Source organism: Sarcophilus harrisii, chromosome 6 (assembly GCF_902635505.1).
Source record: "Sarcophilus harrisii chromosome 6, mSarHar1.11, whole genome shotgun sequence".
Lineage (NCBI taxonomy): Eukaryota > Metazoa > Chordata > Mammalia > Dasyuromorphia > Dasyuridae > Sarcophilus > Sarcophilus harrisii.
In genome coordinates this window covers 162,097,855-162,202,087 of record NC_045431.1, presented here as the reverse complement: position 1 = coordinate 162,202,087, position 104,233 = coordinate 162,097,855, and the positions used below count along the sequence as shown (strand labels likewise).

Below are 104,233 nucleotides of genomic sequence, written 5' to 3'. Positions count from 1 at the left end.
AATCTATAACTTTCTTTTTCAAATTACCCAACTGGCTCCTTTAACCCTCCATTCTTTATTTTTGACTGTTGGTCAGCTAGCCAACAAGCATCTTTCAAGCTTCTAACACCAGTCACTGAACTAAGTCAAAAGGAGGCAAGCAAGCAAACAAAAACAGCCTGTGCTTTCAAGGACTTCACAGCCTAACTATCCCACAAAACTATATACAAACAATAGGATAGATTGGGAAATAATCAATAGAAATAAGGCATTAAAAATGAAGAGGGATTATGAAAGGTCTCACACAGAAGGTAGGATTTTAGCTGAGATTTAAAGGAAATTAGAGAAGCCAGGAGGCAGTGATTAGGGTGGAGAACATTCCTAGCATGAGGAACAACCAGTGAAAATGTCCAGAGTTTGGAGCTAGAATGACTTATGAGAGGAATAACAAGGAGACCAGTGTCACCAAGTTTTAGAAGGGGGGTGGGTGGGAAAAGTAAGGTTTAAAAAGACTGGAAAGGTAGGCGGAATCCAAATTATGAAGGGATTTGAATACCAAAGAAAGATTTTAATATTTAAATCTAGAAGTGATAGGGAGCCCCTAGAGTAGAGTAAGAAAGAAAAAAAAAAGAGAAGGAAGGAAGGAAGGAAGGAAGGAAGGAAGGAAGGAAGGAAGGAAGGAAGGAAGGAAGGAAGGAAGGAAGGAAGGAAGGAAGGAAGGAAGGAAAAGATTAATGTGAAATATTTGCATTCATTTCAGTGACTGGAATATAATAGGTGCCATATAAATACTCATTTCCTTCTCTTCCATTCTCTTTCCCCCTTAAAGGGTAAGACAACCTAATAAAATATTGTATGATTTTGAATATACCCCAGAAAAAGTAAGATTTTTTTAAAAGAAAGTCTTTTATGCAGAAAAACGTCTTTGTTTATTTTCTGATTTTAATCATTTTTCAGTTTCTAAAGATAAAAAATTCTGTTTTTTACAGAAACTATTTCTTAGAATTGGAAAGTCATATTTTAAATTAAGCATCCTTTTATTAGCATATCATGGTATGTATATATGTTGGTGTGTGTATCTGTATATTCTAAATATGTAGATTATTACTTTTCAGGTAAGGCTACTGTTTTTCAAATAGGCATTATTTGAGAACACCAAATTCTCAAAATAAAATATATGTAGTATATAAATATACACAATATGCATACACATATGTACACATATAGCCTCCAAAACTTGAGAGCATTTGTATAATTCTACAGCCTGGGAATATACAAATATTTCTCATTATTTGCTAGTCAATAGAATGTAAACTCCTTGAGAGAAGGAGCTATTTCAGGGTCTAATACATAGTAAACACTTAATAAATGATATTTGATTGACTCACTATACTGGATTAAATTTGTAGAGATAGGAAGAATCCTAAATACACTTCTAATCCTAAATACACTTCTACCAAGGTCACCAGCATTGCCTGAAAGACCTCATTAGTAGCTCTAAACAAAAGATTTTTTTGTTCCCTGTTAAAATACAAATCATGGAGAAGTGATATTGCTCTTATTATTCATTTATATTTAGTATAAATATATTTGTCAGGTATGTTTGCAGATCCTTATCTAAAACAAACTTTGACAAGGAGATAAACTGCATGAAGAGTAATTTTGGACCCTCTGAGGTCAGAGAAGGCAGGATTAGGGCCACCCAGGATGAAAAGGGGAGGCTGAATTCAAACTTTTCAACTTCACAACTTTCCCCAGGCAAACTCTTCCTGCCTAGAGTGGATGAATGAGTTTTGGAGTCTTTTCCAAAGTTCATTTCCTTAGCCAGTGGTCATGCATTTCAGTATTCATTAGCCAAAGGCCCATAGAAGTCAGTAGATTGTATGGATGGGTTTATCCCCAAATATAGAAGGCAACTCATTCCTCTACACAGAAGCTCCACAGTATTTCTGGTAGAGAAGTTAGAGCAGTACTGTGGTAAAAGCCTATAGGAATTTTTATGTCAAAGAAAATATAAACGCCCCAAATGTCAGGGACTCTTGCTGAAATGGGCTCTAATGAGAACAGTTGCTAAGTTCTTGAGGAGTAGGGATGTGGGCATGCAGTCAATGCTCTAGTAAATGGCTGAGAGGAAATAAAGCAAACTCCTCCAGGCCAGACTGTTCCAGGACAGGATTCTTTATTCTGTTCTTACAAATGTTTTCATTCATCTTGGATGGAACTTGTCCAGTAGAGAGAAAGGAGGGGCAGAGAGTCAGGGAATGATGGACAAGGGTAGAGTAAGGATAAATTTAGATATAGACAAGGTATTATGAAAAAGTTTTCCCTTGGAATAATTATAGGGAACTAGAAATATTTTTGAGGGGAGTGGTTAAGGAATATTCTCAGTCTCATCTCAGATTAGATAGTGATGAGAGAGAGAAAGAGAGACAGACAGACAGATAGACAGCAGATAGACACAGAGACAGAGATAGAAAGTGAGAGAGAAACACAGGAAACAGAGACAAATAGACAGAGGCAGAAACAGAGACAGAGATAGAGACAGAAAGGTAGAAAGAGACAGACAAAAAGACAGATAGAGAGACAGAGGCAGAGTTAGAGAGATGGAGATAGATAGACAGATAGACACAGAGAAAGAGAGAGAGGAAAAAGAGAGAGAGGAAGAGAGAGAAAGAGAAACACATAGAAAGAGAAACACAAAGAGAGAAAGAAAAACAGAGAGAGAGAGAGAAAGAGAGAGAGAGAGAGGGAGGGAGGAAGGGAGCAAGACAGAGACACAGAGCAGGGCATAGCCTGATCTCTTTCACATCAAATGGCATCTTTATGATGGAGATCCATCCTGTTTTGCTATTTTCCAGAGTCATAACTAGGAATAATTAAGCCTTGGGTCAACACATGTGGCCTTATGGGTAGGTAGCAGCAAAATAGAGTACAATTCAATTACTGGGGTCATGAGTATTGCCCTATTGCCTGGAAAGTCTGTCTTAAAGTCCTGCAGAGGTTTGAAAGGGTGAAGTTGCCTAGGATGAGGGTTACCATGTGAACAAGATCCTAATCATGGCTTCCCAAGAATAGCAGGTATAGATGGTGAATGGAGGACTAGAAAACTTTCCTCCTACTTGGGAAAGATCCCCCTAGCAAGGAAGTATATCCTACTTTCACCCTGTATTTCATACATGTTCGTGGATGTGGGTGATACAGTCAGGAAGACCTGAGTTAAAACCCATCCTCAGACACTTAACTGTATGATCTGGGGCAATTCATTTGAGTTCTTTCTTTCTTGGTAAAAGAGTATTAATATGGCCCCCACATCCCAGAGTTGTTTGGAGAATTAAATGAGGCAATCTCTTGCAAACCTTCAAGCACTAGATAAATGTTAGCTATCTCATGGTGCCTTTCTTTATAGAAGGTAAACTGCTCAAGGACAGCAATTATTTCATTTTGCTTTAGTATTCCCATCTCCTGACATATCACTTGATTGGCTGATATTCAGGCCATGGCTCTGACTTTTTTAGTCTCCAAAAGATTTCAGGCATGCATTTTCTACTAATTTTTCTTTGATGAGGGAACCAAAAGAACCTGTTTGTCTTCCTGACATTGTTGACCTTCTACCTCTCTTTTATGGATTGTCTTCTTTCTCTCTTCCTCTTGACACAAACTAGAATGAGCTTTGCTTTCATATTTCCAGATGAGACAAAGATTTTAGCTAGAAATCTGATTACCCATTTAACTTTTGGCTGCCCTTTTTTCCTCTTCTTCCCCTAGTTTTTGTTATTAGAGCTCCAGTGCAGCATTCTTGGCTATAATGAATCAATAATTATTATATTTCCTGGAAGAAAATTTATATTTTCATGACCACCTAAAATTTTATATTTATTTTTTTCTTTTCTTTTTTTTTTTTTTTGCTGATGCAGTTGGGGTTAAGTGACTTTCTCTGGGTCACACAGCTAGGAAGCATTAACTGTCTGAGATTTGAACTCAGATCCTCCTGACTTAAGGGCTTGTACTCTATTCACTATGCCATCTAGCTTCTACTAATACAAATATTTTCTTAGAGAAGCAGTATAGCTACAGAGGAAGTAGCACTAAGATTATAAATGGAGAATTGGACAGGACCTTACAGATCATCTATCCCAATTCCCTTATTATATAGATGGGGAAACTGAGGTCTAAGTAAGTTAGATGTCAAGAGACATGGAATGCCATTCTTAGTTTTGTATATTTATAGGAACTTGTACAAGGCAGTTTTCTATTCCTTAACTTGTCAATAAAGTAATTAGAGAATCTCTAGGTCCTCTCCCAATATTGATTTTTTTAATTCCTCCCTCCTCTCTTTTTCTTTCTTTCCCTTCCTCCTTCTTTCTTCTTCCCTCTCTTTCACACACACATGATCATCCTCATTTCTCTTGATGAAGAGATAGAAACTTATAATGATATCAATTCACCAAATAACTGGAATTCTTTTCAATAATACAGGAAAGAAAGAAAAAAAAAACAGACATTCCTTGATCTTTGCAGTCAGCTGCCTTTAAAAATGTTATTGCTTACATGAATATGTGATGGAATGGAAAAAAATGTTAGTTATGACAAGTATGAATCATAGAAGTACAAAAATGCCTTCAGGCATATGAATATATACATGAGCACAGAAAGATGCTTGGGGGAGTTATTACTAAGGCCATGGGATCATTGAAACAAGATCTTTGTCACCCTGTTTTGGCCTCAATCACCTTCCTAACCTTTCCCCACTCCCTACATAGCCAGAAGGATTTGAGGGATTTGGGGTGATAAGTTATACATCAGCAGTACAAACTCCCCCTTGCTTGACATAAGCCAATTGGCAGGAAAACACTGAGCAGTTTAATCTTCTCAAGGGATTATCCTTAGGGCTAATGAAACTTTTAAAAATGTCCGTGGGAATTTTATGATCCTTTTATCCATTGGAGATGACCTATTGTATATTGCATAGTGGGAGAATGAAATTATATGGAAAATTAGAAGGGCATCATGGAATTAGAGAGTCAAGGACTATCTTAGAAATCATTTAGCCCAATCCCTTTATTTTACAGATGAAAGAACTGCCACTGGAAATAGGTTAAATTCCCAAAGGGACAGAACTAGTCAATGAGCAAGCTGGAACCTAGATCCTAAGCTTCTTGGCTCTTAGTCAGTGCTTACTTCATTAAGTTCCACTGTCACCACTTTAACGAGTTCCATGAAGAGGTCACTAAGTCTGAAGGGATGAGGGCAAAAACAATCATTTAAGTGTTGATATTAAAGTCATAATATGTGCTAATATGATGTCCATTAGCAGCTTTCACCTTTCTGTTCATTCCTTCTCATTGTTTATTTTCTTTAGTGTTTTATTTCTTCATTCTCAGGCTTAGTGTCCAGAATGAGGGAGAGAATAGCTTGTACTTTGCTCTCTGGAAATCTCAGGGCACCATTTTATAGGGGAAAAAAAGGAGAAATTGGATTACATAAAGAAGAGAAGACCAAGTGAGGAGGAAACCTTATGAAATAGGGAAAAACAGAAAATAAAAAAAATCATATAGTTGGAAGGGGGATAAACAATATTCTAATCCCAACTCCCTCATTTCCTAATGAGGCTTATGGGGATATAGTGATTTAGTTAAGATCAGATGGACAGTAATGTACCTATCCATAATCCCTCATTTCTGCCAAGAGACAGAGGGAGGAACTTTCTCATATCTCTTCTTTGGGTCCAAAGTTGGTCATCATAATTTCATATCATTCACTTTAAATTACCTTTTTTAAAAATTGTTCTTTGTATTTGTTATTGTGAATCATTGTGAATATTCTTTTCTTGATTATGTTTATTTCACATTACATCATCTCAAATTGCATCTTCTTATAATTCTCTTTATTATTTATATTCATTATTTTATATAGTGTAACATTACTCCATTAGATCTATGTTCCACAATTTATTTAACCATTATTTGTTTATTTAACCATTCCACTAATCTATGTATTTAGTGCTATACCAATCAAACTCCCAAGAAACTAATTTACTGACCTAGAAAAAAATAACAACAAAATTCATGTGGAAGAACAAAAAGTCAAGAATTTCAAGGGGATTAATGAAAAAAAAGCAAATGAAGGTGGCCTAGCTGTACCTGATCTAAAACTATATTATAAAGTAGTGGTCATCAAAATCATTTGGTACTGGTTAAGAAATAGAATAGTTAATCAGTGGAATGGGTTAGGTTCACAGGACAAAATAGTCAATGACTGTAGTAATCTAGTGTTTGACAAACCCAAAGACCCCAGTTTTGGGGATAAAAATTCACTATTTGACAAAAACTGCTGGAAAATTGGAAACTAGTATGGCAGAAACTAGGCATTGACTCACACTTAACACCATATACCAAGATAAGGTCAAAATGGGTTCATGATCTAGACATAAAGAATGAGATTATAAACAAATGAGAACATAGGATAGGATAGGTTATCTCTCAGATCTGTGGAGGAGGAAGGAATTTGTGACCAAAGAAGAACTAGAGATCATTATTGATCAAAAAATAGATAATTTTGATTATATTAGGTTAAAAAGTTTTTGTACAAAGAAGGGAAGCAATAAATTGGAAAAAACATTTTTACATTCAAAGGTAATAAAGGCCTCATTTCTAAAATATATAGAGAATTGACTCAAATTTAAAAGAATTCAAGCCTTTCTTCAATTGATAAATGGTCAAAAGGATATGAACAAACAATTTTCAGATGAAGAAATTGAAACTATTTGTTTCAATATATATGAAAAGGTGTTCCAAATAACTATTGGGCAGAGAAATGCAAATTAATACAACTCTGAGATATCACTATACATCTGTCAGATTGGCTAAGATGACAGGAAAAGATAATGATGAATATTGGAGGGGCTGTGGGAAAACTGGGACACTGAGACATTGTTGGTGGAACTGTGAATGGATCCAACCATTCTGGAGAGCAATTTGGAACTATGCTCAAAGAGTTATCAAACTGTGCATACCCTTTGATCCAGCAGTGTTTCTACTGTGCTTATATCCCAAAGAGAGATTAAAGAAGGGAAAGGGACCCACATGTGCCAAAATGTTTGTGGCAGCCCTGTTTATAGTGGCAAGAAATTGGAAACTGAGTGGATGCCCATCAATTGGAGAATGGTTGGGTAAATTGTGGTATATGAATGTTATGGAATATTATTGTTCTGTAAGAAACAACCAACAGTTTGATATCAGAAAGGCCTGGAGAGACTTACATGAACTGATGCTGAGTGAAATGAACAGAACCAGGAGATCATTATATATGGCAACAACAAGATCATATGAGGATCAATTCTGATGGACGTGGCTCTTTCCAACAATGAGGTGATTGATGTCAGTTCCAATGATCTTGTGATAAAGAGAGTCATTCACATGCAGAAGAAGGATTGTACAAACTGAGTGTGGATAACAACATAGTATTTTCACTTCTTTTGTTGCTGTTTGCTTGCATTTTATTTTCTTTCTCATTTTTTCCCTTTTTGATCTATTTTTTCTTGTGCAATAATTGTATAAATATGTATGCATATATTGGATTTAACATATATGTTTACATATATTGGATTACTTGTCATCTAGAGGATGGGATAGACGGAAAGGGAGGAAATTGGAACACAAGGTTTTGCAAGGGTCAATGTTGAAAAATTATCCATGCATTTGTTTTGAAAATAAAAAGCTTTCATTAAAAAAAAACAAAATGGATCCATATACTAAAGAAAAAAAAATAAACCAAGCAAACAAACAAATAAACAAAATTCCCAATTGATTGGCATTTATTTTGTTCCCAAGTCTTTGTTGCTGTAGTAAATGCTGTATAAATATTTTAGTATATACAAAACTTTTCTTTTTGTCATTGACTTCTACTTATCAGTAGAAGCTCTGGCTGAAAGGGTAGAGTCCCTTAATTAAAAAAAAATTCCAAACTGCTTTCCAGAATGATGAGACTAATTCATAGCTCCACCAAAATATATTGACATTTCTTTAGTCTCTCCAAACATGGACATCTTTTGTCATCCCATATTTTGTCAACCAATCTGTTGGTTGTATGATTCAAAATAACCTTGGGATTGCTTGGAGATATTTCTCTTAATTTTAGTAATTTGAAGTAATTTTTCTTATGGATGTTAATAGTTTGTGCCTTTTTTCATAAAATTTTTCTTTTTTAAAACAAATATAAAACTAGAAAAAAAGAAAAAGAACATTTCCATGTACAAAGCAGGAGAGAATTCAATACAGAACAATAAATTTCAATTTCAAAAAAATCTATATAACAAAAACTATACATTGTTTTCAAAACTACACAGCTTTTATTTTCTTCCTTCTGGATTGTTTTTTGTTCTTTATCATGTTCTTTTTACTTTATTTTTTTCTCCCTCACTCTAAATAGGATCACAATTAAACACATATATATATGTATATATATATATATAATATATATACACACATATATTAATATAGATAGATGTTTATAAACACACACACATACATATACATATACATTCATACACATATATGTAAGTCTATATTATGCATATTTCTACTTGTCATCTCTTTCTCTGGAGATGGATAACATTTTCCTTCATGGATCCAAGTGTTTCCACATTTTTCTAAATCAAACAGCTCATCATTTCCTACACTACAGCAGAGTTCCAACAATATCATATTCTTTCTGAGAGATTGTCTATGAAGATATTTCTCTCTTATTTGATTCATTATTTCTATTCTGGGCTACATCAGCTTTATTTGTACAAGAAGATATTAATTTAAAATAATCAAAATGATCTATTTTATACTTCAACAATAGTTTAGGGTATGATACTGCTGAATCTCTTTCCTTTACATCTTTTCCTCCCAGTTTCGTTGAAATTCTTGACCTCTTATTATCATTTTCCCAAATGAACTTTGATATTATTTTTTCTAACTCAATGAAATATTTTTTAGTAATTTAATTGGGATAGCATTGAATAAATCAGTTAATTAGGTAAAATTGTCATTTTTTTATTATGTTGGCTTTGCCTACCTACAAACAAGAAATACTGCTTCAATTATTTAAATCTGACTTAATTTGTGTGAAAATGTTTTGTGTTTCTGTTCATGTGGTTCCTATGTCTGTTTTGACAAGCATATTCTCAAATATTCTATACTTTCTAGTTATTTTAAATGGACTACAATAATTTTGAATAATATTGTTGGTTAGAGTAGTTTCCCTATTTTTCTCTTTAAATTAAATCTATATTAGCTTTAACTTAGTCTGAGATCATACTTATCATCCTTGCTATTTTTTAACATAATAAATTCTACTCTAGCCCTTTATTTTATCTTTTTGTATGTTTCTCATTTTTATCATGTTTCCTGACAACAACATGTCATTGAATTCAGATTTTTAATATTCTATCAATTTCTGTTTCGTGGGCAAATTCATCTCATTCACATTATTAGCTAGAATTACTGATTGTGTTTTTACCTCTTTCCTATTTTCCTTCAGTATCTTTCTCACTCTATTTACCCTCTTCCTTTTCATTCTTCTACTTTACTTCTACCTGCTACTTTGTCCTTCTATTCCTTTATCCTAACCACTATTCTGAGTCCCTCTTATTCTTTCCCCTCACCCCATCACTTTGCCCTCTTAGTGCTTTCTGAAGTTAGAATATTTTTATGCCCTTCTAAATATATATGTTGCTCCCCCTTTAATCATTTTAACCATATTCCAATGAGAATAAGGTTCCAATGCTACTTGCCCTTCCCTACAATTTACTTCTTCTATATCAATTCTTCCTTTCATGCCTCATTTATATGAGATAATTACTTCTTTTATCTCTCCCAAAACAGGTTTTTTTTTTTGTATTTCCTTATAATATACAATTCAGCTAAAGCCATTTTCCTCTTCAAACTACTGAAATAATGACAGTCATAAGAATACCAACATCATATTCACATATAAGAAGCAAACAATTTGATCTTATTGAGACCCTTATAATGTCTCTTTAATGTTTGCCCTATATTTCTTCAATGTTTTATATATCAAAATTTTTTGTTAATTTTTCCTGTTTCATTCACAAATACTTGAAAGTCTTTCAGTTTGTTAAATGCTCTTTTTTTTTTCCATTCAGGATTATACTTAACTTTGCTCGATCAATTATCCTGGCTCTTTTGCTCTATAAAATACAGTATTCCAAAATCTATTGTCCTTCAATATAGTAGCTGCTAGGTCTCTTGCAATCTTTATTTTAGCTTCATGAGGTTTGTTGTTTTTTTCCCTTGCTGCTTGCAATATTTTTTCCTTATTCTGGGAGCTTTGAAACTTGACTACGCTATTCCTATAAGTTTTCCTCCTGGGAACTCTTTCTGGTAATGATAGGTGGATTTATTTTCTATTTCTGCGTTGCTTTCTTATTCTAGAACTTCAGGGAAATTTGATAATTTCTTATAATGTTGTATCAATATTCTTTTTTATTGTAACTTATGATAGTTCAATTATTTTTATATTCTCTCCTTGATCTATTCTCCAGATCAATTGTTTTTCTGATGAGATGTTTCACATTCTCTTCTATTTTTTCATTCATTTGATTTTTTTTATTATTTCTTGATATTCTATAATATCATTAGCTTCTCTTTGCCCAAGTTTTAATTTTCAAGGAATTATTTTCTTCCTTGAGTTTTTGATTCTTTTCATAATTTTCTTGTTTGTTTAGATTGCTTTTATTTCCCTCTTTCCCCTCACCTCCAATTTTACCTTGATCTCCCTTATTTCATTTTTAAAGACTTTCTTAAGCTCTTCCAAGAAGTTTTTCTGGGGCTTGGGACAATTTGATATTTTTCTTTAAAAAAAAAAGTGGGTTTCTTTTTAGCTCCACTATCTTCCTCTGAATATGAACTCTGATCTTTTCTATCCCCATAGTAGCTATCTATGATAGGATTCTTTCTTCTTTGTTTACTCATTTTTATTTTGTTTTCTTTTGTTTTTGGCAGCTCTTATTATGATCAAGATCTAGTCCTGAAGCGTGAAAAATGATGCTCTAAACCTCAGGTCTCTCTTAGTTTTATTTTCTGTTCTGTTCCAGGACCCAACTTGGGCACTTTTCTCCATCCCTAGGCCCCGGCTAAGGTCCCCAGTCATGCTGTCTCACAAATACTCGTTTTCTGTAGTCCCTCTAGTGGCTACAAGCTACAACTGTTCTCTCTGTCCTGGAAATGAAACCAGGGATGCTCCCCTCCTATAAGCAGGATCCTCATTCCTCTGATACCACACTCATTTGGTGTGGGCTAGCTCCTTCTTCCATGCAGTTGTAGCCTGGGACCATGTCAGGTCACCCAGCAGTGTTGACATTTCTCAATAGCAGAAGGTCCTTCACTCTTCTGCTCAGCTATCCTATCCCCTAAGAGCTCCTGAGGCTGAGGCTGCCTCCCAACCCAGCTGCTTCCAGGGCTTCAATTTTTGTTAATTCTGCAGAGGCAAACTAGAGATGTTTGCACTTCTCTCAGGCTAAACCTCCACTTCTGGAGGTCAAATAGGGTCTTCTCAAGTTGTCATGAGAAAACAACTGCTTAGCCCTGATTCCTGTTTATTTCTGCTACTCCACCAATACTCTGAGGAAATGTTTTGTGGAGGAAGTTTGGAGACCTATAAGTTTTTCGACCTACTTTGTCATCTTCCTGCACCTGTTCTTTAAGAGCAGTTGATTCATATCATCTAATCAATGAGCTATTCAATCAATTAACAAACTTTATTAAATTTTTACTGTGAGATAAGTACCTGGTGGTAATTCTATTTCTTCGATAACCAAGCTTTGTCAGAAATATTTGAGGCAAAGATTTTCTCCCAATCAATCACGTTTCTCCTTGTTCTAGTTCTGTTCAATTTGTTCATGCAAAAGCTTTTCTATTTCAGACAATCAAAATTATATATTTTATCTTTTGCAATTCTATCCCAATTATTTTTTTAAAGTTCTCCCCTTAGTCAGCGATTAATGATACCCAATCTTGTTTTCATCAATTTTTTTTATGATTTAGGTAAGGTAACAATTTTGAGCTTATTATGGCAAATAATAAGATGATAGTTGAAATTTAATTTTTGTCAAATTACTGTCCAATTTTCCCAGAAATTCTTATAGAATAAGGAGAACTTTCCTAGGTGATTTGAATATGTAGACTCATGGAACACTGGATTATTGAGATCAGTTGCTTACAATTTCTTTTTTGTCTAGTATGTTCCAATTATCGACTTTTCTATTTTTTAAACCAGTATCAAATAATTTTGATGATTATTGCCTTATTATGTATTCCAAAGATTGTCAATGTTTTCCCCCTTTCATTCCAATCTTTTTTATTTCCCTTGATATTCCAGATCTTTTGTTTCCCCTAAATGAATTTTTATTATTTTGTCCAGTTCAATAAATAATTCCTTTGGTAATTTTATTGAGATAGCCATAAATTTGTAAATCAAATTTGATAATACTGTAATTTTTATAATACTGGCATGTCTGGCCATGCACACCAAATATGCCTAAAGCTATTTAATTTATTCTTTAAGGAATAGTTTTATAATTGTATCTTTATAAATAAAGCATATCTTAGTAGTTAGACTCCTACATATTTTATTTTCTGCATCTTGCAGTTACTTAGGCTTAGTTTTTTTTTTTTTTTTTTCTTTAGTGCAGTAATTTTTCTCTCTGCTTTCCTGGAGATTTTCTTATTGTGATAAAGAACTGAAGGTGATTTTATCCACATATTACCTCCCCCACTGAAATGTAAACTTCTTGAAAGCAGAAACTCAATGTTTGTCTTCTTTTGTTTTTCCAGTCCTTACCATAGCATCTTATACATTACTAAGTGTTTAATGAATGCTTATTTTATATTTTGTTACTTTATTGAAGCAATTCATTTTCTCACTTAGTCTCCTTAATGAATCATTAGGATTTTCTAAGGAAACCACATTTCATTAACAAATAGGGATAGTTTTGTCTCTTCTTTTTCTATAATTCTATCTTTAATTTCCTCTCTCTTATTGTTGCCACTAAAATATCTAGAACTTTAACTATAGGGAAAGATAGTATCCTTCGTTTCCTACTAAAATTAATAAGCAAATTTCTATTTCCTTATTTTATATATTACTAGTGTCTGGTTTTAGGTATTACATCTTAAAAATCATATTTTGAAGTGGTCCTGTGCCTGTGCTGGAAAGGGGTTTTAGCATAAAATAAAATTTTTATGTATCTATTGTTGTAACTATATTGTTTGGGATGTTTTTGTTTTAAATGTTCTGTTTTGTTATCTAAAGGATAATGGAAAACAGCAGTTAAATTAATTAATTGCTAGCTCAAAAATATAGCATAATCTATTAATGATTCAGTGATGAGCTCAACTTTAGTTGATTGATGGATGTCAGCTCTGACACTTTTAATAATATGCATTTACGTAGTTTTGCATAACTTCCTAAAATCGCAAACTGCTCATTAAACATCTTGAATTGGTTGTTTCATAGAAATTTTGAACTAGTATTCAAAAATAAACTCAATATCTTCCCCTCCCCAAATCCTCCCTTCTCCCTATGAGTTCCACCCTTCTCTCAACCATCTAGGCTCACAACTTGGAAATCATCTTTTATTCTAAGAGAAGTAATTATTAATATCCAATTAATATATGGTAGAAGTATAGGTTTTTTCCCTATTTCCTCATTCAAAGTATAGTCTTTAGACCTTTCCAAAAGAATTCACCTCATTCAGACCATCTTATCTAGATGTGATTTTTAGTAACCCCACTATTGTTCTATTCAGGTAAGAATGGGGTGGAGAATTAGGCTCCTTTGTCTAGATTGTCCAGAGGTGGGTATGTTTTGGATATAGAAATGAATCTCTTGGTCCAGGTGTGGCATTATGATGGTCATATACCCAGCAGAATAGATCCACCTCTCATAACAATATTCATTCTCTCATTGATTTGTTTTTGGTTGATTCTGCTATATAAAGAAAAATTTAATTTCTTTTAAAAATTAAAGTTGTTGATGCTTTTAGCAACCATTTCTAGATAGTTGCTATTATTTCATTATATTATATTTTAGGTCATTCTCACTGCTCAAACAACTGCAAATTCAAAACTCCACATAAATCCAAATGTTTAAAAAAAAAAAGCCACATTAGTCATCGTGCAAATGAGTAAAATCACAATACCTAAAGAGCTCTTATAACTAGAGGGTATGGGTTCATGAAGAATCAATTTTATTATAAGAAGGTTTCATGCACAACAAAGTTGAGGTCTCTAAGTGGTGAAGACAATAAAGACTGCTCTGAGACTTAGGGGTCACCTGCAGAGTGAAGGTGATTTTTGTGCAAAAAAAAATCAGAATTTATAAGCATTTTAAACATGGCCTCTAAATTTTGTCTTTTTGTCTTTTTGACAAATATACATTAGCCATTAGAATACAGAGGCCAGTTCAGTGGAGTTGCCCTTTTTTCAGTGTGAAATACTTGACACTTTAGTCCAAGAAAGCACCTCAGTGTTTGGTATATTGCCCTGCCAGGTGATCTTCAAATCTTCCTAAGACAACGCAAATGGAAGACATCATTAATAAAATGATTGTTAATTATCCAGAAATGATGTCTGTTGGACTTTTCATTGTCATAATCTCTAACTCTCACCCCTTTACTCCCCATATCTAATCAGTTGCCAAGTCCTGTCATTTCTAATTTTTTAATGTCTTTCATGTATTCTTCTTTCTCTCCTCTGACTGCCATCACCTTGTTATAGGTACTTGTTTCCTTATGTCTTCCTTATATAATAGCTTGCAAATTGGTCTCCCTGCCTCTTTCCTGTGTATCTTCCTTTTAATTTCCAAAGAGATCTTCCCAAAACAAGGTCTGACCATGTCCTTCTCCTTTTGAGTAAATCTCTTCTTTGCCTTTGCATTTTAAAGACTTTGATAAACTACCCCTTCTTATCTTTCAAGTTTTCTTACAACCTATTCCTCTTCATAAACTGTCATCCAGTGACACTGACCTCCTTGCTAATCCTCCTCACACATAACATTCCATCTTTTCACTCTGTAATTTCACTATTTGCTCCACATGTTTAGCATGTCCTGCCCTTTCATCACTGGGTTCCCTGGATTCTGTCAAGTCTCAGCTAAAATCTCATCTTCTACAAGATGATTTCTACTACCATTTTATTATTATTAATTTTAATTTTTAATATTTATTTTAAAAATTTTAGTATTATTAATTTTATTAATTTATCTTTAAGATAGTCTCCAATTTATACTGTATATATCTGGAAAGGAGATAATTGTTTGCCCATCATCCCATTAAACTATGATGTTCCTGAGAGCAGGGACTGGTTTTGTTTTTTGTCCAGTTTTTGTATCCTGGTGCCCACACAGTACTTAGTACAAAATAAAAGCTTAATAAATTCTTGTTGACTTGACCTAAAATTCAGCTGCTTTTTCATAACATAAAAGAGAAGGTGAGACTAAATTCTTAAAAGTTATTCTTCTACACTACATGCATTGTCAGGTTTTACCAAGTTAGAAAAACTTTTACAACATGCCTGATTCCAGACAGGGTATTTATTGTTCATAGAGCAACATAATTCTGTTTGGAGACACTCATTGTTATGTGGTTGACCACTAGTTAATGAATATCTTTGGCCACAGCAATTCCTCAAAGTCCACTAAAACTTGGAAAAGTTCACTGTATGTGTTGGCAGAGCTGAAAGTATGAGTCTGAAATATATGGAGAGATTTAATTAAGAGGAAATGTCATAGAGATTTTCATTTCAAAACTTCTTTCACTTGATGATGTCTTTTTATCTTTAGAATGAAGTTCTTATATTTGCAAATCAGATTGCTAAAAAAAAAAACAAACTAGTTTAATAACACAGACAGATAAGACCAAGTCTTAAGAAAGTCTTTTTCCTCATTTGTCCCCATTTTTGGACCTAATCCATTTCCCTTTGATCTCCCCTAAAAGGCTTAACTCTCTAATGTGACATCTGACTCATTAAATATTGAGAAAATTGGTTTATGTGACCCAAAACAAATTTCCATTCTATTACAAGCATATTTTGGTGTATTTTTTCTATTTCAGAGAATTAATCAGCTTAAAGAATAACTAGCCATATGCTTGAGCTTATGGCACCACATTCCCACCCTATCCTTGTACCAACTTTGAAGTTTTCTAAGGTGAATTTTGGAGTTAAGAAGATAAAAGAACAAGCTTGAGATTGATGGCATTGATGGGCTCCGGTAGAATAATAAAGCAAGTCAAGGCAATCAGAACTCTTTGCTCAGTTACCCTGTTCAACTTCTTGGCACTTATTACCTGGCTCCCCTCTGTCCAATAGGTGAAGGTTTGTAAGAGAGACAAGCTATCCATATTCCCTTAGCTACTAATCAAAAAAGAGCCAGCCTTGAAGCTTTCATGTGGTCATTATATAAACTGAAACTGGAGGTTAAAAGAGGTTAGGGGATTTGACATTGGTTGGACAACTATTACATGCCAGAACCAAGATTCAGACCCATGTGTCTCCTCACTCTAAGACCACTGGACCACATAACCTAGGGTTCTGGGTTTCATTATTCATTCCTTTGGAAACAAAAAGGAACCCACTCTGTGGGAGAAAACTTGACTTCAAGTTTCATTAAAAAAAATAAAGGTACAGATAAAACCTCTTTCTGATGAGATAAGCATTAAGAGGCAAGTCTTCTGGGAATAGCTTTTTTAATATATAAAGAAACTGTTTAAATTGGCACCCAAATTGGTGGTTGGAAAGAGAGAGACAGAAGGAGAAAATTGAGGAGGGCAGAAAGATAACTGCATTCTAATACAATTCAAGATTCCTTTAATTAGTTTGTCTTTCTAATACCAAATTCTAAAAAGGTGGGTTTTTGAAAAATGAGATTAATCTGGTGTGTGGTGAGAGACTGAAGGGTGAGATTTTAGACATTAAGCTATTGGAACTGAAGATGTTCAGATGAATAAAATTACCAATAAAATGTGGAGGTAAGAATGGAGGAGTATCAAAGACAAGTATCTACTCATAAATTTTGTCCTGGGTTGTCCTTACCCTCAGTCTACGAGTTAAAATAGATATTCAGTTCAATTCACAATAAAAATTTAAATGCTGTGATATCATTTAATTCTTTCAACAATTATGGTATAGTAGAAAGAATGCTGGATTTGGTATCAGGAAACATAGGTCCATATCTTGGCTCTGTCATCTATTTTTTTTTTCCTTTTCCTGAAGCAATTGGGGTTAAGTGACTTGCCCAGGGTCACACTCAGGTCCTCCTGACTTCAGGGCTGTTGCTCTATCCATTGCACCAATTAGCTGCCCCTTTGCCATCTATTAATTATCAAGCATAATTCACTTATCTATTTTGAACCTGTTTCTTCAACTATAAAACGAGGGGGTTTGACTAGATAATCCTGGAAACACTTCCTCTGGAATATTGCACTGGTGAGTTGAGTCTTCACAGTATGGATGTTACTTCTTGAGTCCATACCATGTGGGACTGTGTCCATAACATGATGGCTCACAAGCCTCAACCAGTGTACTTCATATCCAGTAGACAAAATTAATTCTTAGCAAGGGCTTAAACCCAGAACACATTATTCCACAAAGAGAGCATCCATGGGAAGAGGAACCCAGTTTTGGAGCACATTTGTTGTGCTCACTTCTCCAGTTCTGTCAGTCTTCAATGTTATATGTGGATATAGATTTAAATCTAGAAAAGCTTCTGGAGACTCCTTAATTTTACAAATGAGAAAGTTAAGTCACAACGAAATTAAGTGACTTGCCCATAATCATACAGATAGATATTTGAGGCAAGATTTTCTTTCTGTCCAAAGCATAGCTTCTTTGCTATTCAGGTTGCTCAGTCAGTTCCCAGAATTTGCTCCCTCTGCAAGTCAACTTTCACTTGCCAACATTTCGTTCTTTCACAACATGACTAATGTGGAAATATGTTTAACATGATTGCATTTGTATAACCTATACCATATTGCTTGCTATCTTGGAGAGGGGGGAGAAAGGGAGAAGAGTTTGGAACTCAAAATCTAATAAATGTTGAAAAATATCTGTACATGTAATTGGAAAAAATTACTATTAAAAATCTTGAGGTTTTGTGAAGTAAGCCAAAAAGTTTTCTGAAGGCAGAAGATGAGATAATGGATAAAAACACACAAGAAGTCCATCTACTTTTTAGTGATCTATGGTTGTTCATAGAATGACCCCAGGGAACTGTTAGTCTATTTTTGGCATTTTCCAAATTTTATTTTAAGTTAAGACTTCTATCATTTATAAAACATCTGCAGGTCTAAGTATTATGTTATGTCTTTCATGGAGAAAGAAATAGTATGAACTTAAAATCTCATATCAGTCTAAGAAATACATCTGCATCAATATACATCACAAATGTACAAAATGCATCAGTAGATCTGTAGCAATAAATCAAGATTCACCAAAGAACCAATGAAATTTCATTAATTGTTTCTTAGTAAATTTAAGCAATAACCAATCTTATTAAGCTTATCTTTGAGAATTCTGATTACATTTATCATATTAGCAACAGATATGGGGATTGGATCTGAGATTTCATTGAGAGGAAGGAAAATATTACTTCATTCTCTGGTGAGGAAGCTTTCTTTATCAATACTTTTACTGGTACTTTTTCTACAGTTTAAAAATAATATCTAACAGCTATTATTTATGTAGCATTTAATATATGCTAGACATTGTGCTTTGTACTTTGTTATTATTATCTCCTTGTGTTCTCATTTGATTTATAATCTTAGAGAGTTACCTGGAACACTGCAAAATTAAGTTAGGGTAATACAACCAGTAGGTGTCAGAGGTGAAACTAGACCTTGAAGATAAGTCATCAGCCATTACTAAAGAACTACATCTTTATCATGTTTAGTGCTTGCAAACTCCATCAAAATGATTTTTTAACATCATGGATCTGTTGTTCTACCTTAAGTTAGTTAGTTAGACAGGCTGACAATTCAGTTTTGTATTTATATGAGTAGAGCCCTAAAAGTTAATGTAATCCTATAGGTAAGAGCACAAGGATTTAATATTTGTAGGTAGTAAAATTCAGTAGAAAGAACACTGATTTTAAAAGTTATTTATTTTTAAATTAACAATTTATTTTCTTTTTCCTCTACCTTTTCCCCAACCTCTACTAAAGAAAAAAACAAAAAAATCTTTTGTAACAAATTTTCTCTGTCAAATGAAACAAATTCTCATATTGGCTATAACCAAAAAGTATGTCTCATTCTGCATCTTGAGTCTACTATCTTTCTCTCTGTCAAATGGTGGGTAACATAATTCATGTTAGACTTTTGGAATTATGATTTGTCATTGTATTGATTGGAATTCTTAAGTTTTTCCAAAGTTTTTTTATAATGTTTTGATTACATAAATGTTCTCCTAAACATGTAAAAATGTTTGATTATATAAACTGATTATATAAATTGTTTTTTCTTTGTAATGTTTTGATTATGTAAATTGTTCTCACTTTATTTTGTTTTATTTCATACTGTTCTCAGTTTTCTCTGAGACTGTCCAATTGTTTCAACATTTCTTATGGCATAGAAATCTATCACATTCATATACCATAATCTGCTTAGCCATTTCCCAATAGATCTATTTTTCCCTGATGCAGCATTTTCCCCACTACCCATAGCATGGAGAAGCATTCTCTGAAAGAAGACAAAGCTAACTCCCAGGACCTCATTGGCTCTAGTTTCCTTAAGACAGCTGCAGGGTCATTTAGAAGCATAAAAAGTCCCTGACACAAGGAGTCTAGGTTGATCACACTTGGTGGGTGCCTAAGATCACATAAGTGACTAATCAAATACATTTCTGTAAGAAAGCAAGAGAGAGAAGAGCAGCTACCAGGGCTAAACTAAAAGCCACTGTATCCCTGTTGCATAATCTTGCAGTGATAGGGCAAAGTGAACTTCCCTTTTAAAATGTTCAAGAATTTGTCAGAGTCTCATTTCATCTCTAAATCATATCTGAATAAGTTATGCTTCTGACACTGAGGGAATTGAGGGATTTATGACAAAAAGTGCTTAATTGTGGGAATTGAGTGAACCACACTGACTCTATCTTGTGATTCAAATCTGGAGCTAATTCAGTTCCCTTTCTATTCAATTATGGGTCTAGTCCACATTTTGTCCTATGAAAAAACTTTATTCACTTGTGAATTTGGGGAGAAAATATTATTGGTACACTGTTTGAACCTCCCCTTGTGTGACTGGGAAATTGGACCACCTCTATCTACGGTTTAGAGATCCTTAACTAAAATAATTGGTTATATTGACCAGAAATCCAGACAGATCCAAACTTTGATGCAAAGAAGTTTCCTGATTCCAATCTAATAGAAAGGATATTAGCTTGAACGATAGCAAAGTCAAGGGAAGGATTTAAAAATTTTTGTTTTGTTTTCTGGGTTGGAAAAACCTGGACAAATTTATAGACAGAGGAAAAGAAAGACATTGATAGGGAGATTCTAAAGAGGTATCCAAAAAAGGAGATGAATAATTATTGGAGCAAAGGGCTGGAGAAGACTGGAGAGAAAGGTATGAAGAGTACAGGTAAAGGATAAATCTTGGCAAGGGAGAAAACTATTTTCTGCTGAAAAGTGAGCCAAGGCAGAGAGGACCAAAGAAGACACAGAGAATTCAGCATTGTCATCCCTTGAGGTTTCCTTATTCCACTATCTTCATGATATGTATCCAGTATGTCATTGTCATTAAAAAAACAAATAAAAACCAAAAAAAATTCAACAAAAAACCTTAAATCCATTCAAACTTCAGCTCCAGTACAAATTTTCTCCTATTGGCCTTCCATAATTTCTGAAATTCCAAATTTCCAGTGAGTCCTTGAAGATTCATTAAGAACCCTTGAAATGTAATAGGCACAAGACATTATCTGGAAGGGTAACATATTAATACATAACTAATCTTGCCATGTAGTCAAGAGAAGGACTTTGAAAAAATGGGCAGACAATACTAAGTGGAAAATTTGTGAGGAGAAAAGAGATTAGAGTAGAATGCTAATTTAGGTGGCTTGAGAAACATTAAAGCAGGGGCCCCTAAAATTATGGTAAAGGGTTTCAAAGAGGGGAAAAATAGTAAAAACTTATTTCAAGGCTGTTCTTGTTCCCACATACTTGCCAGAAAGATATCTTCCCCTCCCACAATGGAATACATTTTTAACCCTTTCCTGCCCTCTTCCTAGAATCTTAGATTAGACCAATTTCTTAAGACTGACACTTAAAACAATCAGTGTCTTATGTGACAATAGTTTGTTCATATTACAGGATCCCTTTGCCAGCCATGTCTACTCTACTTCTTCCCTAAAGTGTTTCATCTTAATGCTTCAGAAAATCTAATTTAAACCAACCTTTGCAAATCCTAGCTTCATCCAAAGTGCATTCCAGGAGTAAATAGGAAGATAATTACTGAGCAAGCTTTTGGGGACAAAGCATAATCTCATTTACCTATTTCTATTGTAGCCACCAGCTTTAAGTACATTCAAAGATCAACCAACTTTTTCCTGAGGTATGCGGAGAAGATAGGACAGACATCTTTCTATTCTGCTGTTCACAGGAAGATGACTTCTTGTAAATTCACTGGAATTCTCCCAGTGTTTAAATCTCTAACAAATTTCTCTTAAACAATTAGTTATTCACTCACTGGAAAGTATGTGAATTAAAAGGGTAGGAAACCATAAAGAGTTGACCGTAAGCCTTATTCTGGCTGATATTCCTTATTAGTAGGCAGCTTAGATTTTTGGCATTGAATAGCACCTTGGAGTTCATCTAGTCAAAATTGTTCACTATATGAATAAGGAAATTGGTGTTCAATAGTGGTTAAGTGACTTGTTCAAAGTCCTACAGTTATTTAGGGTAGATTCTGATTGTCCTAAGTTACTAACTCCCAATCCATTACACTATATTTACTCAGATGCAAGACTACCACCCCCATCATTTTCATAATGGCAATCCTAATTGGCAATAAGAATTTCCCTATGCTGGCATAATTCATTTTGGGTCCTATTTAATGTTTAATAAGACTGAGTATTTGTTCACTAGTTCAGTTAAATAAGACAGTTATGAGAAATTCTGAAGAGTTAATAGTTTGAAAATAACATGTTGGAAGGCGGTGGGAAAGCACATGATGGTAAAGTCATGAAATGATCCAATCATTCTAGAGAGCCATTTGAAACTATGCCCCCTAAATCACTGAATTGTATATACCCATTGACTCAACAGTACCACTATTGGGCTTAGACCCCAAAGAGATCAGAGAAAGAAAAAAAAGAATTCATTTGCACAAAAATATTTATTTATTTATCTCTTTACAGTAGCAAAAAAACTAGAAACAAAGGAGTTACCCATCATTTGGAGAATGACTGAAGCAAAGTATGATATATAAATATAATGGAATACTATTTATGTTATAAAAAATGACAAGAGTCATGGTTTCAGGGAAACTTGTATTCATTGGAGCAAAGTGAGGTGAGAAGAATTAGAAAAAAATTATATCAACAGTGTTATAAAGACAAACAAGTTCTAAAGACTAAAGAATTCTCACAAAAAACCAATGAACATGCATGATTCCAAGGACTGATGATAGAGGTATTATAAAGTCAAGCTATGGAATGAAACACACATTTTTGGACACATAGATTTTGGTCAATGTGAGAATTTGTTTTGCTTGACTATACATATTGACTATATATTTTTTTGTCCCCAATTGAGAGGCTGGAGGGAGGGAAAGTGAATGCTTATTTACTGGAAAAAGAAAAACATTACATTTGGAGGAAAAACAAAACAAAACAAAACAAAATGAGAGTTTATAGCTCCTTAAGTGGAATCAAAGAAGAATAGAAACTGTCCATAAGAGTTAATATCCTCCCTTTCCATTCCTAGATTACAAAAGAGCATCAGGATATTCTTCTGAACCTGTAATTGCAGTGCCAGAGAGTTGGAAATTGGCCCCAGGGTGTTTGGATGGAGAATGTGGAGATTATGCAGAGAATAGATAAGGGAGGGTGTGGAAGAGATAAGAGAGAGTGATTTGTGTCTTCATGGTATATGTGCCATGGGTCTTATAACCAGAGGGTACTATTCTGGTGCAGATCCCCAGGTAATCTGAGGTTGAATTTCAGGTTCCAGCTAAACTCAGGTTGTCCCCTTTGTTGAAATCTTTTTGGGGAGCTTGGGATGATTGAGAAAAGATGCATCACTTAAAGGCAGGCACCCCCCACTGTATGCACTAAAATGCATTTGGGATCTATGAAGATGAAGCTCTGGTAGCTCAATATAGTTCTGAGTTCCCAAGAATCTCTAGAATTGAAGGTGGAGTGCAAGTGGATGCTGAATGAACTTAACCCTGAGTTTGAGGGTCTGAATCAATTCAGGATTTGGAGTAACTGTTCCTATGAAATTTGGTCACTAAATGTTTTGACATTTGTATACACACTTGCTTCTGTTATGTTTTACTAATTCCCTTATATATAGATCTTATCTCCTAATATGAGCTGCCTACAACTGGATGAGAAGAAAGCCTTCTAATTCTTTTCATTTGCCTTTCTAGCTTGGGATTTAAACTATCTCTTGATTAAACTTGCTTTTTAAATATCCCCTCCAGTTAGTAACATCTAGATTGACTAAATGGAAAATGTTTCCTACCATGAATAAATTAACCAATATTGAATGAGCTTTTTAAATGAATGAATAATTTATTATTATGAAATACCTGGAGGGGAAAGAAATATAGTATGTAGCATTAGTTGCTTTTCACTCTGTCTGGGCTATTCTGAAACTGTGGATATTTACAAAGATGATAACAAGAATGTAGATATGGGAATAAGATGAAATCTTGGAATTTTCAGTTTCACCTGACCTACTGAGAACATTTTTTTTCCTCTGAAACTTCCGGCTCCAAGACTTTATCTTCAGTTTATCTTTGAGTCTGAGCTTATCTATTTCCTTCTTTCTCATTGTCAATATCAATCAATTACGTAGGTTTAGTCAATCAATCATGAATTTATTATGTTCCGGGCATTGATGATATATAGATAAAAAGAAAATATTTCTTATCTTGAAGGTGCTTGCAATTTATAAGGGGGCACACAATGAACATATATAAGCAATTAGAAACACCTGCAAATAGATACAAGACGGTGGCAGGGAGAGGAAGATACTAGCAGTTGAGGGGAGCAAGAAATGAGTTTTGAAGGAATTCCTAGTTCCTGGGTATTCCAAGGGGCAGGGATGAAGAGGGATTGCATCTTAGATCCAGGACACCTTCGGTGAAAAGACATGGACATGGGAGATAGATTGCAGCATATTAGCAAAATTTAATCAAGAGCTAGATTCCCTAGCAAGAAGACCTTCTCTTTGTCCTCCAGCTGTAAGCACTTCATCTTGGGAGATAAGATCTACATGTAAACTAGTAAAGAACAACAGAAACAAACGTGTAAACAGATATCAAAACATTTAGGAACCAAATTTCATAAGAACAATCACTCCAAATCCTGTACTTGACCCAGACAACTCAAACTCAGGCTTAAGTTTATTCAGCAAGAAGGTCCGTTTGGTTGGACTATGTAACTCATGGAAGGAAGTGATCTGTAAATAGGACAGAAAAGTAGGATAAAGTTAAGTTGCTACTAAATGCTAAACAGAAGGTTTATTATTGTCATTGCACTTGATTGAGGACTGATGAAATGATCGGGATTATGCTTTAGGAAAATTTCTTTGGCACTTTTGGGAAGAACAGGATTGGAGAGGGGAAGAGAATTGAAACAAAGAGACCCATTGGGGGTAATTTCAATAATTTAAGCAAGAGGTGATGAGGGTGACTTGTGAATATGGAAGAAGTAAATATAAGAGATATTTTGGCAGAAGAAATGAAAATGAAAAGATTTGGCAATTGATTCTCTTTGAGGAGAGAGGAACAGAGATACACACAGAGATAGAGACAGACACAGAAACAGAAAGATTGAGAGAGACAGACAGAGACAGAGACAGGGAGAGACAGAGACAGAGACAGGGAGAGACAGAGAAAGAGAGATAGAGACAGAGACATACACACACATCTAGTCAAAGATAACAAGGAAATCAATTCTTAGTGACTGCTGTGATGATAGTACCACTGATATAAAATAGAGACTTCAAGAAGGACTGAGTAGGGAGGAGGGGAAATAAATTCAAATTTGGATATGTTGAGTTATATAGAAAATACTCATAAAACATCCATTTAAAACATTTGACTTTTATTAAGTGATTCAGGGCAGCAAACTGGCATAGTAAATAAGAGTGCTGGAATAGGAGACATGGAGACTCATTTTCCTGAGTTCAAATCTGCCCTCAGACACTTACTATATGTGTCACACTGGGCAAGTCACTTAACTCTGCCTCAGTTTCCTCAGGTATAAAATGAGCTGGAGAAAGAAATGTCATATTATATCAGTATGACAGTATGACAAGAATACTCTAAATGGGTTCACAGGGAGTCGAAAATGACTGAAACAACTCAGTTACAAGTTGGTGATTCGGACAGCATCTCTATAGTCAAACTCTTTTCCATTCCTTCTTTTATGCCTTAACTATTCTAATACAATACCTAATTATGACCCATCTGAACCTCATAACAGGTCTTCCCATCTTGATTCTCTTCTCCAAACTTTCCTTCACACTGTGAGTTTGATTGAAGGCAATGCAAGGTAGTGGGAAGATCCCTGAAAATGGAGTATGAATTGCTGGTCACTTGGCTCTGACTTTTAATTGTTCAGTTGGGCAAATCATTTATTGTCATTTGATCTAAATTTCACAATATTCATTTAGGACTTCAAGGATCCATGCATGATTTCCTGGAAATGAAAATATATGTCATCTGTCATCTCTCTCTCTCTCTCTCTCTCTCTCCCTCTCTCTCTCTGTCTCTCTCTCTCTCTCCCTCTCTCTCTCTGTCTCTCTCTCTGTCTCTGTCTCTCTGTCTTTCTCTCTCTCTCTGTCTCTCTCTGTCTCTGTGTCTCTGTCTCTCTCTCTCTGTCTCTCTCTCTCTCTCTCTCTCTCTCTCTCTCTCTCTCTCTCTCTCTCTCTCAAATTTATAGAAGCAAATGCTGCCATCTTCTGGGCAATTTGAATAATTTGCTCTTTCAATGAAGGAAAAATATACAGAGCACTAATCTTTGATGGGAGTTTTAAGATCTTTTTTGGTCTAGATAATCTAGAAATTAATCAATCACCAAGCATTTATTAAATTACTATTGGGCCTAGATTATTCTTGACATTGGAAATAGACCATACAAAGAACAAATTCATCTCTATTTGAAAAGTGTCTACATTTCAATGGAGAAGAAAGTAGAACTTAAATGGAGGGTTCAAAGTTTTTTATTTCCTCTGGCAAATTGACTGTAGCCAACAGTTTTGTTCTTTTCTCTTCATAATTAATACTAAATATCATATATTCAATAAATACTTTTTAAACTATAGCAATGCTTGAATATCAGGGAAATAGATGATTCAAGGTAATGGACAATGCAAAAATTTCTTTTGGGGGGCTTTAGATTGAATTATAAATGGTCCTTTCCCCCCAAAGTTTTTTTTCTAATTGTGCTTGCTTTATTTAAGAATATTAAAATTTTCCAATTAACATGAGTTTACTAATCCTTAAAGTATTGATCTTATTTCATTGCCTATGATACTTTTAAGCATATGAAGTTATTTTTTTTATATTTTTAATTTATCTCTATATTATCTTGCCCCAAATCATATTTATTATCCCTGCTTTTAAAAAAAATCACTTAAAGTATAATAAATTCTGTTCAAAAATCTTCATTTTAAGTCTCAGTTTTTTCTTCTCTAATTATTGGATTTTGATTTCCAATCCATTTTTCTATCCTATTTTATAGTTGTTCATCTCATTCCCCTCCTCCCCATTTATTAAAAGAAACAGAGAATTGAAGGAATCTGATCATTATAAGTACTTTGTAATTTGAGTAGTATGTTCCTACTTGTCGGCCCCATTTCTTCTCAACAAATCTAGACCTGTTTTTTTAGTTTTTGCACTTTTTCTTTCACCATCATTTATAATCTTTATGCTCTAAACTTGATTTGTGTTTACCTGTGTTTTCTTCCTAGATCTGTCCTCAATTTCTATACCTCCTGTTTCATTTCTCTGAGCTAACTTATTTCCTTTTTGGTGGTTTGTTTTTATTTAATATGAGTAGACACAACTTATATGTGTGCTCATTCAACTCTCCTTTAGGAGACTGAGATAAAAAGGAAGTTTTTCTTTTTGTGCCCCTTAATTGTAAAGGAAGGGGAACGAGCATTTATTAAATACTTACTATATGACAGGCACTGTGCTAAGTATTGTACATATATCTCAGTTGATCTTCGTAATAACTCTTTAAGTTGTTATTCTGATTTTCATTTTACTAAGGAAACTGAGGCAGACAGAGGTGAGATCACAAAACTAGCATCTGAGGCTAGATATAACTTCAGGTCTTCCTAACTCCAACACTATGTTTACTGCACCATCTGGCTGCCTCCATTTATAATTCAGGGGAGGGGAACATCCAGCCTAGGGCTCATATAAGGTTAGCAAAACAATTTGCTAAGGCAACCACAAGCAATGGTGAGCTGGAAGCTAGGTACAACAATCTCCCACTGCTTGAGTTCTAAAGGTTAATTTCATATGGCCCATGTTTGATATTATAAATACCCAAATGATATTTCTTTGGCAGAAAAAAAAGTTCCCTAGCCCAGATTCATAAGAATAAGAGAATAAATTAAGTGAAATAATGAGTGCCTCCTTCTTTCTCATTCATCCATTTCCTCTTCCCTAATTTTTTTTTCCTTTTAAAATTAACCAAAGAAAACAAAACTGAGTGTAGTCTCCATATTATATGTTGTCAAATTCCTTTTGTGACCTCTGGAGAGAGTGGAATTCTGAAGAATTCCTTGTCTCTTTCCTTCCCCTCTCCCCCAAAATAAATACTGGTTTACTGTCATCTTTTAAATGCTAATTTGTCTTTCTCTTTCTGGGCTTCTCTTATTTTCTTTGCTTGCATTTAAAATTGTTTTTTTGGCCCAGATTTGATCTATGCATCTGAAACGTGTTGAAAATCCTCAATTATGTTGAAGTTCTATTTCCCCCTCTGGGAGTAAACTTAATTTTGATGGATAAAATATTACTAATTATTCTTGATTGTAACCCTTTGGAATATTGTATTCCAAAGTTTTCTCTTTTTTAAAGTAGTTTTAACCTAATTTTGTGTGATCCTGATTATACTTGATACATGAATTCTTTCTTTCTGATTGTTTATAGTATATATATACATATAGTATATATATATATATATATATATATATATATATATATATACATACATTTCTTTTAACTTGGAATCTCTGGATTTGGGCTATTCTTTAATGTTTTTTTTCCCAAATGAAGTAATGTTTAGATCTTTTCTATTTTAATTTTGCTTTATTTTTCTAAGAGATTTTGTACTTTTATAATGCATTAAAATAAGGTTTTAAAGTTTATATTTTGTTCATGGTTTTCAGGGGACCTGCTGATTTTTAGATCACTTCCTTTTGACTTCTTTTCTATATTGGTTGTTTTTGATAGGATAATTTCTATTTTCTTCTATTTTTAATCTTGTTGATTTGTGCTTATCATCATCATGTTTTCATTATGGTCTAGTTGTTCTACTTAATTTTTCTGTTTTAACCCACTACTCTTTTATCCAGGAACAGCTTTCTGGCATTCTTCACTTTGCACTTTTGGTTTGGATAGAGTTGTTTACTTCTATGATAGTTTGATCTAATGAATTGTTTTTGTTTTTGCTTTCTGGGACGGTGTGTATTTTCACAGCTAGGTTTTTTTATTTCTCTTCATGGTGTCTTTAAATCAAGATCCAGGTCATGGTTGATTTATAGAGAGACAGGAAAGAGGAAATAGGAATTAGGCATTTGGGCATGTTCTTATGTTAACGGGGCTACTTTGTTCCCTGGTCAGGTACAGGTGATATTTGATTGTGGACAGGTTGGGGAGTAAGAAAGCTATTTTTCTTATTCAATTTCAATTCATCTTATACTTTTAAACATTTTTATCCATCCATTTACTCAATAATCATTTAGTAGTACTTACTAAGTACAAGATCCCATGTTACATGTTGGGAACGCAAAGGAAAACTGAAAAAAATGTTCTTACTCTAGATAATTTTGTATTAAATTCTTTTCTTTATATTTGTATATACAATTTCAAGAACAGTTCCTAACATATAGTAAGCAATTAATGAATGCTTGTTGATTGGTTGATTTCTACTGGTGGGATAGCAATGTTACATATATGATGGTAGTTAATAATACACACCTCTCAGATTGGCTAAAATGACAGGAAAAGATGTTGGAAGGGATGTGGGAAAGTTGGGACACTAATACATTGTTGGTGGAGTTGTGAACTGATCCAACCATTCTGGAGAACAATTTGGAACTATGCCCAAAGGCTATTAAACTGTGTAAATCCTTTGATCCAGCAGTGTCTCTACTAGGTCTGTAATCCAAAGTCATAAAAAAAGAGGAAAATGTCCAAAAATGTTTGTAGTCGCCCTTTTTTGTGGTAATAAGGAACTGGAAACTGAGTGGATGCCCATCAATTGAATAAGTTATGGTGTATGGTACCTGAATATAATGGTACATGAATATGATGGAATATTATTATTCTATAAGAAACAATTAGCAGGATTATTTCAGAAAGACCTGGAAATACATGAATGCTAAGACTTACATGCTAAGTAAAATGAGCAGAACCAAGAGAACACTGTAAACAGCAACAAGACTGTGAGATGGTTAATTCTGATGGATGTGGCTCTTTTCAATAAAGGGGTGATTTAGGCCAATTCCAATAGACGTGTAATGGAGAAAGCCATCTGTATTCAGAAAAAGAATTTTGGGGACTGAATGTGGATCACAACATAGGATTTTCATCATTTTTGTGGTTGCTTGCTTGCTTTTGTTCCTTTCTCATTTTTCTTGTGCAGCATGATAAATGTGAAAATATGCTTAGAAGAATTGCACACATTTAACATATATTGGATTACTTGCTATATAGGGATGGGGAAATGGGAGGAACAGAGAGAGAAAAATTTGGTACATAGGGTTTTGCAAGGATGAATGTTGAAAACTATCTTTGCATGCATTTTGAAAATAAAAAAAGCAGTTAAAACTTTTTTAAAAAGAAAATATGGTGATATAGTATTGTTGCTGTCTTTTTTCAATTAGGTCTGACTCTGTAACCACATTTGAGGTTTTCTTAGCAAAAATACTGAGGTAGTTTTCCATTTCCTTCTCTATCCCATTTTACAGATGAAAAAACTGACACAAACAAAAGTCCCTTGCTCAGGGCCACATAATTAATGTGTCTGAGGCCAGATTTGAATTTAGGAAGATTCTTCTTCTACCAGCCTCAGCACTTTATCCACTTTCCTAACTAGCTCTCTCCAAGAGTAATAGTAGTTATTATTTATATAAAACTTTGAAGTCTTTAAAGCATTTTATATGTTATATCATTTGAGCCTCCCCACAATCCTTTAATGCTATTATTTTGCCATTTTGTAGTTGAAGAGTTGTAGTGAGAGATTAAGTAATTTACCTAGTATTATATAGGAGCAAGCATATAAAGGAATTATTTGAATTCAAATCTTTTTTTAAATTATAGTTTTTTATTTACAAGTTATATGCATGGGTAATTTTTCAGCATTGACAATTGCAAAATCTTTTGTTCCAATTTTTCCCCTTCCCCCCAGATGGCAGGTTGACCAATACATGTTAAATATGTTAAAGTATAAATTAAATACAATATATATATATATATATATATGCATGTCCATACAATTATTTGCTGTACAAAAACAATCGGACTTTGAAATAGTGTACAATTAACCTGTGGAGGAAATAAAAAATATAGGTGAACAAAAACAGAGGGATTGGGAATTCTATGTAGTGATTCATTTCCCAGAGTTCTTTCGCTGGGTGTAGCTGGTTCAATTCATTACTGCTCCATTAGAACTGATTTAGTTGATCTCATTGCTGAGGATGGCCAGGTCCATCAGAATTGATCATCATATAGTATTGTTGTTGAAGTATATAATGATCTCTTGGCCCTGCTTGTTTCACTCAGCATCAGTTCATGTAAGTCTCTGCAGGCTTTTCTGAAATCATCCTGTTGATCATTTCTTACAGAACAATAATATTCCATAATATTCATATGCCACAATTTATTCAGCCATTCTCCAATTGATGGGCATCTACTCAGTTTCCAGTTTCTGGCCACTATAAAGAGATCTGCCACATACATTCTTGCACATACAGGTCCCTTTCCCTTCTTTAGTATCTCTTTGGGGTATAAGCCCAGTAGAAACATTGCTGGATCAAAGGGTATGCACAGTTTGATAACTTTTTGGACATAGTTCCAAAGTGCTCTCCAAAATAGCTGGATGTGTTCACAATTCTACCAACCATGTATCAGTGTCCCAGTTTTCTCACATCCCCTCCAACATTCTGCGTTATCTTTCCCTGTCATTCTAGCCAATCTTGGAGGTGTGTAGTGGTATCTCAGAGTTGTCTTAATTTGCATTTCTCTGATTAATAATGACTAGGAGCATCTTTTCATATGACTAGAAATAGTTTCAATTTCTTCATCTGAGAATTGTCTGTTCATATCCTTTGACCATTTATCAATTGGAGAAGGGCTTGATTTCTTATAAATTAGAGTCAATTCTTTATATGTTTTGGAAATGAGGCCTTTATCAGAACCTTTAACTGTGAAAATGTTTTCATTTTGTTGCTTCCCTTCTAATCTTGTCTGCATTAGTTTTGTTTGTACAAAAAACTTTTCAATTTGATATAATCAAAATTTTCTATTTTGTGATCAGTAATGATCTCTAGTTCTTCTTTGGTCATAAATTCCTTCCTCTTCCACAGGTCTGAGAGGTAAACTATCCTATGCTCTTCCAATTTATTTATAATCTCATTCTTTATGCCTAGGTCATGAACCCATTTTGACCTTATCTTGGTGTATGGTGTTAAGTGTGGATCCATGCCTGAACTCAAATCTTCTTGACTCCAATGCGCTAATGCAGTGGCCCTCAAAGTATAGTCCAAAGAATTTTCGGGGTCTCTGAAACCCTTTCAGAGGGTCTACAAATTCAAAATTATTTTTATTTCTAATATAGTAAATAGGTATAAATATAACCCATGTGGACAAAAACTTTTTGAACAGATCCTCGATGGTTTTTTTTTAACAACATGAAGATACTGAGAACAAAAGTTTGAGAACCACTGCTCTAATGCATTGTGCCATCTCAATGAATAGGTTAAAGGAGAATGACCAAGTGCCATGAAAGAAAGCACTAATAACTGGTGTAATCAGAACAGACCTCCCTTTGGAAGTAGAAACTGAAAGTTTTAAGTGGAAAGTTTTAAAGGTAGATAAATATTTTAAGAGGCAAAAGGAGAGGAGAGGGTGTATTGTATTCCAGCAAGATTCAGGCTTTAAAAGCTATGGACTCAAGGGACTGTGTAACTATGTAATAACAGGAGGAATTACCCCAATGCTCTTCTACAGTTAGAGGTATCAGTGAAAAGTTTGGACTTCTGACAGTTTAGTTAATCCAAATCACTCACACCTCCCCTTCCAACTTTGTAATTCAAGAGCATCTCTTACGTCTCCAGCAGAAGCAAGGAGAAAAGCTTTTCTTAACTAGAGAAGTAAAGAGGTAATTTCTGGCTTCACTTTTGATCTGTTAGCATCGGGATAAGATGTTGCCATCCCAAGACACTTTCTGAAAATCAAGTCATTGTGGCAAGAGTAGTGATGAATGGGCAGCCACAGGAACTCAATTTCTTTTATTATCTATCTATTTATCTATCTATCTATCTATCTAAATATCTATCTATCTATTATATTTATTGTTATATAACTAGGAAACTTCCAAATTAACTTGCTTAGGCTGCCACTATCTTGCATTGAAGGTTGAGGCAGAATCAGTGAAAATTCAGGGTACCAAATTTTTCTTCTGCATATGGGGAATCTCTAAAAATTTGGGAGCATCTTATGTTATATCGCTCTTCTACCATTAGGTGGCACTGTATACCTTCTCTTTCCCCATAGCCTGTTTGAATTAAAAATGTATCTCAGTAATACTTACCTATGTATCTTTTTATAGTAGGAGAAAATAGGAAGGCCAATGGTTTAATTTTTTTCTTTAATTCAGTGGTAAAGGGACGTGAGTATCTTGGGAAACCTTGAGAATTTATTCATTTTTTTATTCCAGCTAAAAATCACCCATCAACATGTGTTCATTTGTGATGTTTAAGAAGAAAGATCTTCAACAAAAGAATTCTATTTTTCCCTCTTTATCTACATTTGGAAACTGCAAAAATGAATCAAGCTTCCTATGTATCATCTGTACATCTAGAAGCTCTTATTTCACAAAAGAATTGTCAATGGAAATTGGCTGACAACAACAAATCAGTGTGTTGAAGATTCTTTTGAAATTAAGTGGTGCTTTTGGAAAATGATACTGCATTTTATGGAAATCTCATTAAGAACCAGCAGTGATAATTACTTAGATGAGAACAACATAGCCAGAGAATACTTATTTCATTTTGAAGAAAACCAGCTCATTCTGCAAATCATGATCAATGACCTTATTGATTTATGTGAAGAATCTAATACAAACTTTAAAAAAAAGTGGGGGGACAAGCTGCTAAAAATATATGACACTGAGAATCTCTGCCGCATTCAGGAAACAAGCTATCAGGTACCCATCCTAGATTAGAAATATGTTATAGATCAAAATCATTTCTAATCATGAGCCCTCATCAATGTGTTTACTTTTACTAATCAATTGAATGACGCATTTAGTTCACAAAAAAGCATTTAATGAAATAATGTATTAATAAAATTCAACAAAGCACAATCTCTCTTGAGTTCATTTTCCCATAAATAAATGTCTTCAATGAGAAGAATGGATCAGCATAGGGTTCATGTGTGAGTATGTACACATGAGAAACATGTCTGGTCAAGGTAATTATACAAAGAGGTGTACAAAGAATATGAAGCATTAGGGTACTCCAATGAAGAGGTTAGTCCACACCTCCAATGCTATGAAGTAGCCAGTGTTCAGTAATATCTTGTTGTGTTACTCCCTTCTGAACCTACTTCCCACTTGACTTTGGGAATGATGCAGTAAATAGAGTGCTGGACTTAAAAGAGTCAAAAAGACCTGGATTCAAATCCTGCCTCATTCTCTTACTGTATGACTCCAGTCAAGTTGCTTAAAACCACTAATTGTCTCAGTTTCCTCATCTAGAAAATGGGAATAATAATAACATCTACCTCATAGAGTTATTGAGAGCCAAATAAAATGAAAATTGTGAAGTAATTTGCAATTCTGAAAGCGCTATAATAAATGTTAGCTATTACTTTTAGTTATATGCTGCCTTCTTTTTGTTTATTAAGCATGATGATATCTATATAACTTCTTTTAGGGAACTTGGTCTGCCAGTAAAAATGATATAATCTCCTGCTAATTTATTTAGGAATTTAGCCCCACCTTATGGTGGCTTCCCCCTTGTTTAAGAAGGGAATTCTGCTAGGGAACTTAGTTCACATCTTTCACCTTGTTTAGCACTAAACTTCCCTTTTGGAAATTAGCCTGCTGTCAGCAGTGTAATAAAATCTTTGCCTCTTGATTTGGAGATGGTGTAAGCTTGCAAATTCTTTTGAGATAATTTGCAACACCAGCCCCAAACCTCAATATATTTTTGGGATTCAAGCCCCACTCCCCAACAGTTACAGCTCTCTTAACTAGCTACTTCAACTTCCTGCTGTGGTTCAGCTATAGTGCTTGACCAAGGTCTAGCTCCAGGGCCACCTTGTACGCTGTCTCCCATGTGCTAGGAATGATGTAAAATTGATAAGCCTCTCACTTACAGAGAAATGCTACAGCTGTCTTTAGTCAATCTTCTCAGTCAGTGCTTACGAAACTCTTATTTAGACTTAGATTAGGCTTGTTCTTTGAATTCTCCTTAGAACTCACCTATTGATGTCTGGTTTTTTTTTTTTTTTAATTTCCCCAGCCCCTTGGTGTCTCAATTCAGCTACTACCTGATAGTTCAGACATACATTTTGCATCTTGGTTTTGGTCATAACTATCCCTTTTCTGTTTCTGCAGCTAGATAAATATCCCCAGATTTCTCATTCCTTAAAGTGAAAAAGAGGGAGATTGTGATGAGGAAACTTTTTACCACTCCTGGCTTCTATCATGGTTTTCTTTTTATGCAAATTACAAAGGCTGCTCACTCATGCCATGATGATCTTTGTCATACTTCCTAACAACATATCACAGACTGCTATCCTCAGAATTCTTTCTTTGTGTGCATCCCATACTATCCACTCTGTTCCTGTATGTGGTACTTACCAGGATTCTCAGAGTCTTGTCTCTTGTTGAGATACTAAAATATCCATATGTTAAGGGCATTTCACCAAAGTAAAAGTTTATATTCAGAGTTTGGGTATTCTGTTGGTTTCCCAGATGACTTTGTATATAATTTATAGTAAAAATAATATTTTTATTTATAAATATAAATTATATAAATATCCATATTTAAATATAATATTTATTAAATGAATTTAAATGAATAGTCAATAGAGAAAGCTCATTGGTACATAGATCATGTACATACATGCATGCACATACATGTTGCTTAATTATTTAAGACCCTTTGTGAGACCATTTGGGGTTAATGTGGACTTTGAGCTTATTCTCTTACCTTCTCTGGAAAAAGGTCATCTGGCTATTATCTGGCAAAGCTAAGTGCCAGACTATCTTGTTTGTATAGGGACCTGGTAAGACTGGAACTCATTATTAGCCTGCATTCTCTATCCATCCAATCTCTGAGTATCTTTAAACAACCTTTGAGATACTGATTAGCATATCTTTAGACAGGTCTGGGAACCTTTTCTGCCTGGTGCATTCCTTTTGGCTCCTTGATCCCTCCCTCCTGGCTACAAATTCTTCCCTGCTACTTGCTCTCCTCCCCTGAGAAACCCTCAAGCTTATAAAAGATGCACTCCTGATGAAGATCTTTGCTAAGTTCTTTTCAGGGCTAAGATTCTCTCCCTCTCCCTCATAGTGCCTTCCCTTTAATGAAGTCTTTCTCCTTACTGTAGCTAATTCTGGTTAGTCTGCTAAACTCCTTTATGGATTTAAACTTTTTTTTTGGATTTTTTTTATGGATTTAAGTTTTTAACTTAACTTAAATTTAAGTTAAGTTTTGTGGATTTAAATTGCCAGTATACTCAGGCCTCTTGGCATATTCCTTTAATGGATTCTTTCATATTCCTTTCCTTGGTAACTCTATTGCTCTCCCAAATCTATTTCATAATTACCACTCCTGGTGCCTATTTTACTTCTTCATTTTTTCTGTAACCTCTTCTTCTAAATAAATGTCCCTTTTGGCAAAGAGATGACCATTGTATATTTGTCACATATTATTTCAAACTAGGAATTGCTGCCCTGAATTCATGAGGGTTTTCTTGGCAAAGATGCTGGAGTGATTTGTCATTTCCTTTTCCAGATCATTTTGCAAAAATGAGACAGTGACTTGTCCACAGAGCCACTTAAATGTCTGAGGTCAGATGTGAAATCAGGTATCCCTGTGTCCAAGTTTGCAGTTCTGTTCACTGCCCCACTTCACTGCCCTTACATACATTATGGAATGGTCATTATTATCAATACATTCTTAATATACCTATGTAATGGAAAGAAACCTAAAGGGGAGCACTCAATTCATTTAGTAAACCCCTTGTGAATAATTTATCAGAGGATGCAGAGAAGAGTTACACAGGATGAGAAGGTGTGGATGGGTTGGGATTAATGGCAGTGGAGGGACTATTTATTTCAGTGAGATCCTGGATCCACTGACATATTGAAAAATCAGAAGGTATTTTCTTCACCATAGTCTTGTGTATTAGGTGCTTTAACAATTCTAAGTCTTGTGATTTCCTTATTATGTTGGTACAAATATTCTTTCCACTAATACAGGTCACACTTCTGAAAACAAGGGAAAAAGTTTTCAAGAGTTGCTGGGTGGTGATCCTCTCTAAGCTTAGTGAGATTTGGCCTTGGACAACAGGCACAGCTTATCTCACAAGGTTCATATATTTAGTCTTTGGAGATTGGTAAACCTGCCTAAACTTGGGTTATTTAGGTATATATAGGTATAATTTTTGGCAAACCTTCAAGCTTAGGAAAAGTCATTGGAATAGAATGTCAAAAGAAGCAGGAGTTTGAGGGTAGGGACTATTTCATTCATTGTATCTGTATTTCCAGAAATTAGCACAGTGTCTGATATAAAAAGAAAATGTTTAATAAATGTTTGTTAGGAGATTATTATCATTAATTTATAGATGTAGAAACAGAGTACTAACTTCACCCAGAATTATATAGATAGGATGTAAACCTAGCATTCTTTACACCAAGTCCAGAGGACTTTTGACTATATCACTTGGAGGCCATCTTAGAACCTGAAAACTGTAACTCCAGAATCAATAACCTTCCATGGGTTCTTGTTTTATCCTGAGCTTTTTAAAATAGTAATAGGGAGCATTAAAAAAGTCTTGTAAACAAATGTCCTGTTATTTATAGTACATTGGGTACTAAGTGAAAATTGCATTCTAGTCATATTAGTATGAACATATAGAGGATATTGTCCCACAGATTCTATAGGGGACAAAATGGGCATCTGTAGGAAGAGAGATACTGTGGCTCTCATATGTATCTCATTTTGATTTGGACCACCATTTTAGTCAAAATACTGAGAATAGCAAGCAGTGAGTTGGAGCTTAGTATCTAAATATCTTGATAATCTATATCTTCTAAAGAGAAACTTTGAAAAAAAAAACAGAATAGTTTAGCCATTGAGTATCAAAGAGACACTTAATTCTTTAGTGTTAAGGGTCAGTCCAGAGAAATTCAGCTTTGGCATCTTTTTGGTGTCTGAAGAATAGAAAGATTGAAGGAATTTGAAGAAGAATTGCAAAATCATAGCTGGAAGAGGTCTTAGAGCTATTGAGTTCAACCTCTTGATTTTATAAAGAAATGAAGAAATGAATAGCTTCAGGAAATTGGGCCTAATAGGTTTTGACTTCCCAGTCATACATAGAGTATCTGAGTCTACATTTGAATTGAAATCTTGCTGACCCCAAGGTTTCTTTCCTGCTATATCTCTTAGTTATTTCTATCTACCACACCACTAAATTATCTCTGAACGTAAGCTCTAGCATTTTCATTAGAAGAAATTGAGCTGTGTCTGATGAGGGATACATACAATGGTAAATGCTTAGGAACTGGCTCTTTAGGGAAAAGGGTAATTAGATGGTACAGTAAATAGAATGCCAGACCTGAACTCAGAAACATTCATTTTCCTGAGTTCATCTTGTAATGCCGGAGAAACTGAGGCAGGAGAGAGATTAGAGAGTTTTCAATATTTTATTAATTGGAGAGTATAATTGATTGGACAGGACTCTCGTCTCAAATTATCCAGTCAGACAGAGATAAAGATATACTGGGACCAAGGAGAGACTGTCATACAGCCTCCAGCACTCAATAGGAAAAAACCAGCTTCTTAAATACTCCCTAGAAACAAAGAACCAAGAAGCGCGGGAAAACTTCTGTCAGGTTGGGGGGAGACCATAAATCCTAAAAGCCCAGAGACAGGATGTCTGAATACCCAGAGATAAAGATGTCAGTGAGGTATCTTGGAATATTTTAGAGGGATATTGTAAATTCTTGAGGACAGAAAGAGGTCTACTCTCTTGTTTATCTTGCTTGCATTAACAATTTACAACCTTAGAGTAAACGGTTCCCAATTTTAATGGACCAGAGTAGGTTTTTACAGTTTTAAGGAATTGAGACAGAACAGTTAAGGAAACTGAGATAAAGGAAACTAGTTCAGGGAAACCGAGTCAGAACAGTTAAAGAGAACTGTGGCATAACAATCTGGCCTTAGATATTTACCAGCTGTGTGACTCTGGCCACGTCACTTAGTCTAGTTTGCCTTAATTTCCTCTTCTGTAAAATGAGCTGCATAAAGAAATGACAAATTACTCCACTATCTTTGCTAAAAGTAGGGCCAGGAAGAATTAGACATGACTGAAAATGAGTGAACACCAGGGGGGGAAATGTATTTTCTTATGATGTCACACTTGTTTAATCTTCATTGTTAATGTTTTCTCCATGCTTTTCTAATTTAGAAATCAACAAAATGATAAATCAAGCTCTGGTTTATAGCTGATTTCCAAAGTATAAAAGTTTACCTTGAAAGTGGAACTGGTTTTCAGTAACTAATTTGAGGAGGTCCCATCACACCTTTGGATATACACAATCCAATTTAATTACTTCCCACCTTTTAAGAAACAATCTTGAAAAATTATTCTTGCTAAAATTGGGGAACTTCAGCAACATTTTGAAGTGTTGAATCTAAAGTTATCAGTCAACAATTTTATACTCCACAAAACCTGTACAGAGCATATTTGTCATATGATATTTAGCAGAAGATGGGAACTTACTCTGAAAAGAGAGATGCAGCTCTCTTGATGTGATGGATAGAGTGCTGAAGAATTTTGACAGGGGAGAACATGTCTAGAATTCAGTGGTTAATTGATCTTGTTTGCTCAGCTTCCTATTTGGATGAGTAGCATTCAGTACTATCAGTTAATTAGTTCAACTCCCTAATGACTAAGAAGTCAGGAATGATGGACATATGAACTTGTTTAATTGGATTGTGAATTAATATTTCAAAAGATGTCTATACCAGGCACTATACTAAGTATTGGAGATATAAAGACAAAAATAAAATAGTTCCTGCCCTCAAGGAGCTTGAAATCTATGAAGTGGATATTATAGAACCAGTCTGAAGGTTTGAAAGAATCAATTGTTAAATTTATGCTGTGAATATGAATACAACATATTTGAAATCAGCCAATGCTGATTTGTTGTTTGTGAGGTAGTTAGATTTAATAAAGTAAAAGAGAAAATGTTAACAATTCAGATTAAACTTAAAAGAGTGTCCTACATATATATTTCTGAAGAGCCAGTTGTTAAATTTTTATCAGTAGAGCACTGAGTCTATGAGATCACTAATTTTTTAAAAAAATTATTTCACTGTTGGAGGTGTAGAAAGACTTCCTCATCCCCTAATATCCCCTTTATCCTATATGACTTTTCTCCAAGTAAAACAGAAACTGAAAAATTATAAATAGAAAGACCCATTCTCTGAGTGAGTGAGCAAACAATGAAGTACCTCAAATGACCAGGTGAAGCCACAAACTCAGTTAACATCTCAATAGTGTTTTCTACTCTACATGGAAAAGCAATTATAGGGAAGGAATTGGGTGATGTGGGTTGGTAAAATGGCTATCATATATTACAGTTTCTGAAAGGATCAGGAGTTTTATCACTTAGTCAATAAACCTTTATTAAGCACCAAGTATGTGCTGGATCCTCATAAGTTCTGGATATATTACAGCAAAAATGAAAATTCCCAGCCCTCAAGGAAGCTATATCCTTAGGGCAGAACCTGCCTGTCAAAGGTAGGAAAAGAATAAATGATATCCCAGGTCATTGCTGTGACATCACTTTTTATAGCATTTCTTTAATATACATTTCACATTATTTTTATTTATATATGTGCTATATTTCTGTAATTCTGGGGAATATTCTTCATAGGGTAGAAGCGTGTCAATTCTATGCTTCTTCCAGCAACTTAGCAATTTTCTTTCAGTTCAGGTCTCCAGGGGTCATTCATCATATTAATTCCTAAAGGAGCAAAAGAAAGAAGTTCCAAGTCAGAAAAAAATTGTAAAAATGGGTGCATATGTTGGTAATTCTGCTCATAAAACTTGCATGAGATTTGGTACTCTGAAGCTTGGAGCTGAACATCATCATGATTGACTTATGTAAATCCAACAGGCACTTATCACGGCTGGATAAACCTAAGATAAGGAAGCACCTCCTGTGTAATTTGGAAATATTTGTAATGTAAAAACAAAGGATGCAAAAAAAAAACCCTTTAAAAAATAAAATTAGTGTGGTATGACCTGTTCTTACAGAAGCCCTTCCTTCCTTCCTTCCTTCCTTCCTTCCTTCCTTCCTTCCTTCCTTCCTTCCTTCCTTCCTCTCTTCCTTCCTTCCTTCCTTTCTTTCTTCCTTCCTTCCTTCCTTCCTTCCTTCCTTCCTTCCTTCCTTCCTTCCTTCCTTTCTTTCTTTCTTTCTTTCTTTCTTTCTTTCTTTCTTTCTTTCTTTCTTTCTTTCTTTCTTTCTTTCTTTCTTTCTTTCTTCTTTTTGAAAATCCTCTTTCCTCTTTTGAAAATGAAGACATTTACTTTTCCTTAATCTTGTATTACCTCTCTTCTCCCCCCCCCCCTTTTTTTTTTTCCAAATTTCAATGTAGAGCCTCAATTATCACATTTCTTTCAGGACCCAAAAATGCAATGCTCCTAGGTCAGCTAACTTAAATTCATTCATTAATAGCAGCTATATCTCTTTTGTTTAGTCATTTTTCAGCCATGTCTGATTCTTCCTGACTCCATTTGAGGTGAGTTATAGTAAGAGGAAGAGCTAGGGTTAGGGTTGCTAAAAGTAAAAAAGATAAAAAAAGAGGAATATTGGAGTATTTTAAAAATGTACAGAATGGAAGAAAAACCAGAAGGATCTTAGGCAAGACTTATAGCTTTGAAAGTTACATGTCAAGGGGTAGTGAAATAGTGCAGTGGATAGAGTACCAGTCCTGAAGTCAGGAGGACAGGAGTTCAAACCTGGTCTCAAACATTTAATAAGTCCCTTAATCCCAAATGCCTCAGGGGAAAAAAAAGCCAGCATTTACATAATATTTTAAAGTTTGCAAAACATTTTATAGAGATCTCCTTTTATCCCCACTTGGATCATAGGAAGTACATGCTTTTCTTATCCTCATTTCTACTGATGAGAAAAGTAAGACAAATAGTTACATGCCCGAAGGCATACAGTTAGTAATAGTTGAGGTCACATTTGAATTTAGGACTTAATAACTTAAGTCCAATTCTCTAACTGCTATGCTAACCAGTTGCCTATAATACCTAATTTTTGTGCTTAGTCAGAGAAGCATTCTTGACTAAAAAAAAAAAAAAAATTAAAAGAATGGGGTTAGTTAATTGCTGAATAGATTGAAACAATTTAATTTACTAGAAGATTGAATTGCTTTTTTATTTCCACATTACTGGAGAACTCATAAATTAGCAAAATGAAAATGGACAGGGACATCATCAAAAAAGTTTTCTTTCAATTAGAATATATATCAAGAGCAATGCCTATCATTTTCTTTCTTCATTAAATATATGATTTAATTGATAAATCCAATTAATTTTCTAAATATTTGGTTTTATATTTAATTAACATTTAATTAATGCACTAAATTTTTTTTCAAAAAAGGAAATATACATGTTTAGCATAAGGTTATATATCATTAGAAGTAATTGTAAAGACCTTTTAATCCAACTCCCATTGTACAATGTGAGCATGTATGTGTGTATTTGTGGGCAGATGTGCATGCATATGTGCATTATGTTTGTGTGCATATATGTTTGCATGTTTATGCATGTGTATATGTGTGAGTGTATTTTTGTCATATTGCTCAAGCATCCCTTTCATACAGTTAAGAAACTGATGATACTATTGCAAAGATGGTCTGGCTAACTATAAAATATGATTCTGATCTCTGATGATATCCATTTACATTTCTATACATACCAGAGACAACAGACATGAATCATGGCCACAGAAATTTTTAATTTCAGTATCAATCTAGAAATAAAGCACACAAATATAATTAACTTAATTTATATCATATTTATGTTATAAATTTATATTAATTTTAGTTCTTCAATAATGGTAACAACAAACAGTGCTTTACATATCATAAAATGTAATAAGACCTTTGTGCATACCCAGATCATTTTAGCGGGCAGTTGCCTTATGGGACAGGGCAGACACCCGCTTCTGGGAGAAGACATGCTTTGATACTTTATCACATGGATGGTGGGAACAGTATCTTTCTATTGGCTATGCAATGGGAACAAGATATATTTTTAGAACTAAAAGATTCAGCTCTAGACAGAGACAATTTCATTCTTTCCAGCTGCAGGCAGGGATGAAGGTCCTACTTGATCTATAGCATGTGCACCATGCACTGAGTTAGAACATGGAGGGGGAAGGCTAACTTCTACCATGCCTTAGGCCTGGTGACTCCAAGAAATTTAACTGCAGTTTTGGTTTGTTGTAGTACTTTTAGTACTACTTACTGGTAGTGTAGTCTCTGGAAACCTTGGATACAGGATTCCAGGTTCAATGTTGCTTGATAAACAAAGCAGATCAAACTCCTCCAAATCCCCAAAGTTCAGTTCTTGTTAGAATGCTTCTTATCTTGAAGGAGTTTCATTTTAGGAACCTTGATGAGCTATCCATGGTACTTGAAAATGTTACACTCTACCTTATACTGTCATTAGAACAGATTCTTTTTAGTATTCTGGCAGTTGTCAAGACTTTGTGACTGTGTATCCTTGTAAGTATAATCCAGATCCCCACTTTCCTATAAGGCACCTACATCTACATGTCTCACCAGATCCTCAGATCTAACTTATTTAAAGGCTTGAGTGAAAAGGATGCTAGGTCCAGAGTCAAAGAAATTACATGCAATACCTAGAACCTCTGTCCCTCCCCATGTCTTGTCTTCTGGCTTCCTTCAAATCCTAGCTAAAATCCCACCTACCACAGGAAGCCTTTCATGATCCCCCTTAGTTCTAGTGTATTTCCTGGGTTGATTATCTCCAATTTATCCTGTCTATAACTACTTCTGTATATAGTTATTTGCTTCTTTGTTCTTATTATACTACGCACTCTCTGGAGCAGGGACTGAAAATCTTTGCCTCCCCCCACCTTTTATCATCAGGGTCTAGTACAGTGACTGATACATAGTAGATGCTTAATAAATATTTATTGACTAATAAACCCAGTGTTATCTAAATCATTTCCTTTCTCTGTGACTTGGTTTATTCATCTGTAAAAATAAGTCCTTTTGGGTTGAAAGAAATTACACTCATAAGTAGCAGTATAAATAAAGGTACAGAAGTAAGTTGGGGTTGGATAATGATGAATAGTCAGATCTGCCTAAAACAGATTTTTATTTTCAACATTCATTTTTGTAAGATTTTGAGTTGCAAATTTTTTCCTTCTTCTATTCTGAAGTTCCTCTCTCCCCAAGACAGCAAGCAATATGATATAGATTATATATGTACAATCATTTTAAACATATTTCTATATTAGTCACGCTGTGAAAGAAAAAAATCAGAACAAAGGGGAAACTACAAGAAACAAAACAAAACAAAACAAAAAGGTGAAAATAATATGCTTTGATCCTCATTCAATCTCCATAATTCTCTCTCTGGATGTGAATGGTATTTTTCCATCCTAAGTCTATTGGAATTGTCTCAAATCACTATATTACTGAGAAGAGCTAGGTCTGTCATGGTTGATCATTTCACAATCTTGTTGTTACTGTGCACAAAATTCTCCTGGTTCTGTTCACTTCATTTAACATTAGTTCATGTAAGACTCTCCAGGCTTTTCTGAAAACAGACTAGAGCAGGATTTCTTAACTTCTTTCATGCCATGCTTCTCTTTGTAATTCTTGTGCAGGCTAGTGTAAACTTTTGTGAACCTTTCTTAGAATAATATTTTTAATGCTATTTGAAGAATTTCAGTTAAAGATGAGTGAAAATAAAGACAGATTTTTCCAACAAAGTTTGTAGAACAAATTTCCTTCCAAGTCTCTTAGTTCTCCAATAATACCAGTGACTGTTTTAAAGATTATAACATGTATTAAAGCTTTTAAGAATGCCCAAATCACCTTAGATGGAGGCAACCCTGTAGGATAGGGTAGAGTACTGCTTTTGGGAGAAGACATGGATTCTCTAACATATTAATAGGAACAATCCCTTTCCATTGGCTTTGTAGTTAAAAGAAACTACACTTTAAAAACTACTAAAATGGGAAATACTCATTTTAGCTGCATGAAGATCCTGTTTGACTCTGAAACCTAACTGCAGATTACTTGGGGGTCTAAGGAGCCTAGGTGGAGAATTCCAGGCTCAGAGGATGCATAAATTCAGAAAAGGAAGAGAGAGAAATTTGGAAAGGCAAGGTGTTGTGATCTTCCTTGGAAATAGCAAAAAGAAATTGTGCCATTTTCTTTAAGTAGTTCAAGAATATGTACTACTTAAAAATGAATAGGCTTTATTCTCATGAACTTTTCTATGTGTAAAAATTTATGAGTGATCTTCCATCATTACTTATTTGATAATTTGCATTCCAAGAAAAGTCTTAAATAAAGCAAATCTTTATAGGCTCCCGGAAAGATGATTTCATGAACACAAAGGCAATTGTGAAGGAAAAAACAGGGTAATTCAGAGAAAATCAATGCCATGGACATTGAGGTGATAAATGGAAGAGTTAAATATCCTTACCTGAGTATTACAGTATAAGGGAGGTGAATTCATCAGACAGCATTTAGAGGCAAAGTCAGTCCGATTTTCAACCATTTCCTTAATAATTTTAGAATTAGTTTCAGGAAACTTGGTCTTAAAGTGCTCTGTCAACCTGGGAGGGGGATGGGAAACAAAAATTATTATTGAAATTTATCTTTTTTTATCATGAACTTAATAAACATCAATGAATATAAACATTTTCATATACAAATGCCAGAAAAAGAAGGCTCAATATGAATATACATGTATGGCAACACACACATATATAATATATACATCCTATTTCTTTAAAATATCTATTAAATTTAACAGGATAGCTCAGGGCTTAGCACAGTGCCTGATACATAGAAAGCAAGTGATATATGTTTGCTAACTAACTGTGTCTTCTGAACTTCTTTCTGTTGTTTTATATATATATATATATATATGTATTAATGTTGACAGTCTTTTTTTCTTTCAGTTTGAATTTTTTCTTGGGTCATTACATAAGTCTTTTCCACCTACATATCTACCAAAATAAAAATTCTTTTGCAACAAATAAGTATAATCAAGCAAAAAATAAAATTTTTACAATGGCCATGTTTGAAAACATTTGTCTGACCTAGCATGTAAAATTCATCATCTCTCTCTTTCAAGTTGGGAAACATACTTCATGATCAGTCTTCAGGAGTCATGATTGGTCCTTGTAGTGGTTAAAGTAATCAGTCCCTTCAAAATTGTCTTTCTTTACATTATTGTAAACATTGTATAAATTATTGTTCTTGTTCTACTTGTTTCATTCTGTAGTACTTCATACAAGTCTTCCTAGTTTCTCTGAATCCATTTTTTTTGCAATTTCTTATTATTCAGTAACATTGCTATATTCCTATATCATAATTTGTTCAGCCTTGCACAACATTTCCAATTACCAACTATCAGGGAGATCTGACTCCCCTCTAAGAATATTGTAGCTATGATTAAACACTGCACCACCTGAGCCTTTCATCGACACATTGGGCAGAAGGAGGGGTCAGAATACTTATTATTCCTTACTGTTTCTTCCACACTTTTTTTTTTAACCTCCTTTACTCAGCCATTTTTCTTCTTTTGAAGTTCACTCCATCAAAATTTTCCACCCAATCTAAATACTGATGGCTGAAATATATCCTTCCTCTCTTCTCAAGGAGTTTAGGATCTAGCTCACCATCTTCCTCTCCTCAGCTCCTACCTTTATAATAGGATGCCTTAATGTCCATATAGAAGCTCCCTCACAGGGCCAACTTTGAGCAAACATATTTTCTTATATTTACAACCTTATTAAAACTAAAAATTCAGACTAATAAATGTGATCTCAGTAATCTTTCTTTATCACTTGAAATATATACTTTACCTTTTCTTGTACTCAGTAAAAGTATGTTGAGAGAAATCACCACATAATTCTTCTGCCTTGGTGAAGAATAAAGCCATTTCATTTCTTGCTAATGGTCTCTGTAATATATTAATAAGAAAAGATGATTTCCAGAAAGTATGTGCTTTTGTTAAAACATTGTGCAACTTGAAATTGCCTATTATTATCAAAGCTGTCACTACCCTCCCAGTTAACCAGGCCCTTAACCTGAGTGTCATCCTGGACTCCATATTCTCATCCCACTTCTCTCATTTACTGCCAAATCTTATACCCTCATAATATCTTGTAGCCAGTCTGTTTTCTCTATCTGTATAACCACCAGTCTGATGCAGGACCTCATAACCTCTCTTCTCACTTCTTGACTTTTGATTGGTCTCTTACCTTAAGTCTCTCCTCTCAGCAATCCCTCCTACTGGTTGCCACAAATGATTTTCCTAAACACACAGATCTGATCATGTTACCCCTCCTCCCCAATAAATTCCAATGAATTCCTGTTATCTTCAAGATATTAAGCATTTAGTAGGTGCCTGATAAATAATTGCTGATTTTTTTTAGCTCTGTGTGTATAAATTAGACTACAGTGTCTAGGATCAATAGTCACTATCAAAAAACAAACAAACAAACAAACTGAGGATCCTTACCTGGGAACGCAGACAAGCCTCTGGTTCCACAGATTTGCAACAGTCACTCATAACTTTGAACATTAAGCCATGTAGTTTTGTGACGAACACTTCTGGAATATTGGGTTTCCTCCTGCTTTGTTCATACATGTATCTGGAATGGGAAAGAAAAGGAGAGAAAAAGACTGTGTGTGTGTGTGTAACCCATGTACCCATCTTCAGAATCTGTATGTACAGTAAGTGCTTGCTACGTAGATACATACATGTTTTAAAACCTCTTTAATCTCTAAAAGGTGATTTATAATGAGGTATATTTCAAAGCAAGGGCTATTTCCTGCTCAGTTAAATAATTAAAGGTGTTTGTAAGAGAGAAAAAAAGATTGGAAAACAAAAACTCTATTCATTCAATATCCACATTCCCATAAATCTGTATCCTGAATGAACAAGTTTCTGTGGTTGGCAGATACACAAGAAGGGAGAAGATTATTCCCCTAGATCCATGTTAATAGGCAGCATAGTGCTACAAGTGGAAGACTGGCCTCTAAATCAAGAAAGGTTTAGGTTAAGACCTAGCTCAGACACATGCTGTCTGTGTGATCAGCTCTCAGTTGAAATTGCACAATCATTAAGATGTTCATTGGAAGAAGGAATACGCTCAGCAGAAGTTTCTTTATGAAATCATAGGTAGAGGCCATAAGATCAAATATATAAACCTATTTTGTATATCTAATAAACATGTGTAATATGCAATGTGTTATATTTATTAGATTATGTTTATATTTAGAATACATATATATTTATAATATGACACTATTACATTTATTAGATGCACTCAATAGGTTTATGCAATACATATTATATATATAAAATAAGGAAAGCAACTAGGTGGTACATTGGATAGATTGCTAGAACTGGAGATAGAAAGACTTGAGTTCAAATCTGGCCTCAGATACTTATTAGGTATGGGACCCTGGGCAAGTCATTTAACCTAATCCTGCCATCTATATTCAGAAAAAGAACCAAGGAGACAATGTAAATCAACACATGCTATGTTCCTTTCTGTTTTTTTTTAATCTCTCCCATGGTTTTTCTCTTTTGCCTTGCTTTTTCTCTCTCAACATGATTCATAAAGCAACATGTACTAAAAATAAATAAAAAGGAAAAAAAAAACCTAATTCTATTTGGTTTTCTCAGTTGTAAAATGAGCTGGAGAAGGAAATAGCAAACCATTCCAAGATCTTTGTCATGAAAACCCAAATGGGGTCATGAAGAGCTATCCATGACTGAAAAAGGGCTCAACAACATGTTTAATATGTATGTGCATTATGTTTGTAATATAACCATGATGCAACATTTGGCATATACATAGACAAAGTACATACATATGCATATATGTGTGTGTGTGTGTGTGTGTGTATGTATCTATCTACCTGAAAGGGATTTTTCAATTGTGAATTAAATATATATCCTAGTTTCTTTCTCCAGTCTGAGGAGTTCAGCTTTCAGTTGTCAGCCTTACTCTCAAGATGGGTTCCTTAAACTGGCTCCCCTCTTTCCTAGATTCTTTCTCCAGTCTGACGAGTTCAGCTTTCAGTTGTCAGCCTTACTTTCAATATGGGTTCCTTAAACTGGCTCCCCTCTTTCCTCTGAACAGCTAGATGTCCTCTTAGGTTGTCTGGGGACTGAACCCAACGACATATAGGCCAGCTCTCACCTTTTGCCCTTCTCTCTCACTTGGCATCTCCATATTAACCAAAGCACAAATCTGAGTCATCTACCATTCAACATGTTCCCAATTTATTTAACAGTATTATTTCAACCATGTCTAAACATATTCCACAAGGAAATGGTGAAGGACTTTGTCAAATATTTTTGAAATCCTGAAATACTGTTTGAGGCATTCCCAGGAATTAAGTTGTATTTTTATTATGTTGAGTATATTTAAATTCATCTTTGCCCTAGAAAGTGTTATTTTTTCCATTACAATGTATTCCTTTTATTATCAATTCACTTTCATCTAATAACAGATTTTAATATACTCACGCAAACAGATAGGCGACAGATTGGTTGCATTTTAATTAAAAACTTATTTGCTCAAGAAGTTATCATGGTACATTGGAAAGAACACTGCATTTAGAAGCTGAATCCAGAAGGCCTGAGTTAGCATTTTGACGGTGCCACTTATGATCAGTCACTTTACCTGGCTGGGTCTCACTTTTTTCATTTGGAGAGATTTGGACTTTATGACTGTAAAGTTCCCTTTTAGTTGTAAATTTAATGGCTATCTATACCCTTAATGATTCAAACCTGTGAACTTGAACTAAACTTATGATAGAAGACCATGACAAAGAGTATAATAAAAAAATTATAGACATTGACTCCCTCCCTCCCTCGTTCCCTCCTTTCCTTCCTCCCTCCCTCCTTCTCTCCTTTTCTCCCTTCCTCCCTCCTTCTCTCTTTTTCTCCCTTCCTCCCTCCTTTCCTCCTTCTCTCTCTTCCCTCCCTCCTTCTCTTCCTTCCTTCCTTCTTTCCTTCCCTCCCTCCCTTCCTCCCTTCTTCCTTCCTTTCTTTCTTCCTTCCTTCCTTCCCTCCCTCCTTCCCTTCCTTCCTTCCTTCCTTCCTTCCCTCCCTCCCTCCTTCCCTCCTTCCTTCCTTCCTTCCTTCCTTCCTTCCTTCCTTCCTTCCTTCCTTCCTTCCTTCCTTCCTTCCTTCCTTCTTCCTTCCTTCTTTTCATTTATCACATGAAAATGAAAATGAACTTCAAATCTGCTTACCTATCCAGTGCTTTGTTATTTTCTGTGCTGCATATCTCTTCATGGCTGGGTTTGATAAATTCTGAAAGTTTGAGAGCTTGAGCAGCTGGCATAGAATAAATGCACAGGAAAATGTCCATAGGGCTGCTTTCTCCACAGCAATGTTCGAATCTCTTGTCTTTGGTGGAAAGTTTCTCACAAACCTTCACAGTATGGTCTGCTAACTGTAAAAGAAATGTTAAGAGTTTTTTCTTGTATTCTAAGCTAGGAGGGGAAAGGATACCGGGGGGAAAGTGTATTGGCTTTCTCTTAGGTAGTGCTGTATAGTGAAAAGACAACTGGGCAGGACGTCCAAAGATTGAGTCCTAGTCCTAGATATGCCCCTAACTATATGACTTAGACCAACCAGTTATCTTTTCTGGAACTTAATTTTCTTATTTATCTAGTAAGGAGATTGGATCAGATGATTTCAAAGATTCCTTCCATCTCCATGATTTTATGAATTCCCTGTTTTTTGAATCATTGTTGAGGAAATATAGGCCACCAGTTCTGCCCTTTAGTAGTTGTCATTACCCTCCCTGAGGGTTTTGAGTTTTTCTTGAAAAGAGACTGGAGTGGTTTGTCATTTCCTTCTCCAGCTCATTTTACATATATGGAAACTGAGGCAAACAGGATTAAGTACCTTGCCCAGGATCACACAGCAAGAAAGTTTCTGAGACCAGATTTGAACTCAGGAAGCTCACTTGAATAGTACAAGAATATTAGTCTGAGGCCACATGATCATAGGTCATAGATTAAGGACTGGATGTAATACTAGAGATCATCTGTCCCCATTTTTTTATTTTATAGTTGAGGAAATTAAGAACCAGGAATATTGTGACTTGCCCAACACTACAGGGAAGCAGAATTTGAATCCATGCCCTCTATTACCAAATCCATCAATCTTTCCACTCTCCTGCTTCCTAAATTTAGTTTTCAGAATAAGAAGGTACCTAAGAAAAATATAGTATATGGGTCTGCTCTGGCTCCCAGATATATTCATATAGGGTTCTACCACTAGTAATCCTGATCCACAAGGGGATTCCTGATTTGACCACAGTCTTACTCCCAGTCACATTCTATAGATCTATTTGAAGCAATTAAGAATTTTGGGGAGGGGAAGAGGGGAAATGGAAGGAAGATAGGAGACAGGAATATTTTGCTCATAAAAAATGATGTAGGATCTTTGGGAGCTCTCTCTATACCTGGCAGGGTATAAGGTTAGCTTCACATTAAAATAGGTAATTTGATCTGTGGAAGTCTGCACTGCCACTGAAAGAAGGTTATGTACAGAGTATACAATAATGACATACTTGCATCAGCTCTAACTGGTTCCTGAGAGATGACTATTTAATTTTTAGCATGAACACTTATGCTTTAGACATCAGCAAACTACTATAAATCAGGATGTGATTTATTGCTTTGTTAATTGTCTGGGCTTAAGGAAGTGATGAAGAAAATGTTAATAAAGATTAAATTCAAAAGTGTCTCTTTCATGATTTTTCCCCCCAGAAATCTGGTTAATATCAATAAACTCCTGACATTATGCAAAATAAAGAGAAAGAGCTGTAAGGAACTCCCAGATGAAGAAAATTTATCTATCCATGTTGATCAAGATTTTCTAGTCTGAATCAACTGCCTAGAGCAATTGAGCATGGTCGGTGCTTTTTCCAAGGCTATACATTCAGAGGAGGGACTAGAAGCCACTTACCTCTTTAGCTAATATGTAATATTTTCAACTAACATAAGATAATTTTTTATTTATTTATGTTTTTTATGTTATTTATTTATGATCATAATTTATTTATGAACATAAATAATGTTTATTTATGTTATTTTCAAACACAAGATAAGTATTAAAATCACTATCATTTCCTCTCACCTCATTGGCCATACAGTCCTCAAGGATGGAGTTACAGCAATCAGAGAGAACATTGGTCATATCTTCAGCCAGTTCGACTACATCTTCTAAAGCAGCTGTTGGTACTTTCTGGGCATATTTAACAATGTAGCTAGACAGATAGATTGCAAATTTCTTAGATCACAAATATTTTTACTCTTAATTATTTGCTACTATGATAATGAAACCAACTATATTTGTTTACTACTATATGGTATAATATATTACACTATTTGGAGATAAAATGGTTGTTTCTAGCTCAGTTTATAAGGTCTTTTAAGTCTTATCCAGTGGGTGTTGAACAGCTAGGTGATATACTGAGTAGACTTCTGGGCCTGGAGTCAGGGGGAGTTAGTTCCCTGGCCTCAGACATTTACTCTAGGCAACTCACTTAACCTTGTTTTCCTCAGTATCCTTATCTGTAAAATGAGAAGAAAATGTCAAACTGCTCCAGTATCTTTGCCAACAAAACTCCAAATGGAGTCATGAAGAGTTGATCTTGCTAAACAACAGCATACTGTGTGTTAGGATCCTCTGCCACAGCTCTCATTCATTCACAAGGGAACAAGATTTTGTGAATAGAGTCAACTTTTCAATGGTAGTATGTCACGACTATTCTGCTCAGGTTGTTAACAAGAAAATCCAAAAATAAGTCACAGAGTTGAACACAATTGAAAATGACTTAAAAAAGGCCATTATAATTTTGTTCAACTCTATACTTCTGAAATGAAACTGTGGACCATAAAATAATAATAATACTTACTGAGTACTATACTTATACCTGAAGTACTAATTTGTAAACACCCAAGTACATATCCATGCCCTGACACTTGCTCCTGGGTTCTTTGGGTCTTAGGTTTCTCATATGACAAATGGAAGTATTGGCTTAGGTAACCTCTCAAGTCCCTTCCTCATTTTAGATTTATGATCCTAAGATTTTTTCTTCCTTACATTATGCCTTTATATGTACTCTTAGGTAGATAACAATTGAGCAGTCAATAGCAAAAATTGGTTTAGAGTAAAAGAAATAGGAAGACCATGCCCCCTTCCACAGAAGCTAAATTCCACTGTATTTTCCTTCTATTTTCTTGATGTTTTCGAGTAAAAACACGCTTCTTTTGTTAAATTTTTAATGATTTTCAGGAGCCTCTTTTCATAACAACTTGAGCTAAGAGTATATTTGCTTAGCGCCAGATCCTTCAAGGAGCAGGAGGAGAAGGAAAGGAGGAGAGGGAGGAGAGGGATGGGGGAGGAGGAAGAGAAAGGAGGAAAAGGGAGGAGGAGAAGGAGGGTGAAAGAGTAAGAGGGGGGAGAAAGAGGAGAGGGAAGGAGAAAAAAGGGGGCAGGAGGAGAGGGAAGAGGAAGGGGAAGAGAAGGAGGGAAAAGGAGGAAGAGGGGAAGGGGGAGGAGAGGAGAGGGAAGGAGAAGGAAGGGAAGGGGGAAGGAAGAAGAAGGGGAAGAAAAAGGGGGAGGAGGAGTAAGAGGGGGAAGGAAAGAGGGGGAAGGAGGAAGAAAAGAGGGAAAAGGAGGGGGGAGGAGAAGGAGGAGGAAGGAGGAAGAGGGAAGAAGGGGAGGGGGAGGAGTAAGAGGGGGAAGGAGGAATTCCCCTTGTAGCCAGCTCACAGATGAGTATTTGCAATGAAGGGGTGAAGTTCTTAAAAGCAAATGGGTTTGATACCTTGGATTTATGCAGATATCCCCACACACTGTCACCACTATGCACATTCAAGGCCTACCATATCTACTCCCATCCAGTTTCATGGACAATTAAATTCTGGCTTCTGAATAGATCAGTTTTGAGTCTCATCCACTACACAACTGTAGAGGTTTGGGATAATTAGTTGGGGAAATTTGAGCAGGAAGTTGAGACAACTGTAGGTTGGGCAACAACTGCTATCAGTGTAAATAGGCAATATGGGACTAAAGGGAGAAGTCACAAAGCCTGTGCTGGCTCAGCCAATTAGGTAGGCTTATGATGCCATCCTTAAGTGGGCACTTTTGACTCTGAGATTGGACGAATTAATGAACTGTATGCCTGTATATGGGAACCAGTTGGGAGAAGCTCCTTACTAGGTGAGTCACAGGATACTATGAAGATTGACACATTTTTAGTGGATTAGAGAAGAATAGGACAGGTGATGTTTAAAGAATATTGCTTTACCAGTTTTCACTGTATTGTATAGAACTCATCACAGTAAAACCAATGTTCCATGATGAATAGAGTTTTCTGACATCAAAATATTTTTTGAAAGGAAATATTCAAAAGCATCCTTTTAGCATCCTTTTAGCTCTTTTTTATGCTGTAGTCTAGACCATTCTACTTAATCTTTACTTTCCCTAGCCCCTGTGCATCATATAAAGGAAAAAAGAATTCTATTCCCAAAGGATAAAAGAATAGTATTTATTTATTTATTTATTTTTAATTTATGGAATAAAATAATCATTCCCATAATATATTATAATAAAAAGATGATTGCATAGGAAACTACAAATACAGCTTTCTATCCCTTTTAAATATATTATAAAATTTTTATTTAAATATTGGAGGGAATGTGGAAAATAGGGAAGCTAACTCAGTGTTGGTGGAACTGTGAACTGATCCAATCATTTTGGAAAGCAATTTGAAATTATGCCCGAAGAATTATTAAATGCCTATACCCTTTGACCCTGTAATACCATTACTAGATCTTTTTTCAAAAATGATTAGGGAAGAAGGAAAAGGACCTATATACTCTAAAGTATTTATAATAGCTCTCTTTGTGGTGGCAAAGGAATAGAAATCGCAGGGATGTCTGTCAATTGAGAAATTACTAAACAAGTTAATGGCATATGAATGTGAAGGAATACTAAAATGCTGTAAGAAATAATGAGCTCAATGATCTTGGAAAAACTGGGATAGACTTGCATGAAATAATGAAGAGTGAAATAAGAATGATAATTTGAAGACAAGCATGACAACAATGTTTCTTACCTGAATCTTGTTTTCTTCATCCCATAGACAGCAAATTGTGAACAGACTCTATTTGACATTGTAGTGAGTAGTGATAGATGTTTATTCTGAAGCCTCTAGAATATTATAAAGAAAGTGTTTCATTAGATAGAATATATTATCTGTAAACACTATAAGCTAATCTCTCAAATAGAAAATATTTACTCTGTGGTACTTACTTTGGATTCAGCTCGATTTAACAAACATTTGTTAACATCTAAAATGTTTAAGATAGTGTTACTAGGCCCTGGATATTCAGAGAAAAAGAACAAAGTAGTTTCTGCTCTCAAGAAGCTTACAGTCTACCAGAAGAGATACAATATAGAAAATGGCCTCATGGTAGAAGGAAAGATGGCAATGAGGAACACCTAAAAATTGACCTGAAACAAAGACCAGAAGATTTAACAATATAATTTGTATCCTTATATATCCAAATACAAGTGGGTTATAAGTAAGGAAACACAATTCCTTATTCAAGGAGGCAATTTTGGCTCCTAGATCTTTATTCCTTTACTCACTCAACAATAAACATTTATTAAGTGTCTGCTATATAGCAGGCTAGGAATATTAAGACTAAAATGAAATTATTCTGCCTTCAAGGAGTTTCTATTCCATTGGATTCCTAGAAAGATACCACTGAAATTATAGGAATATGTCTCTCCATAGGTATAAGAGAATGGATAACGGATGCATGTGCGTGTGTGTGTGTGTGTGTGTGTGCATGTGTGTGTGAATGCACATTTTAGGGGGAAGAGTATGTAAGGGAAAGGATGGCAATCATATATATTATTAAAAATATATAACAGCATTTTGAAAATATATACTTATGTGAGGAAATCCAAAAATAAGTAAGGGAAAGTCTGTCAGTCTCTGACATCACTAATATTTATTAAGCTCTTACTATGTTTCCAGCAGTGAGTCATATATTAGAAATCTAAAGAAAGACAAAACCAGTGAACTTCACTTTTATGTCAATATTATTATTTTACAAGTGAGTCATCACTCAAAAGAATTTAACTTTACTTTATAAGTCAAATCAATAAGCATACCATCAATTGGGGCCAGAATTAAATAGGAAGGGACATGGTTTTTGGTAAAATGAATAATCTAATACATAGCATTTGTGTTGTCATCAGAAAATCTAAAGAGAAATAATAAATAGATGAATTTAGGAAATAAATCACAAGCTTGCTATGGCAGAGTATTAGAGTGGTTACTGGGGTGAAAATACTGGGAAGTTTTGGGAGAATTGACCTCTCTGCCTTACAATCTGTGAAAAAGAAGGTGAGGAAGGAGGCATATAACTCAGCATGCACCCTAAATTTGAGGAAATCAGATGTCAAAATGTTTGGAGAAAGGATAGGTGAGATCTCATAGTCTGAATTTCTGGAGGGGAAGTCATGTTAAGAAAAATGCAAAGTTCTTAAGACTGAAATTCTGAAGACAAAAAGAAAATCCTGAAGAGAAGATTTTCTCTTCCAAGGAATATCAGAAGATTTAGGGTGTGCTGAAGTCATGTTAAACCACTGTTAAATTTTGCATAGAAGCATTTGTATTTCCAAAATCTGCAAAGGCAAGACTTAATTTATTGTTCTGTTTATTGTCTTTCAAAAGTGATGGAGAAAAATATTAATAATGCACAGTTAAACCTAGAAGTGTGTCTTGTTTTCTTTGTTTTAGTTTTTTTTTTTTTTTTCTGGAGGAAGAACTGCTTGTAAATATTTACCAACACAATCCTGATTATATGCATATATGTGTAGATATAGTTTACTTTGATTTTAACAAAGAATTTGCCAAAGACTATCTTCTCTATTCTGATGGAAAAGCTGAAAAGAGGTGGGTTGGTTACATAGTCATACCTAAAGAATATCATTAGTAATTTGATGCTAGTTTAAAAGGAATTCTTTGGTGGAGTGTTCCCAAGGAATCTGTCTTTGATCACAAGCCATTTAAAACTTTCTTCAATGACTTAAATAAAGACATAGTTGACATGCTTATCAAATTTGTAGATAACCAGAAATCTAGGAGGGTACTGCATCAGAGCTAAGATCTAAAAATATCGTGACAGTCTAGAACTTTAGACTGATTCAAGTAAAAATAATTTAATGGGGACAAACATTAAACCTAAATATCTAAAATGTTTAATAGATATCTTTATTTTTATAGTTCTAGCAATGATTTTCCAAATAAAAGATTTTCTGAAAAAAAAAGAAAAGTACATACAATATACTTTTTGACATTTCCCCCATCACTTTCTTAACTCTAAATGACAAACAAAACAATAAATACATCAAGTCCCGATTCCTACCTATTTCAGAGATATAAATATTGACACTGAAAATTTAACAATTGGCTCTCACAAGTTAGTGTGAACTGGTTGCAGCACATCCTTTCCATATATGATTGTTATTTTTTTACATGGAATTGGAAAATGTTTAATGAAATAAATCATTTTAAAAATAAAATTGATTCGTTTTATTGAACCCAAGACAAGCCTTACTCTGAAATTTTTGCCATACTAGGAACTATGTGTATATTTGTGTGTATAAAAATTATAGAACATAGAGAAGTTAAAAAAACTCAACAGTGCTAACATTATACCATAGCTTTTCTGGAGTAAACAGTCCAGAAACAGAAAGAAAAATAGGATGAGAAAACCGATTAAAGGTCAAGTTTTAGAGGCAATCTCTCTTGAAACATAAAAATTAAAGATTATGCCATTTATAGGGAATATATGAAAGGTCTAGGGTATTTTCAAACTTGGGTATCCATGTAGATGTCTTAATCTTAGAAGGTTGCTCAAGGGGCAAAGAGGTTGGACAATTTATCCAAGATAACACAGTAAGTGACAGAGATAGAGTTTGAATCTAGGTGTTCCTGACTTCATATCCAGCATCTAGTGATGTGGATGGAGAATTAGATACAGGGAATGTAAATCCCAAATTCCTGAGATTTGCTGGGCAACCATGAGGAAAACACTTCATTATTTAGTTTCTTTAACTATAAAATAAAGATAATAATACCTATGGATTTTAAGGATTGATTAGAGAGTCAAATGATAAAATGCTTTGCATAAATTTGCATATAAATATATAAGTATACTTTGCATACAAATATTTAATATTCTATAAAAATTTATTACCATCATGCCACACTATCTCTACTTTGGGGATAAAGGAGGAGAAATTTGATCTATCATTTACAGAATACTTTATAATGTTCTAACCACTTTATGTAATAATAACTAATGTTAGTAGAAGGCTTTAAAGTTGGCAAAGTGTTTTGCATATATCATCTCACTTGACCCTCTCATCAGCCCCATGACATAGTGCTATCATTATCACTCATTTTTCAGGTGAGACAACTGAAACTAACTGATGTTTACTTGATTTGGCCAGAGCCATCCAAGTAGGAAGTATATGGGGGCAGAATTAGAAGAGATGTCTTTCAGTTCTCTCTCCACCACAGGTTTTCTTAATGGGTCACCTCAGCTGCATTAGCTTCTCAATGGGAACATTTGGAAACAAAACCTCTCATTTACATCAAGATGAAAATCTGACAGATTGCTCTAAAAATAACATGTAGTCTCTCTTGTAGAAAGAATCCCTAGAAGGATATTCACAACTATTTATGGGGATCTTCAGTCAAAAAAAGCCCAATTTTCTAAGTTCTTTGAGTGTTAATGTATCTAGACTTGGGTCTATGCGTCAATCTCAACTTTCAATAAATCAAAGAAGTAATAAAACAGCTCACTTAAGATAAAAATTTAAATTAATAATATGTGGAAGATCATGGAAGCTCTGATTAAAAAACTGAACTAAGCAAAAATTAAAAAAAACTACTTACCTCTGCAAGGAAGCAGGCAGTGGGGTTGGCTGATGTACAACAGGTCCCAACCATGGACAGATAATTTCTTGTGTAACTTACTAATAATGGGAGTGGAGCTTGTCCATAGTTACTTGAATATTCATATAAAAACCTGAAAGAACCCAGAATTATTGGTCAGATCTTGAAAAGAACAAACTGAGTTTTAATTAATATAACAGATGAGAATTCTGTGCATCCCATGAATTTATGGGGATATATATGCATTAAGTAATCCCAAATGTGGGTAAATGTAGCCTTTCCAGGATCATAAGAAACTTGTTAAGGGATTAAAAGGAATATTTGATAAATAACTGTTATCTTGTTAAATCTAATTAATCTTTTTTATTTTGTTTATTTTATTTCAATAGGTAGGTTGCATAATGGATAGAGTACTGGAGCTGAAGTCAAGAAGACTTCAGTTCAAATCCAACATTTGTGACCCTGGGCAAGTCAATTAACTTCTGCTTGCCTCAGTTTCCTCATCTGTAAAATAAAGATAATACTAATACCTCCCTCCTAGGATTGTTGTGGGATTAAAAATAATATTTCCAAGATACTTTGCAAACTCTGAAGTGCTATTCTTAAGCAGGTAGTCTTGGTAAATTCTAGAATTTATTTCTTTTCATATTGAATAAGGGGTGCAGGAAAGTTTACTAAAAACTAAGGGGTATGGGGAACCACAAATTGGGACTTCCAGCTTAAAGGAAACTATGTAAAAATGCTACAAGTTGGGTTTTTTGGACTCCTTTTAAAAATGGCAGTAGCTGAAAACCCTAAAACAATCTGTTTAATATCAGCTACTACACACATAAGAAATACAGACCTACCTACATTAATGCTTATTTTCATTTTTCTAGGAAAACATAGGGTCTTTGTAAAGTAAGTACAATAGTACTTAACTACTTAGTAAAGTAGTAATTACTTACTTAAGAAAGTAAAATAGTAATTTGATTCAAAGAAGGTTTAAATTCTCTATGGAAGCTACTCTACTTAAAAATTATCCTCAAGTAGCAAAAAATGAAGGCAAATAGATTTTGTCTGAATTAAATTCATTTAAAAATATTTGGAAATTGAAGTTTGAATAGACTTTCTATTCAAGGATTGCTTATAGATCTTTCTGTTCAATTCTCAACTTGTAAGACTTTGCTAAATGAGGTTAAGGATGAAATTTCCAGGGATGGTTATATATTTTGGTTCTTGGTCTATACAAAACTTTCAAGAAGGCCATGATATGATCAATTAACTAAAGGGCCAGCCTTGGAGAAAAGAAGACCTTACTTAGTTCAAGCTCCACCTCTGATACATACTGGATATGTGACCCTGAACAAATCACTTAATTTCTTAAGTGCCCTAGACAATCTTCAAGACATAAAGAAGTTCTCTAAGTCACAGGGAACTCCCCACATGGGAAGAGGGAGTTTCCTCATTTGGGGGTTTCCTATACAAATGACATCAAAAGTCCATATATATGATATACATACATACATACATACATTTAGGAACACATATGCATGCACATATACACACACTCAAAATTAATAAAATCATTTGGGAGGGAGTTTACTCATCAGCAAAGCCTCTGGGGTCCATCCTGAAGGAATCACATATTTCGTTGTTTGTTGGCTCCACGTAGGTTGGAAACTCTTGGGGTGGATGTGTCAGAGCTGCCATACAGAGTTTTCGTTCAAGACCTTCGAAGGTGCAGCACTTGTCAGTTTCTGGGTGTTTGGGGTATGGAGCATCCTTTTCACAGGACTTGGCAGACAATTCTGAAGTCTGTTTTAAAAATGGTGAGGGGAAAGTTGTCATTATTGCCAGCTTTCCTAGATAGTAGTAGAATAAATCTTTGGATAATTTTGATATTGAAAATTATTATAAAATGAAAGAACATGAATTAAGTAACTTTGAAAGCCCTCTCACTAAATCCTACTATTCTGTGGTTCTAGTGTATTGTAAACAGGTGGAATTTATACCAGTAATGAAAGGCTGATTCAATATTAGGAAAACTATCAGTATAATTGACCACATCATTGACAAAAACAGCAAAAATCTATGATTATCTCAGTAGATGCAGAAAAATGCTTTTGACAAAATGTTATGGGCCAGCACTGTGTACTTAAAACAAGGATTCTTACAAGGTGCTAACCCAGTGGAATTGATAAAGACAATAGTTATCTACTTTAGCATGGTGATTAATAGTTCTCTAGTTCAGTACATGTACTTAGTACTTAATATAGTTCTACAAGATTCACACCTATGATAATGTAATTATAATAGAGTATATAAGAGCCAGCAGGAATTGAGAGATAGATTCATTCCTACACCCAGTGTGGTAGCTGGAGGCTGAAGCACAAGCCCTCGAACTCAGAGACAGATTCATTCACTTCATCTCACACCACTGTGGTGGCTGTCTTGTCCTCTGCTCCTTCCACTGAGACCAAACTGTTTGAAGACTCTCAAGAAAGCTAGCTGGGTCCCAGGCAAGGAAACTGGACTGTGAAGGAGATAATAAAGGATTTGGACTTTAACACCTGGCTATTCTTCTGGTAAATACTCTACTAAAAAGAAGGCTGCCCCAGAGACCTCCAAGAATACTACAACAAAATGCAACACACATTCCTATTAAAAATGCTAGTGAAAGCATAGGAATAAATTGAATTTTCCTCAAAATGATAAGTACTATCTATTCAAAATCATTAGGAAGGCATTATCTAATGGGAATAAGCTAGATGCCTTCCCAGTGAGAGCAAGGGTGAATCAAGGATGCTCATTATCACCATCATTATTCCACATTGTAGTAGAAATGCTAGCTATAGTAATAAGAGAAGAAAAAGAACTGTAAGGAATTAGAATAGGCAATGAAAAAATATAACTACCTCTTTGCAGATGATATGATGATATATTTAGAGAATAAACTAAAAATACTGCTTGAAATAATTAACAACTTTAGTAAAATTGCAAGATATAAGATAAACTGACATAACTTAGGTCAGCAGCAAGAGATAGAAAGAGAAATATAAAATATTGATAATATAAAATATTTGGGAGTTCTCTTTCCAAGATAAATCTATGTGAATGCAAATCTAAAAACTTTATACAGAAGTAAAGACAGATCTAAGTGATTAGAAAAATAGTTATTGCTCACAGGTAGGGAGAGTCAATATAACAACAATGATAATTCTACCTAAATTAATTCTCTTATTCTGTATCATACTAACCAAATTACAAAAAAAAATATTTTTAGAGAGCTATAAAAATAATAAAATTCATCTGGAAGAACAAAAAGTCAAAAGTATCAAGGGAATTAATAAAAAAAATGTGAAGGAAAGTGGTATAGAGTACCAGATATCAAACTGTAGAAAAAGAAGCAATTATCAAAATAATCTGGTACTGGCTAAGAAAAGGTTGTAGATCTGTAGAATAGATTAGGTAAACAACACACAGGAATAAATGACTATAGTAATCTACTATGTGATAAACCCAAAGATCCATGTCACTATTTGACAAAAATTGCTGGGACTATTGGAAAACAATTTGGCAGAGACTAAGTATAGAATAACATTCACTCTATATACAAAGATAAGGCTGAAATGGATGGTTTTGCTTAGACATAATGGGTGATATTATAAGGAAATTAGGAGATCATGGAATAATTTACGTGTCATAGCTAAGGAAGAATTTGTCACCAAACATGAAATAAAGAGTATTATCTTGATTACGAGAAATAAACAATTTGTTTTTCTAAACAAGAAAAATGCAACCAAGATTAAAAGAAAAATAGAAAATTGAGGGAGTTTTTTTGTTTTTTTTTGCCATTCTCTGAAAAAGGACTCATTTCTCAAATATATAGAGAAGCAAGTCAAATTTATAAGAATGTGAATCTTTCCCCAGTTGACAAATGGCCAAAGGATCTTGAGGCTGTTAGAGGACTCATTACATAGAGACTAGCACTGGAATCAGGAAGACCTGAGTTCAGATTTAGCCTCTGACACTTAATAACTGTGTTACAAATCACTCAACTCCTGTTGGTTTTATGAGGTATCTATGTAATGCACAGAGTACTGGACCTGGAATCAGGAAGACTCATCTTCCTGAGTTCAAATTTGGCCTCTGACACTTACTATTTGACTATGAGCAAGTCATTTATCTCTAAATGCTTCTGTTTCCTGATCTGTGAAATGAGCTGGAGAAAGAAAAGACATCCCAGTATCTTTGTTAGGAAAACCCCAAATGTGATGAAAAAGATTTGAACATGATGGACAAATGACTGAACAGCAAAGGATATGAACAGGTAATTTTCAGAAGAAATATCAAAGCTATCTATCATATGAAAAAATTCTCTAAATCACTATTGATTAGAGAAACACAAATTTAAAAAAAACTCAAGTTCCACTTTATACCTATCAGCTTGATCAATATGACAGAAAAGGAAAAAGACTAATTCTGGAGAGGAAATGAAAGAATTGAGATAAGAATGCTTTGTTGGCATTATTAACGATTCCAACCATCATGGAGAGTAATTTGAAACTATGCTCAAAAGGCTGTAAAACTGTGCATGCCCTTTGATCCAGCAGTACCATTACTCTTTAACTCAAAGAGATTTAAAAAGGAGGGAAAGACTGTCTATATACAGCAATATTTGTAGCAGCTCTTTTTGTGATGGTAAAGAATTGGAAGTCAAGGGGATATCCCTCAATTGAGAAATGGCTGAATAAACTGTACTATATGATTGTGAAGGATTATGCTATAAGAAATGAGAAGTAAGGATGCTTTCAGGCAAACCTGAAAAAGCTTACATAAACTGATGGAAAGTGAAGTAAGCAGAACCAAGAGAACACTGCACATACTAGTAGTGCAGAGGACCTAACATGCCATGCCAAAGATTCTCTCTCCCCTTGACATAAGCTGCAACCCTCTGCCTGCTGAAATGATATTCTCTTTCAGCCTTACTACCTCTTTATCTCTCTCTCTCTCTCTCCTATTTTCTTACAAAACCTTATTCACTTTCTCTTCTAGGATAGGATTTTTCTGCTAAAAACTTTATATCCCTCTGTAGGGACTTTGCCACCAAGGAATTCAGTCTTATTAGCAAAGGCCGACTTCCCAATGCCAATAATAAACTTCTTTTGCCAGTTAAACTTTTCGGGTTCATAAATTCCTTTACAAAGTTCCTCTGTGCCGACCAAAGGGGTTCCCACAATTCCCTGCCCTATACCAAATCTCACTCATTTGGAGAAGCAACCCTGAACCTCATCATTAGCAATATTGCATAATGATCAGCTATTTTCAGAGTGATCAAAGACAATTACAAAGGATTTATGATAAAAATGTTAGCTACCCTAGAGAAAGAACTAATGAAGTCTGAAAGCAGAATAAAGTATGCTTTTAAAAAACATTTTAAAACTTTTTCTTGTTTTTTTTTTTTTTGGTTTGTGTTTTCTTTCACAACATGCTAATATAGAAATATGTTTTTCATGACTGCAATACATACTCTATGTAAAATTTCCTATTTCCTCAATGAGAGAGGAAGGGAAGGAGAGATTTCAAAATAAATTTTAAAATAATAATAATGTTAATTGTTTTACATATAATTTGAAAAAATAAAAAAAATTATTGAAAAAATATAGAAAGCACTAATATCTGCATTCTCAATTTACATAAAAGATTGAAGCCCAGAGAATTTAAATCATGTATCTAAATTAACATAGTGAATAGAAGAAACAAGGCTTGAACTCTAACCTCTTGATGACATATTCATTCTATTGTGGGTTCTATATAAAGTTACAAATAAGTATGGAGTTTGATTCCCATTTCACCTGCTTTCCTGAACCTCCTTCCCAAATCCTATTCATTTCCTTTGTAAAATATCTAATTGTCTCATACTAGCATATGACTTTAAAACAAAATCAAACAAAGCCATTTTGTTACTATGCTCAATCAGGCTTTCAAGTACTCAAGACTTTCCAATACCTTTTGCCTTCTCTATTTCTAAACTCTCATTCTTGTGTAGTAGTTCTCAGCAAGAAAACTATTTTAGTATATGATTAATATAATTTGAAGCAAAATGTAAATGATTAGATTTTACAAGATGAGCTCATCAGTTAATGAATCTCTGATTGGTATGATAGGTATGAGGGTGATATTTTTAAGCAGATTTTTTGCTGGTGTATTTTGTCCCGTGCAATATTTCTCCTCTCCCTTTTGATTCCTTACCAGGAAAAGATGTGATTGAATTTCAAAATGTACTTATGAACTTAAATCATAGGGCTTCACATGCAAGCCTTTCCTTTAGGTTTTAGCAATATCTATTTCATTTTCATTGTTTTAAATATTTAATATTTGTTTTTAATAAACCATATTAACTACAGGTTTTTGTTAGTCTAGTTGTACTTACTGGAAGTAAGAGGGGCAAATAAATTGGAGAGAATCACCAGAAGAGGGGAAGAGATCTAATGGTGAGATATTTTGCCAGGACATCATCTCTTACTGGGGACACAGAATTATAAAAGATAGAGACAATTACAAATCATATTCCACAACTTCCCAGTGCAGAGGGGGAGATTTAAACTTGGAAATCTAAAATGGGCAATGAATCAGTAGCAGAATAAATGGGGCAAATAGACTCCTATTTGTTTGAACTCTGTTCATCACACTCTTTCTCACAACTGTTATGCATGAAGCCTTTAAGATTTTACTATTGGTATTTGTCTACATTTTCTAATCTTCCCAATCATCTAACACCTTCAATTTTCAATTGTACTGAACGATAAAATTTTAAATTCAATCAAAATTGTAATCATTTATTTAGAAGTAGGAAGAGCATATATAAACTTTAAGTATCATTCAAGTGTCTTTTTACTTTTTGCTTTTCCTTTTTATTCCTTCCTGTTTTCCTTCCATGTTTCTTCCTTACCTTTACTCTGCCCAACAAATTCTAATGAAAGCAAGAAAATAAGTCATGAATATTTATGTGTGTATATATGTAAATACACATATTATGTATGTGCATATATACACATATAAATATGCAGGACTTTTTCCTCCTAAATTCAAAGCAGTTTTTAGAAAGATATTGGCTTTTATTTTCTTTTTCTTATATTCTTTTTCCTTATTATATTATGGTTGTTTTTCTACATAGTCAGACATCAAACATTTATTTATTTATTTTAAATCAGAAAATCTTTGTTTATTGATTTATTTATTTTGACTTTGCAAATTCTTTTTTCTATTTATTATTTTTAATTTTCCCATGTAAGTGTAAAACATTTTTAACATGTTTTTAAAACTTTGAGATCCAGATTCTCTCCCTTTCTTCCTCATCTCAACCTCCATTAAGAAGACATATATGAGCTTATATAAAACATTTCCATAAAAGTCATGGTGCGAAAAAAAAAAAAAAAACATAGCTCCCCACAAAAAAAAAAAATCACTCAAGAAAAATGAAATATAAAAAACAAAACAACTTGCTTCAATATATATTCAAAGACAATCAGTTCTTTCTCTGGGTATGGATAGCATTTTTCATCCTAAGTCCTTCAGAGTAGACATGGATCATTGTATTGTTGAGAATAGCAAAATCATTCCCAACTGATCATTCCACAACATACAGTAAACATTTAATAAGTTTTATGTGCTATTCATTATACTTAGTGCTAGGGATACCAAGAAAAGCAACTCTTCTACCCTACACCAAAAATGATCCCTGCTTTCAAGAATCTCATGGTTTAATGGGGGGATAGCAACATTCAATCAACTATGCATGGACAAAAGAGATATTGTATAAAGAGGAAATGATCTCTGAGAGAAGGCAGTAGCAATAGAGTGGGAATGAGACAAATGGGAATTAGGAAAGGCTTCCTGCAGAAGGTAAAATTTGAGATGAGTCTTGAAGTTAGGAAACTCAGAAGACAGAGATGAGGAGATGGTATAGTAAATGAAAAATAATGGAATTGGGAAATGGAGTATTTGGTGTGTGCAAGAACCAACAGGAAGGCTGATATTGCCAGAGAGTGAAATACATGGAGAGTAGTGTGGTGCAAGAAGACAGGAAAAGTCAGCAGAGGCTGTGCTGTTAAGGGCCTTTAAAATCAGGGGATTTATATATTCTTGAGGAAATAAGGAAACATTGAAGTTTATGTGGTGATACAAGACTAGAAGTCAGTTGGGGCTAGATAAATAGATGTGAAACTGAATATATGGGAGCTGATGAGATCACCAAACAAGAGAGTATAGAGAGAAATATAAGAGGAGGCAGGACAGAGCTTTGCTAGATACCTGTATAAAGATCCAACAGAAGAAACTAAGAAGGAGCAGTCAGAGAGGTAGGGAAAAAACCATGAGGGAGTAATGGGAACTGGGAAAGAAGAGAGTATCCGGGAGAAAGAAGGAGTGGACAATGCTAAAGGCTACAGAGAGGTCAAGGAGGATGCAGAAGGATGGAGAAGAAGGCATTAGATGTGATGATTTGGAGGTCATTGTTTACTTTGAAAAGAAGAGTTTAGGTGGAATGATAATATTTGAAGTCAAAATGTAGAGAAATAAGATGAGAGTAAAAGTAGACAAAGAGGATTGTAGATGGACTTCTCAAGAAGTTTAACCATAAAAGTCAGGAGAGGTTATAGGCACTGAACTAGTAGGGATGTTTAGATCACGTGAAAGGTTTTAAGTCTATCTCTATCTCTTTGCATGTCTCTCTGTCTGTCTCTCCCTTCTCCTCTTTCTGTGATTTCCTTCTCTTTTTTTCTTTCTTTCCCTTGATCTATATTTTTCCTATGCACATATAAGTGCACACAAATACATGAGCATATGCATATATTTGCATATATATTCTTCACATATATTCTTCTCTCTATTTGCTTATCCATCCATTCATCCATGTGTCCATCCATCCATCTATCTTCTTGTCTATCAGTCTCTCTGTGTCTTATCTGTCTGCCTTAAATGTCTGTCTGTTTTAAATGTCTGTTTATCTGTCTTATCTCTAAGTCTGTCAGTCTGTCTTTCCTATCTGTCCATTTGTCTTTTGGTCTTATCTATCAGTCACTGTCTTATCTGTCTGTCTTATCTAATTATCTGTCTGTCCATCTGTCTCTGTCTTTATCTATGTATCTATGTATCTATCTATTTTACCTGTCTGTGTGTCTTGAAAAAAAATGCTGAATGACTTCTTGAACACTCAATAATATGTTTTGGTAGGGATTGGACTAGATGACTACTTAGTTTTTTTTTTTTTTTTTTTTTTACTTTGAAGCTCTGTTTTTGTGATGATTTAGGACCAGAATTATTCTATCCAAATGTGCTCCCTTCTTTAGAGTGATACTTCTTATTCCTCCAAACCACCCTGAACTCTGAGGATTCTAGATTTCATGTCGTTTTCACGCCAATGTTATATAGCACTATATATGTTTTGCATACTACCCACAATTTTAGGTCCTTTACATTTGCAAAGGGATCTAGGTACTCTAAGAGCCTGGTTTTTGAGGGACAATGTCAGAGCAGCATGCAGTCGCTTAGACTTACCCTTGTATCATAACAGTTAGGGTCAGCATTTACATCACAACAAGTCTCTGTCAAGGAGACAACTTCATTCACTAAGGCTTTGACCTGTTCAAATGTGCCGCTGGGAAATTTTCTGCTGTACAGAACAAATGATCTGGGGAATAAAGAAAAAAAAAAATCTCAGGGTAACACAATCACATAAGAGTTTTCATTCACTTACAATAAATCATATTGAAATAAATCTATGAAAAATCTATTTAACAGTTTTATCCAAAATTGTCTGTCTTGCGACTTAAGTGAAGAATACTAGAATATTTCAAATAATTGCTTGCTCTAGTTATATTAGGAAAAACATTTTATACCTTCTTTCTTTTCTTTAGATCTTCTTTGCCCATTCTCTTTCTCCTTCTACCCCCATCCCTTAGAAACTCGTTGCTTCTTGTTTACTTCTTTCTTTGCCTCCTGCCATCATTTTTGTTTCCTCAGTATAATTTTCTTCAGGACCTAAAGAGTCTAACTAGGAACTAAACTAGGATCAGAGCCTGCTCCTAAAGGATACTTTACTGTTGGCCTTCTTATGTCAAATGCATTATCTCTGTCATCTACAGTAGGAATTTCAGGCCATATTGGACAAAGATAAAGATGATAATTGACAGGGGGAGGGGAGGTTTCCTGGGATTATTATTTCTGGGATATTGTCACTTAATCCATTGGACTGATCCTAAAGTTCTGTACCTGACTAGATCAACTTATCCTTGTTAGATTAGACATGGTGTGCAAATAAGTGTGCCCTGCTATACGTACAAAGATCGGAAGTCATCTTTCCCCAGATTGGCGAATTCCTTGCAAACTTTAGATTTTTCATAATCACGCCCTGCAAAAAAAGAAACAAGAGAATCTGTACCTTCTAGTACACCATCTAGACATATAAAATGGTACTTTAAAGAGACAAGAATGCTATTTATTCACTGAAGGGAATTCAGAATTTCTGACTAGCAGAGACAGGATTTGTTCCTTAGGAAAGAATTCAATTGAGAGTAGGAGGAAGTGTCAGAGAGGAACAGTATGACAGCAGGTATAATTGTTCTGTGAAAGAGGACATTTCATCTGACAGAGTTTGGCACCAGTAAGTGGTTGGGTCACAGAGCCTTGCTGTATGACTTCAAAGTGTGTGGGAGAAGTGTGTAAGTGGGAAGGAAGTAGGCTTTGCCCCATGGGAAATCAGCACCCTAGGGAAAAGTCCTGTTCACCTATGCTAGATAGTGTTCTACTATCCATATCCATATCCACAACACAAAAAAGAGAAGACTAAGGGGAGAGAAGGTAACCATCTTTAGAATTTATAGGGAAGTCATCTGGAAGAAGCAGCAGACTCATTTTGAATTCCTACAAAAGACAGAATAAGGAGTAGTGAGTGGAAGTATAGGAAGAAAGAAAATAACATTTATTAAGTCCCTACTATATGACAAGTGTTGAGCATTTCAAATATTATCTCATCTAATCCTCATAATAACCCTCCAAAGTACTGCTATATCCCCATTTTACATTTGAGGAAACTGAGGAAGACAGGTTAATAGAATCATATAGCTAATAACTTATCTGAGGCTGTATTTGAACTCAGGTTTTCTGACTCCAGGTCCAGCATTCCATCCACTAGTCACCTAGGCTGCTTAAAAGGGAACTAGGTTTGATATCAACAGAAAAGAATATGTTCTAAAAATTAGTTTGTCCAAAAGTAGAACAGCTCCCTTGAAGTAGTGAGTTTCCTGCCACTGGAAGTATTCCAGTAGAAATAAAATATTGGGGATATAATTGAAGTCATTATTATACTGAATAGGAGGTTGGAGCAGAGGCCATTAATGATCCTTTCCACACAAAGATTCTTTGATCCAAGAAATTCCTTTTGAAATAACTAATTCCTTTATAAAAAAAATTTTGATCCTCAGTACCCACTCCCCACCCACAGTACATTGAAGGGAGAATAATATAAAATGTTGTCTGTTTAAATAAAATTTATTTTAAAATAATATTCACTAAGAAGAAAGCTTGCATCAAGTGTACAGAGTCTCACTTTTGACAGATATAAATTGTATGATTTTGGCCAAATCACTTAAATATTAGTATTTAGGACGAGCCAGTCTCAGCTGACCTTCACAAGAAAGGGAGTTTCCTCAAATAGAAGTTCCTTTTATTAATGAAAACACAAATCACAAACATGGGACAGATATACCTCATTAGACACAGTCTTAAAGGATGTTTGAAAGCAAAGGGTCAGAGAAAAGGTAGAAACTTCAAATATTCATTTTCATAAGTATTATTTATACACAGTGCATTCAAATATAGGTAACAATATTATGTGTTTAACACACACACATATATACATATAGATACATTTATATATGCAAAACATATTATATTTATTCATCACATATATGCACATATAAAATATGGACACATAAGACTACAAATATGCACACACATATATACACACACATATATCTGTTTGCATTTTTTTCAACCACATCCCCAAAATTGTAGATCTAACCCCTATCTAACCACTAGTAAAATACCTACATTGCATTTAATATCAGTTGGTTTTTCTCCATAAAAAGTACATAGAAATTCATCTTTAGTTCTATATAGAAGACAAAATATTTTGAGGAAGGAAATTAGTTTATGTATCAAGATCAAGAGGACCTTTAGCCTTTTTTTTAGCCTTTTGAATCTATATACTTAGATATGTGTGTGTGTGTGTGTATGAAAGAGAGACAGACAGACAGACATAGAGAAAAACAGAGATAGAGAGGGACCAAAAGTAGAGAAAACACAGAGATGGAGTCAGAGAAAGACAAAGATAAAAAGACAGAAACAGAGACAGGCAGAGAATGAGACTGAGAGAAATGAATAAAAAGGCTTTTGGAAAACCAGGATTAAAACTGGAACAATTGCTGCTGCAGAGGGAGATGGCCTGCAGAGGGAGATGTTACATCATTTATCTTTCAGATGTGAGGCCTAGCTAAGGAAAAAAATCTGATTTAATTTACTGGATGATAGAGATGGTATACAGATTTTAAGTCAAGGACAGATGCAAGTTAATGAAATATTTTATCTTTTTAACAAAAGGAAATACACATATTAATTGTATAGTATTTAATGATTAGTACTTTGACATTATAGAGTTCGTCTGGTTCATAAACACACACACACACACACACACACACACACACACATATTACAGAGGAATTGTTAAAGAACTAATAAACTCTTACTATGACCTTTGGTTACAAAGTGGGTGGTCTGGACTTCGACCTAGTCACAGTAAATATTACATGAACCTAGTAACTCCAGTGAAATGTCAGGGTTTTGATTCTAATCTGCTTCCAGTGTTTGTTTGTCTTATTCATTAAACTATATTTTGTAACATCATGTCCTACTTTACTTTAGTCTTGTGAAAGTTTAAACGAAATTTAGGTTTTTTGTATTGTCTTATCGTGGTCCTTTTGAAATTGCCTTGGTCTTCCCCAAATTCTCCATTTGAGTGATGATATAGACAAATCACTGAGATTTTTGCCAAGCTAATTGTAAGAGCTATCACAGGGAAGCCTTTTGAAAGGTATTTGTCATTTTCCCCCTTTCAGATGCATGGATACATCATCTCATCATGGTGCATGGAAAGTCAGAGTATCTGGAGTAAATTCCAAGCTCGGGGTACTTCCTGCCTATGTGACCTTGGTTAAGGGGCTTAGTATCTCTGCATCCTTACCTATCAAATAGAGGAGGAGGTGACAAGCAGGGTGGCAGAGGTGATTCCCACCAAATTTCTGACCCAAAATGAAGACACAAATAAATGTAACAGAAGCCATGAGAAATTCATAGAATTCTTCTGTCTGCTTCAGGTCAGTACTGAAGGACATAGAGCCTTTGGGAATGATGAAATAATCCCTTGGCTATTAAGCCAGAAAAACTGATGATTCAGTGGATTTTTAAAGGGAAAGGACCTGCTTTCTCTCCCTCTTTTCCTCCCTACCTTTCTTTCTCTGTCTCTGTCTCTCTCGGTGTGTTTCTCTCTGTGTCTCTCTGTTTTCCTCTCTGTCTCTGTCTCTCTCTCTCTGTGTCTGTTTTCCTCTCTGTCTCTGTCTCGCTCTCTGTGTCTTTTCTCTTTCTGTCTCTGTCTCTCTGTGTCTCTTTTTTCCTCTCTGTCTGTCTCTGTCTCTCTCTGTGTGTCTGTTTCTCTGTGTGTGTCTCTGTTTTCCTCTCTGTCTCTGTGTCTGTTTCTCTCTGTGTGTCTCTCTGTCTCTGTCTCTGTGTCTCTCTGTTTCTCTCTTTGTCTCTGTCTCTCTCTGTGTGTCTCTGTTTTCCTCTCTGTCTCTGTCTCACTCTCTGAGTCTGTTTCTGTGTGTGTGTGTGTGTTTCTCTTTGTTTTCCTCTCTGTCTCTATGTCTCTCTATTTTCTTCTCTGTCTCTGTCTCTCTCTCTCTCTATGTGTCTATTTCTCTGTGTGTGTCTCTGTTTTCCTCTCTGTCTCTGTTTCTCTGTGTCTGTTTCTCTCTGTGTGTCTCTCTGTTTCCTGTCTGTCTCTGTCTCTCTGTGTCTCTCTGTTTCTGTCTCTGTCTCCTTAATTTGGGTATTGTGTCATTATATTTGAGGCTAACCCTGGAAGGGTGTCTCCTCTGCTATGGCACCTTGAGTAAGAAGGGTTCATCTAGGGAAGCTTGAACCTGGACCTCTGGATGCCTCTTTACCTGTGCTTCTATTCCTAATTGTAGGTGCCTGGACAGTAAGAGTGTATGCCCATTCTTGGAGGCAATGTTGTGGGTGTAGAATCTTGGGTCATTTGGCCAGAGGTAACTGTGGGGATCTCTACAATCTACATTACAGAAGATGGGATCTTAAGCCCCAGTATAGTGAAGCAAGCAAACACCAACACCAGGAACCTCCTCCCCACAGGCCTTGGTATGGCAGAGCAGGTGGTGGACTCCAACTTTGAGCCACCACATGCCTTAGCATAGCCCTGGGGCAGGCGAGCATCCTCTAGGCTTTCGTGTGCTCAGTGCAGACCTCAAACAGACAAGCATCTTCTGGAGGCCAGACCACCACATGCATTGGCAAAGCTCAGGGCAGACAGGCATCCTCCAGCTGCGAGACAACCACATGCTTCAGTGTAGCCCTTGGAAACACAGAAACACCCCACCGGGGCCACACCATATGCCAGTCACTCCCACTAGTACCACAGGTAAATTGCTAGTCCTCTACAGCCTCCAGCAGCACCATTCCACTCTACAGCACAGCAGCAGACATGAGAGTCCCCCATGGATCTCAGGGCAACATCAGTGCAGTGCCAAGTAAATAAACAGGACTTTCAGTACTCACAGAAGAAGCCATCTATCCTGTTAGCAGAGCTTATATTTAAAAGAAAGGAACCCCCCCCCAAAAAAAAAATGATAGGTAAAAAAAGAACAGGAAAAAAGAAGCTGATCATAGATCATTATTATGGGGATAGGAAAGACTAAGATGCAAACTCAGAAGAGGGTAACAATGTTGCCCTATGGGCAAAACCTCAAAGAAAAATGAAAAGTCGTCTCAAACCTAGAAAGAACTCATGGAAGAGCTCAAGAATGAGTTTTAAAATCATATAAGAGAGGTAGTAGAAAAGTGGGGAAAGAAATGAGGATGATGCAAGAGAATTATGAAAAAAAGTCAATAGCTTAGAAAATTGCTTAAAAAGAAGAGTTGGTCAAATGAAAAGGAAATTTTAGCCCTCCCCGCCCCCACTGTGGGGAGGAGGGAGGACTCTGTAAAAGGTACAACTAGCCAAATGGAAAAGAAAGCACAAAAGCTAATTGAGGAAACAACATCTTAAAAGTTATAATTGGGCAAGTAGTAGCTAATGACTCTATGACATATTAAGAATCAATTAAACAAAATCAAAAGAATGAAAAAATGAAAGAAAATATAAAATAACTCATGGGAAAAAACAAATAACCAATGAATCTGGAAAATAGATTCTGGAGAGACAACATCAGCATTATCGGACTTCCTGAAAGCCATAATCAAAAGGACCTATATGGGATCTTTCAAGAAATTATCAAGAAAAACTGTTCTGGATCCCACAAAATAGGCATTGAAATAATCTGCTGATTACTTCAGGAAAGCAATTCCAATATTAAAACTCCAATGAATATTATTGCCAAATTTCAGAGCTATGAATTCAATTAAGTGGCCAGAAAGAAACGATTCCAATATCAGGGAGTCACAATCAGGATTACACTGGACTTGACAGATGCAACATCAAAGAATCAGAGATCATGGAATATGACATTCCGGAAGCAAGGGAGCTGAGACTACAACCAAGAATCATTTACCTGGAAATTAAATGTCATACATCAAAGCAAAAAAATGGTCATCCAATGACATAGGAGAATTTCAAGCTTTTATAAGGAAAAGACCAGAACCAAACCAAAAATTTGACCCACAGTATCAAGACCCAAGAAGAGCATAACCAGGCAAAAAGAGACAAAGAAACATAAGGATTCAATATAGCTAAACCGTTTACATCCATACTTGGGAAGATAATACATACAATTCTTAAAAATCTTATCACTAGCAACACAGCTAAAATGAATATACATAGAGGGTATGGGTATAAGGTGAATTTGAGGGAATGGCATAAAAAATCAAGACATAAGTACAATGTACAGATATAAGTATTATACAGAGAGAATGAAGAAGTAGAATTGTGTAAATTTTTTTTACATGAAGAGCCACAAAAGACTTTATTATAGTGGAGAGAAAGATGGGAGAGTGGGCAATGAGCATCACTTGGACCTTACTCTTGTCAATATTGACTCAAAGAAGGAAAAATATACATAATTAGTTGAATATAGAAATCTATCTTACCTGACAGGGAAGTAGGAGGGAAGGAGATTAAATAAATGGCAGGGGAAGAGACTGACAGAAGGGAGAGCAGATCAAGGGAGGTCATAGACGGAAGCCGAACACTGTTGAGGAGAGAAAGGGTGAAAGGAGAGAATAGATAAACAAGAGGAAGAATAGGATGGAGGGAAGTGCACAGGTAGTATTCATAACAGTGACTGTGAATGGGATGAACTCTTCCATAAAATGGAAGTGGAGAGCACAATGGATTAAAAACCACAATCCTGTATTATGTGTGTTAGTTTTGTTTTGTTTTACAAAAAACACACTTAAAGCAGAGAGACACACAGAGTAAAGATCAGGGCAATATTGGAGCAAAATCTATTATGCTTTAGTTGAAGTCAAGCAGAGGTAGCAATTCTGATCTCAGATAAAGTAAAAGCAAAAATAGACCTAATTAAATAAGGAAGAAAACTAAATGCTAAAAGTTACCACAGACAATGAATCAAGAGCAATAATAAACATATATGTACTAAGTAGTACAGCAGTCAAAATCTTAAAGGAGAAGTTAAGTGTATTATAGGAAGAAATAAACGGAAAAACCTTATGCCAGGAGAGGACCTTAACTATCACCTCTCAGAATTTGATAAATCCACTCAAAAAAATTATAAGGAAACTAAGGAGACAAATAGAATATTAGATATCACAAACAAATTAGAAGAGCAAGGAATAGTCCTCATGTCAGATTTATGGGAAGGAAAAAAAAAATCATGACCACATAAGAGATACAGGGAATTATAAAATGCAAAATAGAATATTTCGATTATATTAAATTTAAAAAAGCTTTTGTGTTATGGGCCAGAACTCTGAACTTCAAACAAAGGATTCTTATAAGGTACTAAGTTAGTGGAATTGATAGAGACAATAGTTATCTAATTTAGCATGGTCTAGTATGATGGATTTAATCCTACAAGGAGATGTTATGGGCCAGAGCTTGAAACAAGGTACTAAATGGAACTGAGGAGACAATGGTTAAATCTAGCTTAGCATTAATTTAATCCTACAACAAATAATGGTTTCCTAGTGATATAATGATTGGTATATACTCAGTGTGGAACATATAAGGGAGAAGGTCTCAGGGCCAGAAGAGACAAATGAACTAGAAGCTCTCAGAGGCTGAGACAGATTCATTCCATCATCCACCTTTGTGGTGGCTGCAAGCTGAAGCACAAACCTTTGCATTTGGAGAGATTCAGGGGATAGAGAAGGAGGCAGGAGGTCAAGCTCTTGGAACCAAGGAGAGAGATAGGCCTCTAAGAAAGCTAACCGGGCCCCAGGAAAGGAGACAAGACTTTTAAAGAGACAATAAAGGATTTGGACTTTAATCCCTGACTACTCATGTGGTGATTACTGAACTGAAATGAAGGCTGCTCCCAAGACCCCCAGAGACCCCAAGAAAACCTCAACAGAGAACATTATATTTTAGAGAGAATGTTACACTTTTGTACCAAAAAACCCAAATGCCACCAAGATTAAAAAGAAATCAGAAAGCTAGGTAGCAATCTTTACAGCAAGTTTCCCTGATAAAAGCCTCATTTCTCAAATATATGGAGAACTAAGTCAAGTTTATAAGAATACAAAGAATTCAGTAATTGATAAATGGTCAAAGGATCTGAACAGGCAGTTTTCAAATGAAGAAATCAAAGTTATCTATAAGCATATAACTTTTGACTGAAGAACTGCAAGTTAAAACAACTCCAAGATATCCTTTCTCACCTATCAGATTACTCATTATGACAGAAAAGAAAAGTGATAAATGTTGGAAAGCATGTGGGAAAATTGGGACATTAGTGTACTCTTGATGGAATTGTGAACCATTCTGGAGAGTAATTTGAAATTATTCTCAAAAGACAACCAAATTATGCATACCATTTGACCCAAAAACACCTAAGTCTGTATACCAAAGAGATCATTAAAAAAAGGAAAGGAACTACAAGTGCAAAACTATTTATAGCAACTCTTTTCATGGTTTACTGAGGATGGCAAATATTAAAACTGAAGGGAAAATGCAAGGAAGAAAGACTGATGGAGTAAATCAACCAAATCATTCCACTTCAATTAAATTAAGAGATAAATTATCTTCTAAGATTTTAAATAAGAAAATATATCAACCAATCAATCATAAGTTTTAAGGCAATATACATTTATTACTTTCTATCATTTATTCTTTCTGTGTTAAGTGTTGGGGTAAAAAAGAAAGATTAAAAAATGTTACTGTTCACAAGAAGCTGAGTTTGATGAAACTTTAAACTAATGGGACAAATTAGGAAATTTGTGAATCACCTGAAGAATAATACTTAACATTATTATACTTAGGAAGGAATTCACATGGCTCATGATTTAAAAAAAATGCCATCTGCCTTCATAGAGGGAACTGATTAACACTTAAGTGGACATTGAAACAAATTTTCTTTCAATTTTTTTTTGTATATTTTTTCACATCATGGTTAATCTGGAAATATGTTTTGCATGATTTCATATGTATAATGGATATTGAATTTCTTGCTTTCTCAATAAGTGGGCGAGAGGCAAAAGGGAGAGAGATTACTTAGAACTGAAAATAAAAATCCTAAAAACAAATAAATATGGAAAAGGGGGAGAGTGGAACCAAATCGGTGGAGAAAATCCAGGAAGTTACTTGAACTCTCTCTACTTTCCCTTGGAAACAACATTAAATAAAGCCTCTATGGAATTCTGGAGTGATGGTATCTACAAAAAAAGATGGAATGAACTGATTTTACAATGCAAGATAATTTAGATGACTTCAGAAAAGATCTATCTCACTTGGGCAGTGTCTGGACAAGAGAGTGGGAAGCTATTAACCAAAGCACTGATCAGCAACCTTGGTGGCTGCCTTGGCCTTTGCCTCTGGTTCAGCAGGTCAGTGGCATAGCAAGTCAGCTGTGAGGCCTCCAGCCCCAGTGCAACAGGCAAACTGCCAGATGCCAGAGCACAAGAAGTGCTACCAGACTGTGATACCCTAATTCAGTGGGCAAGCCACCAGCCCCAGGGACCCTGACACAGACAGCCAATAACTAGGTCCCTATCCCCCAGTGCAAGAAGATTGGGAATGTGTCTCTTGTACTCCAATTGTTCATTTAAAATTGAACAACAACAAAAAATGGGAGCCCTGAACACAGAAAGCTACTGTGACAACAGGAAAGATTAAAACACAAAATCAGAAGAGGACAATAGAATCAAAATACCTACATTTGGAACTTCAAAGGGGAATATGAATTGGTTTCCAGTCCAAAAATTCCACTTCAAAGAACTCAAAAAGGATTTTAAAAAGCAAGTGAGAGAGACTGAAGAAAAATTGGGGAAAGATATGAATTATGCAAGATAATTATAAAAAAAGAGACAACATCTTAAAAAAGGAAGCACAAAAATTGACTGAAGAAAACAAGTCTTTAAAAAATAGAATTGACCAAATGAGGAAAAATTTCACTGAAGAAAACAACTCTTCTAAAAGTGGAATTGGCCAAATGGAAAAGTAGATGCAAAAGCTAACTGGATAAAATAATTCCTTAGAAATTAGAATTGAGCAAATGGAAGCTAATGACGTCAAGAATCAAAACAAAATAAACAGAATGAAAAAAATAGAAAAATATTTTCCTTGGAAAAATAACTGACCTGAAAAATAAATTCAGGAGGGATCATTTAAGAATTATTGGACTACCTGAAAGCCATTCAAAAAAGAGCCTGCAGAGTGTTTTTCAAGAAATGGTCAAGGAAAACTGCCTTGAGGGTAAAAGTTACCAGAGGATAAAATAGTCATTGAAAGAATTCACCCAATTACCTCCTGAAAGAAATCCCCAAATGAAAACTTCAAGGAATACTGAAGCCAAATTCCAAAACTATCATGTGAAGGACAAAATATTACAGGCAGCTAGAAAAAAAATCAAATATCAAGGAGACACAGCCAGGATTACACAAAACTTAACAGCTTCTACATTAAAGAATTAGAATACTTGGAATATGGTATTCCAGAAGGTAAAAGAACTTGGATGATAGTCAAAAATCAACTACCTAGCACAATTAAGTGTAAATTTTAAGGGAAATTTTAGATATCTAATGAAATAGGGGACTTTCAAACTTTTCTGATGAAAAGAACAGAGTTGAACAGAAGATTTGATTTTCCCAGATACAAAACTCAAGAGAAGTATAAAAAGTTAAACAGAAAAGAAAAGCAAACATGGCATTCAATAAGGTTAAACTGTTTATATCCCTACATGGGAAGATGATACTAGTAACTCTTAAGAACTGTATCTCTATTAGGGCTGTTAGGAATATACTTAAATAGAGTGTGTGGACTGACTGTGATGTGATAATAAAAAAGTTAATTAAGAGGTGAAACAAATTGTGCTGGGAGAAGAGAAAAATGGAAGGAAGAATAGGGTAAATTGTATTGCATTGTTGTTTGTCCTTCATTCTTGAAAAGAATTATGATTAGGGATGTGATCCATGATATGCAAGTGAGTTGGATTTAAGTGAGGGTGAGTTTTGCTAAGTTGCAAGCCTTTCTCTCTCTTCTGGAGCCATTTGGATTTAATGGCAAGTCATAGATTAGAATGACTGGATATGGCCCTGTATACAGTGGGAGAGATTGCTCTTTTTAAGCTAAGGTGTTTAACAGGTCTCAGTCTGACTGAAGCAATATTCTATTTAATGATTAAAACCAGGTAAAAAAGAAATGAGGTAAAGAGTAGCTTTTTTTATCTAGTTACAAACAAAACAAAACAAAACAAAAATCTGGGAGGGGAAGATTCTCAGGGTTTCTGAACAAAACAAAAATAATATCACATAAAGAGAAATGAAAGATATATATAACAGTAAGAAGAATGAAGGGAGTAGGTGAGGTTTGAACCTCACTGTCATCACATTTGGATCAAAGAGGGAATTACATACATACTTATTTGGGTAGGGAAATCTATCTTATCCTATAGGGGGAGATTGGAGGAGCTAGTGGTCAGAAGCAAAACACTGGTGAGGAGAGAAAGGGTAAAAGGATAGAAAAGTATAAAAAAAGGAGAGAATAGGATGGAGGGAAAAATAACAATTATAATAACAGTAATAATAATAATAACAGTAATCATAACTGTGAATGTGAACTTGATGAACTCTCCCTTACAATGAAAAAGAATAACAGTGGATTAAAAATAGAATCCTATAGTATGTTGTTTACAAGAAATAAATTTGAAGCAGAGAGACACAGAGTAAAGGTAAGGGACTGGAGAAGAATATATTATGTTTCAAATGACATAAAAAAATCAGTGATCCTGACAAAGCAAAAGCAAAAATAGATCTAATTAAAAGAGACAAGGAAAAAAACTACATCTTGCTAAAGATATCATGGCCAATGAAATAATATCAATACTAAACACATACACACACACACACACACACACACACACACACACGCCAAGTGGAACAGCATCCAAATTCCTAGAGAAGTTAAGTAATATAAGAAGAAATAGACAGCAAAATTAGTAGGGGACCTTAACCTCCTCCTCTCAACTAGATAAATCTAACCACAAAATAAATAAGAAAGAAGTTAAGAAGATAAACAGAATTTTACAAAAGTTAGATATAATAGACCTCTGGAAAAAATTAATTGTGATATAAAGGAATATACTTTTTTTCTCAGTGGTCCATAGCACCTATGCAAAAATTGACATGAAAACATCACAATCAAATGCAGAAAGATAGATATACTAAATGTATCCTTTTCAGATCATGGTATAAGTAAAATTATATGTAATAAAGAGTCATGATAGACTAAAAATTAATTGGAAACTAAGTACTCTAATCCTAAAGAACAAATCATATAACCAATCAATAATTTCATCAAAGTGGATTACAATAATTCGACCACATACTGGAATTTATGAGAAGCAACTAAAGCAATACTAAGAAAATGTACATATATCTCTAAAAACTTACATGAATAAAATAGAGAAAGAGAGCAGATAAAATAATTGATCATGTGATTTTAAAAGCTGGGAAAAGAACAAAATAAAAAATACCCAATTAAACACCAAATTAAAAACTCTGAAAATCAAAGGAAGGATTATTAAAATTGAAATCAAGAAAACTATCGAGCTAATAAATAATACTAACAGATGGTTTTATGGGAAAAAGACAAATAGATAAACTTTTGGTTAATTTGATTTAAAAAGGAAAAAAAGAAGAAAACCAAACTACCAGTATCAAAAAATGAAAAGGATACATTTACTACTAATGAAGAGGAAATTAAAGCAATAATTAGGAACTATTTTGCCCACCTTTATGCCAATGAATCTGTCTAAGTGAAATGAATGAATATTTACAAAAAGTATAAATTGTTCAGATTAACAGAAGAGGAAATAAAATATTTAAATAGTCCCTTTTTAGAAGAAGAAATTGAACAAAACAAAAAAATGTGAAAAGATAAATAGAAGTATGTATAGAATAATTGTGTGTGTGTTTGTGTGTATGTGTGTGTGTGTACATGTGTACGTACCTTTTTGTTTCTAATGGTATTTATTTCTACACCAAGAACAGAGGAATGAGGAAAGAAAAAATAAATTTACATGATGATTTTGCTGTTTATCTGAAAGAAGGAGCAAGTTGTGCATAGATTTGCAGTTTCACAAACAATCATCTTTTTAGTGTATTGTATTATGAAATGCTTGCTTTATTCCATAAATTGAAAAGTAAAATAAAACAAATAAATGAAACATTGGGGAAAAATACTATTCACCTTCTTTCAGGTAGGGACCACAGCTACCAATTCAATGACTCTAAAACCTTCATAAAGTGAAGAGTCATGGCTTATGTTTCTTCTTTTTGGGGGGAGCAGGGAGGAATGTTTAGGCAATTGGAGTTAAGTGACTTGCCTGGGGTCACACAGCTAGTAAGCATAATTATCTGAACTCAGATTATCCTGACTCCAGGGCTGGTGCTCTATCCACTGCACCATCTAGCTACCCCCTTATGCTTTTTAATAACTACCTTTTAACTCTGTTTTGGGCACATAATCTGAATTCTTTATTTGTAAATTGAATTTTAAAAGAGCTGCAGAAAAACGAAATGTTATATTCATCTTTTAAAAAAGAGAGATTCTGTAGAATACTAAATGAATAAAGTTGTTTTTAAATAAGACTAAGGTAATCATTTGAATAAGAACCTACAAAGGTTTATTTCCCAATTGCGTGTCACTGCTGAGTATATTAAGAGTAGAAGGCAATCATTATTTCCTTTCAGGGATTTTCTATTGCTTGGTTTTTGTTTGTTTGCGTGTGTGTTTATATTCAGACATATAATAGAAGAGATTGTAGAAATCTAATCCAAAAGTCATACAAGTAATCAATGATAAATTTTGGATTCCAACTTCTCTCTTGGCTTCAAGGACTCTTTCTATTGTTTCAGGCTCCAATTTGAAGTATTAGGCCATTTTAAGATAATTTTTGACAACACTGAAATTTATTTTTTGCTGTATGATGTAATGAGCCAGTGGATCAGTGGCATAATGGATGGAATGCTGGTCTTAGAGCCAAGAAGACCAAGACATCCTATTTCTGACACATGCTGGCTGTGTTATCTTGGGCAATTCATCTGATTTCCTGATGCATCCAAAAGACTGAAAGATGTAGAAAGATGAAAGGTGTTGACATACTGATAGAGAAAGGTTCCTTATCTTGTTGTTCTCTATACCAGGGAAATCACAGGCCTAATCCCTAATTATGTACAACTCAGTTTTTGTTAAAAAAAAAAAAAAAAAAAAAATGGCACTTGACAAAATTCTAAGGAAATCTATGTATTTTACTTTATAAATAATTAGAACCTTTAAAAATTTTTATTGATATAAGTTTTGTAAAGCAAATACCATTTTAAAAAGTGAAAAAAATTGTAAAACATTTAGCATAGTGCCTGGCAAATAGCAGACAGTTAAAAATGCTTATTCTATTGAACAGATGCTCAATACTATTGAATTCTCACTTCCTAATTTATTGCTTTTGCTCTTGCAGATTTATCACACTTTCATAAAATAAGGTCTAAATTCAATAATTCTTTATTATAACAATACACTCATTAGTTGTGTTGTATTGTGCTTTTTAAAGATATTATTCTGGCTGGAAGGTAGACACTTGGGAGTTAAATCTCAAAACTGGTACACACAGAAGCCTTAACAAGTTCTGTTTTTCCAATCTGAGGTACTTTGTCCTTTCTTCGGCAACCTAGTAAACTTTTGCTTTTAAGGTAATGGAAAGAGAAAGTGATTCACCATATTGGTGGCAGATTTGTTGTGGATATCCAATGGTTTTTTTTTAACCCTACTACAATGCAGTCCTCCAGAATTCAAGCAACTTTAAGGTCTTCAACAATAGAGACTACAGTCATGTACCACCATATTTGGCATATGTTTTTCCTCCATGCTTATTTAATTCATTTGGGCACTGAGAAATCCTTTTTTTAATGAAACATTTTTTTTAAAAATCCTTGCCTTTAAATGGTAATGTTTTTAATAAGTGGTAAGTGCTCAGTAAGTACTTACTTCTGTAACATTGACATCATCTTTAGTGGGATTAAGAAGAGATTTATAATAATTTCATTATATATGAACAATGCCTGTAACACTTAGAAAAAGAAAAATACTATATTCATGCCTGAGGGATGTCCAATGGGGATTAACTCTAAGTTTTTATTTTCTCCATTACTACATTGAATTTTTTTCAAATGCTACAAAAAAGAAAACACAAATATGAAAATGGGCAGATCACATACATTGTCACATTTTAGACATGGTAAAAAAATTCTACATTTAGAATTAGAGTACCTGGTTTCAAATTCTAACTCAATTCCTTATTGCTTAAATTATCTTGAAAAAGTCATTTAGCCTTGATGGGCTTTAGTGTTTTTGTCTATAAAATGAGGAGGGTTATAACTAGATAAATTTTGTTTCTTCTAGATCTAAGTCTATGATTCTAAGTTTTCTTCTTTTTTCCCCCCATAATGGTAGAGGGAGAGAGAATTGATATGCACAGATATGTACAATAATTATTTTATGGTGTAACTAATAGCCTAATGGACTCTATAAGGGAAGGAACTCTCTAGATACACATAGATTGAGAATAATTTTATGAGTGCACAATGCAGTCAAGTGAAGGTTGTATCAAATTTTCTCATTCTCATTTCTTTTACTGATTTTAGAGAAATCTCTTAAACAAAACTTGGGTGTGGCTCATTTCAGAGATCTCTTGCAGCAAAGGTATTCAATATGGTGTCTAAAATAATATATTGCTTACAGAGGTCTTCTTGTTCACCAGTGGTACTTATATTAATAATGCCCTACACAATGCTTGTGTATATTGTTCTAATAAAATATTATAAAAATGTGGAAGTAAGCTCATCTTTGGTAAATTCTGAAAATCAGATTTTAAAGGTTAAAAAAATGAATTCCAAGCACTGACAGTTTCTACCATGAGACAAAGGCTTCCAATATGGTCCCAGCAATAGCCAAAATCTACTTTTCTAGGACTAGTCTTATTGAGTATGTAAGAGCTCATTATTAGTAGACTGACCATTTGGTGATAAATTCTTTGGCCATAGCAACTCAAGTAACTGTGAAAAACATAAAATTTCTCTCAGTTTTATGAATTCTCCTATTGTGATGGTGAAGAGGATATCAATATCAATCATAACAATTTCATAGGGAAGTTAAAATGATTCTTAAACAATAGCCAGAAGGAGACCAAAAAATCCTAAAGATCACATTAGTTAATAAAAATAAAGACATTTAAGAATGAAACTGAAGGAGAACAAAAAACCAGAAAGACAATTGGGGAAAAAAAAGGTCAATTTTTTTAATAGTCAGCTGTTTCTATAATTAAGAAGAGTCAAGCAACCACATTTAAACTCTAATATCATTTTTTGGGGAGGCTGAGGCAATTGGGGTTAAGTGACTTGGCCAGGGTCACACAGCTAGGACGGGTTAAGTGTCTGAGATCAGATTTGAACTTAGTCCTTCTGATTTCAGGGCTGGTGGTCTATCCACTGCGCCACCCAACTACCCCTATGATAACATTTTGATGGGCTCCATCTAGCTCTAAAGATGTTATGAAGAAATTTGAGTGCATATTTTTGAATGTGGGGGAAGAAGAGAGAGTGAAATGTTTCCTAAGTATCTCATTGATCTGAGTTATGCCTTATGGAAAACAGGGTTGTTCCCATCACCTCTGAAATAACTGTCATATTTCAAAGATTTATAGCCATACACAGTATTCCTGATCATGAATTTAATGAGTAACAAGATTTGTCCCAACATACTGAGTCAATAACCACTATGAATCAAAAAATGAATATCTTAAAGCACATTCTATGTGCAGGAGAGCAGCTGGGCAGCAGTGGTTAGAGTGGTTAGATAAGTCAGGAAGACTTATCTTCCTAAATTCAGATCCTTCCTCAGACTTACTAGCTATATGACCTTGAGTAAGTCACTTAATGATGTTTGCCTCAGTTTCATCATCTGTGAAATGAGATAGAGAAGAAAATGGCACACTATTCCTGTATGTTTTCAAGAAAACTCTACATAAAGTCATGAAAAAGTAGACAGCCATTACTGAAACAACTGAACAACATGTGCAAGGCACTGTGCTGAGTGTGAAGAATATAAAGAGGAAAAAAAAAAATCTAATGTTCCCTAACATCAAAGAACCTATATTCTATTGAGAGAATTGCCTGTTGTCTAAAAAATTTGTACATACCTTAATTAAAAACATTGCTAAAAAATACTAACCATAATCCCAGCCTACAGTGAGTCATAATCTTTATGCAGGTGAAGAGTCTTAACTCATTGTTAAGAGTTGATGACTGCCCAGCTTTTGGGATAAGAACTTACTGTTTGATAAAAATTGCTGGGAAAATTGGAAACTAATATGGCAGAAACTAGGCATTGATCCATACTTAACGCCGTACACCAAGATAAGGTCAAAATGGGTTCATGACCTGGCATAAAGAATGAAATTATTAATAAATTAGAGGAACATAGGATAGTTTACCTCTCAGACCTGTGGAAGGGGAAGGTTTTTATGACCAAAGCAGAACTAGAGATCATTACTGATCACAAAATAGAAAATTTCGATTATACCAAACTGAAAAGTTTTTGTACAAACAAAACTAATGCAGACAAGATTAGAAGGGAAGCAATAAACTGGGAAAATATTTTTACAGTCAAAGGTTCTGATAAAGGCCTCATTTCCAAAATATATAGAGAATTAACTCTAATTTATAAAAAATCAAGCCATTCTCCAACTGAAAAATGGTCAAAGGATATGAACAGACAATTCTCAGATGAAGAAATTGAAACTATTTCTAGTCATATGAAAAGATGCTCCAAGTCATTATTAATCAGAGAAATGCAAATTAAGACAACTCTAAGATACCACTACACACCTGTCAGATTGGCTAAGATGACAGGAAAAATAATGATGATTGTTGGAGGGATGTGGGAAAACTGGGACATTGATTCATTGTTGGTGGAGTTGTGAACGAATCCAACCATTTTGGAGAGTAGTTTGGAACTATGCTCAAAAAGTTATCAAACTGTGCATACCCTTTGATCCAGCAGTGTTACTACTGGGATTATATCCCAAAGAGATTATAAAGAAGGGAAAGGGACCTGTATGTGCACGAATGTTTGTGGCAGCCCTTTTGTAGTGGCTAGAAACTGGAAACTGAATGGATGTCCATCAGTTGGAGAATGAGCTGAATAAATTGTGGTATATGAAAATTATGGAATATTACTGTTCTGTAAGAAATGACCAACAGGATGATTTCAGAAAGGCCTGGAGAGACTTACACGAACTGATGCTAAGTGAAATGAGCAGGACCAGGAGATCATTATATACTTCAACAACAATACTAGATGATGACCAGTCCTGATGGATCAGGCCATCCTCAGCAACGAGATCAACCAAATCATTTCTAATGGAGCAGTAATGAACTGAACTAGCTATACCCAGAAAAAGAACTCTGGGAGATGACTAAAAACCATTACATTGAATTCCCAGTCCCTATATTTATGCACACCTGCATCTTTGATTTCCTTCACAAGCTAATTGTACAATAATTCAGAGTCTGATTCTTTTTGTACAGCAAAATAATGTTTTGGTCATGTATACTTATTGTGTATCTAAGTTATATTTTAATATATTTAACATCTACTGGTCATCCTGCCATTTAGGGAGGGGGGGGGGGAGAGTAAGAGGTGAAAAATTGGAACAAGAGGTTTGGCAATTGTTAATGCTGTAAAGTTACCCATGTATATATCCTGTAAATTAAAGGCTATTAAATAAAAAAAAAAAAAAAAAAAAAAAAAAAAAAGAGTTGATGACTGATTGGGGTGGTAGTTGCTAAAGATTGCAGTGATTGTGGCAATTTTTTATAATAGGACAACAATGAAGTTTGCCCCATTGATCGACTTCCTTTCATGAAAGATTTCTCTGTAGAAAGCATGCTGTTTGATTGTATTTCAGCCACAGAAGAACTCTTTTCAAAATTGGAGTCAATCCTCTCAAGCCCTGAAGCTGTTTTATCAAATAAGTTTATGTAATATTTTTCAATTTTGCTATATCCTAAGGAAATAGGGATGCCTGAGGAGAGGGAGAGAAACGGGAAATGGCTGGTCAGTGAAGCAGTCAGAACATATATAACATTTATTGATTAAGTTTGCTGTTTTATATGGGCACATATTTTGGTTCACCAAAACAATCATAATAGTAATATCAAATATTTTACTGATCACAGATCACCATAACAGAGGGAATAATAACGAAAAAGTTGACAGTATTGTGAGAATTAACAAAGTATGACACAACACAATATGAATACATGCTCTTGGGAGAAAACTGTACCAATAGACTTGATTGATACAGGGTTGCCACAAATCTTCAATTTGCGAAAAAAAAAAAAAAAATGCAATATATGTGAAACTAAATAAAGCAAAATGCAATAAAATGAGGAATGCCTATTTATATGAAGAAGACATTCATGCCAATTTGCATGATAAGCCTAAAAAGTTAGGGTGGAAGCAGATGATAAAAACTTTTAAATGCCAGAGAATTTATCTATTCTTTTTTCCCCCTGAGGCAATTAGGGTTAAGTGACTTGCCCAGGGTCACACAGCTCAGAAATGTTAAATGTCTGAGGTCAGATTTGAACTCAGGTCCTCCTGACTTCAGAGCTGGTGCTCTATCCATTGCACCATCTAAATGCTCCAATTTGTCTATTATTCTAAAGAAATTAGGGATAGATGGAGATTTTTAGTAAGTAGAAAGACAGGGGAAAGCTTATGAATTAAAACTTTGTAGAATATAGATTGGAGAGATGAGACATGAAGTAAGTAGAAGAATTATTGTTGTAATATTTTAAGTATTATTGGAGTTATACAATATTGCAATATTGTATAGTAATTATTATGAAAACTATTTTTGTAGTAGTCCAGAAAAGATATGATGGGGTCTGAGTTAAAGTGATTGTGATAATGAATGAAAGGGCATATATATTAGAGATGCTATAAATGGAGAATCAATAAGGCTTAGAATAAATATTTATAGATGACAAGGGAAGGAAAATGAAGATTCAAGTATGACCTTAAAATTGAGAATTGGGATTAACTAGTTGTGTACCCTTAACAGAAAGAGAGAAGTTTAGATGAAGGTTTAGGTGGAAAGGTAACTAATTCTGTTTTGAATACAATGAGTTTGAGATGCCAAGGAACATCTGGCAAAAAATATCTAACAAGTAATTAGCTGGAAATGTAGGACTACACCTCACAAGAGATACTAGAGCTGGAATCATCTGCTTCAAAGTGGGAGTCATCTGCAGAAAGATAATTGAGTCAATGACAGCTAATGAGATCATCAAAAGAAAGGTATGGATCAAGAACAGATGGCGAGATCAAGACAGATTCTTGGGAAATATTCATAGTTTAAGAGAAGGATGCTGTTCTGAGCCCTACTTGAATGAAATAAAGCACAAATGTATGGCAAAACTAAAGAGGGACTAAAAACTGATTTTTCTAAAGCATAGATCTGACCATGTCACCCCTTTGATCAATGAATTCTGCTCTCTTCCTACTAATTCCTAGATAAAGCATAAATTCCTCTGGTTAGCCTTTAAAACTCTTCAAAATCTGATCCCTTCCTATCTTTCTAGTCTTCTTATACTTTACTACCCTTTGCACATTCTACCATCTGGTGACTTTGGCTTCTTTCTACTTGGTCCAACAAAGCATTTCATTTTCTATCTCTGAATCTTTATAATGGTCAAGCCCCAAACTCAGAATGTCCTCCATCCTCACACTTCTGCCTTTTTAACTTTCCTGGATGCTTTCAAGACTCAGCCCAAATTCTACTTCTGCTTGAGTTCCTCCCCTATTCATCTAAATGTCATTGTGCCTCTCCTTTATATATTCCTTTAATATACTTTGAATACATCCTGTATATACCTAGTCATTTTCATGTTCCTTCCCCTATTAGGGGAGTGTGGTCTACTTTTTGCCTCTCTTTGTATCCCCAGGGCTTAACACAGTGCTTAAACACATAATAAATTCTTAATGAAGACTTGTTGACTGATTGAAAGTTAAAAGGATTCAAACGACTCACACTCCCTCTTTCTTCCTACAGTCACCAAATCAAGGATGCAGTAAATTGTTCCCAGCAGATTGTTGAAACTTACCGGTATTCTCTGAAACATTTCCTGCCAAGGTGGACCTTTTATATTTAAGATATGGAAGAAATTAATAATCTACCCAGCCTTTAGAAGGTTAGTATAGATCATTGGGAGGATATGAAGGCTAAAAATAAGGGAAAGGAAATGGAGGAATGAAAAAGTAGAAAGACAGGACTTTTGATGTGGCCCTGACTTGTGGACTGAACCCATCCTCATATCTGCATTGCAACACTGCTTACTTAACTAAGACTCCTCAGTGTTTCACTCTCTGCCCATACAAAAACATATTTAGCTCTTATCACAAATATGGAGGGAGATCCAGCAATAGACTGAGAAAAGTGGTGAGAGGAAGGTAACGAGAATACAGGAAAAGAGAGGTATTGCTTATTTAAGATAGAGACTCCCCACTCCCCTATTCCAAGATCTTTGGGAATATTTAGTATTGAATAGGAACAGAAATTAGTTTGTGATTTCTTTGCTATAGGGAACATCTGGTGAGCAAAGTTTCTCTTCCTATGCAAATCTATTCCTTTTATGCAATGTGTAGCCTTAGAGTTGCCTCACCCACAGAGATAAGGTGTTCCAAGAAGTCAGTATATATCAGAGTCAACACTTGAATTCAGATCTACCTGGTTTTGTGGCCAGCTCTCTACCCGCTCTGCTATTCATCTTAGAATCATAGAATATTCTGGTTTTATTCATTAACATTGATGCTAAAGTGTCCTGGAATGAAATCAATAATTATAAATTGAAACAGCAGGTACCTGAAGAAGCTTCCATTATATAGATGCATCCTTCACCTGCAGTTACAATCTCTAGGCTATTTCTTGAGGTTTGGGGGCCATTCCAATATGACGTAACACCTGGTCCTAGACTTGGTGTGACAATTCTCAAAAAGTAAACCAATTCGGGGATCTTCAGAAAAGATACAAATGATCAAGTTTTGTAATTACCTTTGTTTCACAGCAGACACCACATGACACCTTGTCTCCACCTTTTTTTTTCTGTAGTAACTTTATTTTGTATTGCATTTGGAGAAGGGGCATATCTTGTTTCTAGACTATAGCTTTCATGATGTCAGGAACCACCCCCCATCCCCCCAACTGAATTTTCACTGTGCCCCTTCCCAGCCCCTAGCACAGTGCTCTTTCCAGAGTAGGTGCATAATAAATATTTGCCTAATTAAATTTAATGCTAAAGTGGCAAATTCAATTGACATTTCATTTTGAAAAATTTACCTAAAATGGATTCTGAAGTTCTACTCAATAACTTTGCAAGAATATAAAAATAATTTCACAATTGACAAACCAGGATGAATACAGATCTCTCAGTAAATGATAAAAAGGCAATGGAAAATCAAGAATAATTTTATCGATCAGAACAAAATTTTTCCTTTACATTCTTTTAACAGCATCATTTCTATTAAAAATTTAGAAATAGCCCATATACACAATGTATATATGTAATATATAATATGTATACTTAAGATAAACAATGTATAAAATGTATTCTCAGTATGTATGTATATGTATACATATATATGAATAATTTTGTTTTGGTTCAAAGCCATCAATTATTTTAATTTTGATTATAACCAGTATCAAACACTTTAAGGTTTTAAGGTATATAACTCACTTTAGCTCATTTTATTCTTACAACAACCATAGAAGGTAAGTACTATTATTGAACCCATTTTTCAGATTAGAAAACTGAGCCTGAGTAAGACTAAGTAATTTGTCCAAGGTTACACTATTAGTAAATATCTAAGGCAGGATTTGAACTTGGATCTTCCTCAAGTTAAACTATTCTAATTATGGAATAGTTGCAAACTGATTTCAGATGTTTGAACAGATTTTCAAATGGCCTGCATCTTTTTGTCCAGAAAGATTATCTAGCTTTCCAGAAAAATAACCCAGCTGAAGGTGGTACAAAATGTTGTTTGAAAAAAACACCGTCATCTTTGGGTCATATTCTCTGCTACACTTTTTCCCCTATTTCTCCCCCAGAAACATGAAATGTTTAAGGAAAGATGTAGCATTTCCCTGGACCTATGAATATGTCAACTTGAGACTGAGCAAACACACAACTATTATAGGTACTGTGTTAGCCACCTGTATTAATTTTCATAGTTAAAAACCATGCATTTGACACCATTCCCTATTGTCAAAGAAATAAGGGGGAAAAAAAAACGTATAACTTGATATTTTGCCTCTGAAGTCTTACATAAAGCACACACCCTAATTTCAAAGCTTCTAAATATTTAAAAATCCATTCAACCATTGGGTGTGTTTATCGGAAAAAGAGAAAAACCACAGCTCTCTATTGCAATTTGTTTTTGATTTTTTTTTAAAATGATGGAATATGTGCATAGAAAAGATTTCTAGTAGAGAATCATAGATTTAAGAATCTTACCTCTGTAATCAGCTTGAATAAATGTTACAGAAAGCAGCAAAACCAGGACTTTCATTATTCTTAGGTTACTTGAATTCATGTTGATGCCACAAGGCTCATTACCTCTATGAGGTTCTATCTCAAAAATTGGTTGTCTTTTCCAATGAACTTTCCATATATGATATGAACAAATCAATTATTAATCTCTACACAGAAATAGATGGGGGTGGGAAATATCCTTGGACCAGTGGACATAAAGTCATATAAATGCAAATAGATATCCTAGAGGGTAATGATGGGAAAAGTTTAAAACATTTTAATTATTAACTTTTTCAAGCCAATGTAAACAGAAAGGACAGATACTTGGGTTATTCCCTGCCACAAGATTTTATCTATTTTTTAAGACTGACTTGATGTGATAAACAGGGTTGATTCTACTTTATTAGGAGTAGAGGCTGACTCAGTGCCTTTGTAGTTCAGATTTGACATTGACATTAATAGGTCATTTTACAGTTAGTAGAAAGATATGAATTAGTCATAGACTACAATAATAGACGTTGAGTACACAGATTCTTAGACTTAAGCAAGGTACATCTCACTTCAGCTAGGCAAAACTCCCTTGCCTGAGTTATCCATTGTGTTCCACCAGCCAAACATTAGAAAGGGTGCATAGAGCTTCCTATGGCCATTCCTCAGGCAGCTAGGAAGTGATATCAGTTGCCTGAGTCTTTAATCCTTTGAGCCAGGCAATGAACCCCATGCATCTAGTAGACTTGTGTTCCATAAAGCCAAAGATTCTGTTATTGGGATAAGAAGTTATAGTTAGAAAAAATTCTGGGAAAAAATACAAAGGAGTATGGCAGAATTTAGGTGTAAACCAATATTTCATACTACAATACAAGAAGAAACAAATAAATTTGCGAATTAGACATAAAAGGTGACATTATAAACAAATTAGAGGAACAAGGATACTTGATGGAGTAGATGGAAGGCTAGCCTTGGAAACAGGGGGATCTGGATTCAAGTCCTTTCTAAAATCTATACTGTGTGTGAAGTCATGTACTTTAAAAATATATTGATTTTTAATACACATTGCTTTCTGAATCATGTTGGGAGAAAAAAAATCAGAGCAAAAGAGAAAAACCATAAGAGAAGAAAAAAATAACAAAAAGAAGTGAACATGGCATGTGTTGATTTACATTCAATCTGCATAGCTCTTTTTCTATATGCAAATAGCATCTGTCCAAAATCTAATGGGATTGCTTTGGATCACTGAACTACTGAAATGAACCAAGTCTTTCATAATTGATCATTGCACATTTTTGCTATTTTTGTGTACAATGTATTCCTGGTTCTGCTTGTTTCACTTAGCATTACTTCATGTAAATCTTTCCATGCCTTTAGAAAGGCCTTTCTAAAATCAGCTTGTTCATCATTTTTTATAGAACAATAATATTTCATTATCTTCATATACCACAGCTTATTCAGCCATTCTCCAATGGATGAACATCTACTCATTTTTAAATTCTTTGCTATCACAAAAAGAACTGCGACAAACATCTTTGCACATGTGGGTCCTTTTCTCTCCTTTATGATTTTTTTGGGATTTACAGATCCAGGAAAGGAACTGCTGGGTCAAAGAGTATGCACAGTTTGATAACTTTTGGGGCATAGTTCCAGATTGCTTTCCAGAATGGTTGGATCATTTCACAACTGTACCAACAATGCATTGGTGTCCCAGTTTCCTAATCCAATATTTATCATTATCTTTTCCTGTCATTTTAGCAATCTGAGAGGTATGACATATACCTCAGAGTTGTTTTAATTTGCATTTCTCTAATCAATAGTGATTTAGACCATTTTCTGATACGACTATAGATGGCTTTAATTTCATTATCTGAAAATTGTTTGTTCATATTCTTTGACCATTTATCAATCAATAATGACTTGTATTCTTACAAATTTGACAGAGTGCTTTATATATTTTAGAAATGAGACCTTTATCAAAAACACTGGCTATAAAGATTTTTCCCCAGTTTTATACTTTCCTTTTAATCTTGTTTGTATTGGCTTTGTTTGTGCAAAAACCTTTTAATTTAATGTAATCAAAATTGCCTTTTATAATGTTCTCTAGTTCTTCTTTGGTCAGAAATTCCTCTCTCCAAGATCTGATAGGTAAATTATCTCTTGCTCTCCTAATTTGTTTATGGTATCATCATTTATGCCCAAATCATGTATACATTTTTACCTTATTTTGGTATGGGGGGGTGAAATGTAGGTTTATGCCAAGTTTCTAACATATTATTTTCCAGTTTCCCCAGAAAATTTTGTCAAATAATGAGTTTTTTTCCCCAGAAGTGGAAGTTTGGGGGGTTATCAAATACTAGATTACGATAGGCCTTGATTATTGTGTTGTGTGTATCTAATCTATTCCACTGACCTCCCACTCTATTTCTTAGCCAGTACCAAATAGTTTTTGATGACTACTGCTTTATGATATAGTTTTAGGTTTGCTATTGCTGTTGCCATCCTTTGTATTTTTTTTTAAATTAATTCCCTTGGTATTCTTGACCTTTTGTTCTTCCAGATGAATTTTGTTGTTATTTTTTCTAGTTCTATAAAATAATTTTTTGGCAGTTTGATTGGTATGGCACTGGACAAGTAGACCAATTTAGGCAGAATTGTCATTTTTATTTTAATAGCTTGGCCTACCTATGAGCAATTAATATTTTTCAATTGTTTAGATCTAACTTTATTTGGTGAAAAGTGTTTTATAATTGTGTCCATATTGTTCTTAGATTTACTTTGGCAGATAGACCCCCCAAATATTTTATTTTGTCTACAGTTATTTTAAATATCTATCTCTTGCTGATAGATTTTGTCAGTAATAGATAGAAATGCTGATGATTTGTGTGGGCTTATTTTACATACTGCATCTTTGCTAAAGCTGTGAATTGTTTCAATTTTCTATAATTTTCTAAGTATATCATCATATCATCTGCAAAGAGTGATAGTTTTAGTTCCTTATCGCCTATTCTAATTCCTTTAATTTCTTTTTTTTATTGATAAAGTCAACATTTCTAATACAATGTTGAATAATAGTGCCGATAAAGGGTATCCTTGTTTCACCTCTGATCTTACTGGGAATGTGTCCAGCCTCTCTCTATTGCAAATAAAATCTGATGTTTGTTTTAGATAGATATTGCTTATTATTTTACTCTCTAGTTATACTCTCTAGTGTTTTAATAGGAATGGGTGCTATATTTTGTCAAAAGCTTTTTCTCCATCTTTTGAGGTTATCATATGATTTCTATTGGTTTTGTTATTGATATAGTCAATTATAGTAATAATTTTCCCACTATTGATCCACCATTGCATTTCTGGTAGAAATCCCACATAGTCATTGTATGTTATCCTGCTTATAAGTTGCTATAATCTCTTTGTTAATATTTTATTTAAAATTTTTGCTTCAATGTTCATTAGGGAGATTGGTCTGTAATTTTCTTTCTCTGTTTTGACTCTTCCTGGTTTAGGTATCACTCTCATATTTTTCATAGAAGGAATTCAACAGGACTCCTTCTTTACCCATTTTTTTCAAATAGTTTAAATAGTATTGGAATTAATTGTTCTTTAAATGCTTGGTAGAATTCACTTGTAAATCCATCTGGCCTTGGAGATTTTTCCTTAGAGAGTTCATTAATGGCTTGTTCAATGTCTTTTTTCTAAAATGGGACTATTTAAATAATTTATTTCATCTTCTGTTAATCTAGGCAATTTATATTTTTTAAAAAATATTAATCCATTTCAGATTGTCAGATTTGCTGCTATAGCTGACCAAAATAGCTCCTAATTATTGTTTAATTTCTTTTTCATTGTTCACCCTTTCCATTTTTGATGCTGGTGACTTGGTTTTTTCCTTTTCTTTTTCTAATCAAATTAACCAAATGTTTGACTATTTTGTTGTTTTTTCCCTCATAAAACCAAATCTTAGTTTTATTTATTAGTTCAATTGTTTTCTTAGTTTCAATTATAATAATCTCTTCTTTGCGTTTCAGAATTTCTAATTTGATATTTAATTATGTTTTGATTTTGTTCTTTTCCCAGTTTTTTTGGTTGCATGCCCAATTCCTTGATCTCTTCTTTTTCTATTCTATTCATGTAGCTATTAAGAGATATGTAATTTCCCCTAAAAACTGCTCTGACTACATCCCATAGATGATGATATGTTGTCTTATTATTGTCATTCTCTTGGACAAAATTATGGATTGTTTCTGTGATTTGTTGTTTGACCCATTAATTTTTAGAATTAGATTATTTAATTTCCAATTGGGTTTTAGTCTATCTTTATCTGCCCCTTTATTGAATATAATTTTTATCGCATTGTGATCTGAAAAGGAAACATTTACTTTTTCTGTTTTTCTGCATTTGATCATGAGGTTTTTATCCCCTAATACATGGTCAATTTTTGTGTAGGTGCCATGTATTGCTGAGAAAAATGTGTATTCCTTTCTGTCTCTGTTCTATTTTCGCCAGAGGTCTAACCTGTATATGTTACCTTCTTAGTTTCTTTCTTGTTTATTTTGTGGTTAAGTTTGTCTGATTCTTAGAGAGAAAGGTTGAGATTCCCCCACTAGTATAGTTTTGCTGTCTATTTATTCCTATAACTGGCTTAAAATCTTCTTTAGGAATTTGGCTGCTCTACTACTTGGTGCATATACATTTGGTATCATTACTACTTCATTGTTTACAGTACCCTTTATCAAGATGTACTTTCCTTCTTTATCTCTTTTAATAAGATCTCGGTTTACTTTTGCTTTATCTGAGATCAGAATTGCTATCCCTGCTTTTTTGTACTTCAATTGAAGCTTAATAAATTCTGTTCCAGTCTTTTATATTTACTCAGTATGTTTCTGTCTGTGTCAAATATGTTTCTTGGAAACAACATATTGTAGGATTCTGTTTTTTAATCCACTTTGCTATTTGCTTTCATTTTATGGGAGAGTTCATCCCATTCACATTCACAATTATGATTACTAGCTCCCCTCTTCCTGTCTTCTATTACTTTTTTCCCTAGTGCCCCTTCCTTTTAATTCTTCTTTCTCCTCTTATTTCTGTATAGGATTCCATAAATTTCTATAACCAACTGAATGATTAGATTAGAGCCAAAACTGATGAAATCAAACTTCAGACAATGCTTATTCCCCTCCCTTCTTTCCCTCTATTGTAATAGGTCTTTTGCACTCTTCATATGACCTAATTTGTCTCATTATATTTATTCTTTCCTCTTTTTCCAGTATAGACCTTTTCCTACCCTTTAATGTCTTCTTCTTTGATATCTTCATATCAGATTCCATTCATAACCACACCCTCCCTCCATGCGATTCCCCCCATATCTGTTCCAGTAACTAATACAGTTCTCAAGAATTACAGATATCATTTTCCCATCTAGGGATATAAACAATTTAACCTTTAAGTTATACCTACACACACACACACATACACACACACACACACACACACATATATATATATATATATATATATATATATAAATCTTTTCTTCCCTATTTACTTTTCTATGCTTCTCTTTAGTCCTGTGTTTGTAGATTAAATTTTCTGTTTAGTTCTGTTTTTTTCAACAGAAATGATTGAAACTCTCTTACTTTATTGAATATCCATTGCCTCCCCTGAAAGACGATTCTGAGTCTCATTGAGTAGTTAATTCTTGGTTGTAACCTTAGATCCTTTGCCTTCTGGAATATGGTATGCTAGGCCTTTCAATCACTCATTGTAGAACCTGCTAGATCCTGGGTAATCCTGACTGTTTCTCCTTTATACTTAAATTGTTTTTGTCTGGTAGTTTGCATTATTTTTATGTTGAGATTGTAATTTTGGAATTTCACAACAATGCTCCTTGGGATTTGCCTTGTGGGATTTCTTTCCAAAGGTGATCAATGGATTCTTTCGATGTGTATTATCCCCTCTGTTTCTAGAATATCAGGGCAGTTTTTGTTAATGATCTCTTGAAGAATGCTCCATAGGCTCTTGTTTTGGTCACGACTTTCATGTAAGCCAATAATTTTTAAATTGTCTCTTCTGGATATATTTTTCAGGTGGGATCTTTTTCCAATGAGATATTTCACATTTTTTCCATTTTTTTCATTCTTTTTAGTTTATTTGACTGATTCTTGATGTCTCATAGAGTCATTAGCTTCCATTTGCCCCATTCTAGTTTTTAATATTTTCTTCAGTTAGCTTTTGTATCTCTTTTTTCATTTGGTTAATTCTACTTTTGAAGGTACTATTTTCTTTAGTGGATTTTTACTTGAATTTGGCCAATTATATTTTTTAAGGAATTGTTTTCTTCAGCCAATTTTTTTCCTTCTTTTCCAAGCAGTTGACTTTCTGTTGTATACATCGCATTTCTTTTCTCATTTTTTTTCTTTTACCTCTTTTATTTGCCTTTTAAAGTCTTTTATGAGTGCTTCTAAGAAGCCTCTTTGGGCTTGAGACCAATTCATATCAATCTTTTGAGATTTTCTCTGTGGATATTTTGTCCTCATCTGAGTTGGTGTTTTGTTCGTCTCTGTTACCATAGTAGTCTATAGTCAAAGTTTTTTTCTGTTTCTTGATAATTTTCTTTCCTTTTCTTTTGGTATTTCCTCTTTTTCTTTACTTTTTTGGTTAAGCTCTGCTCCTAGGGTAAAGGGAGCGCTGTCCCAAGCTTGAGCCTTGGTTTTGAACGCAGGAATCCCTTGTATTTTCAGGGGTAGCTTTGCTTGTTCTTTTTCAGGAAAAAGCCTGGTTTCCCAGAGCTTGCTTTCTGAGCTGGGACTGGAGGCTGCCCCACTGATATGCTCTTCTACTGAGTTAGAACTGAAAGTCTCAGTTGCTGATTTTCTGTGATTAAGATCCTCTCACCAGTTTTCCCAAAGTCTGTCTGAGCTGGCCTGAACACCCTTTTCACCCCAGTGAGACTGACCTTTCTTGAAGTTTTTCCTTTCTATCTTCAGCTGGAGAGTGGTTTTTTTTCCATCAGACTCTGTTCAGAGGTTTGGTTTCATATGGTTTTTGAAGGAAATTAGGAGAGCTCAAGCAGTTTCCTGGCTTTGCTCCACCATTTTGTCTCCTCCCCTGAAAGTCCAAGTCATATACTTTCAATCAGCAACTTAGCAAATTCAAGATGATGGGAGCAACAGGAGAGACAGATTAGATAAAATTTAAAAATAAATCCAGAGGGAAGGCAGCTAGATGGCGCAGTAGATAGAGTACCAGCCCTGAAATCAGGAGGATTTCAAGCCTGATCACAGACACTTAACACTTCCTAGCTATGTGACCCTGGACAAGTCACTTAACCCCAATTGCCTCAGGGAAAAAAAAGAATAAATCAGAGGGGGAGCATTCTGGAAAGATGGCAGAGTAGGTTGGTAAATTTCAAGCTCTTCAGATTTCCCCTACAAATAGAACAAATGAGCACCTCAGCGGGAACATATTCTGGTGAAAAATCAAGAAGGCTTGGAGCAGAACAGGGGTCCTCCTGACATAACACAAGAAGACTTGAAGAAAGATTCTAGGCTGACATTAGCCCATATGAAGAAGTACAAATAGCTCTGGGCTAGCTGCACACAAACACCAAATAAGGTACCCCTGGGGATAGCTGGATTTGGCTGGAGCCTCATCAGGAGCCACAGAATTTTTCACCTCTCAGCCTTCATGTGGATCTGGGGGTCTGATTCCGGGAAGACAGAGGGAACCTTGACTGATTAGAAATACGGGTTTAGCTGTGCTGCAGAGACATGGTCCTGGATGAGAAGGAACCAGCAATGGGGCAGGGGTGCAGCTGACTACCAGCACTTGTAGGAGGGTGGAGTTTTTGGTTTGGACTTCTAGGTCAGAAGGGAAAACAAGCTAGAGGCAGCACCCCCCAGACCCATGATCAGACATGTTTACACTAATACTTCCTATTTAAAAAAAATAAACTGGTAAAGAAGATTGAGTGCTATCATAGAAACTTACTGTGGGAACAGGTTCATCTTCAGAAGAGGATAGTGAAGTAAAAAGAGATTCTTCTACCACAAAGAGTAACATTAAATGGTTCCCTTCCCAGAAAGAATTTATAGAAGAATTCAAAAAAGAATTTTAAAATCAAATGAGAGCCACTTAGGAAAAAATCCAAGAAAAACAAGATTATGAAAAAAAAATGTTAACTTACTAACTTACTAGAAAAGGAGATACAGAGTCTCAAGATGAAAATAACTTCAAAAATTATAATGGGGCAAGAGGAAGCCAGTGACTCTATGAAACCCCAAGAAATAACAAAACAGAATATAAAGAATGAAAAAATAGAACAGAAGGTGAAATATCTTATAAGAAAAACAATAGATTCAGAGAACAGAGAAAATTAAAAATAATTAGACTACCTGAAAGATGTGACCAAAAAAGAAATTGGCACAATAATGCAAGAAATAATTCAAGAAAATTGACCATATATTAGGACATAAAGACCTCAAAATTAAATGCAGGAAGGCCAAAATAGTAAATGTTTTCTTTTCAGATCAAGATGCAATGAAAACTACATTCAACCAAAAGTTAGGGGTAAATAGACCACAAAGTAATTGGAAACTAAATAATCTCATCTTAAAGAATGATTGGGTGAAACAACAAATTATAGAAATAATCCAAGAAAATTATTCTGGCAAGGTAGAATTTGAGGAAAAAGTAGAAATAGAAAAAATTCACCAATTACCACCTCAAAGAGATCCTTTGTGGAAAACACATAGGAACACGATTGCCAAATTTTGAAAAACCCCAGATCAAAGAGAAAAATTTGCAAGAAACAAGAAAAAAAACCAATTCAAACATGCTGGAGCTATAATTGGAATTGTATAGAACTTAGAAGCAGCTATAATAAAATAATCCTGGAATCATATCTACCAGCAATCAAAAGAACTAGGCCTGTGGCCAAAAAATGTCATATCCAGCAAAATTATACATAATGTTGAATGAGAAAAAATGGACATTCAATGAACTTGCAGATTTTCAGGACTTTCTATCAACCAAACTGGAATCAATATAAAATTTATCATATAAGTTCCAATATCAAAGATCAATGTCAAGGAACTCAACATGGACAAATTATTTATGTTTTTATATGGAAATGCATATTTAAGGTTGGCATCAGCAATAGGGTAGTTCAAAAGAAATATTGAGGCAGAATTAAGGTAAAATAGTAATTATGGTATACAAATGAGCTGCAGAAGAATAGACACAGAGACATTTGAGTGGGAAGGAGGGCTTATAGTTCTGAAAACCTATTCACATCAGGAATGGGTTAAATAGGCAACATTACATATATGCTATGAAGGGTATAGCACCCTCTAAAATCGGGAGGTTTAGGCAGAGGGGTAGCAAAGGGTGCTGGAAGAAGACAAAGAAAAGATCCATGGGTGAGGTAAGGTTAAGCAATAACAGGGCAAGTTAAGGAGCAGAATTAAAACAGAGTTAGCAGGGATAGGAAAGATGTGTATGTGTATAAATTTATATCTGCTTACATAAATATATCCTTGCTTAACTATAGCCTGCTTGGGGGAAAAAAAGAATAAGGAAAAAAAGTTGTGCAGCAGAGAACGAAAGAACAACCTATAAGGAAGCAAAGAAAAGATGGACACTCATGAATGTAATTTCTTCTACTATAAAAACATAAAAATAAAGTCAAAAAAGTAAAAAAAAAAAGAATAAATCAGAACTGGAAATACAAAAGCAATTAAATGAAGCTTACATAAAAGGGAAAAGAAAGATGGGAGGAAGGGAAGATATTTATACAAGAGTCTAGGGGAGAAGTCCAGAGAATTAGGTGTAAAGTTAGAAAAAGAGGAAAGAGGTTAACATTGTTGTCTTGAACACTTCTTCAAAATGGGAATTCTGGGAGGAATTTCTTATAAGAGGAGATCACAGGGACAGAGACCTCTTCCCTTGTGAAAGGATGCTGGGATATGGTGAAATCCAGAGTGAAGAGCAGAAGGATTCTATCAAGAGGAGGTGAGAAAAGAGTACATTCTAAAAGAGAGGAATGACCACTGCAAAGGGATAGAAATGAGTAGATGATGGCTTTGGGGTGTGTGATATGACTGACAAATCCGAAAAAGAGCAAGCCTACCAGTAGGAAGAAAACAAGGAGAGAACAATATCATGAAAAGCCAGAGAAAAGAGTATCCAAGAAAATTTCGAAAGAGTCAAGTGCAACAGAAAGCTCATTAAGGATGAGGAAGGGGGAAAAGCTGGCAGAGCTAATTGGTATTTTTAGAAAGAACAATTGAGTGATGAGGGTGGAAATTAGGTTGCAAAATTGTGAGAGGTGAGGAACTAAAGGCAGCAGGTGTAGACTACTTTTTTCTTGGAATTTGATAAGCAATGGAGAAAACATAGAGAATAACTTGAGGGGATGTTAGTCTAGTGAATGTTTTGAGGGTTTTTTTTTAAATGGAGGATTGGCATTTGGTATAGTTGAAGGCAGTAGATAAGGAACCACTTGATTGAGAAAGATTTCAAACTCAACATGTCCAAACCTAAATTCATATTTCCCACTCAATTCTCCGTCACTCCCCACTCCTTCCCCACTCCTGAACTTCCCAGTTTCTGTCAAATACACGACCATCCAGTTTCATGTCCTTGATGTCATTATTTATTCCTCCATTCTCCCAGATCACATATCTATAGCTATTAGCCAAATCTTACAATTTTTCCTCCACCATGTCTCTGGTATTTAATCCCATTTTCTATACTCACAAAACTACCATCCTTGTTCAGACTTTCATTATTTCTTGTCACAGTTACTGCAATAATCTCTTTATCTCTTTCTCTCTCTATTAGGTAATCATGACTTGATTGATTTGACTTACCTGCCAGGGTCACACAACTAGTATATGTCAAGTCATCTTTGAACTCAGGTCTTCTTGACTCAAGGGCTGGTACTCTATCCACTTTGCCATCTAGCTGCCCCTTGCAATAACCTTTTAATTGATTTCGCTGCTTCATGTTCCAATTCCAATTCATTGTTCATGTAGCTAACAAAAATATTTTCCTAATGTGTCATTCCCCAACTCGATAAACTCATGCCATTCCCCAAGTCATTAAATCCTCAGCACGTTCTGTTATCCCAAGATCACATATGAATGTTGAATTTTTAAAGCTCTTTGTAGCCTGATTCCATGTTACCTTCCTATTGCTTCTCTTCCCTTCTTGCCAAATTAGTATTGCACTGGCTATTCTCTATACATGGAATATACTTTCTTGGTACTCTTATTTCTTGGAATCCCTCAAAACTGCTCAAGAAATGCCTTATAGCTAGGTGTTGATTCCCACCCTATCCTTCTTCCCATTTACCTTAAACTTACCTTATACATTCATAATATATGCATATACATAATATTCATGAATATTGATATTTGTATATT

At 34.6% G+C, this 104,233-nt stretch overlaps 1 protein-coding gene across 1 annotated transcript; it reads right to left on the bottom strand.

Annotated features, from left to right (window-relative positions):
• Window positions 1–40,569: 40,569 nt before the first annotated feature.
• On the bottom strand, window positions 40,570–92,948 carry GC (GC vitamin D binding protein). Its single transcript, XM_023505700.2, has 13 exons — window positions 92,802–92,948; window positions 69,549–69,618; window positions 68,766–68,898; window positions 60,811–61,022; window positions 59,226–59,358; window positions 55,362–55,456; window positions 52,373–52,502; window positions 50,473–50,675; window positions 47,720–47,852; window positions 47,061–47,158; window positions 45,671–45,803; window positions 42,900–42,953; window positions 40,570–40,931 (listed from the first exon to the last, which is right to left on the bottom strand). The coding sequence occupies exons 1-13, from the start codon at window positions 92,878–92,880 to the stop codon at window positions 40,920–40,922; spliced, it is 1,485 nt and encodes a 494-aa protein (XP_023361468.1). The 5' UTR covers window positions 92,881–92,948; the 3' UTR covers window positions 40,570–40,919.
• Between the last annotated feature and the right edge of the window lie 11,285 nt (window positions 92,949–104,233).

What these genes read in the sequence shown, in the direction of transcription:
- GC (XM_023505700.2), bottom strand. Translation starts at nt 92,880, where the DNA reads ATGAATTCAAGTAACCTAAGAATAATGAAAGTCCTGGTTTTGCTGCTT. An exon ending in AAAGATGACTTCCGATCTTT is followed by an intron (nt 68,899 to 69,548) that starts GTACGTATAGCA and finishes TTTATTCCCCAG; the next exon opens with ATCATTTGTTCTGTACAGCA. An exon ending in ATGAAGAAAACAAGATTCAG is followed by an intron (nt 52,503 to 55,361) that starts GTAAGAAACATT and finishes CTATCTGTCTAG; the next exon opens with CTACATTGTTAAATATGCCC.